This window comes from Zootoca vivipara, chromosome 1 (assembly GCF_963506605.1).
Source record: "Zootoca vivipara chromosome 1, rZooViv1.1, whole genome shotgun sequence".
NCBI classification, from domain to species: Eukaryota; Metazoa; Chordata; class Lepidosauria; order Squamata; family Lacertidae; genus Zootoca; species Zootoca vivipara.
In genome coordinates this window covers 52,247,393-52,391,571 of record NC_083276.1, presented here as the reverse complement: position 1 = coordinate 52,391,571, position 144,179 = coordinate 52,247,393, and the positions used below count along the sequence as shown (strand labels likewise).

The 144,179-nt window shown below is 41.8% G+C and overlaps 1 protein-coding gene across 1 annotated transcript; it reads left to right on the top strand.

Moving 5' to 3' along the window:
* Nucleotides 1-97,672: 97,672 nt before the first annotated feature.
* On the top strand, nucleotides 97,673-143,648 carry HSD17B12 (hydroxysteroid 17-beta dehydrogenase 12). The gene is made up of 11 exons (XM_035116045.2): nucleotides 97,673-97,904; nucleotides 114,177-114,223; nucleotides 115,792-115,867; nucleotides 123,751-123,861; nucleotides 127,835-127,899; nucleotides 128,938-128,982; nucleotides 130,915-130,949; nucleotides 136,521-136,602; nucleotides 138,866-138,931; nucleotides 141,874-142,023; nucleotides 143,108-143,648. Exons 1-11 carry the CDS (start codon nucleotides 97,733-97,735, stop codon nucleotides 143,210-143,212), a joined length of 954 nt encoding a protein of 317 aa, XP_034971936.1. The 5' UTR covers nucleotides 97,673-97,732; the 3' UTR covers nucleotides 143,213-143,648.
* The last annotated feature ends 531 nt before the right edge of the window (nucleotides 143,649-144,179 follow it).

Below are 144,179 nucleotides of genomic sequence, written 5' to 3'. Positions count from 1 at the left end.
TTGGGTAAGTAGTAATATTTCTTGTGCATGCCGCAGAAAGAGTGACGGTGAATCGTGCCTTTATTTTATGCATGCTTGGGTTTATTTTGTCTCTCTTGCTATTTTTATATTAAAGGGGGAGGGTGGAGGAAGAGGGAGGGGAGAGTGGAACATACTCGTCTGCTTAACGAATTTGGTGCATGCACGGAACCCAGACACAGGGAATTCTTGCAGAAAGGGGAATCACCCTGTCGGTAAATCTCTGAATCAATAGCAAGCTGCAACTCTCTCTCTCCCTCTCTGTCGGCGCTATTGAGTCCCTCTTTCTCCAGCTCTCAGTCTTTTTTTTTTTTTCCGGAAGGGTGGCTAGACGCAATCTAATGGCAAGGCTCCTGTGTAGCTTGAGAGAGACGGAGACCGAGAGAGAGAGAGAGAGAGAGAGAGAGAGAGAGAGAGAGAGAGAGAGAGAGAGAGAGAGAGAGAGAGAGAGAGAGAGAGAGAGAGAGAGAGAGAGAGAGAGAGAGAGAGAGAGAGAGAGAGAGAGAGATTCTCTCTGTAGATTGCATAAAGGGATGGGATCATGGAATATGCTGACACTATCAATTTGCTCTTCCTCGCGCTCTGCTAAGAAGCCACCCAAGCGGCGCTTGCTGGGAGCTGTCCGTGGATACGGGTGCTGAAACAGCAGCCGTTTCTGCTTGTGGCTCTTTGCCTCTGCAGAAACTCGACCTTGTTACCTTGCTCTCGCTTAGGTCACCCTCACTGCACGTATGCCAGGGGAGGCGGACAGGTGGGTGGGTGAGGAGCTACGGTGAGATGGTGGGAGACAGAAGTTGTTCGTTAAATGCTGGGCGCTTCCCATCTAAGTCAGGTTTTCCCATCGGGTGCGTAAAAGCGCCGCTCTGGTTAGACTTGCCTGCCCCTTTCCCGCCCGTGCGTTTGAAATAGCCTGCACCTGATGATGGTGCCTCTCAAAAGAACAGTCTATAGGTTGTTTTATTTGGACTCTCCCCTTCTCCTCCCACCTCGTTTATCCCCTCCAAAATGCCCACACCTTCTGCCTATCGTGTTTGTGTGTGTGTGTGTGTGTGTGTGTGTGTGTGTGTGTGTTTCTTATTATTGCCCTTCCTTCGCCTCCATAGAGAGATCCTCACCAGATGAGTTGGTGAAATGACTAAAAGTGGGGTGTTGAGGATTTGTTGTGGTATGTATCGAGCAGATGCTCCATTACCTTGACGAGACAAGCATCAATCATACTCCGCTACCTTCCTGAAGCCGGGGATGTTCTTGTTAGCCAGTGATCATGCCGGTTCAGAGGCATTCTAGCTGGGCAAAAGCCATGTCATCTGAGTGCTTTGAAACAGAGACACAGCGCAACACTCATATGCATGAACCCATTTGTCTCAACAACGGGGAAAGGGTGGCTGTATTCCCAAGGGGGAGGCACTTTTAGTTGCAGCCATAAGTCAGCAAGAAGCGATGCGGGGGGGGGGATTTAAAGCAGGCAACAGTGAAGGAAGGGGATTTAAAGAAAGCAGCAGAATCAACTGTATTTATAGTGGACCTACCACACGCAAAGCCCACTTACGATTCTTGCAGACAATGAGAGAGATGCAGTAATGACCACCGGGAGAGCATTGTAGGATGGATATAGATAAATAGGCTTGGTCACAGCAGCCTTGGCTCATATTGCATGCAATAGCTTGGACATTTCTTGCCGCTGAGACAACGCAAGCCTAAGAATCAATTGCTGAGCACACCACCCACCCTATGATGTATAGAGAAGCCATCCTTTTCTTAGGCTTTCGTGTCTGTATTTACAAATGGGTCGTCTGAGAACAAGCAAAGTGCTTCCAAACACTTTGACACACCGTTCCATATGGACATCAATGAATTATATACACACACAAACCGTGAAAGTCATTACAAGCAAACCAAAAGCTGCCGGTCCTTTCCGAGTACCCACCCTCGCGTCCCCTTCCCTCAGATCTCCCTACCCTACCCTCACTTTTGCCAGATCACCCTCGCACATCTCCTGGCACAATGCATAAGATTACCCTTAACTGGATCCTATTAAATAATTCAATGGTGGCGGTGTAATTTTGGTTGCAAACTGCACGGATTTCCAAGTCGTGACTGTAAAAGTGAGTAATGTGTGCTGGCTGCGTCATGGCTCCAGTCACAGATGGTTCCAAACTGAGGAGGAATCGTGACTTCGACTTGAGACGTCCCCTCTACATGAAAAGACCATCCAATCAAAACGGCGTCAGGGGGGCATCTGGACTCCTCCGAGGCTTGCTTGCTTGCTTGCTTTTTTGCTTCCTGATCCGCATGTGTGTGTTTCAGATACTATATATATATATATATATATATATATATATATATATATATATATATATATATATATTCACACACACACTACACACACACAACACCTATCTGCAACAAGTTGCAGAAGGAGAAGGAGGCCGGAGAGGAAGGGGTTAATCCTGGGGAAATCTTCTGCACTTAGCAAGATCGTGACCCTCCCACACACTACAGTAGTTTATACATGCCTGGGAGGAAGGGAAGCTTTGCCACGAGTTTCCTTTAAAGGCAAAGGGGGGAGAGGGGGGAAACACCCCAAAACCCCACACACGCACAGGCACACATACTTTGGGGGAGATGCTGTCTCCTGCACCTCCAAGCAAGGATCCTTGAGCGCCTGGCAAGCAAGGTAAGTGAAGGGGGAAAGGGAGGGGGCTTACAACTTTGTTGTCCTTCCTCCGCTCCTCGCTCCCCATGTCTGCGAGAGGTGCCAGTCTCAAGCAAAGCAAGTTGGGAGCGAATCCGTAGCAGCAACAGCAGTACTTGAAGGGAAAGAGGAAGCAGGTAGGGCTCAGTAGGAGCTTGCATCTCGACGAGGCTGCGGTGCTGCTGCTGCTGCTGCTGCTGCTGCTGCTGGAGGGCTGGTGCTGCTGTTGCTACCGCCGCTGCTGCTACTTCTCGGGGTGGATTTGCTTGTGGGGGGGAAGGCAACGGAGAAGGTAGGGACTTTTGGATCTCCCGGTAGGAACTCCTGTGCTCTTGAGGCGCCATTGTAGCTGCAGGGTGCAGGCAACCAGGAAGGGAACTTCCAAGTTCTTGGGCTGACTCGTGTTGACTCTCGGTAGAGGAGGATGCCTTCTTCTCGAACTTTGCCTAGGGAACTCCGTGGCAAAGTGGCCACTCTCGAGCTGCTGCAGAGGAGAAGCACCTTCGCCAGGCTTCCCATTCCCAGCAGACCTGTGGAGTTAGTTCAGTGTCGTGCTCTCGCAACTTTTAGGGGGGAGGCGTTTCTTTCCCCCTCCACCCTCCACCCCCGTCCCCAAGTCTGTCTGCGGGTGTTGAGCAGAGGCTCAGAGGAGGCACTGCGGGGCAAATTCGATGGGACTTTCGCCCCCAGCGCTCCAGCAACCCCCCCCCCCTAGTCATCCCAACGCAGTTGGATCTCATTTTGAGTTATCCAGCCGATGGATCAGCGATGGCCACTGCTTGACCTCCCCCAGTGGGCATTTCCTTGAGTGGGCATTTCCTTGACTTGGTGACTGAAGGGATCAGGCTAACCTCAGCGGATCTGAACTTTTGACTTGTGGCTTCTTGCGCCCACATGGCGCACAACCTGGTCCTTGGGGTAAGTGTTGTGTTGTGATGTGTTGTGTTGTGAAGCCTAACTGCTCGGTTTCATGCCTTGCAGGCTGTTTGCAAGTGCCTTCTCAAACCCCTGCTCCGTCCTACCCCCCAACCCTCCCCATCTCCAACCCCGGGGCAGACAGCAAGGAGAAGTCTGGCAGGCATAGCAATACACTATGGAGCGTGGTCTTGTCTAGGGTTTGTTGAATAATTAGAAATGGAAATGTTTCTTTCTCTCGCTCTTCCCCCTCCCCTTTTTCTGGGGAGGGGGAAGAGGGAGAGGGAGAGAAATGTGAGGCTCCTCCTGATTGGCGAATGACGATTTTAGCCCGCACCAATGAACGGCCGGCCTCGTCTCTATTTATTTAGTGCTCAGGGGGAGAGTTTTCTCTTTACGCAGCGTCCGTGCACAGCGCTAGACCCTCTGCTCGGGAGCAGAACGATGGAGGGGTGTGGGGGGAGCGCATTCCCAACTCTGCCTTGCTCACAGAGCCCCCTGATTCTGCAAGCCCCTGCTCCCGGCCCCTTCGCGGGGAGGGGGAAGGCGGTGAAGCGGGGGCTGGATGTGAAGGGCTGGGCCAAGGGAAACCCCCCCCTTCCCCTTCTCCACCTCCTAGACTCTCCTGAGTTGGATCTCTCGGTTTGGGCTTGCAGAGGGACTCGGTGGGGATGGAGCGTGTGAGAGTGAATGGACGATGGGGCGGATGGTGTGATCCCGATAGTGTCTGGGAAAGCAGCCGTCGGCCGTCTTGGGGTGCCTTGGATATTTGAATTATTCCCCACGTTTGGTGGCAGCCGGATGGATGGATTTAGGAAGCCACGGGAGACTTTGTCCTTCGCGAATCTTTTTGCGGTCTGGGCTTGCTGTATATAACTACCTAGCCGGGAAGCCCTTACCCCAAAAAGCATTCGCGGAGGGCGCTTTCGCCGAAGGAGCAGCAGCGCGACCGCCGAGCCTCGGACTTATCTAGATTTTCTGGGCTTCCCCCCCCCTCACCGCCGCCTCTCCTTTCCCTTTTCCTCTGTAACCCCACGACCCCCTTCTCCCCCACCCAGCGTGTGTGTCTCGAGAGAATTAAACTCCCCCCACCCTCGTCCCCACTCCCACGATCCTTTCGTAGCTTAACTTTCTTAATCGACTTCTGCTTGCTCTTTTCCGTGGATGATTTCATGCTACTGCCTTTTTTCCTTTTTTAAAGAAAACCTTCACAGAATAAAATACAATAAAACTTTCTCAAAAGTTCAGAGGACGCCCCCTCCCACGCCAGAAGGGTGTGTGATGTGCCCCATCCCCCTCCACCCCACCAGGGATGGAGTTGGATGTGTAAGTCCTCCACTGAATTGAGAGACAAGTGTCGACAAGTCTCTCTTTAAGATGGGCAGGGGGAGGGAGGTTTCTATCGATTTCAGAGTGGGTGGGATACTGGGGGATCACCCCATAAATAGTAGGGAGGGGGGACTCACAAATCGGCCCCGATTTAAGGGGATACTCCTGTCATCAGGCGATGCCTCTATTCCCCACCCCCATCACTTTCAACCTCCTTTTAGGTAACTTCCAACCCTCCGATTCCCGAGGTCTCCCCTTTTCCAACTCCAAATGGCCCCGATCGGGGTAAAAAAGGCCAGATCCGGGGGGAAACCCGGCCGAGGCGTTGCTTTTGGACGAGGTGATTGGTAGCGAGCGAAGCCGCCTCAGCCCAGCTGTCTAGCACTATTGAAACTGCCTCGCCTTTTCCTTAGCCATGCACATAGCGCCGAGGAGAGTTAGAGGCAGCCTGCATTGCTTTGCCTTTCCCCTTTTGCTGTAATTAGCAAGTCGGATTTCGTGAGCAGGAGAAAGAAGGGGCGTTAGGTGAGAAGGAAAGGTTCCCCCCCCTCCTACGAAGACAAATGCACCTCGGCCCGGACAGACCAGACGAGGGGCGAACAGCAAGTTGCCCGTGCAATGAATGCCCGGTTGTCGCAATCTCAGGGCCTATTGGGTGCAAAAGCCTCTTTGGGAGGAGGAGGAAGGGTGGGAAACCCAAAAATGATCCTTCTCCAACTCTTGACAACTCTCGGGGATCCCCACCCCCACCCCCTCCTAGCCAACACACTGAGAAAGTGCTCAACTCCGGAAGGAGCGTCTCTTGCTTGGGAGAGAAGGCTGCAGTGGAGACACTGAGGGCGAGGGACACAGCCGAGGCTGTTTCTCCAGAGATAAAAGGGGGTTAGACAGGCTGGTAGTGTTGCAGAAAAGAGTAAAAGTCTGCCCAGTTGCTGAGCTGGGATGCAGGGCAAAAGCAAAGGAGCGCCTCGGGTTTCTTCTCCACCTTTTCTCCCCTTCCCCACCTCCTTGGCCAGGGCTGGTGGCTGGCAGTGGAGCTGGATTGAGGGAGGCAGCACTAGGTGGGTCACTCCACCTCGAAAGCAACGGGCATTTGCTCAAGATCCCCGCTTTTCGACTTCTTGCACAACCACCACCACCCGAATCCCCCCTCTCTGCCCATCTTCCCAGTCTCCAGCAAGCCTTCTTCGCAGGCTCGGAGTCTGGGGAGCATCTCTGAAGGGAAAGGCGCACATAGGGCAGAGAGGGGCGCTTGAAAGACAGGGAAGTGCACGGATGGATCAGCCACGTCCAGAGCCTCTCCTTTGCTGTGCGTGTGTCTTGCCCATCCCTGTCGCAGGAGAATCCCAACCTAAGCAATCTGGGAGGGGAGGGGTGTCTAAGGAGGAACGCTTGGAAAAACCAAGCCACCGTGGGTTAGCTCCCTTCCTTTCGGCTCTTTGCATTGGCAGCCAACTGTTGCTACCAGTCTGGGGGAAACTGCTGTAGTTGCGGGAATCTGAGCTCCTTCTCTCACTTCCAAGCCGTGCTCTTCAATGCGGGTTAAAAGGGCAAAAGCAAACCATAGCGCCTGTCTTCCCCATGCCTCACCAACACTATTGCGTATGACTGGTACTTTATTATTTTTTTGGAGTTGGGAGGGGACATTTTTGAGGGGGTGGCTTTCGACTAGAGGAAAGCTCTGTCAGCTCTGCTCTGCAAAACCGCCACAGGTTCCCTTGCCCGACCTGGCGGGCAGCAACAGCCCTTGCTCCTTCCAAATCTCAGTGATTTGGGCGTGATCCACTCAGTCTGAAAGGTTTTCTGCTCTTTGGGGGGAGTTTGGGGGGACCAATAGCGTTCTTCTCAGTGAAGTCAATGAGATCTTTCCTAAGGATCTAGATACCACGACTAGAACACGAGCAAGGCCTCATCCTCCGTTTCCTTCTCTCCCAATGAAAAATCCTCATGTCCTTGCAGGCAAAGGCTGAGGGGAAGCTGGGGGTGCTTGCTTTTTTCCTCTCCCCCTGCCCAGGAAAGGGAGAGGTGAATGGCCAACCTTTATCTGTTCTGCATGCCTCGCTTTTATGCTACCTTTTCTTATTTGTGAGCAGAGATCGTTCTCGAAAGATGCAGAAAAGTTCTACCGGTATCTGTCCTCTCCAAGAAACTCCCCCACGCCACCATCCCCGAAATACTTTATATGCCCCCACCTTTAAATTTCGAGGGCACGCTAGGAATGGCCCAAAGCCGAGACTAAAAGACGAGACGAGCTGAGTCAGGTGGAAGAGGCCGAACCAACGCCCGTCGGAAAAGGCAAGGGATATTGTGAGAAAATGATCTTTGGGAGAAAGGTGTTTATATATATTTAAAAAATCAAATGTATAGCAAGCCACTCACCTTCCCTTTCTTTCTAAAGGAGCCTTTAGCCCACTTAGCCTCCCATTTCTGCGTGCCCTCCACCCCTATCCACGCGACGTGTTTCCCAAGAAGTTTCAAGGACGTCCGATGTAAGCAGAGGCGATATGTTCTTTCGACTGGAGGTTGTTGCCTCCCTCCGTCCCTCCCTTGCCTCTTTCCCACAGAAGCAGCCTCCGTGTCGTCCCCCCTTACATGCAACAAGAATCCCGTTTGCCCTGGGAAGCTCTAACGTCGAGAACGCTGTGCTCCTTTGCAGGTGGTCTGTCCGGGCTGGCGGTCCGAGGGGAGGCCTCACTCTGGAAGAGATCGGATTCCGAGGGAGAGGACGGAGAAGAGGACTCGCCTAGTTGGGAGCTGCAGGTGAGAAACACGTAAACGCACACGGAAAAGGAACCCCACAGCCGCGTGAGCAGCAGTGTTAGCGCGAAAGGTCACAGCGGTCTGGAGAGACTAAACAAGAGAGTCCAAAGAGACTAAACAACGCTCGCCCTTGAGATCCGTCCCGCCGACCCTGGAAACCTGTGCTGTTTCCCTTCCCTCTCTTGACCAGAGCAGAAAACAGTCACGTCCTTTGTAGGGCCTGAAATGCAGCGCTTTCCCAAGGCTGGGGCTGCATACGTCTTTTTTGGAAGGAAAGGAAAGGAAAGGAAACTAGGCTGAGGTAACTTGCTGGTCGATATCACTTCTTAGCGCGGGGCAGCATGCGACCATATAATTTCATAGGCGCCCTTTCAAGAAAAGGAGGAAGAAAGGTGAAGTAAAAGAGAGGCAGCAGGCCGAGTCACGTTCTCCCCTCACCCTGCAGAAATCAAAAGGGCCTGTAAAGTTCGACTGAAATGCGATCATCTTTAGCACTGCTTCCTGTTTCATTGAAGTATAGCCGAATTTAAAAAGAATAACCCTCAGCAGAGACCTGGGTGTTCTCCCTACTCTTCCATCTTTGGCCCAAAGGAATTTCTTGCCTCTAGGCAGTTTCCAAAGGCCTTCGGCTAATGTTTGGGAGTGGGGTAGGTCAAAGGGAATGACAAGATTTAAAAAATCAGGAAGGTAAGGGAGTTTATGCTGTATTTCCCCCCCCCCCCTGGTTGAAATGGAAATGAAACTAGCCATTCAGTTAGCTACTAAGGCCTCTCCCCTTGAAACAGAAGATATTCAAATGATACTGTTTTACCCTTTCTCAGCTTCACGTGCAACTTTAAAGCGTCAATTTCAGTACCAACGTTACATATCTGAAATAAACCCAGATTTCCCTTCATTGTATGTAAGAAGTACAGTTGAAGACTGTGACCCACAACTCAGATAAGACAATGAAAGACGATTCAGCCCAACTATAGTCCTAGGATTGCAGTTTAACTGGGCTGGTATGAACGGTTCGGCTTCCCACCTCGCAATTACGTACTGATAATGCTGCTTCATGTTATGAAGGGCCTGATTCTTATACTGCAGGAATACCGTTCACATCTGGCAGAGGAGGGTTTTTTGAATGCATTGTCAAGGATGAGCAGACACATGCTCACTGGATAAGCTTAGGTTAAGGCAAACATAAGGGGAGAAATCTCAGATATAAATTGAGTCAGCAACTGGCACCCCCACCATGGCCATAGAGCAAGCTATGATTTCATAAAATTCCAGCCAATGCTAAAAATGCTGCTCATCCTTACCAGGCTAACGAATTTTAATTTGTCATCACTTAGAAAGTGGTTTGGTCCATAATGCGCAGTTCTTCTCTTTACCGTTTACCTTTTGCATTAACCCAGAGCTCGTGTGTACGGGCTGCAGAACTCTCTGGCCCACAGTTATATTGATACATTTCAATTAAACAAATGCGATGTACCTGTGGACAAGACAGCAGCCATGAAGGTTGCTGCTCTAAGCGGTGCCTCCTTTATCTGCTGACCTTTATGTAGCTTCAAGTCTACCATTAAGCAGCAGATAGAGGTGATTCACTTAAGGCAAGAAGAAACCTAACAGGGTTGACTTTGCCCTAGTGTTACCAAGAAGCGAATGAAGACCACAAAAACAATCTACCATTTGTCTTTAATTCCTGGGAAGGTTGAGTTGTTGTTTATGTATGGATTCATAGGGAGGATATATCCAGGGAGGAGATTCAGGCCTGTTTTCACAGTCTCTGGAGACTGAGAAATTTAAGCATTCAATTCCATCCTGTCCATCAATCTAAAATAAACAGAACGGGAAACAACAAGCTCATTATGGATTTATAAAAGTCCATAGTCAAAAAGCTCTCCCCCCCAAAAAAAATATGTATTCCAGCCAGCTACATTATATGTCTTAAAGTAAGCGTTTTCAAGATATCTTTCTATTAGAAGACCATTTCTGGAAGACAATTTTGGCCTGTAATTACATAGGAAGCCATTATCCTATAATGCACACTTTTTTTGTAAGCGTGAGAATGTTCTTCAGAAAGGTGCTATTACAGTTTGGTGGCATCACAGACAGGGTGCTGTTTTTCCCCTCATTGTCTTGGACCACGCCATTCTTTATGCCACACATTGCTTTACAACTCTTACATCATCCCTCATTGTGATAAAGTGTTTTAAATAAATATTTAGGTACAGAAAAGCCAGAAGGGTTCAATATCATACCATTTCAGTCCTGCGCATGTCTGTTTGGAAAAATTTCCGACTGATCTGAATGAGGAGAACAGTCTTGATTACATCTGTGCAGGGCTGCAACCTTAGTATGATACAGAAAGACAACAGCCAGGAGGGGTCCTAAGGATAGGAATGGGGTGTAAACTGCAGGAAGTAAATATATTTAGTTCATCCTTCTGCCCAAGTTGGGCATAAACAGTTTTAATATATTGGGGTTTGACAACAGAAGTAATGTCTAAATAGTGAATATCACTAAAACTGCAAACATGAACACACTCTCTAGTGAGGAAACCCCACTGGACACAGTAGAATTTACTTCTGAGTAAGCATCCATAAGATATACTGAAGGCAGCCCTGTTTAGGGAAGTTTTTCATGACTGATGTTTTAATGTATTTTTAATCTTTTGTTGGAAGCCGCCCAGGGTGGCTGGGGAAACCCAGCCAGATAGGCAGGGTATAAATAATAAATTATTATTATTATTACTATTATACTAGAATCATAGAACTGTAGAGTTGGAAGGGTCCATAAGGGTCATGTAGTCCAACCCTCTGCAATACATGAATCTTTTGCCCAACATGGGGCTTGAACCCACAATCCTGAGATTAAGAGTCTCATGCTGTTCCGAATGAACTATCCAAGCTGGCAATATATGAGTTATTTTGCCTGTGTTTGTACTCATTGAGTCTGCATATAGGCATACCTGCAAATAGGAATGAATGTGAGTCCTTCTGCTTCTGTGGAATGAGCTCCACTACTCTGATGTATCCTTCAAATGACATACACAAGGCCTCGAAATCAAATGACAATTGCCTTTCCCCCCCCCTTGCCCTTTCCCCCTTTTGCTGCTTTGCTCTCTTTGGTGTATCAACCCACCTTCCTTCATTTCTCCCCACCCCCTTGTCCTTTTATCTGACAGACTGTCCATCATTTTATTTCTTTAGTTTTTGAAAACCGTAACATGCTTTTGGGTTTTTCTAATGCTTGAAAAAACTGTTCAAGAAAGCAAGTTGGCTTGGGAGACTTTGAAGCTTTGTGACTGGTTATCAGAGTTCTGTACATTCGAAGAACAAGATTCTCTTGATTTTGAGCTGGGTGGGTTGTGTGTCTCCCAAATGTAATTAAGTGTCCTTCTACAGCAGATACTCTGTTTCAAATATGCATATCAGTTGTCTCCCTAAATGAATCTATGCATCCCAGTTTGTCACAGCCCTCCTCAACCACCCATATCTTGTTCAGTTCCTATTTCATTAGTCCAAATATTTCCTATAGGTCAGACCTAAATCATACTCTTGTTATAGGTAGGAGTTCACTAGCAATCACCTTAAAACAATCTTCATCTAGAGATTAAAGTTTTCCCACATTACACTGTTGTGCCCTATGTCTCACATGGAAACACGTTGATTATAGGCATTCATAAATTAATATTTATTGTTCTTTAAATTATGGGAATTGGTTGGGAGGTCATTTTGCTCTTTGGTCAGTTTCAGCACCTTTGCATCCCTACTGAATAGTTAACATGCCAACTATGCATTTCTGCCCTCCCGCCCCTCTCCACCAATTTCAGAAAAACCCAAAGAGTAGTAAATTTGGGGGCTGTTAAATTGCAAGTTGGCTATCTCACTTACATTCCTCCTCATCCAGTGCCAGATTTACGTATAAGCTAAACAAGCTATAGCTTAGGGCCACACTCTCTTCCCCCCCCAAAAAAAAAATAAAGAAAAAAACTAGATGTACCTTTCCAAAATATAATATAAAAATAAAATAAAACTTACATACAGCAAGAGTGGCAAATGGCTTTCAACACAAAAAACAGTGACAATTTGTAGTTGACAAAGGACAGCTGGACATATAAAGGGCCCCATTACCTTCAGTAGCTTAGGGCCTCAATCCGGCCCTGCCCTCATCATTTAAAAGCTAATTATTTTTGGTGTTTGTATGTGTGCACATTACAAATACATTTGTTGTCTACACAAAAGTGTAATTCGACAGGTTTGCAACTGCCTGTCACACAGGGACCCTCCCTATATCAAGAGCAAAAACTGTTTCTCTCTATCTAGAGGTCACTGTATAGGTTAGGAAGGAAGTTCTAGGCCCCCTCCATTTTGTTATATCAGAATCGTGACCTGGGAGGAGTCAGAGAGGAGCTCAGGCTCCTTCCAGTAACTAATACTGCCTCCTTAGGGAAGCCCAATTGCCACTTTGTGAATGGTGGGTCTCTGCTTCCGAGCCGGTGATTCCCATCATATGGAACGTCATGCTATTCTGCTGACTCACTTGGGGAAGAGGGACAAACAAAGCTTTCTGCAAAATGAGATGGAACAACGACGACAACAAAAATCCTATTTAGCCATCTCTGGCGGCATCCAACGGTTGCCAGCATTGAAAGAGGGTCTTCTGTTTCTGTTCTTACTGCAAATCACCATGTTTTAAATACCACATCTATTCTAGGGCCAGTACTGCGGAGGCCACTTATTGGCTTCAACTAATGGTCACAGATATGAGACATCTTTAAATGCAAATTTTTGCTGCAGGTAGCTTAATCCTGGCTACGGAGGGTTGGAAAATGGGCTGAGCAGATCCTATACAAGAGACTGCAGGTCTACAAAGAAATCTTACGTTGGCTTTTTATTTTTTTATTTTCCATTTTTATATGGAGACTATAGCCCTGCCTGAGAAAGGAGAGACCTAGGGCCTCTTGCGCAAATGTAACCTAGAGCAGAAGTGAGGGAATTATACAACATATTAATTAAACAATAGTCTTGTTCCAATCCGGATAGACAGACAGACAGACAGACATATACACAGCAGGGCTTGTTGATTAAATAAATATTGTTGAGATCATTTCAGTAACTTGTTTCAACTTCAGCCTCTCAAAGTTGGCTAACGCAAGGCACTCCAAAGATTGTCCTTGTAATTACTTTGAGTGAACAGTCATAAAATAGAAATTTCAGTTATATATTTTAGGGTCACTGCCCTTGCATTCTGGAAGCCTTGTTTATATATTTAATTTCATATTAATATTCTTGAAGAAGGTGATCTAGTAGCCTGGCACAACTTTGTTCTTTTCACATGGTTTTAGGATGGACGTAGGCTGGGATCACATTATTGCTCTAAAATTTCTGTGCTGTCAGAAAAACTTTAAGGGTCACATTGATCTGTATCCACATTTCCACACACAGCGATAATTATGCAAAATCATTAGAAACTGTTGCACCCCCCATTTCCCAGATATCTGGCGAATGAGATTTCCTTTTGGTTTTTTTACTTAAATTTACGTCCCAGCTTTTCACTTCATCCAGAGCTCCACAGTGTTTCAGTAGTTTTGAAGAACTCATTGTTCTCTTCATTATTTCTGTTTCAACCAATGTGGAGAGAGAAACTTTCTCCCATGAAGAGGCATAATTCCTTTCCACACGCAAGTCATCCTTTGCTGCTGGTCTCTTTGTGTACTTGAGGCTGGCACGGCAATGGATGTAGAAGGCCTTTCTCAAGACACAGAAGGGAAAAACAACTGGTGAGCATGCTCTCTCTCTTTTTGAGGTTAAAAAAGCACACCACAAGTTTCTTATCTGAGCAGCAGGACCAAGTAACTTTAGTAATAACAGGATTGTGGTGAAATGGGGGAAATTGTCTAGATTCTGCAGCACGAAAAAAACATGTGGCCATATATGTGGTGGTGGTGACAGGTTTTGCACTGCTTAGAGCTTTCTTTTTCCAGAAGTTTAATTACTGACAAAAAGGAAAATAAGGAAAAGTGTGGGTGTGCACTCTGTCTGTACAGTATTTGTGTTGTTCTTTTGCACAACAAGGATTTTTTTTCCTAAGTAGAAATTAGTTGCATCTCTTTAAACACAATCATCCTACTCCCATATCCTGCTTAAAGGCAAATCCAGCTATGAGCAGTTCTACTTAATCTGCTCAAAAAGTGTATAGCCAGTTTTATTTCTTTGAGATAGGCTGCAGCTCAGCAATCTGATACTGTCTCTAACCACTACTCCATGTCTGCTCTCAGTACACAGGACAGGGGCCGCTGGATAAAAGAACGTTACGTTTTAAACAACCCTCTTGCTATGGGAGCTTTTTGATAGAGAGTCATTCAGAGCATGAGTCTGGTTATGACTTATAGCATAGAAGGCTAAACAACAAGAGCATAGAAGTTTGTTTAGAGCCCCTAATGAAGTGATTGTGTCGTCTGGGGAAGCAATGGAAAATGAGACCAATTAAGCAGCCAACCTGTTATTTCCCCACAATACCCAGAATATGTCAGCATTGTTAATTTTGGAGAAATATCTTGGGCATTGAACAAAAAGTGCAAATACCAATATGCTTTATTGCATGGGCGTAGGCAGGGGGGGGCAGGAGGGGGCAGCTGCCCCCCCTAGAAGCAAAAAAATTAATGTATTTTACAGACCATAACCAGCACTTTTCCCCTCCAAAAACTGAAGTGGAAAGGGCTTTGCTTTAGCAAGAGCAGCTAAGTCTCCGCTTGCTGGGGGGGGGGGAACACAGCAGTAACAAAAACACATCAAATAAATAAAGCAAAGTGGCTACCAGTAGTTAAGCAGTTAAGACAATGGAGCAGATATCCCCAGGCAAGATTCGATAGCTGACCATTTCACCCTATTGTTCTTAAGTGGGAGCTGTTAATGAGCATTCAGGAGCATTAAGAGTTCTATTGGCGATTTAATGAGGGTGCAGACTCAGGGGATTCAATTTAACTAAGGTGGCTCTGCAAGGCTAAAAAGAAGTGAATAAGAAAGGGGGGGCTGTAGCTTTGACAGACACAGTGATGTTTATAAAAAGCATTGGTGTTCCAGTCTGCCCCTCCTCCTGCATCTGTATACTGTAAATCAGGGGTGGCCACCTCCCAAGAGACTCTGATCTACTCAGAGTTTAAAACTGGGGGTGATCTACCCCCTTTTGGGGGGTTCAGGTCAAAGCTGTTCAGTTTTTTTTAAAGGAAGGGAAGCCCTGTTTTTTGGGGTTTAGGTCAAACTTGTTGAGCTTCTTTTAGGAGGGAGGGAGGCCCATTTTTGTTTAGGGCTTCAGGTCATAGTTCAACTTTTTTGAGGGAGGAGGAAAATTTTGGGTGAGCTTTTTTTAGGGGTGCCAGTGACCTACCAGTGATCTACCACAGACATCCAGTGATCTACTGGTAGATCACAATCTACCTGTTGGACGTGCCTGCTGTAAATCAAGCAGAGAGAAAGCTGCTTACAAGGCTCCTGTACATGCAGAGTTCCAGCATCCCAGCGTCACTCAGAGGCACCCACAAATATGAGTTATCCCTCTCTCTATTTCTTCCTTCCTTCCCTCCCTCTTCCATCTTTAATAAAATGGGGGGGGCAGATAAGCCCCACATAGAAAGCCCATCAACATGGGGGGATGACTCTTTCAAATACGGTATTTACCAGTAATTGGGGGGGGGGAGAGGGGCACCTAGGCCTCTAGGAGTTGGCTGCTATGCCTAGGAGTAGGGCAATTCAAGAAAGCAGAACGATGCATATGGTATGGTAATATATCAATAGAATCGTAGAATTGTAGTCGGAAGGGACCACAAGGGTCATCTAGTCCAACCCGCTGCAATGCAGGATTTTTTTCCTAAGGTGGGGCTTGAACCATGGTTGAAATATTATGCTGATATGCAGCAACGCCTCGGAGCCGTCGTGGCTGCGGCCATGCCTTGCCCCGCCCTCGCCCGCCCTTCCACCCCCTCTCGCCTGCCCGACCCTCCTGTCCTCTTGCTGCAGAGTTCCAGCATCACAGCGTCATCCAGAGACACCCACAAATATGAGTTATCTCTCTCTCTATTTCTTCCTTCCTTCCCTCCCTCTTCCATCCTTAATAAAATACGGGGGGGGGGGCAGATAAGCCCCACATAGAAAGCCCATCAACATGGGGGGATGACTCTTTCAAATACGGTATTTACCAGTAATTGGGGGGGGGCACCTAGGCCTCTAGGAGTTGGATGCTATGCCTAGGAGTAGGACAATTCAAGAAAGCAGAATGATGCATATGCTATGGTAATATATCAATAGAATCATAGAATTGTAGTCGGAAGGGACCACAAGGGTCATCTAGTCCAACCCCCTGCAATGCAGGATTTTTTCCTAAGGTGGGGCTTGAACCATGGTTGAAATATTATGCTGATATGCAGCAACGCCTCGGAGCCGTCGTGGCTGCGGCCGTGTCTTGCCTCGCCCTCGCCCGCCCTGCCACCCCCTCTCGCCTGCCCGACCCTCCCGTCCTCTCCAGCCAAGCAGGGTAGCCGCCAACGCTACCAGCCCCAGAAGCACAAGGTGGCCGCTGCTGCCACCGCCACGATGTCATCAGGCCCGTTGGCCCTTTAGCCCCGCCCACTTTGTGGTCCCTCCCCTTCTGTGCCTTGGCCCCGCCCCTGAACGACCATGGCTTGCCCCCCCCCCTAGTTTTGATCCTGGCTACGCCCCTGCTTTATTGGCATGCTAAAATTATCACATGTGGTGTCAGTCCTGTTGCCTTCTGACTGTGCCTTTAAATCCTTACAACATTGCTGCTGTCTCCCCTTCCTTTAAACAATGTACTGACGTCAGCTAAATTCTATCTATGCAACAATATAGACAAATAAGATGAAAGTTACGTGACCAAACTTGTGCTAGATTAACAAAATTTTTCAGGCTATTGTAGCTTGAGACCTGTTGCTTATGTTGGACAAGCAAAATACCCATCATTGTGCTTAATGTGTATATGGAAGAAAAACTTGTATACTGCAAGGACTCCTGGGGGTGCAGCACATCTTAGTGTGGTCTGTGCGCACAAGATGAACTCCTTGTGAGGGCCAAGGCAGCCCAGTGCCAGGATGGAAGGAAGCTTTTGCCTACAACACAAGTATCAAGAGCAGTGCTTTACTGTTCCACACTACATTTGGGGACATCGTTTTAATGGAGCTAAAGCTTCTCCCTGCCCGCATATTGTCTTGTATTGGAGTAGGAAATTGGGAGGATTTGTGCTGGAACACAAAATATTTAGGGAAATAATCCTGCTTCCCCGTAAGGGCCATCGTTTTGATAACACAGTCATCATAGCCAAGAAGAACTGAGTTCATAAACCATAGAATCATAGAGTTGGAAGGGATCCTTATGGCCATCTAGTCCAGCCCCTGCAATGCAGGAATCTCAACTGGATCACACATGACAGGTGGCTACCCAACGTCCACTTAAAAACCTCCAAGGAAGGAGAGCCCACCACCTTTTGTGGCAGTCTGCTCCACTGCCAAGCAACTGTATAGCTTCATCCTCTGTCGTATTGGAGTAAAACGCGGTTGAACTTTGGGAACTGCCTTTCGGACAGATACAGATATGTAGATAATGTGATGTGTGATAACAATACAAGAGCTCAACCTTCAGAGGTGGCCCTATTGCAAGGGAAAATGAGGCAGCCACCTCCAAGGCAATAAGGCAGCAGAATGGGTGGTAGATTGTTCGAGCACACAGGATATAGTCTGTCAGGGAAGTTCTCTCATGCAAATGCCTCTGAAGGGAATAGGAACTGGGCAAATTCTACATGATGGCTGTTCATCTCATTGATGCCTGCACAAGGCAACTTCCCTCTTCATTGTGCCCTGTATTAAACAGTGGCTTCTTGCATCAGCCTTAGGATTTGTAGTGTGGGAGCCTGCTCTTAAAAATAAAGCTTGGGTCAAAACAGGGAGCAAATACATTATTATTATTATTATTATTATTATTATTATTATTATTATTATTATATTTATTACCTGCTCTTCCCTCTTGGGTCCTGAGGCAGGTAACAACATTACAGCACAACATTACAACACAATATTAAAAAGCGGTAAAAGCAACTTACAGTTAGAAAAGCAATATTGGGCCTAAAAATATGAAGGTTAAACACATGTTCCTTGCCTGGATTGCTGCCCAAAATCGCTACCCGTCATGATGAAGTAACATACACAAATATACATATGCACATGTTTATAATATAATATAATATACAAATAAATTATTCATAGACAAAAGTGTAGCACTCAAAATAAAGCTGATCATTTGTACCTGCAGGTATATTTATTTGAATTCAGTTTAATTATTGCAAAAATGTTTCCAAGTTCCCCTCCTTACTAGCTTCAATATTTAGATATGGAGGACCAAACTTTTATACTGGACTGTCATCCTAGTTTTCAGCTCAAGCAAATCTGCAGAAACTAAGGCCAGCACATAGCACAGTCAACCTATATGCAAAACATATACAACTTGGTATGCTTCTTTTTGTTTTATTTTCATTCTCTTGAAAAAGAGAGCGAGCAAGCTATATGTACTATCCAACAAAAGAAATTCTTTGGGCTTTTTAAAAATGCTGACATGAAAACCATTTTCTTTTCTCATTAACAATTTGCCCAATTTGATAGCGTGCATTCACTGTCCGTTGAAAAAAAAGTACTGAAAAAGAGAAATGAACAAAAGTAAAACCAAGAAGCGAAAAACAACAACAAAAACCACAACTCATTGGGCAAGCAGAGGAAGAGAGAGAGAGAGAATAAGAATCGAAATGTTGGCTGAATACATAAGATTTGCTTACCTATTGTAAATGCACATAATGGACAAAATTCACAAGGAATTTCCCTCTGTTTTCCTTTCTTACTTTTTAATTATCTCTCTCTCTCCATACACAATTCACACATTAGTTTTCTGTTATTCTCAAGGGCAAGATTATATAACTATTTCTCTATCAGCCCAATTACAACACATCTACCATTCATAAATATATGTTATAATAATCTAGTCTGGATAACAAGGGAGAGCTGCTAATGGGTCACAGCTCTACAGTAAGTGACTAGACTTTGAAACTTTATGAAACAGGAGGCTAAACTTGATCGAGCAACCACTTCTGTGGTGCAGCAAGCCTCAATGAAAGAGACAAGAACTGTACGAAGAGCCTTTCCATTACAAACAGGGGATACCATATGACATCACTGCAGTGATAGGAATTTTAGAATGATTGTTTCCTTAATGCAGGAAAGGTTTCCATATGTAAAAGTAGGCTCCTGGCTCCTTTCACAGATGTCTGTTAGGTGTGTGCTGTATCTGCAAACAGGTACTGGGTGGGGGGGGGCGATGCTTGTTGGTTGGTTTTTAAAAAATGTAATTTAAAAAAAATCACAACTCAGCATCCCGGTCTGTGCACATGATGAGCTTAGCTATAATAATAATTTTATTATTTATACCCTGCCCATCTGGCTGGGTTTCCCCAGCCATTCTGGGTGGCTCCCAACAGAGGACTAAAAACAGAATAAAATTTCAAACATTAAAGACTTCCCTAAACAGCTAACTGGATTCATGCTCTCACATCCCTCAATAGATGGTTGTTCAGTTCCAACAGTGACAGTACGTGTTGGAGGAGTGAAGAGGCATTTTCCCCAAACTATGCTGCCCTCCTGCCATAGAAAATAGGGATGGAACTGATTGCACCAACCATAGCCTGTTAGGCTGCATGTTCTAGCCATGAGCTGATATCCAAGAGAGAGGGTAAAACATAGCTAACTCTCTCCTAGATAGTCTCTCTCTCTCTCTCTCCCTTATTTTATTTATATTTTATAGATTTATTTACATTTTATACATTCTTTTTTTATTTTGATGAAGTAATAATCACAAATAAACAAGAATAAAAATGTGCACCCCAGCAACGAGGCCATTCCATTGTAACTACCCAACCTCTCAAAATTTCAATGCCTCTCGCGATGGTTTGACCCCTTTCCCTTTTAACAGTAAAAATTCTTCAAACACCCTCCATATCTCCTCAAAACCATTCCTGCTGAATATTACCCTTCTTAACTTAATGGCACATGTTAATTTATCATTGAATAGCTATATTCCACACCTCTTCATAACATTCTTCCATTCTGGTCATGGTCATATTTTTGCCATATTTTATCTAAGTATATCATAATGGTAATAATTGTGTTGAAATCAGGCCTATTTAAAGTATACCTAATAATAATAATAATAATAATAATAATAATAATAATAATAATAATGACTGTGGACCAATTTTGCCTAATGCCATGCAAAAAAAACCCAGAGTGACAGGTCTCTTTAAGAATAATTTACACACAACACAAAACAACAAAGAAATAAAAGTGGGCACAAAATTAAGCAAATTCACGTACATATATGCCTACATGAACGTGGTTATGAAAAACATCTCTCTGGTAGGTTTAAAAATGGGGGTGCTGGAGGAATACATGTACGTTATTGTTTCAGCTCCCTGGAGTACGCAGAAAAATTATGGTGATCTCCTAAATAGGCAACTTTGAATTTTGAACATATTCAGTATTATTTTGTGGGAAGACCCTAATATATACATTTAGTGAGGCAGCTAGCCAATGGACCTATTCCATTTCATGATCTCATTGCAGATGCATTTGGGGAATACTAATGGTAGGGCCTACTTTCTGTTAATACTTTCTGGCATGCTATGGTCCATGGGGTCACGAAGAGTCTGACACGACTAAACGACTAAACAACAACAACTATATATATATATAAAACAATTAAAGCATATATTATTTGAAGGCATGTCTATCTTTAATCTTCTGTTTTACTTGAGTGGGGGAAATTTGGAATATAAGATACTGACGTTTATCTCTATACATTTATTTCTAAAATTTATTTGCTGCCCCTTCAATATAAATATCCCCAGGATAGTTAAAATAGGACACAAGAGCCAAAAGGCTTTAAATGAACAGGTTCAAATCCCACCATCATTTTAAAACACACACACACACACACACACACACACACACACACACACACACTTAATTGTATTGGATTTAAGTTGTGCACTGTCTGCTTCAGTTGCTTTTGCTTTATTGCTGGGATGATACTGAGGAATCAGTATAAAAGGAGAGAAATCTGCTAATTTGGAGCAGTCTTCCATTTTAGCCGCACAGATTAATCAAAGGTGAAAATCTTGATAAGAGATTAACACCATAGTTGATTAATGTTGATTAACGCTGCAATCCTCTGCATTTTCATTCGGAAGTTAATCCAATTGCATTCCATGGGATATTCTTTCAGGAAAGCATGCAAAGGACTGGAGCCTGACAGTGCAACGCTGTGCACATTTACTTGTGAGCAAGTCCCTCTGCATTCAGTGGGACTTACTCCCAGGTATGTGTGTGTAAGATTGAAGCCTAAATAATATCAGGCTTGCTGATGAATATCTTAGTTACCAATAGGCCAATAGCACGTACAAATCAGCAGTCATATACGCTTGCAGAACCATGACACCTGAGCTGAGCTTAACCATGTTTATCCAGATGCAAATTTCTGAAACTGGCCTGGAACCACCCTTCTGTGTCGAGCCACCTACATGTTACTTGTATCTGTGATTCCTGCTGTGATTCTTGTGATAGCCACTGCTGCTGCCCTGTTACAAAATAGTATTGAAGCGCTGTCTCAATATCTGAATTGTCTCCCTTGCCCTGAAGACTGATTCAGTTTGCATTGTTTCAGCAAGGAAAGAATAGTCATTCAGATTCATTTTCAGCAAACTGGATTAGGAATGGAGGCTTAGGTTAGAGAATTAGGTTTGGTTCTACCCCTTAGTTTGGATTTTGTTGTGTCTTTCCATGCAATTAATTTATAATATGTTTGTAATAACAATGCAAAAGGAGGTGACAAGGCACAGAAAGAAAAGAAAGCTTGTTGGTGGGGGGGGGCTTCCCTAAAAAGCTTCCCAGCATTTATTCAAATATAGCAATTATAAATTATGTTGATAAATAAAAATATCACTATCAAAGAACAACAGTACACTGGACTATACTGCTAAATTTTCCATTCTTGTCACTGTAACAACAGTCCACTTACTTTTAAATCTAATTAATTTTCTCTGATCCTGATACTGACTGTTAGTTTTATCATTCCAGCCCTGTGTCATACAGAACATAGAACTCAAGATTTAATCCATATAAGAAAAATTCCACAAATTTCCTCCCATTAGTTTTGCATAAGCCATAACAGTTTTGGGGTGCCCATAGGGACCACAGACCCAGTCATTATTTTATTAATATGCAAGCACTTTTGACCAAAAATGATGAATCAGATAGGCTTGCTACCAGATATCACAATAATGGGCTTTCTGGCTTCTACATCAGGTCTCTATTTCAGATATCATCCAACTATATCAAATTAAATACATTGTATGCGATTTTGTAGCAATTTTCTTAGAATATTAGCGCAGCAAGGTGCTGCTGGGCCTCTAGACCAGAGGTATTTCCATGTTGTCCCTGAAAGTTGTTGGACTGTTATCCCCCCCAACACACAACATAACAAACCTTTGTTAATTCCCACTTAACATTCGTTTTGAGTATTGCTGTACTACATTTACAAGAAAGTGAGCTGAAAGAATAGGGTCTGAGAAGGACATAGAAAACAGTTTTCCTGCTGAAACTAAACTGGTCTGGACCTATATGCTGCCTAGGTGGGAAAAGAGTATCTAATAGGTAAAACTGTCCTGCCAGGTAAGACCTAAAAAATGGAATCAGATTCTGCCAGGTTTCATCCCTAATCTGCCCGATTCAAGCCCAAATGTTATTTGTTGTTGTTTGATAATAATAATAATTTATTATTTATACCCCGCCCATCTGGCCGGGTTTCCCCAGCCACTCTGGGTGGCTTAACATTAAGTCAACCTTATATATTATATTATATAATGTTATATTATTTATATTTATAAACCGCTTAATCTTTCTAAGCAGTGCACTTTATTTACCTTAGACATAGCAGCCTCCAGGAGGAACCTAACACATGGCCCACATTTTTTAGCCCTGCAGCACTGTGATCTTGGCAAAAATACATCCACTCGCCTGAATATGGGATCCACCCCATTGACATAATGTCAATTTTATTCCTTGGCTGAGCAACTAAGCTGTTGTTAGTACCAGTAGCAGCTTACCTCCAGTGGGGAATCACTTCTTTGGGTGGGGTCACCAAGAGTGCTTTTTTAAATAAAACAACAACAAGCTTTTAAAACCTCACCCATTTGCCATACTCAGTTCCAAATAACACCCCCTCCAACCCTCAGGCTATTATTATTAAAGAAAAAAGATCCATAGGTTTGCAGAGTTGGAAGGTATGCTGAGCATCGTCTCTAGACCAACCCCAATGCAATGCAGAAGGTATATTAAATATCTACATGCATTTAGTGTATTGTCCAGCTTAGCTCTTAGTTTTAGCTTTGACCTTGATCTGCAAAATTCTATACAGTACTTACCAGCCATATTTTCTAGGCTGACCTACTGGGCTCTGCCCTGTGTCTAGCTATAATCTATCCAGGTCTGATCTCCCTCTTCCTTCTCTGGATCTACAGGTTCACTCAGGAAACTTGTATTTTTTAAGAATCAGATATTAGTAACCCTAGATGGGAGATTCGCATGCATCAATATGTATGTAGAGTGAATGTGACATGCAATGCATTAATTATTTTTATAAAAAGGTAAGCGTGTGGTATGAAGTGGTCTAGGTCTTAAGAATAGCATACTAACTAAAGAACTTTTTAAAATAGGCTTATGATAATGTCCCTAATCTGAAGCCCTTTCCACATGTTATATGTGTGTAAGAATATAAGAAGACCCTTGCAGGATCAGACCATCTAGCCCATCTAGTCCAGCGTCTTGTTCTCACAGTGGCCAACCAGGTGCTTATGAGAAGCCTGCCTTCTTCCCACTTGTGGTTTCTGTTATTTGAGCCCATCCTGTACACTCAAGGGCTTTGTTCAGGCATCCTAAGGATGGAATCTTCACCATATAACAAATCCACATGCGCCTCCATTCTTGACACACATAACATATGAAAAGTGCTTGGAAGAAATTCAGATCAGTGTGAACACTGGACACCCCTTTTTTATTATTTTTAAAACCTCCTTTATTAATAACCACACCTGGTTGCTATTATTTAACGTGACACGTCTTTATCTCTGGGATAGGCCTGAGACCTACCATACTTTAGTCCCAGGAGTCTCCAAATTTTATTTTCAACGTGAAAACAATATTCAGTTATGAGATGCCATTTATTTGTGTTCGAAAGATTGGTGTTGAACTCTGAAGAAGTGTAGTTATCGTAGACAAAATTGTTCCAGACAATACATGTGCAGAGTCACATATTTAAGGGTTATATTTCAAATAGTATGGAACTCTTTGGAACTCCCTCTCTAGAGAAGTTAGACTGGCATGCTCCTTCTTGTCCTCCTACTGGCAGTTGAAGACCTCCTTGTTCCAACAGGCTCTGGGGAAATGACTGTTTTTAATGAGGGGGCTGGTGCCATGCTGTTTTTGTTGTGATTGTCTATATTTAATTCTATTAATCTTTCATTGTTTTTAATGATTGTTATGGTTTTAGTTGTTCTTATTTTATCTGTAAGCTTCCTTGAGTCCCTGTCACAGAAAAAGGTGTGGTATGATAATAATAATAATAATAATAATAATAATAATAATAATAATAGTTGTTTTTGTTGTTATTGCTGTTATTATTATTATTTTCTGACTGCTGCTCAGTCAACAGAAAATCAGATTTCCACTGAACAATCTTAAGAATACGACCTCTTCAGAGATACAATAACATAGAGGCTGAGGAGGGGGTTGCTTTGTTTTTGTATTTAAAAAGCATCTCTGAAGCTGAGACATTATGTTTCAGCACTCAGGAAAATTAATATGGCTGAGCTGTAATAATCCTTTGGAAACCAGGGTCTGTCATGGATACCCTAACAGATGTGAGCACTAAACCCCCTGCAACATGCTACAGTATATCTCTGTGCATAGTACGTGCATTATGTTGTTCAGGACCAATACACCTTATTTCATGTTTTGAAGCTCGGGTTCTGTAGACCTCTAATAAAGCAAAATGGGTTATATGTTGCAATCACTTCTTATGGAAAGTTAAATTACATTTATTTCCAGTTACAAAGAGTTTGGTTAAAATATTCTTCCCTTCCCATCTTGGGTTTATGAAGAAACTGGGTTGGGAACTTTCATTTCCCTTCACAGGGCTAAGCAAGAATGCTATAAGTCTTGACCAAAGGCATCCTTTCTTTGTGTTTCTTGGGCATTTAAGTTCAGTCTGCATTTGTAAAACCACCAGCATCCAAATTCAGGTGGGGACAATGCAAATAGCACCAACAACCATTCTTATTTGCAGTTGTCAACTCAGAAGTAAGTCCTGTTGAATTCACCGGGGCATGTTCCTAGTGAAATGGGGTTAGGATTATAGCCTGGTAATGCTTAATTTTTGTAGTAGATGAAGTTGATATCATCACAAACTAACTTGGAAAAGTGACCTTGTGCCAGCGTTACAGTGCCTTTGGGGGAACTAATTGTGCCAGAGGCATGACCTGTTGCTTCTGTTGATAGTTGATCTGGTTTTTCCAAATCTTGATTGCAACGAGTAGCCAGCTTCCTAGGAGTTGTTAGAATGCTTGGCTTTAGCTGTGGAACAGAGAATCATAGCTGTCAAGTTTTCAATTTTCTCACGAGGAAGCCTATCAGCATAAGGGAATTTCCCTTTAAAAAAGGGAGAACTTGACAGCTATGCAGAGAATCAAAATCCAGCCATGAAGCTCATGGGGTGTCCTTGGGCTGATCACTTTGTGTCAGCTTAACCTATTTCACGGGGCTGTTGTGAGGAGTATGCCATCCTTTGTTAGTGGGGTTAACAAATGTTAACAATAGGTGCAGCTGCAACCAACAGACGGGGGAAGAAGTGACTGCTACCAGATCATGCCGCTCTTTACCTGACGTGAAATGCACGTCATGACATGAAGTTGGGAGCTTTCCCACCTTTGACAATCTGTATCCAATGAATTGGAATGGGATTGCAGAAATGCCGAGCACAACGTAGTCATATCACACATTTATTTAATTTGGACATTTTCAAGCTAGGGCATAGAAACACTAGTTAGCAAAAACCACACATCCTCTGCAACATTGAATTAGTCCCTGGTAAGTCGCAGGCAAAGCCACTCCAATTGAAAAAACTGCAAATTTGGAGGTATAAACTAAGCTGTGGCACTCCCTCTCCACAGAAGTGTACCTGGCACCTTTATTTTACAGCTTCCGGCAAATGCTGAAGATGTACCACTTTACTCTGGCTTTCAACACTTGAGGTGTAGATTGCTAGGCCCCACCTTATTTTTGTGATTGTAAGATGTTTGGAACTGTTTTTAATGTTGTGTTTTAAAGTTGTAACCACTCTGGGACCACATGAAGGACAGGTAAACAAACAAACAAACAAACAAACAAAAATAGGAGGACTAAAAACACAAGCTAGATAACTGACGAGCCAAATTATTCTGAATTCCATGTGATAAAAAAAGAGGGGGGAAGAGGGGGATTCTTGCATGCCAGGACCTCTCTTCCTGTGCTGTGCTCAACAGTACAATAGCTTGTAGATTCCTGAAAGAAATGACATGATTATTGTAACCACTGCACGGTTGACCTTTTAAGGTGTTGCTGCCCAGCACAGCCACTGATTGGCATGTTTGAATTGTCCTTTTGGCGGGGAAATCCTCCCTTATATCCTAAGCCATGGGAAATTCCCCACAAGCAGCCAAGTGGCTGGGATTGAGGCTGGAGCACAGGGGACCGCAAATGTCACCCCTTGGGAAAGCGGTGAGTGACCATGGTCACCTATGAAATGCTTGCTTCCTCCCTCCTCTGCCCCCAAGTCAGCCCAACTCATTTATTTATGTGTGTGCAGTGCCATTCGTTTCAACAAAACAAAAACCAGGGCCTTTATAGGGACTATCTGTTTGAACGATAGAAAAAACAAAAAATGGTCATATTTTTCTTTCTTCTTTTCCAAACCAAAACCCTTCAGCAGGTTAATTTTATAAATAGAATCAGCAAATGTTCCACTTCTGAAAGCAATCCCAAATCTAACTGCAGACACGATCTTGAGAATCACCCAGATCCATGGGTCCAAATGCAATAGCTAGGGTTGCCATATTTCAAAAAAGGGGAAATCCAGACACAAAAGTTGTTGCAAAATCTATTTTTAAAATATTGGTGGGGTTTTTTCTTTTAAAGGAAATTACCAAAAAGTAAACACTTCCAACATGGGTTCCCGTACACCTGGGTTTTCGTGGACATTTTTACATATTTCACAAATTCCATCCGGGTGTATGGCAGCCCTACAATAGCACCTGTAGCCCTCTGTTTAACAAATTATTAGTGACTGGTCACATTACCTGGATGTGGGATGCTTGTACCCTTGCAACAACTGTTTGCACATATGGCAGCAGCCCATCTAAATACCTCTCCAGGCGTCAAGGCTAGCACGTTCATTAAATGCAACGAAATTTAAAGTAAGCAACAAACAAAACCCTATGTATTTTGAAAAACATCCCATTTAAATGAAGGGATAGATGTATTTATAGTCAGGGTCATCATGATATATAACAATGAATAGGAGACATGTAATCAAAGTATCAGGTCAGGCCACCATTTTTTATCACTGTACCAGCTGTTAATATTAGAAAAGTTAATTAAAACTGTTTCGGCTGCAGTCCTGCATGCTCTTACCTAGAATAAGTTTCATTGAACTCATGGGGCTTTCTTCTGAGTAAACGCATATAGATTTGCAATGTAACTCTCCTTTTTTCATGTTAAAAAAATACAAATCACATGGTTTCTTAATTTCATCATGAAGCCGCTGTGATGATAACAGTGAGAATTTCTTTCCTTTTATCAGTCAGCTATGTATATTAGATTCCTCATGTTTCATAATTTGCAAAATTTACATTTAGAACTTACCTCCATAGTATTTATTTCATTTTATAAAAACATACCCCACTTTCCCCCTCTATATAAAGGAGTTGCTCAAAGTGGCTTGCAATTAAAAAGCAAATGATTCAAGCAGCACCAAAAGAAAGCAAACACAAAAACAGAAAAAGCAGCATAATCAATGCACACTGAGCAACAACAGAACCAAAACTTTGCTTGAAAAGGAAAACATTTTCAAATGCTGGCAGAACACACATAAATAAAGGTGATAACCTCTTGGGTCTGGGAGTTCCATATTTGCAGTGGCACCAGAGGAAAAACTCTATTGCAAGTTGTCCCCAACTTTGCCTCATAATTTATCCATTCCTCTTCCAACCAATTGTCTTAGCATGGCTCAAAACAGGCACAGAAAATTGTTTCTGTAAAAATGTTCCCACCACACACCTTCTCATTACTTAACATTGCCAGTTCTTGAGAAGAAAAATTTATTCAATTTTGGTGAATCTCAGAAGTGAGCTGGTCCTGCTTATAAGTGCACAGCTGTAATTGCGGGTGAAAGATATGTAGTGCATGCAATGCAAGTGTGAGAGGAGGACCTGGTAAGAATGTGTTGTGGGGCCTGATATCAGACAGGAAAGGGGATGAGCAGGGCTTCAGAGAATTATTTTTTCTTTCAGATGTATGGACAAATGGGCAGGTTTTACAGCTATCTTGAAAAATTGTCTGTTTGCCTTGCATAGACGATACGCAACTTAGGCTTGCTTTATTTGGATTTTTGTAGTTGTTGTGTAAGGTAAAACCGGCTTCAAACTTGAGATGCCATTCATTCATTCATATTGTTGAGATCTGGTTTTTTTATATATATAATCCTAAGGCAAATCTGCAACATCTCATTACTAGAAAGACAACATCAATGTACTATACATAAAAATCAAGGGTAGCTGTGTTGATTAATAAGTATTAAAAAAACCCTCCAAATCGCAGAGTTGGGCAGTATCTTTATTAAAACACATGTGCATGCGCACGAATTTTGTGGCATGCTTTCTACTTCTTTTCATCAGCAAGGCATTATATTAAATGAATAGGGGGAGGGGAGAGTTAAAAATAAAAAGTACTAAAATAAGTTGGATGTTGTAGCCATAAGGTCAGCTTGTAGACTCAGTTCCAAGGTGGAGATTGCAGGCTGAACACATCTTTGTTAGGTGCTACAGATATCAGTTTACATACGGTACCTAGAATTCTGGGTTAATGAAGCAATGGCTGTTCCCAGTTCTGACACGGTTCCTGTTCCAGGTATGCATCTGTGCAAATCCCTGCCCCTATTTCTGCCTTTGGGGAAATGCTTTGTTAAAATGTTGTCAGTGTGGTGTTACTTGCTAGTGTTGCAGTTCTTCTCAGTTTAGCTCAAAGTATCTAAAAGCTGTGTCTGACAGCATCATTCTACTCAGAAATAAGTCAGACTGGAGTGAGTAATGGAGGTGTATTGTCTCTAGTGCATATCCATGTAAAACATGTGTTCGCACTAGGGCACAATATAGTGAATAGCATGACATTTCACACTTTGTGGCTCCTGAAGTTTATTTTGAATAGTTGATAATATGTTGTTGTTGTTGTTTAGTCGTTTAGTCATGTCCGACTCTTCGTGACCCCATGGACCAGAGCACGCCAGGCACTCCTGTCTTCCACTGCCTCCTGCAGTTTAGTCAAACTCATGTTCGTAGCTTCGAGAACACTGTCCAACCATCTCATCCTCTGCCGTCCCCTTTGCCTAGTGCCCTCTATCTTTCCCAACATCAGGGTCTTTTCCAGGGAGTCTTCTCTTCTCATGAGGTGGCCAAAGTATTGGAGCCTCGGCTTCAGGATCTGTCCTTCCAGTGAGCACTCAGGGCTGATTTCCTTCAGAATGGATAGGTTTGATCTTCTTGCAGTCCATGGGACTCTCAAGAGTCTCCTCCAGCACCATAATTCAAAAGCATCAATTCTTCAGCGATCAGCCTTCTTTATGGTCCAGCTCTCACTTCCATACATCACTAATGGGAAAACCATAGCTATAACTATATAGGTAAAGGTAAAGGGACCCCTGACCATTAGGTCCAGTCGCGGATGACTCTGGGGTTGCAGCACTCATCTTGCTTTATTGGTCGAGGAAGCCAGCATACAGCTTCCAGGTCATGTGGCCAGCATGACTAAGCCGCTTCTGGCAAACCAGTGCAGCGCACGGAAATGCCATTTACCTTCCTGCTGGAGTGGTACCTATTTATCTACTTGCACTTTGACATGCTTTCGAACTGATAGGTTGGCAGGAGCAGGGACCGAACAATGGGAGCTCACCACATCACAGGGATTTGAACCGTCGACCTTCTGATCAGCAAGCCCTAGGCTCTGTGGTTTAACCCACAGTGCCACCCGCGCCCCTTATGGTTGATAATATACTGTAGAACAAACACCCTCTTGGGTTTTAAGTCAGTGGAGATGTCTCTGCAAAGCAAAGCAAATATAGCATCAGCAATGTGTAATTGTGTGTGTGGTGTTTAGGTCCAGCGCAAGACATATTTCTGCCTGTGGTGGAGCAACATACACACACACACACCAGTTAAGGTGCACCCAGTTAAGGTGGGTAAATGACCCCTGGATGGTTAAGTCCAGCCACAGCCGACTGTGGGGTTGTGACGCTCATCTTGCTTCAGGCTGAGGGAGCAGGCGTTTGTCCACAGACAGCTTTCTGGGTCATGTGGCCAACATGACTAAACCGCTTCTGTCGCAATGGAACACCGTGATGGAAGCCAGAGCGCATGGAAACACCGTTTACCTTCCTGCCACAGCAGTACCTATTAATCTACTTGCAATAGTGTGCTTTTGAACTGCTCGTTTGGCAAGAGCTGGGATACAGCATCGGGAGCTCACCCCATTGTGCGAATTTGAACTGCCAACCTTCTGATCAGCAAGCCCAAGAGGCTCAGTGGTTTAGACCAAGTGCCACCCACATCCCTAAGGTGCATAGTATCCAAGGCTGATCACGTTATTTTAGCATCTCAGGTAGAAAATGCCACAAGTTCCTTGTTCTTTTCCTGGCAGCAAAAATAGAACAATGCATTTGGAATTCCCTTCCTGGTGAGACGTGCCTGTCTCTCTCATTATTTATTTTAGTCAGAATCTAAAAACATTAGCGTTTACACAGGCATTTGGTGGTTGAAAGACGTTTCTGGCAACTTTGAAATAAATAAATAAATAAATAAATAAATAAAATAAGCAAACATTAGTTTTAGTTGTTGTCTGCCACCCTGATACAGTGGAACCTCGGTTTATGAACACCTCGGTTTACGAATTTTCGGTTTATGAACGCCGCGGACCCATCTGGAACAGATTAATTCACTTTCCATTACTTTCAATGGGAAAGTTCGCTTCAGTTTATGAACGCTTCAGTTTATGAACAGACTTCTGGAACCAATTACACCCATGCTTCGGGTTAAGTATGCTTCAGGTTGAGTACTCGCGGACCCGTCTGGAACAGATTAATCCAGTTTCCATTACTTTCAATGGGAAAGTTCGCTTCGGTTTATGAACGCTTCAGTTTATGAACAGACTTCTGGAACCAATTGTGTTCATATACCGAGGTACCACTGTATTTTAAAAGCCCCTACAAGATCACCTACGTGTGTCTACTCAACCACTTCAGTCAGCAGTATTGGCACCACTGCGGGGGCCACAAAATATCTGCTCTGAATTTTAAGAACTCAATCATTTGGTGTAGCAGAGCCAACAGTTTCGGACTCCCTGCACAATGCATGCAGGGAGGACATTAGGAATGGTGCTTGCTAGCATGCCTGCCCCTACTTTGGCCTATAGTGTTGTACACATACTGTTGCTTACTGGACTGGGCTTGCCTACATATCCCTTAATAACTGCTCAGGTCTCAGCGAAATAACCAAGGCTTTGTTTTCCATGTGATCAAGAAAAATAAGAGTGTGTCGTGTTAATGTGTATTATGCAATAGTCCACATATGTTTTGCTGTCTGCGAAGTGCGTATCTCATATGGCTCTTTTCTGGGGGGACGCAGGGGCACGCATACCCCTAAACATTTTGTGAATCTAAGTTTGGCATCATTGAGGGGCAGTATTTCAATGAGGGTAGGAAATTGAGAGTACCCCTAAACATTTTTTTAAAAGAAAAAAAGCACTGGCTCTTTGACTAGGAATTAGCTGTTCTTGCAATACATTAAAACCCCAAAGTGATCTCCATGTGATAGCAAGAAAGATTGGTGGAAATTATGATGTTATTACCACCACAGGAGTACTTTATGGCAAACCTTTAGAGGACAAAAATGCTTCAAGACATCTTTTTTGTACCTATTATATTTCTAGAGATGGTGAGACCAATTCATGTCATGGCTAAATGATACTCAGTCAGCCCCAAAGTGATGCATTGGTGGCAATAAAAGCCCCTCTGATGCCAATGCAGCCCTTCTTTCATCTAGATGGCTCTTGATAGTCCTTCCTTTTCTCCTCATGGATCACGTTTTACACCATGGACTGTGCTACCTCTGTGGAGACAAGTGGAATGCTGATAACCCAGTGACAATGACATTCCCTGTGACAATTCTTTTACTTTGAGGCGGGTATACTTGGGGCTACTTGGCATTGCCATTATAATCTGATTACTCTATCATTTATTCTCTCAAAGCTCTAAGGTTGTCTAGAATATTTAACCAGCCAATCTGAACATTCAAAATACCGTAGTTGTATCATTGGATGCTACTGGAAATCCATCATGCCAGAAAGCAAGTGGAGAACTCATGCCTGAGTGCTTTCTGTGTAAAAAGAAAGAAAGAAAGAAAAGAGGAAAAAGGAGGAAGCGAGGAAGGAAGCCTCCATATCCATAGAAATTTGGTACATCAACAAAAGGTTTGAGCCAGAACTTTTCTCTGCCGCGTGCTGAGATATATTAAGATGGCAGAGCTTTTGAACAAATTGTCCACCATCTATATAGTCAGTGACACTGGCCTCAAAGGGCTGTGCCACATGATATAACATCTGCTGTGATAACGTTTTAGGATGTTTCAGTCATCTGTGCTCTCTCAGGATAATTTTACTGCCTCCTGTGCTTTGCAGTGTAAGCCCTGAAAGACATTTATTAAGGAATACCAAGAGAAAAAAATGCATATGCATATGCATGTGTCTGGTATGAATGCATGTAGGAAAGTATAGGCTTAATCTACTGTTTTAAGTATTGATGTGCACTGAATGTTCCAATATATGTCTAATTTGTAATGTTCCAATATATGTCTAATTTGGAGAGTGCTTGTACTTTCATAATAATTTAAGTAAGAGTAGGGTCCGAATTGGCTTACCTCACACTCATCATAAATTCCCAAAATGGAAGGAAACATCTGTGGAGTTATATTCTCCAAAGATTAAGAAGGCTTTTTTTTTTCTAGAAAAAGAGGTGCCGGAACTTGTTTTAGGGGGAGCACCACCCAAAGTTATTTTTTTAAGGGAGAGGACTTCTCTTCTGCACCACACAACCACACTCAAAAAATATACATTGGATATACCACACAACCCTGAGCACCATGCCACCACCACCACCCCACCTCTGTCCTGCAGCCGCAAGCGATGTGCCGGGGAACGGCACTGCAACGCTACAGAGGTGACAGAACACACCAAAGAGGTACCAGAACTCAGTTCCGATGAGTTCTGGCTCCAAAAAAGCCCTCCTCAATATTAGAGTGGGCAGAGAGAAACCGTTCCAGATTATCTATTCTTCATGAATTGTCTTAAGCTTCTGCCCTCTTGCTATGTTTGTTAGATACAGTGTTTACTTTCTTACCATTTGTAGTACTTAGTGGGGAATACTGAATGTTCAAGTAGCAATGGAACATGACATCTTTTTGAATTGCAATGTATCTACTTGCTTTGGTACCGGATCTAACAACAATTTTTATTTTTATTTATTAAATTTGTTAATCGCTTTATCTTGCCCAAGACTATGCAAAGCAATTTACAACCAAATTGAATTGGTTCAATTATTGAACATCCTAGGGAACAAGGTTTATATGCTTATATGTAAACACTGAAAATATACAAATATAATATCTATCTATCTGGGGGGGAATCAATCAAAAGGTCAGTTCTCTGTACAGTCATGCTCTGGTGTGACTAAGGAACAGAATCCAATATAGGACTATGCCGAAAGGTGTAGGATTGATTCTCACTAACTGGGGGTCCTGGGGAGCCAATGGCATGTTCACTCCCCATCAACAGGTTTTTCCTGATTGCCCCTTTTGTCTGTCCGTTCCCCCCCCCCACCCCATGAATGGTTCCTGTTATCTCCTGTGTAAAAGGATAAAATGCTATAATTGCAACATTGCTTCAATAAGAGCAAAACTTATATTTCACCCATGACACTATACAGCTTCACTGAGCTGATAATAACTGAGCAGAGGGAGTCAAGATGTCTCTACACTGCACCAATATACAAAAACTTCCTCCACACACTGCTCTCATAGTGTTATATGTGCAAATGTGTGTACAGGTTAGTCTATCATAAAACAGTCACGAGGACCAAGAAAGGGAAATTGTTGTGGTTTATGTGGATGGTATTTCCTTTTACCAGGTTTTATCTGAACAGGTTCCAATTTTGAATGTTTTTTGTACCTAGTGTTGGCTAACAAAAGAGACTGGGAATTTTGATAGTGCCCCAAACACCATATTAAGGACCTCTGGGATGGTGAGACTTGAGGGACCTCTATATCAATGCCAAGGCTGCCTTGTTTGAGACAGCTTAGACCTTCATAACTGCTCAGACACAACATGAGGCAGTCCCAATATGCCACCAATACATGTAGTATTCCCGACTTGGTATTGTCAACTTGAAAGGAGGACAGTGGCCTGATTGTGGGTTGTTTTAAACTCCCCTAAATGATCAGCTCTTTTGAATTATTGTGCTGGAGGAGACTCTTGAGTGTCCCATGGACTGCAAGAAGATCAAACCTATCCATTCTGAAGGAAATCAGCCCTGAGTGCTCAACTGGAAGGACAGCTCCTGAAGCTGAGGCTCCAATATTTTGGCCACCTCATGAGAAGAGAAGACTCCCTGGAAAAGACCCTGATGTTGGGAAAGATGGAGGGCACAAGGAGAAGGGGACGACAGAGGACGAGATGGTTGGACAGTGTTCTCGAAGCCACCAACATGAGTCTGACCAAACCGCGGGAGGCAGTGGAAGACAGGAGTGCCTGGCATGCTGTGGTCCATGGGGTCATGAGGAGTCGGACACAACTAAACGACTAAACAACAACAAAATGATCAGCTCACTTCCTGGTAAGATTTCATAGATATTTCTATACACAGCGATAGTGGACCTATTAAAATGGTCCCATCCCTGAAACCTAATGGAATCTGAGGATTCTTGAGTTCTTTGGGACAGCTGGTGCTTTTGTTGATGCTCTAGTTGCTGTGTGGGATTCAGAAATGACTTGAAGAATAGACAAAGTCCTATGAGGAAGGGTTGAAAAAGCTGGATATGTTTAGTTTGTACAACAGATGCTACAATAGCGATTTTCAGATTTTTGAAGGACCGTCACATAGATGATGAAGAAAAGTAAGACACAATCCAACAAGTTCAAATTACGCAAAAGAGGGTTTTGACTAAATATTAGGAAAAACCTCTTGCACACTATCATCAGAGCTGGTTTGGAGTTTCAACTGGTTTGGGTCCATCACTGACTTGGCCAACTAAGAGACATATAGGAACCTCTCTAGAGGCTCATTGTGACATGTTAGCTAAATATTTTGAGAGCAAAATCATTGCCCCCCCCACTTGACTTAGATGCTGCTTTTGAAACAAATGTACACAGAGCATCATGCAGTCTGTTGGGTGATTTTCAATTCTTGCAACCTTAGGATGCTATGAAAAGTGAGGGTCACCTCCACTTTCTCCTCCTTGGCTTATAACATTGAGAAAGGAGGAAGTGGCTGCGTCCAGAAGGTAGAGAATACCTCCTTAGAAAGGGATACCAGCTGCCATAAAGGAGATGGTTGCGAAATTACTCCTAAAAGTAACAACCACCAGCAGATCACTAACATCCCCTTCCTGGGTGCCGTGTTCTTAACTTACGGTACATCCCCTTCACAGATACCAAGTAGACTTATCACAGCAAGCACAGGACTACTTGCAATATATCAGTATTTCTTACACACATACACACTGTGCTCATCTAGATACAAATATGTGTTTTGTATTTGGGAAGGATTTTTCCAAATAATTTAGTGGGACTTGGAGACTTTACGAAGTGGCTTGTTCACAATGCTTACCTGTTTATGGGCCTTGTGTATAATCAGTGTCTCAGTGAAGGTTTGCTCAGAAGCCCACATGAACTACTCTGGTTTGCTGTGGGGTTTGTTTTATTTTCGAAGAAGAAGAGTGAGATAAAAGGTTTGCAAGCAAATTGACAAATAAATAAATAACAATATGGTAAAAAGCCTCTCGAAGCCTCTCACAGCTGTTGGCACTTAAAAATGTCAACGCAAGATAAAAAGCAGAACGAAGGCCGGCCCTGCCATTAGGCAGAATGAGACGACTGTCTCAGGTGGCAGATACTAGGGGAGGAGGGGGGAAATGGTGTGGGGTGGTGGGAACAGAGCTATGTATGTTATGCAACCTGACCAGGGCCCATTCTAAAGCTACCCCAAGGCCCTTTGATCCTGTGGAAGATGCTGCTACACAGACATTTTGGTGTAAAATTCATCCCCCTCCTGCGCATGCGCCAGCCAGCTTCTGGAAATTAGGTGACACCATCTTGTCCTTTGCCTCAGGCCACAAAATGGCTATCCCAGAATAATATTTTTAAATTGAAAGCATGCCTTTTAATTAACTTACAAGTCCCAGGAAATTCAAAAAGGCACCATTAGTGTCATCTGTGTGCAGTGGTTGTGGTGGTAGGAATGTCTCTGTAGACTTAAGAAGTTGACTTTGTAAGGGTCACACAGAGGCTTCTTACCTAAGGGCCTGTTATTGAAATCCTCCTCACAGAGCTCTCACAAACCTTAATGTAAAAAAAGGGGGAAAATTATTCACATGCATGTGTTGTGCCTCTTAAAATGCAATTATTTAAATATTAATAATAAAATAACATAAATAATATCGTGTTGGAATGGCCAATGCTGCCGCTTGGACAGGAGCTGGAGACAAAGTCCTCTGAATCAGGTGAACAGCTAAAACAGAACAGCTGAAAGAGAAAGGACAACCCTTGCTTTTCTGCCAATTGGTGTCAAAGCAAAAAATAAATAAAAGGCAAAGTTGGGAAGGGTTTTGTTGATTTTCTGGTTGGGTGGCAACTCTAAATATGGTGACAGGTCACCTCCCTTGTCTTCCTGATGGGCAAAACCAAAAAATGCTTGCCTTTCTTTTTGATCTTCTAGTAGTTGAACTGCATAGTAGCATTACAGCAGACTTTCCAAGTGTCCCTATTTTCAGGGACGTCCCTGATTTAGAGAAGCTGTCCTGGTTTCTGATTTGATCCCAGAATGTCCCACTTTTCCTTAGGACGTCCCTATTTTCACTGGAGAAATGTTGAGTGGTATGGAGTTATTCAACTCCCGAGCTGTCTGAAGGCAATCCTGTATAGGGAGATTTGCAACCCAGTAAGATGTGTGGGGTATAAATAGTCAAACTGTCATTATGGAATGAGACGTCCCTATTTTCATCAGAGAAATATTGGAGGGTATGTTATTGTCATAGAGCACATTTCCCAGGAAGGCCTGTGAGGCTACCTTCCATCTTAACTTTATCTCAAGTATCAACATAATTATTTGCCCAGGCTGTTGGCTCTTTCGCAATTAAGCCTTGAGCCATTCTCTCTACCTCTGCTCTGTTCTTGATGTCAACAATTGTGTTTTATCGCTTGCTTGTTTTATGTGCTGATTTTATAATTATTTAATCATAAACCAGCATCGGTACTTTTAGACGGAATGCAGTCTAGAAATTTTGTAAAATAATTAGAAGCGTATTCTCATTATTTAATTTTATTCAGCGCTTTTAGAATGTGAGAGAATAATCAATAAAGGTACACATAGGGGGTCATTAGTCCTTCTGCCAGCTTCACAGAGGGATTCTCTCCCATGTTTATTGTTTTTTTATAAACAGAGCTACTGGCTTCTGGGGCATTGTGTAAATAATAATTACCCAGCACAACACTGATTTCAACAGCCCTGTGGCTGAATCACATCTTCCTCACCGTCCAATCTGCATTTGGGTTCTATTTGTAACTACTGGATTGTATGGAGTGATCATAAACTGACTTTCGGTGCTTTCTACCTGTCCTTGATAGACCCATCCAGGATTTATGAAAAAGGCGGCCACTACAGTTCTAACAACAACAACCATTTTTAAAATCTGCTAATTGGTGCTCAGGGCATTTTGTGTAAAAAATATGACAAGCAATTCAGATTACCGGTAATAAGCCATGGTAAACTGATTATTAGAAAGTGAAAAAAATGGACAGGAATAAGAAAAGATGGACCAAGGAGAAAGAGCAGTAGATTTTCTAATAGAACCTAGAGCAGGCATCCCCAAACTTCGGCCCTCCAGATGTTTTGGACTACAATTCCCATCATCCCTGACCACTGGTCCTGTTAGCTAGGGATCATGGGAGTTGTAGGCCAAAACATCTGGAGGGTCACAGTTTGGGGATGACTGACCTAGAGAATAAAAGCCTTTTGTGTGCTTTTATTAATGGGGAAGGGCAAGAATCAGATGCAAGTTTACATCTTTGAGATAAACCACAATGCCTGAACATGCCTCTTCTGGTATGACAGTGGACCTGGTGTATGAGCATAGAAATCATCATCAGAGGAAGATCCCAGGAGTTGACCTCACATGGAACCATGATCTATAGCATCTTTGCTATTGTTTTTATTTAAAATACAGTTTATGGAAGCATTAACCCAATATAAAATTGCAGCCTTCCTTTAAATTTGAATTTCATTTACCTCATTTTACTGGTTAATAACACAGCCAGCAACTCAGTTTAGCCTGAATAATTTGAAGTTATAAACTTCATAACTTCATTTTCCTAAATGGTCCAGTTATTTTGCATGAAATAGCAAATAGTTCCAGTCATAATTCCCATAGTTAGTGCTCAGGAACAAACGATTTGGTATTCAACTAAGTTTTACTCAGTTTTACTCAGAGTAGACCTGTTGAAATTAATGGCCCTAATTTAGGTGTGGGTTTACTGTGAGTAAAACATAGCAGATACCTCCCAATATTCATGCGCTGCATTTGTGTTTCTCAAAAAGCAGCTTCAGGTGGCTCCCTCAGTCTGGCTCATGGGCAGGCCAGCACGGTTCATAACCTCTATGAACTTGGTGATGTGAAAGCAGCAACCTTTTCTACACCAGGCTACTTTAGAATGAGATTCTTCCCTAGGGCTGGGATAGGTTTTCTGATTTGTCTTCCCATTAGCAGCTTTGCTAGGCTAATCACCGGTGTTGACACGTAGCTTAAAAGAACAGTGGGTAGCTCATTCTGTATAAATATGTTCTTCTGCTCTCTGCCTCATCGCTTACTTGAAGATAGTAGCAAGGGCTAGTGGGAGTAGCAGACAGTTCTACATGCCTAACACACTCCTTTATGAGTTGTGCATAGTGTTTTTTCTGCTTTGGAAGGAGTTCTGGAGCAGAATGTGATTGGCATCCATTCTGAATCATGCAGCTGTAGTAGCACTTCACCTATTGCATAGCTCCTTCTATCAGTGCTAGCTAATGGGATCTTATTGGCATCAATAAACTATATGATAGGGCCATTGACGATTATGCCCTTTATGTTTGAAAAGCCAATGTCTTGATCTGGTCCTCAAAGTCAGGCCATGGTGGATATTGCAATGGGTTTATTGATTGCACTTTTGTTAATATATCATGCAAATATCAACCTAGACTTAGATCAAGGGTTCCCAAACTGTAGTCTTCGTACCACCAGTGGACGCCAAGCAACATTCAGGTTGTCAGCAGCCTGTCTGCAGAGCTGTGGTTGAAGACAGGCAATGGCACATCCATCACATGGATTACTCATATTATAGAATCATAGAATCATAGAGTTGGAAGAGACACAAGGGCCATCCAGTCCAATCCCCTGCCAAGCAGGAAACACCATGTTGATTTTTAATTGTATTTTATTGCTTCTTTTATTTCTTATATTGTATATTTCTTATATTGAATTCTTTGGAATTGCAATTGCTACATCAGGAAAATAAATTATTAAGTAGTCTACCAAGATCCTCAGCAGTTTTCAAGTGGTTTGTGTGACAAACCACTGACCATTCCTCATAAAACAGGCGGATTAGTATCTGGTATGACATATGTTAACAAAATTACTTTTCTTTTCTTTTTTAACATTTGCTGCCCTGTGCCCCTTTACAGGGCAAGCCCCTCTGATGTTTCATATATTGTACATGCTATCTGAAAACAGCATGCAGAGTGCAAATTGCTGGATTTTCTTTTCTGATTGTGATGGCCATGCAGAGAGACTTGAGGAATTAATTTGTCATTTTCAAAATGGCTACTGCTGCTTCCAGGGTTTTGTGGTGTAGAGATTGCCTCTTCCAAGTCACTCCAACGTTGTCATTGCTCTGTTCTGGGTTTTGATCAACACTGATTGTCTTGCCACCACTGTGGCTTTGTAAAGAGCTAAGAGTTCTTTATAAGGTGCATTTTATTTCCAGGGCACCCTTTGTCTAGAATTCCAAGAACTGTTCTATCTCTAAGATGTGTCTCCTTTTAATCAGAAAACTCAGTTTTCATACAAGGCTGGCCCTAACAAATGACTCAATAAGCCAGGGATCCCCAAACTAAAGCCCGGGGGCCGGATGTGGCCCAATCGCCTTCTAAATCCGGCCTGCGGACGGTCCGGGAATCAGCATGTTTTTACATGAGTAGAATGTGTGGGTTTTTTATTTTAAATTCATCTCTGGGTTATTTGTGGGGCCTGCCTGGTGTTTTTACATGGGTAGAAGTGTCCTTTTATTAAAATGCATCTCTGGTTATTTGTGGGGCATAGGAATTCATTCATATTTTTTTTTCAAAATATAGTCTGGCCCCCCACAAGGTCTGAGGGACAGTGGACCGGCCCCCTGCTGAAAAAGGTTGCTGACCCCTGCAATAAGCTATCCCTTGGCTTCTGAGCTCTTTGATAGAAGCAGATATTCTCATAAACCACATTCCCCCTGGAGATGAAATGGGCCTCAGACTTGACACAAACACTCTCAGAGTTGTGCTTATGGCCCTCTTCTGCTTCTTTCTCATGACATAAAGGGCCAAGCTTACTTGCATTATTCATTTTTCCTTGTGGAAGTTTGTGGCCCAGCAGAAGCAAGCAATTATTTCCTTCCATTTAGAAAGTACTACTAAAGGTGAAGGTTTCAGACGCAGGGAACTGTGCCCTTTTCTTTGTCATGTTAGGAATTTGTAGCTTTATAAACTTTACTTCTGACACCAACGCTTTCATAGCATTAGAAAGCTGGACAGGAAAGTTACTGTTTCCTATAATCTAGCACATAACCTAGTGACTAAATCAGAAGTCAGCAAACTTATTTCGCAGGGGGCTGGTCCACTGTCCCTCAGACCTTGTGGAGGGTCGGACTTTTTTTTTTTAATGAATTCCTATGCACACTGCAAGGGGGGCAAGTAGTCCTCCTCCCCACCCCACCCCAACCCCAGCCGCCTTCTCAGTTCGCCACCTGCCTCATTCGCCAAAGGGGCTGGTGGTGGTGGCCCAAAACATGCTTCCTCTCCACCTAGAGAAAAAAGGCACTGCACTTACCTTCCCAGGGGCTACCGCCGCCACCACCACCATCACTGCTTCTGCTTCTTGTGAAGCGGGTAGGCAGAGTGAGCTCGTCTGCTTCGCTCTCTGGCCCATAGGAGCACCAAGGTGGTGGTGTCGGAAGGAAAAGGCCGAGCGGCAGCGGCTTTGCCAATCAAACGCTACGCCTGGTTTACCTCAGCGTGGCGCAGGGGAGTCTCTGCCAATCAAACGCCGCTGAAGTAAACCAGGCGCAGTGTTTGATTGGCAGAGCCACTGCCGCTCGGCCTCTTCCTCCCATCGCTATCACTGGGAGTCTTGGCTTTGCAGTGGGTTCTGGCTTCGCTGTGCAGTCCAGATTTAGGACCCAGGTGGGCCTGATCCGGTCCAGGGACCGTAGTTTGCCAACCCCTGGACTAAATCATATAATGACACAATCCACACACTTTTCATGTTCATTTGAGGAAAATAAAAGAAGAGCCTAAAGTACATCCTTTTGCACTTATTGTGTGTGTATACAGTGTGTGTATTCTCTCATGAGATTTTCTATTATTATTATTAATAATAATAATAATAATTTCATTTCTATACCGCTTTGTATTTTTAAGGAAAAAAATCTCAAAGCATAAAATAAAACAATCCGGAATAAAACATTACAAAGGTGGCCAACTGCAGCACGGACATTTAATTCAGCAAAGTTAGTGAACAATGAAAATTTTATATTAAAGAGTTCAAAAGAAAACATTACCAAAAGAGGCCAAATAAAAATGCACATTTAAAACAGCATAATTAACAAGAGAATAAGATATTATCATAGAACATATCTGCTGCTGTTGCTGCCAATCCTGCCAATAGGGTTTCAAGGCAGGCTGTGGCTGTGGAAGCTCAGGTTGATAGGGTCTCACTAAGAGACAGCCAATATGGTCTCTGTTACAATAACATTTGATCACATGGGATTGTGTGCCAACTACATACATTTTGGCAAAGCTGATTGGTTGTGTTGATGCCAATAGGATTCTGAACATATGCAAGATGCACAGAATTTGGCTCTGCAATTTATATAATGTAGATAGCTAAATAGGGACCCAGGTGGCGCTGTGGGCTAAACCACTGAGCCTAGGGCTTGCTGATCAGAAGATCGGCGGTTTGAATCCCTGTGACGGGGTGAGCTCCCGTTGCTTGGTCCCAGCTCCTGCCAACCTAGCAGTTCGAAAGCACCTCAAAATGCAAGTAGATAAATAGGAACCGCTATAGCGGGAAGGTAAACGGCGTTTCCATGTGCTGCTCTGGTTTGCCAGAAGCGGCTTTGTCATGCTGGCCACATGACCTGGAAGCTATACGCCGGCTCCCTCGGCCAATAATGCGAGATGAGCACGCAACCCCAGAGTCGGTCACGACTGGACCTAATGGTCAGGGGTCCCTTTACCTTTAGATAGCTAAATATTTCATGGTTTGAATGGTGCTTGGATTTTCAAAGCCACTTAAACAATTGAGCTTTCTACCGGTAGTAACACCTGTATCATTAATATGTGTATATTGTGTGTATTTACTATTCTGCTGGGAGCCGCCCAGAGTGGGCTTTCATCCTTATTTTGTCTTATATTGAAATTTCAAGTTATACACTCTGGTTTTCCATATCAAATTTTATGATTTGATATGATATTTAAAATATTTTCAAGTTTTCTTCCCATAAACAAATTCCAAATTAGTAATTTAATTTTTTAAGCCAAATTTGGCTGCCAACCTGGTATATGCATAGCATTAATTACTCTGAGGGAGCTTTCCATGCATGTAATTCAGCTATTTTATTAACAGGTTGAGTTGTAAGCAGCTTGATGTTTTGGTAAACAAAATAATTTGACTGAAGGATGTTGCACAGGTATAGGCAAATAATTCCAGAAATAAGGATCACAGAAGAACTGGTTTTCATGGTTGCTTAAACTGTGCTTATTTTTAATCACTTTTGTTTCTCTGTGATATAATATTAAGTTACTGCTATATGAAATAATGTGTGGGAGATATTTAAACATACGCTGTTATGGAAAAGATGCTACATGCGCTGGAATGTAGTAGTGGTTGCAGGCTTGAGCTAGGAAATAGAAGTCCTCAGTTGGATTAGGCAATATGTTTCTGCTCTATAGAGTGTCTTCCAAGCTGGCTCATAATATTCTCTGAGTGTATTCAGTTTAAAATATATACATTGAGAAGGAAGAAAGACAATAGGTTCATAGAAGAAGAAGAAGAGTTTGGATTTGATATCCCGCTTTATCACTACCCTAAGGAGTCTCAAAGCAGCTAACAATCTCCTTTCCCCTCCTCCCCCACAACAGACACCCTGTGAGGTGAGTGGGGCTGAGAGTCTTCAAAGAAGCATGACTAGCCCAAGGTCACCCAGCAGCTGCATGTGGAGGAGCGGAGACGCAAACCGGGTCCACCAGATTACTAGTCTACCACACTGGCTCTCACACATAGATGCTGTTAGTCCTGAAACAGGCTCCCCAAAGCAGAAAATATTTTTATTACTCAGTATTTAGTATTTAGAGTGAGAGTAGTAAACAAACTATCTTATAACCAGGCTGAGTTTTAAACAACTTTTTTTTTGTAAACACAAAATTGTTTGACTGAAGGATGTTGCAGTATTAAAATGGAAACCATCCATTCTAAACTGTCTTTTTCTCACTCCCGCCCCTTCCTTTTTATTCCAGTTCTTCCTTCCCCTTCCTCGGCCCTTTACTTCCCTCCCCTTGTCCTAGTTCATTCTCAGTATCCATTGACAATGTCACTAATCTACCCTATAAGACAGGAATGAGTCTTTGTTCTCTCTTTGCCTTTTCTCTCTCCTAACACACACATACACAGTCAAAACAAAATAAAAAAAATCCTTCCAGTAGCACCTTAGAGACCAACTAAGTTTGTCATAGGTATGAGCTTTCATGTGCATGCACACTTCTTCAGATACACTGAAACAGAAGTCACCAGACCCTTTGCCTAGGAGTCTACCGCTGAAGTAAACAAACCTCTTTTACTGCCCTGATCATGTGACACCCTTCCTTATGTCCTCATGCTAATGACTTTTCCAGTCACAGTTCCAGTAGAATCTCATCCCCATCTCTCTGCTCTTATCCATCCCTGCCTATCACCATTGCTCTTCCAGCCCTGCCCCCCTTAGCTATGCAGCTTACCCTTCTCTCCCAAATAACACCACTCTTTCTCTCTTGCTGCCCCTTAATCTTGGAACATATCCTAGAACATCTATGTGATGCTACCTTCCACTTCAAAACCCACCCTTTTGGTGAATCCTTTGACACAGTCCCCTCCCCTCTCTGCCCTGCTGCAACTGAGCCTAATTCACTGTAATTGAAATTGTACATATTTGCTCCTTGTTTATCTCTATTCCCATTTACCACCTTCTTCTCTGTTGTCTCCCTTATCAGATTATAGATTGTAAGCCCTCTGAAAAAGTGACCTATCCTGTTCGACTCTGTAAAATGCCATGCAGATGGATGGTACTGTACTACATAAATAATACTAACTGTCTTTGTTGTGACCTGAACATGCATTTGCCCAATTGATCTGAAAGTAGGTGAAGTCTCCCATTCTTGCAACACTTTCTCTTTAGCCACCTCCCTGATTTATTTCTCCATCTCACGGTCATCATTTTGGTCGAATAGCCATAGTACATCCCTTGTCCTAAATTACCTTTCATGCCTGGTATTGTTACCCACAGCAATTCTGTGGAAGAGTTTCTTCCACTTTGTTGAACCGAATCCCCTGTTTGACACAGTCTCCAATGTGCCCTTTTCCGCCCTTTCAACAGTTCATACCCACAGACAACTGTGTCTCACTGTTTCTCTCCATTCCATCAGGTTTCTGATATGTCCACTGTGTTATTGTTTAGCACCAAGCACTCCAGGCTCCCCCATCTTGGCTCAGAGGTTTCTAGTATTAATATATAAAACCTCTATTCATTGTTCAATAGGGAGTTCCTGTCTCCTGAAGGCTCATGATGATGTAGTCCTACTGTTGAAGCTGAGCAAGTCTGGACTTGTAAGCTATCTGGGTAGGATACATCTTGGGAACCATGTGTAAGCAACACTGAAATTCTTAGAGGAAGAGCCAGGGTACAATAAACACTTGCACGGCTAGGTGCTGGCTTCTACACTGAGAACAACAAAGGTACAATAAAACAGAATGATTAGCAGAAGCAAGCATGGGTATGTTAACAGCAAATATTGAAGAGCCAAACTAATTTCCGTTACCTATCAGCACAATTTGGAATGTGTCAGATATTTTTCTCTGTCCATCCATGGTTGAGTTTCTTTTGCTTATAATGGTGATTTCATTTACCAATATAAAAGCTGAGCTATTGGAGGTAAGCAGACCTTCCAACAAGAGGCAGCAACTCCACCAGCACTGCACCAGAGGGAACTCCTATATCTCAAGGTCCTGCAGTTTCAGACACAACATAGCTCTCCTGCTCCCCGATTCAAATGGCATACTCCAAACTGTTCCCAGCTGAGTCCACATGTTTAATGAGCATGTAGAAGGCAGGTAGGGGCAAGCTTCACCCTTGCCATCTGTATGCTGCAACATACATCTGCAACATACATGCAATGGCAAGGTTCCGTGTGATTGGGTACAGTGATTGTGGGGGAATACCTACCAGGTGGCTACAATCAAGAGGGCCAAATTTACAAATACACATACCAGTTTCAGCAAGGCCTTCAACAATGGCAAATTGCAAAAAATGATGCTTAGACTATGCTATATTATATCACCCAGCTACTTGAAAACCTGTATGTTCAGGTCCAGCTGTCTGAAAATCCGCATTTGCTTAACATGGGGTTGTCATATGTCATATGTACAGAATTTCCCAGACATAAACAGGATTTGGCTGTCAGAAACAGTGTCTGGGCAGAAATCATTTGAATGTCTGGGAAAATACAGGTGTATGGCAATCAGTGGAAGTGTAGATTTTGGCAACTTTCCTTAAAAACAGCTCAAAAACCTTTTTCGAAATGTGGCAACCCTAAGCTTAACACTACCAAGAGGAATGAAAGAATCGATGGAAGGTGGCTAACAAGTGGGGTTTAGCAGAATCTGTCCAGGATCTAGTGGTGTTTAACATTTTCATTAATGACTTGTTGCTAATCCTATGAGCTGTTGTGTGTCTGAACTGCTACAATCAGGTCCCAGCACTGGCAGAAGGCCACAGTTGGCACTCTTGTGACAACTTTAGGATCCTGCAAAGCAGCAGAAGCTATCCCTGCCTCACTGCTGCTTGCATGCCTGTCCCAGCTCTACTCTGTGGTCTTGAACAATTCCCCCCCTCTCAAGACATTGGGCAGTGCTGGGAATAAAGATGTTAGGAACCTAGCTAATCACACTAAATGACATTAAAGCAGCCCTACACAAATGGCTTTTCTTGTAGCATTACTGTAATAGGAGGTTCTCCTGGCAGGGTTAGTCATCTGCATCTTTGCGATTGCACCATTGTACAATCCAAGTAGATGGGGAGTGGAAATCAGTGGAAAACTATTTAGGTAGGCTACAGCAACTTTGAGAAGACTATGAGATTACAGTATCTCAACAGCGTGCCCCCAAAAAAGAAAATGCCTCTGTAAAATTAATGTCATCCACTTGGGGTAGCATTTAGAGAAGGAATTTAGGATTTGAAGAAGAAAAGCAGCAAGAAAAACAGACATATACATGACGTGTAAAAGGCAGAAGGAACTGGGAAAGTATCACAAAAGTATAATGCTTGAAACCCCATCACTTGCACCTGATCAATTGGCTCAATTGAAAAGCATTGTCTCTAAGGTGAAGTTGTGTTTGATATCTTTTTAGCTTGATCATTCACACATGAAAAGTGGTTGATATACTAAAGAGATGAGCTATCGTCTGTGTACTTATCAAAAGATGATGGGGGGAAAACAGTAAAGATTTATCCAATAAATTGAGATCTTCCATAAAGCCTTTCTTTCATGAAGTAGAGAGAGGGCAACTAATCACAATGCCACTTGAAGCAGGGCAGGAAAAACTGGCTTGTATGAAGACTTGCTTTTCCAGAAATGGAGCAGCTTTTTCCATTTGTGGAGGTGTCTTTGATTCAGAAGGGAACTCCTGCTGTTAGAAGGGGTGAGAGACAACTTTCATCCATTTCTCCACACCCTGGAGCAACCTCCCATGCTCCCAACTCCACTAGAGTAGATTTTGGGGGATATAGGAGGTTGCTAGGGGGAGGGGAGATCAGCAAAATTACTGCCTCCTTTCCTCCAACATTCACAGGATGCTTAGATCCTCACCAAAAAGATGAAACTAATGTGGAATATCAGAAATCACTGCCTAACTGGAAGGATAATAGGTTAACAAACTGTATTGCCCTAAAATGACTATGCTGCTTCTCTGGGGATGATTTTAAGTTTATAGAATTCTTCTATTACAGAGATGGTGGAGTGAATTACTCTTAAGTCACATTCCAATTTTCTAGCCCCATTGTCTGGCAAATGTACAGTTTATGGATCCATTGCAGAAACTGACAGCAGACTTCTATTATACAGTCTATGCAAACTGACCCTGATTTCTGCCTTGGGCATATTTTTACATGTGGTCTAGATAACTTAAGAGATAGAGGCTCCAACTTCAGGTCACTCATTTCAAGGCCAGTTATATATCCTATTATCTCAAACTGTCTGGTCTGTTCTCCACTATGCTCATGCCCTGCAACAGAGGTTAAAACAGATCTATGTTATGTCTTCTACTCCTTGCTGGTAACACTGAATTACAGAATAGTAGATTGGAGGGGTCTCAGAGACCATTTAATCCAACTTCCTGTTCAATGCGTTAGTCTTACTGCTACTGCTCTAGTGGTATCCACTTAACAGTGCCAGATAAGCGTGCAGTGTTCTGACGTTTTACATGTTATCATCATAGCATCTTGCGACATAGCTAAAATTTATAAGTACACTGAAGTATGGCGATGGACATTATTTGTGCTTAAGTCAAATAAAGGAAACCATTTGTTACCTTTGTGCTTAGAATTGTAGCTCTGTGAGGTGTAAATTACTTTGGGGGGAGCCATGTGCTTTAAGTATGGTGTGGGTGTGACTCCATAGTGGTGTGTAAGCCAGTCTCTGGAACACACAGACATTCCTATCCATCTTAAAAGCAGCCAATTCAATATGTGGGGGAAAAGAAACATGGTTTGATCTCTCTAGGAGGGTGTTTGGAGCAGGACTGGGGAAGGCAGAACTTTATGTGCAAATTAGCTCACAAGTTCAGAGCAAGCAATAGTATCAGGCTGAGGATCTTGAAACCTGTATGGTTACCTTATTGTTATTTAGTCATTTAGTTGTGTCCGACTCTTTGTGACCCCATGGACCAGAGCACGCCAGGTACTCCCGTCTTCCACTGCCTCCCGCAGTTTGGTCAGACTGAAGTCTGACCAAACATCTTTCAACATCTTTATCAATGACTTGGATGATGGGCTTGAGGGCATCCTGAGCAAGTTTGCAGATGACACCGAATTGGGAGGGGTGGTTAATACCCCAGAGGACAGGATCACACTTCAAAATGACCTTAACAGATTAGACAACTGGGCCAAAGCAAACAAGATGAATTTTAACAAGGAGAAATGTGAAGTACTACACTTGGGCAAAAAAAAATGAAAGGCACAAATACAGGATGGGAGACACCTGGCTTGAGAGCAGTACATGTGAAAAGGATCTAGGAGTCTTGGTAGACCACAAACTTGACATGAGTCAACAGTGTGATGCAGCAGCTAAAAAAGCCAATGCAATCCTGGGCTGCATCAATAGGAGTATAGCATCTAGATCTAGGGAAGTAATAGTACCACTGTATTCTGCTCTGGTCAGACCTCACCTGGAGTACTGTGTCCAGTTCTGGGCACCACAGTTAAAGAAGGATACAGACAAGCTGGAACGTGCCCAGAAGAGGGCAACCAAAATGGTCAAAGGCCTGGAAACAATGCCTTACGAGGAACGGCTTAGGGAGCTGGGTATGTTTAGCCTAGAAAAGAGAAGGTTAAGGGGTGATATGATAGCCATGTTCAAATATATGAAAGGATGTCATATGGAGGAGGGAGAAAGATTGTTTTCTGCTGCTCCAGAGAAGCGGACACGGAGCAATGGATTCAAACTTCAAGAAAGAAGATTCCACCTAAACATTAGGAAGAACTTCCTGACAGTAAGAGCTGTTCAGCAGTGGAATTTGCTACCAAGGAGTGTGGTGGAGTCTCCTTCTTTTGAGGTCTTTAAGCAGAGGCTTGACAGGCATATGTCAAGAATGCTTTGATGGTGTTTCCTGCTTGGCAGGGGGTTGGACTGGATGGCCCTTGTGGTCTCTTCCAATTCTATGATTCTAAGTTAGTAGCTTTGAGAACACTGTCCAACCATCTCATCTTCTGCCGTCCCCTTCTCCTTGTGGCCTCAATCTTTCCCAGCATCAGGGTCTTTTCCAGGGAGTCTTCTCTTCTCATGAGGTGGCCAAAGTATTGGAGCCTCAGCTTCAGGATCTGTCCTTCCAGTGAGCACTCAGGGATGATTTCCTTCAGAATGGATAGGTTTGATCTTCTTGCAGTCCACGGGACTCTCAAGAGTCTCATCCAGCACCATAATTCAAAAGCATCAATTCTTTGACAATCAGCCTTCTTTATGGTCCAGCTCTCACTTCCACACGTCACTACTGGGAAAACCATAGCTTTAACTATCCGGACCTTTGTCGGCAAGGTGATGTCTCTGCTTTTTAAGATGCTGTCTAGGTTTGTCATTGCTTTTCTCCCAAGAAGCAGGCGTCTTTAAATTTCGTGACTGCTCTCACCATCTGCAGTGATCAAGGAGCCCAAGAAAGTAAAATCTCTCGCTGCCTCCATTTCTTCCCCTTCTATTTGCCAGGAGGTGATGGGACCAGTGGCCATGATCTTAGTTTTTTTTTTTATGTTGAGCTTCAGACCATATTTTGCGCTCTCCTCTTTCACTCTCATTAAAAGGTTCTTTAATTCCTCCTCACTTTCTGCCATCAAAGTTGTGTCATCTGCATATCTGAGGCTGTTGATATTTCCCATGCCAAACCCATGCCAAATTCTAGATTTTCATCTTCAGATAAAATAACTTACAAAGAGAGCATTGCTGGTTGTTCCTTCCTTGAATAAAAGTGAAAGAATTTTTTATAACCACAAGTTAGCATCTACTATATTTCTGTTCCTGTTGTTTTTGTGCTTTATTCTCAGTGTGCTCATCTGTGTCCTTCAGGGGAAAAAGAGGGATACATATTCTGAAAATGAAAACCATCAGACAACCTTCTGGAAAGAAGAGACCTATTTTAGGTATGTCTGTGTGAATATCGTATGTTAATTGTGTGCTTTGTGGTTGCTGTTATTGTACACCAAGCCTATTTCTTGGTAGAGTTAAGGTGCCTCAACATTTAGTTGAGAAAAAAAATAAGAGAGAGACATGGGGAAATGTGTGTACCCAAGCCTGCATTTGTGTAAATTTGCCAGTGGTTTCCAAACTGTGCGGTCTGAGAAATTGTAATGTGCTTTGGAAAATTAAGCCCCCATGTAGGATTTAGCTAACATCCTCTGCCTGTCAGAGTAAGTGTGCCCCATGCAGTATTTACTCTCTCCTCTCTCTGCCAATTTTTGGGTGGTGACATCATCCTGAGGGGAGGGGAAATGCCACCACCGGGATTTCCTGATGCAGCTCACACTACAGCTGATGGGCAGGGGGAACCCCAGAAACACTAACATTGGCCTGGAAGCACAGGGTTAGGATTTGGCACCAAGAAGTAATTTCAGTTCCCCAGCCCAGTTGGGATGATGTTTGTCCATTATCCATGGCACTGATGAAGAAATGTTTATGTGTACGTACCTCCAATTTTAATTGAAAAAACTGTGCTTCAAATGTTAAGTGTTTGTGAAACACTGGTCTATGTTGTATTTGTGTACTAGTTCATGTGCTTCTTTCCATAAACCTGTTAAGATATATTGTCTGTCCAAATGCACCATACAATGTATATTCCTGCATATATCAAAAGTCATTTGCCCAGGCATATATGTTGCTTTAATAGATTTACATACCACACTTCAAGAAGTATTTGCAGAGCAGTTCGAATAGAAATACATACACAATAAATCCGTAATAAGCAATAAAAGAGCAGATTAAAAAAACAACACAAAATTAAGATATATTGTGCTCAGTGATCATTATTCCCATACCCTCAATTTTTTGCTTCATGTCCTTCATGAATAACCTTCTGTTTGTGGAAGCTCATGTTTATTGGATATGCTTCTGTTTGTCCCGCAAATGTAATCAAGATTGTCTATGCTACTACCAGATCCCTGTGCAATAGTGTTGTGCTGAAGATGATTTATTGGGACTTGACCAGTGGCATCTACACTAAAAACACATGGGTATCTGGACAACACATAGTACAGTACTGCTTAGGATATATTTAACTAGATTGATTTGCTGGCAATGAAGCACTCAGCGATGGCCAGCAAGTCCATGTTGATTTAAATGACTTAGCACCACAAATTTAATAAACTAACTTCAGATGCACTTCAAATAGATTTCTAGGGTACTTCTAGAATGTATACAAAATTTTACAATTCAATTTTCTCTGCTTTTAAAAGGGCCAAATGCTAAAGCATAGCACACTAGAAAACTGTACAGAGGCAGGTAGAAACCTTTGAACAAACAGCTGGTTCACACATCTATACAATTTCTCTGTGCATGATTGACGACTCAGTGCTGGGCATGTGAATTGACAACCCACTAAAAAGCAGTGCTTCTGAGATGATGCATCATTTTTTATATTTCCCCTACACAACCATTAATGAGTTGTTAATTACTCTGGTTTTGTAACATTTGTCAATGAAACAAAACCTTAAATTGGATGAGTTAATAATGACTGACCAAGCATACTGGAGACAGTAAAAACCACTGCATAAATAAAAGCTTGTTGTCAGGATGGTGCACTCTCAGCTTGGAAAACCACAACTTGTGCTTTAGGAGATGGCGAAATATATTCATAGTGTGTGAGCTGTTAAGCAGACAACCCCCACTCTAATCTTGCTTCATCCACAAACTTCTGAGACTGTGTTCAGCAAATTACTCTTTCTCGGGAAAAGTTCCAGAGCATAGGAATAATACTATTACAAGACTGTAATAAAGATGGCCAAAACAATATACACAAAATATTCTCCACATACATGCAAGTTTTATTCTTCTTATTTTATAGCTACATGATGGACAGTAATTGGGGTTTTTGTACTTAACATCCATGTTGGCAAAAGAATTTCTGTCTTTCCTTAGCTAGAAAAAAGGCAATCTTAGTCAGAGGGACTCAATGCATGATTGATTTTGCTCCTAACTCACTTGAGTGAGTTAGATTTCTTTGTCTAAACTGTGGCCATCAAGGAATTAATAATGGGTTGAAGTCATTTGATTCCTAATGCATTTATAAGTAAAGGAAGGAAGGAAGGAAGGAAGGATTGTTTGAGGTGGGTTGGTGGCAATGGTTCTTTGAACTGATTTTTACATCTGCCTAGCAACAGTGCTGTGTGAGTGGTGTGGTTTTTTGTTTTTGTTTTACACATATTACATTTAGCTCCTTAGTTGCTTTCCCATAGGTTACTGCAATTATCTTCGGAAAACACTGCAATCCTACATCTAAGGGTCAGAAATGCCATGACAGGTCCACGATCAGATCCCTGTACCTGTGATGATGTCTGTCCATTTTTTCAGAAGAGCCCTGCTGGATCAAACCAAAGGTCTGTCTTCACTGTTCCAACAGTGACCAACTAATGTCTTCGGAAAGCCCACAAGCCGGAGAAGAGCACAGTAACTCTTCTGTTCAAGGTCCCCAGCAACTGGTACCCAGGGGAATACTGGAGTTAATATATAGCTATAGCAATTGATATCCTTATTGTCCGTGAATCCCCTTTTAAATCCATCCAATCTGACGGCCATCACTACATCTTGTGTAGCAAATTCCATAATTTAACTGTGTCAAGAAGTACTTCATTTGGTCTATCCTGAAACTTCCGTCCCTCAGCTTTCATGTGAGATGGGGAGGAAGCTTCTCTTTTATCTACTTTCTCTACCCTTATATCACTCCTTTATCCTCTATCCTATATTTTTGGAACCACATTTCTAAGTCTATTGATGCTCCCAGCATATTACAGAACTAGACTTCTAACTACATTGTTCTCAGTTAACACCAGGTCTCTCTCTCTCTCTCTCATACACACACACACACACACACACACACACACATACCCCTTAAGACTAAACAAGCCTCTAAGCCAAAACTGAACAAAAGCAGGACAGTAAGAAAGATATATTTTTTTAAAAAAATAATAATAAACACCTACATTTTAAATAAGTCCTTATTTTCAATATATGTTCCGCGGTATCTCATCCAGGCAGTTTTCTGAGTTAAATGGCCAAGCCTTTTGTTTCAGCAGCAAAGCTGCATCATGACCAAGCTCAGATTTTTTTTTATTTCCTTGGTTTTCCAAAGAGTTTATTATTTTCACCCACATACCTGCCATACACTTCATAGTTTGATGGGTGGTTTTTGGGAGCCCCCTGGGCCTGCGCCCCTGGCAGGGGCCAGTTTTGCCAACCCCTAGGTATGCCTCTGGCTTTATACAGACACAATCTAAAATGCTGCTACTCTCGAAGCTCCTTGAAATCACTGGGACAAGCATATGAGTGCACAAGATGGCTGCCAGAATGCTTGTCATATTCTATCAAAGCACGTTACGGACGATAGTTATGATCCAGCAGGTTGAGCGAGCAATCTGCTCCTTGTGCAGAGGTATATTGAAAAATGTTAGGGAATGCTAAAGCTGCATCATCACTATGGAGATGGGGAATAAGGAACTGACGTCATTTACCAGGTAATGTAGCATCTCCTTCTGTGACCTATCACTGGGTTTGTGCTCTGCATTCAGGAACTGTCCAGTTCACACTGTCTTTCTTCATCAATTTAACTATCTATCTATCTATCGGGGGGGGGGGAGGGGGAGAAAGAGAGAGAGAGAAAGAGAGAGATGAGGAGGAGGAGCAGGAACTGATGCCAGTAGATAGGACTTGGCCAAAATTAACCAACGGAATTATTGACTAAATCTGAGTTCTCCTTCTCTGAAAGTGTTTTTTATTTACAAAATATATAGCACAGCGATCAAGGGATGTGAAAGCAGGCATTGGGGGCTGTTGCAATGTAAATCTGAACAGAAAAAGTATGGCATGAAAGTATCTCATTTTTACATTAACTCTGGATGAAATTTCTCTTGTGAGGGACAACTGAGGAGGCATTTCATCTGGTCCAAACTATCTACAGTAGCCTTTAAAAAGGACAACTGTAGGACTGATGTTCGGCAAGCAGATGGCTTGCATTTAAACCCTATGCAATAAATGTAGTGGCCATTGAGACTATAATTCCTATTAGCTCTGCCTACTGACCATGCTTTGTAGGGCTGATGGAAGCTGGAGTCCAACAATAATGGGAGGACCACAGATTCTTCACCCCTGGCTTAGATAATTTCATTTGTTAAGTGCCATCATGTCGTTCTGCACATTCCCTATTTAAATGAATTGAGACTGTGTAGCATCAGGGATTGGTTGATTGCAGTCTCAGCATTCACTTCTATCACAAATGCTATGATCCTAGACATACATACTTGCTGCCTGCTGAAATAAATGGGACTTAATTCAAGTAAATGCTTTGGATTGGGATGTAGAATTGCATGATTTACAAAGAAGCTAAGATATGCTAACAGGAGCTTTACAACTAAATTGTTTCACAGAGATGGGGCATATTGACATGCTAAACCCAAGACATATTGTCTAAGAAAAGAGTGTTATAAAAGCAACTTGTATTAGCTTTACTGCAGCCTTGCAAAATTATTGATTATTTTAATCAAATTGAGTCTAATCCAACATGCAAGCACTTTCAATGTCTGGACCAGTTAAAACATTTTAAACACTTTGTCCCATTTTTTTCTGATTCTATTCTTCATCTATTGATTTTAATATGATGGGTGCATCCAACACTGATAATTGTGGCACAGTGTGTGTCATTCTTTCAACAGATGACAAATCCTCTTCCTAGTGCTGTGCTACAAGGATTGGAGAAACTACCTGTCTGCAATGACCAAATAATTCAGCAGCATAGAACAGAATGAAAGCCAGCATTCGGAGGTCAATTTCACTAGTGATTTGATTGCCTTTGAACCTCTCTTGTGCTATTTATGTGTTTGAGTATTGGGTTAGGACCAGGAAGACCTGGGTTCAGATTTGCATAAAGCAACAACAACACTGTCAGTAATACTAACCTGGATGACTTTGGTCCAGTTATCTGTCAGCTCCTTTCAACACATACAGCCAACACATACACTTGTGGCACTTTAAAGACAAACCAATTTATTATGGCATCACATTTGGTCAACCAGGCTCCACTTTTATCAAATGCATAAAATGTTATTCTCAGTTGGCAGCATGCCTAAGAGGGGGGAAGTAAACTGTGAAGTCAAATGGCAATGGTCCCACTGTTTCATATTTCCTACCTCTATATTTATGTGTATATAATTCTGCCAGCTGAGGATAACACTTCATGTTATGAATAGGGATGGGCAAATATATATATATATATATATATATATATATATATATATATATATATATATATATATACATATACATATACATATACATACACACAAAAACATTTATACAATGTCAATTATTTATTTATTACATAGTTAATCTATAGAGCTGATTGACCTAGAATATGATGTTCAGGGACGTGACAACACAAAAAGGAGTGGCAAAGAGACAGGTCATAGAAACACAGAATCTTAAGAGTTGGAAGGGACCGCGAGGGTCATCTAGTCTAACCCCATTCAATGCAGGAATCTCAGCTAAAGCATCCATGACAGATAGCCATCCAGCTTCTGCTTAAAAACCTCCAAGGGTGGAGAGTCCACCACCTCTTATGGGGGTCTTTTCTGCTGCTGAACAGCTCTTACTGTCAGAAAGTTATTCCAAAAGTTTAGTCAGAATCTCCTTTCTTGGAACTTGAAGAAGGCCAGGGAAGACAGGTCTGCTAATGGCTGCATTCCTAAGGAAACCTGCTTGGCATTAAGCCCTACTCAAAAGACAGTAAAGTTGAAGTCTGTCTGATATGTAACAGGAGAGAGAGAGAGAGAGAGAGAGAGAGAGAGAGAGAGAGAGAGAGAGAGAGATGTAATGGTGTTTTGATCCTAATACTGCCCATCCAACCAAATATATGCATATTCCAAAGTTGCGTAATGGGCAAATTTGACCATTTTTGTTTCTCTCGGTTTCTCATTTTTCTACTCATCAGTTTAGTTCTCCAGTTTATGGTTTTTTGAAAAATAAAAAAGTCACCGTGAAAAATCCACCAGCATTTTAGTGTAAATTTCTTCTAATACACACATTTTTGTATGCAATTTTGTATAATATAATGCATTATTGTCTGTTATTTTCATGAATACTTTTTCATGCACAGTTTATCCTAGTACGTATATATGCTTTCATACACTTCACTTGGCTGGTAAACTGCACTGCAAAATTCAAAGGAGAATTTCAAGGCAGGTGGCAGTTCTGCAGCTGTCTCTCCTCTTCCTGCTTTCACTGTGTTGGTAGCAGCACCCCTGTCCTCGTTCCCCTTTCCCTACTGCCCCCAATTCCTCCTCTCCCTCCCCAGCACCCTCTCACACTTTTTTTTTAAATGCTCCGTGAATGTCAGTAGGATCTTCATAAGCATTGGTGAGTTCTATGGGCAAAAGATAACAGAGCTCAACCTCCTAGAATGCTCAGTGGAGTTAGCCAGATATAATTCTAGATAATTATTCTAGTGATAACTGACTGTTAACACTCAGTTTTTTTTAGTTTTACTGGTGGTGGACTTTGGTAATACGGCGCCCTGAGCAAGGACAACTTTTGGCGCTGCCCCCAAAATATTTTTATTTTCACAATAATTCCTTTTGGTACAGTTGCTTTTTATGCATCTCTTCAGTAGGTACTCATATTATAATTATTTGGTGCCTCCTCAGCTCAGCGTCCTTTGCAGGGGAACCATCTGTACTGCCTTAAATCTGGCGCTGGCGTCACTGAATAGGCAGTCTTGAATGCATCATACACCTGGTTTAGAAAATTCATTTGTACATCTTCTAAAACAATGACACTATTTTTTGCAAGTTTAGAACCTAAATAAGTTGAGTTAAATTAAAAATCTGGAAGGAAAGCTCATTTATTATATGGAAATTCATCAAAACCATCTTTTTCTCAGTGCTCTAATAAATGGATTTGTAAACTGAAAATAATACCTTGCTCATCTAACTCCCAAAGCAGGCTCCCATCTTCCTTTTCCAGATGAGAGATAACCAGAACTAGGCTGAAGATTAAGGGACGGTAACTGGATATATTTATTTCATGGACTTATAAAAGCAACTTTGCCCCTCACATGTATAAGTAACATTTTATGCCACAGAGAAACTGACATAAGGACTTTGTTTTGCTCACTCTTCAAGGAAAACTTTGTAGAAGTTGCAAATGCAGCAAAATATTAAGACAAAACATTTCTTGTTTCTGTTGAAAGTGAGTGCTACATTGAAGAAAACAGAAATATGTTATCGTTGCATACTAGCCAAAGTCTTATTCTATAGGCTAGTTCATATCTCAGTGAAATTGTCAGATATATACAGAGACAGTGAAGAATGCATAGTCATTAATAAAAACATTGTAATTTTCCTATTGACTTGCAACTTTGTGCACAACTATAATGCTGTAATGCTGAAGTGCATGTTGGTTTAGTCCTACAGGAGTCATAGAAGCATAGAACAGCAGGGTTGGAAGAGATCCCAAGGGCCATCTAGTCCAACCCCCTGCAATGCAGGAATACCAACTACTAAAGCATCCACGACAGATGGCCATCCAACCTCTGCTTAAAAACCTCCAAGGAAGGAGAGGCCACCACCTTCTGTGAGAGTCCATTGGTTAGAGTCCTAGGCATCGTCCATAGCCTCTGGAGCAGCAGAAAACAAGCTATCATATCTCCTCTCAGTCTCCTCTTATCCAGGTTAAGCATATCCAAATCCCTCAACGGTTCCTCATATTGTGGGCTGTGGATTACACTATCTTCTGTAGTCCTGGATTATAGATTTTGAAAGTAAATGTTTCAGAATTTTCTCTGATACAAGGGCACATATCTTAACACAGGCAACTAAAAATGTTATTTAAAAAAATAGCTGAAAAATAAATGATGCAGAAATAGATCAGGTCATTTTCTATGTTTTGAGAGCTGCATATCCATGTGTGGGCAGCCACTATACCTAACTGGGTAGAGGCTTTCTCCCAATGATACAGACCCTACATTTGCAAGAATACAGGAGTTAGAACAGTCCCCTCCTAATCCATCATGCTGTTAAGGTTAAGAGTTGCACTTCCATGGGTGCTTCAAGCAGTGAAGGACTGTCCCTGGCAACAGAGAGCCATGCAGTGATGCAATTAGCAGCGCGATGGGCTGAGCTGCCTTCCCAGGACTGGTGTTACAGAAGCTCACCTGGTACAGGCAGGGCTGCGACAAAGTCAGGGTTGTGTGGATACGCAAGAGTGTGAGATTGGCACCACTGGGGCACCTGCATAGCTACAACCTCACTACTGCCCTGCCCAGGTAAGCTGAAGTGAAGGCAACTTCACCTCATCCCACCAGTTATCTACTGGCAGTTATCTAATTAAAGGCTGTATATACACCATACATTTAAAGGACACTTAAGCATATGACTTCTCCCAAGGAATCCTGGGAACTGTAGTTTATCCCTGACAGAGCTCAGGTTCTCAGCACCCTTAACAAAGTGAAGTTCCTAGGATACGTTGGGCAAAGTCATGTGCTTTCGAAGTCATAGCCTTATGGTCTTATTATGTCCCTGCTTCCCAAAACAGTAGTGTGCACTACTTAAATTGCTTAACAAAGTGGTAAGCCAGCTCTGCTATGGTGTGTTTTTTTGGGGGGGGTTATGCTTGTTCTGCTGAGTGGAGCTCTGAGATTCTGCCTGTCAGCCCCCTCCTGATAATGGTACGCTCAAGCTAGCTGAGGCTGGGGCTTTGAGAGACTGAAATCTCAAGAGGTTTCTCCTTATCCACAGGTCCATGTGACAGAATCAGCCTTGGAGATCGTGACCCAGTAATTACTTGCATATTTTTTTAAAGTGTAGGGTGGGTTCTGAAACTTCCTTTCAGACATAATACATGTTTATCTTACTCCCCTAGCTTTAGTTGTGACAGCTGGGTGCAGGGTTTTAAGCAGATGATGCAAAATTGCTGTTCCCTGCTGATTGTAACAACAAAGTTTGCAATTAGTTTAAAGACAAAATAAATTGGACGAGGACAAACCTAAGTAAGAAGGTATGTTTTTAAGCCTCATGCAAGTAGATTTTTGTAATGTGGAATAAGGGAGACAACATAAAAGTTGGAGAGCTTGAATTTCCTACATTAATATCTGAACTGTGTTACATTCATTTTCTTAAATTATAAAAAGTTTAGAGAATTCCAATATAGCCCATATATACTTTTTTGAGATACAAAATTCTACTCTGTTAAAAACAACTGGCATTTAAAGGTAGGTTTTAGAAGATTGTTTTGCTCTAAAGTAATCCTATTCAACTTTATTTTATAACCAGGGGTTTGATTACTGCAGCATAAATATTTTTTCAGTAATTTAATACAGCCCTGAGTGCTACTGAAAATGGAAAGACAGTAATTTAAAAAGCAAGTTAGTTGCCATCAGAAAAAAGATGCACTGGTTTTTATTGGCTTTTATAAAAAAAAGATTTTAAAAAAACATTTAACAAGTACAAACAATGAAGGGAAAAAAAACATCATTAAAGCTTTGCAATTCACAGTGCCAGTTTACAAGGCCATGCCTAAGTGGTTAAAACCAAAAATAATAGAAGAAAAAGGGAGAAGTGTGGGGGATTGGATAGAGAGAGGGATGGGGGCCTTGGCAGTGCCCATAGGATGTACACATTGCATAATAGCTCTAAAGATCTCAGAATAATTGTGCTCCTTATGCCTTCAGGCAAAAGCAGCCTTTTCATACGCTGCAAGAGAGGAAAGGTCTTTCAACCAGTGAGCAATTGGTTCTTCCAGTGTTGTGAAACCCTCATTGTTGAGGTTACAGGTAGGTAGCCGTGTTGGTGCCTCATTGTTGAGGTCAGCAAAACTTGTTCAGATATTTGTTACTTTTAAACAGTTAAAAGAAGCTTAGTAAGATGCAATACTGAACTTGAATGAGACCTACATGTATCAAAGCTTCTTACAATTAATTAATGTACAACTCCTTTTACTTAGTTCATTTTTTAAAAATAAAAGTAAACAATGGTTAAACTGCAGTTCTTCTGAATCAACTGCACCTGATGCTACAAACCTGTGCCTACTTTCCTGAGAGGAACCTTAATTGAAAACAGTGGGCCTTGCTGTGAGAACTTTCATAGGATTGCACTGAAGACCAAATAACTCATCTGTGCTGGTCTTAACATAATGACTGGAAGGCCATTGTTTTTGGCAGATGAAGACTGCAATTCTGTACACACTAACCTGAAAGTAAGTCCCAGTGAACTCTGACTGGTGTTTACTTCTGAGTAAACATGTATAGGCTTGCATTGTTACACCCATTTTTTATTTAAATGTATTTATTCTTTATATTTGTAGACCACCTTTCTGGACAAAGTTCTCTGAAGGGAGTACTTAACTGAACTTAACAAGATTTATTTTTTTGAACAGACATAAATAGGACTGTGGTGTAAGGCTGCATTCCCTATGCTTACTTTCCTGAGAATAAGTCCCAATGAATACAATAAAATATGCTAGTATTTTCATAACAAATTGTCTGTTTTTTTAAAAAAAAACAAGGAAAAATTCCGGCAACAAGCAATAAAAGAACTGTTTTCCTAGGTAACTTTATAGAGTTATAGTTTACTTCAGCATTTAACTAGGAAGAATGTTCTTTAAAAAATAAACAAAAGGTTCTAAAGAAAAAAAACTACTCTTGATAGCTCCTTAATATTTTTTTTAAAAAAAATACATACACCTATATATGCAACTAAAAACATATTGCAGGACTGGCTCCTATAAAGCATTAATAATTAACTCATATGTTATAATGTTATATATTTTAAGTTCATATGGCTAATTAAAATATTTTTCCCCCCAAAGAGGCATGTGCATCATAGATATAGATAGATAGATAGATAGATAGATAGATAGATAGATAGATGATAGGTAGGTAGGTAGGTAGGTAGGTAGATAGATAGATAGATAGATAGATAGATAGATAGATAAGAGTTGCACTTATGTAGGAATATTGTCCCTCCATCTATGAAAAAATCACTTGAAAATGAAAATAACATTTATATCAATTGCCTTAATTTATATATATGGTAAATGTCAAAACTTACAATTTTACAACTAATAATTAAATACCCTTAGGATATTTAATTATATATTGAGGATTGTTTTTTTGGGGGAAATCTTTAAAATTTGGCAGTTATCCAGTTTGTAGCTCTAATAGCAGGTGTATCCGTATCTGCTCCATTTATTCCAAACTGACTCATTGACTTACCTTTTTTAAAGCTAATATGAGAATCAGAATGAAAATTATATTTGTAGGGCTGCTCATGCTTTTTAAAAAATGTATATAGATTTTTTTTTTATAAACAATAGCCAAGAACACAAATGAATCTTGTTTTTAAGTAAACGTGCTTAATTTCTGGCTGCCTAATAATAAGATTCTCTCATACAATACATTTGTGAGGTAAATTGAAACAATTTCCAAACAGTGTAATTTAAACCATGATTGTTTGTTGATCTACATAGAAATATTGTATTATGCTATATAATATATTAAATCGATAAGGCAACTCTTAACATGACAACCAAACATGCAAACACCCCAAACACACAAAATCCATTTTCTTGTCTAGTTTCTGAAAATTATATCCTATTTTAAAGGATATATTTATCCAGGACTAGAACACATATACACTGTCACAGATTAATTTGCAAGAAAAAATAGACTGCTTACAAACATTTTATCATATATCCATGGAATATTAATTTCTACAAATCTATGCTGTAGCATTGGTACTCTGTTACTCAAATCTTAATTGTTATTAAATCCATGAAAAACAAAACTCTCAGTAGAAGGGACATTATGACTTATATAATGACATTCTAGCAGTTTATTTTATCAAAAGCTGCCTTAGTGATCACTTAAGCTTACATAAGCTGGAAATATTTGTAAATGTATCTGAAGAGTACTGTCTCAATATCTGGGCCTTACTCTTTAGCAATTTAAAAAGAGCAACTTGCATGTTCTGTTATAGCACCATGCTATCATATTGCAAGGAAGCAAAGAATAATATAATAGCCCTTGTGTTATTGTTTCTAGGACAAATTAAAAGCCTTTTTGAATAAGGAAAAAATATAAATAATAAAATAATTCATTAAAATTCACCTTGTGTATAACTCCTTGACAAAATGTCAATATTTACTGGAATCTATATAAATCAACCCAAACAATTTTACGGATTATTTTTCAACAGCAAAGGTTTAAAATGTTTAATATTTGGTTTCAAATGAACTAGGAATGATGTACATACTGTATAAACTTACAGGCAGGGTTGTAGGATATGCTCAGATTGTAATATGATACGCTCCTGATTACATAAGCAATTCGCATCATCCCTGACCACTGGTCCTGTTAGCTAGGGATGATGGGAGTTGTTGTCCCAAAACAGCTGAAGGGCCAAGTTTGGCCATTACTGGACCAGAAAGTCCTCTAGATGTTGTGGACTTGAGACTCCCATCAGCCCCAGCCAACATGGTCAAAGCTCAGGGATTATCGGAGTTATAACCCACAGCATATGGAGGCACCACATTAGCTATGCAAAAGTGAAATGCATGCGCCATTTTATGTGTTTGTCTTTGTATCACTTAAGACACAATCACCTGTAGCTATAGCTATCTGTCTACAGATATGTAGATATAGATGGATGGATGGATAGATGGATAGATAGATAGATAGATATAGATAGATAGATGATAGATAGATAGATAGATGGATACGGTAGATAGATAGACATTTGGGGGGCAGTTCTGCTGAAATAAATTAACCCTGAACAAGCCCATATCATGAATGGAAGTCTAATCCATTTCTTTAACTCTGTCTTTCTAAATATTTTCAGTCCTCAAACTCAGAAACAAAGTTCCATTTTTGCTGATCAATAGGACTTGCATCCCAGTTGTGTATTTCAAATCACAGTGCCAGAAACAGGCAAATGATAACAAGGTAGCTTTGAGTATTGAGGTCCCCATTAGAGCCATATCACCACCACATGCAGCTCCTTGGAAGATTCAGCTGGCAAGATAACTCTAGAACATTTCCCAGTATGTACTGGGAGCATACTGTGATGTATTATGTACAGGTGGTTAACCTATGGCCCTCCAAATGTTGCTGGACTACAACTCCCACCTTCCCTGACTATGCTAGCCAGGGCTGATGGAGTCCAACAACATCTGGAGGGCAATATAGATGTATTTGGTTTGCGGCTAAACAACTTAATTTTTATATATATGGCAGGCAGCTTCCATCTTACAAGTGAAATGTTGCAATTGACTTGGGATAGCCTTGTTCCCAATGTTACTGAACTCATATCATTATATCATTAAAACCATGAGGTGAGTTTAGATATACTGTGGTTCAGAAAGGAACATATTTTTCAAGTAAAAGCCTCCCCCCGAGGCTCTAACAGAAGTCAGGCTGTAATATCCCACTCTCTTCCTCAGACCATTACAGCATGACACTTTCATGGCCTAAAAGCGTTTAAGGAACACTGACTAAAGTAAATTCTACCAAAATCAGTTTTATCTTTTTCCAGAATCTTGTGTCATGACAGAGGCATAAGTTAGCAAACCTGGCTCACATAGTTATAGTTACACATCACCCTATTTTAATGGTGCATGTCGGCCTTCAGTGGAGGCCATTGACTTCACTCCACTTTGTAGGTACCAGTGAAGCATTTAAGCAGGACTGGATTAACCGTTAAGCAAAATAAGCATGTGCTTAGGGCATCATGGGAAGGGGGTCACCACAGAATTTTTCCATTGCTGAATTTACCATGGACCATATGCTGCAGCTGTACTAGGTTCTGCAAAAAGGCTCCCACAATAATAAAAAATACATACATACAAAGTATATATATGGATACAACAATAAAAATAGTAATAAAATAGTAAAATAATAATGATAGAGATTAATGATATACATTAATTTTGGGCATACAACAACATTAGAATCTGGTAACTGGTAAACTGCCACTCGGTCCACTGAAGCTCATGTTATTGTTCTTATCTTGGTCATGTTGGCTGTCCCGTATTTTATGGTTTATTATTGTTTATATTTTGAATTAGATATATATGGGGACACCAAAATCTTTTAAGTGCTTAGGGCCTCTAAAGGTCATAATCCAGTCCTGCATTTAAAGCTTGTAAATTTACCTTTTTCTCCAGGTTTAAGGCAGAACTGTTTATTATTAAAATGATCGGTTAAGACATTTAAAAACATTACTCTGGGAGTTTCCTAATTTGTTATTAAGAGGGAATATTTCATTTCCTCAACCAACTGGAAAATTGTACTATGCTATATTAACATGAAGCAGACTGTTCCTTTATTGTTACGAGTAGTAGGAAACGGAGGTTTAAGAAGTATAAGATTTTACAGGCTAGCTTTTCTTCAAAATGGTGTGCCTGGGTTCATATAGCTTGTGTCAAATAATTCTCCCCCACCCCAATCTAGCTGTGCTTGTCTTGTTCATGCCACTTGTTTGCCAGCACGCAAATAAAAGAGTTGCTGTGGTATATTTATATTTACTTGTTTAGAAGACCTTTAATAGTACTTTTGGTAATTGTGAGCACTCCAGTTAGCATTTTTTTACAATACAGTCTGTTGAGTTTGTTTGTTTGTTAAAAACAAACAAAAAACAGCATATCAACTGTCCTATCCATCTTCATCCTACCCTTCAAACAAAAAACAGCATATCAACTGTCCTATCCATCTTCATCCTACCCTTCATTTTACCCTTAATAACTTGACCAAACCATCAAAAGGCACACAACAAGAAATCAGAATAGTGAGCAAGGGAACATGAACTATGCACTTGAATTTAAGTGTCAGACAGGTTATCAAAAGTATGACTCTTTTAATTGAACTGTTCAAAACTTGGGAAGATCCCCTATTTGAACATGTCAGAAGTATTTTTATAGGCTCAACAGGCAATACCTATATAAGGCTGATTAGGCAGGTTCAAAATGTCAGTGGTCTTCATGCATCATGGAATCAATTGCAGACTCTAAAAGACATGGGAACCCAATTTGTAGTGAAATTTGTCTTCCAAGGCATCCCTAACCCCCAGATCCCCTGGTTGGAGGTTATTAGGATGGGGCAAAAGTGTCCCTCCAATGGTGGCTGGTTTCTATGCCCTGGCAGCCCCCATAAGTCTAGCATTTCAGAGACACAGTAGATCACAAAATAGGACATTCCGATGATGGGGCAGGGATGGAGATAGCTTGGATTTATTGCTGAGAGGCTCCAGGAACAGGCCCAACAATTATGTCAGCCCGAGATGCCGTAAATAATGCCCTCTTTGAAACCAAATTTTCAAATTTTCAAAACACTGAGAACTACAAGGACAGGAGTAAGAAAAAGAACCCACCAGTTCAGCTGTTAATCAAAATGCCCTCTGCTTCAGTCTGGTCATTTAAAAGCTCTTGCTGGAGAGATGAGTTTAAAGCAGTCACTACTAGAGGAGGCATGGCAAAAGTAGTTTATTAAATGCATACACAAGTATAAATGTTTTTATACTTTCTTTTGGAGGGTTGAGTAGGCTCAGGGAAAGTTAGACAGTCTATGGCCTGGTTAAAATGTGTTGTTGTTTAGGATGAAATAATCTGTCAATTTCAGTTCTCTCGGCAGAGGCGAAACTAGGCTTTATTTCACCCCAGTCAAAGACCCAGTTTGGCACACACCCCATGCACATTTCTGTACATATACACACACAGGCTGGGAGCTTCAATGGTGCCCCTCTGGAGGCTTCACCCAGGGCAAAAAAACCAGCTAGCCCCCACCCCCACCCCCGGTCGCTCTCATTTTCTCATTTTTCCATTATTAAATTCAGTTTTTCATATCTACAGCTACATGTCACTTCTTTTTAAAATCCTGGTGAAAATTCAGCTTTTTTGTGTAATCCCCCCCCCCAATTCATACATTGTATATGCAGTTTTGTCTAACTTGCACATTTTTGCAAGCAATTGCCTCCTACTATAATGCGTTTTGTGTGTTAATTTCATCAATGTATTCATTTTTATCCACATTTTCCCTTAATATGTGCATTTTTATAAACATTGGTTGGTGAACTACATAGCAAAACTTAGATAAGCACAAATTTCGAAGGACAGCTGTGTTTTGGTTTGCAAATTTGCTGGATTCGGCTTCAAATAAGCCCTCCCCAACCTGATGCTGTCATAGATGTTTTGGACTACAGTTCCCATCAACCCATGCCAGAATAGTCAGGGAAGGCTGCTCTAGGCTCTAGTAGGTCTCATAGAAGATCCTTTTATGTGGACAGATATTTTATAGCTAGGGATAGGATACTATATTTCTGGAAACTTTAATACTGTAGCTGACTTTTAGTTTCTTTTCTGCTTCTGTTAATGGGGATACAAATTGTCCAGAGTTCCTCAAATAAAAAATCAATAATCCGCAACTGTTACTGCTGTGTAACAGCAATTTATTATGAAGGAGAGTGGTCCCAACTTTCCTGGGACTGACTCTGCACCATATAGCTAATTTCCCATTAATTTCCTGCCTCTTGTGTATTTTATTTCTGGCTCCTGATTAGACAAATTACAGTCTGGATCATTGTCACTGTAAAGGTGCTGCAGATGTTGGATCCAAGGTAATTTTTTAAAAAAATATGGTGTTGTTTATTACTGTTAAATATTTCCAAAGCAAGAAGTAAGGAAACTGTTTTTGTCTTTAATTATGACACTTACCTTCTGTACCTGGGCATTTGACTTGGGCCTATTCTTTTACATTTTGTGAGGGAGTTTATTTAGAATGAGAGTACCATAAAGTAAGATATTTGATGAGAAAATGAAGTGACCTGCACAAAAAGGGCTAGACTTCCCTTTTGCTCCCATTCTACATCAAAAATCCTTCTCCATACACCAGTCAGCATTACTATCCCACACAGTTCTAGAGAGCAACAGAAAAGCAGTAACTATTTCCCGGAGGTTATTCAGAAAATAAATTATGAGAATATATAGGATATCCCCTATACCTGACACCTCGACAGAGGAGGAGCAACAGGAAGGAACTGGGTGGATGAGTTGGTAGCTCTCTGTTTGCAGGAATCTTGAGTGGTGTTCAGTGTTAGGGGTCCATACCATACATTGAAAGCCCATGGCGTCCCCAAAGAATCCAGGGAACTGGGGTAGACCCCTCACCAAGTTACAATTCCCAGCACTCTTAACAAACTACAGTTCTAATGTTTCTTTGGGGGAAGCCAAGCCGTGAGTTTTAAATGTGTGTTAAATGTGCTTTAAATGTATGGCGTAGTTCAGTTTTTATGACACAGAATTATGCAGGCAGGCAGGCAGGCGGGCGATAATTTTTTTAACTGGCTAATTGGCCTGTTCAGAACAAGTAGGTTTGTGTTCCATCAGAATTTGGATTTTCTGCTTCTTCATTCAGTTCCCATGTGGGGCACTAACCTGTAAATAGACAAATATAGGGTGATAACCAAGATTAGTCATACTCAAGAGTAGACTCACTGAAATAAATGAAGTCGAAAGATTTCAGTGGGTCTAGAGTATTACCAGCTTGGAGACACTCAAAATGGCAAAGAGAGAAGGCAGGGGCTAGGGAAATGGCTGCGTCAGCCTGAAGCTGGCATAGCAATCGAGCCCAGATATGACATCAGTGAGACTGGCTCAGGATCCAGTAGATTTGAGGTTGACTCAGCTCCTCTTTGAAATGCCCTGTTTGGAGACTTCTCACAGGCTGCTTTTGCCGGAGATCCACTGGCAGCTCACTCACTCACACATGTTCAGTTTGGGCTGAATGAGGAGCTCCACTCCAGAGGAGTGATGCTGGCAGAAGCCAAGCACCAACGCCCTAGCCCAGCACAAGGGGGGTTGGGAGTTGGACTGCAGTGTTAGTTAAGGAATTGTTTTGGCAAGGAGTGTTTACCTGAGCCTCAAATCATGTGCTTTAAACAGCTATGCTTCCTATACGTAGGTCTAGTAAGCATGTAATTTATAGGAATAATTTACAAAGCATTTTGGGGACCAGAATGTTTTATGGCCAAGTACACAACAGGAAGAGGAAAAAGAGGAATATAGAAAGATATCAGTTCTCTCTCTCTCTCTCTCTCTCTCTCTCTCTCTCTCTCTGTCTCTGTCTCTCTCTCTCTCTCTCTCTCTCTCTCTCTCTCTCTCTCTCTCTCTCTCTCTCTCTCTCTCTCTCTCTCTCTCTCTCTCTCTCTCTCTTTGATAGCCAAAGCAAGTGATTGCGGTTGCGTGAAGGGCAGTTTACCTAAATAATAGAAAGATTTGGCTCAACTACAGTATAAGGTGGTGAAAGATAGTGTCGGTTTCCCTAATTCCACATTGTCTTGGTGAGAGATAGGCTAGATAATTAGGAGTTAGAAGTTTACAGAAAAATGAAGTTGGATTTATTAATTTTCATAGAATCATATTTTATTACAGTCAGAAGCTAAGACACTATTTTAAAAGCAATATTCAATTGTATAATGGGTAAAGTGGATATATTTAAAGTGATATTTGGTAACGGTCACTGGATTTTAGCTATGAAACATGCCCTTCAGTTTAGGTGTACATGCAATAGCTTTAGATTTACGTAATAATTTTTTAAGCTCACCTCATCCTCGGAATTACGTTTTCTTAAAAACTGGATTTTTTATGCTGTGATTCTTTTTATGATATTTTACATATTGTATTTTATGGTTTCATATTTGTGAGCTACCTAGTTAACTATATTAGTGAGCGGCCAATAAAATGCCATTATATACATGTACCAGCGTAATTTATATCTTTAGAATAATTTATTTTTAAAGTGTACCTGTAAGAGTAGGTGAACACCCTACCCCAACCCACAAAGACCTAAGAGACTCTGGGTCATTGAGGAACAAGAACAAAAGTGTCAGGAGCAAAAGTGAAACCAAAGCAGGTACTCTCACTAATTTAAGATGGGGAAAACAAAATACTTTACAGGTATTAAAGCAGATTTTCAAAATCCTCTATGTTTTTAAGAAGCCTAAAAAGTGTTACTAGGAGTCCCAAGTAAAGAGGTTTCTGTAAAACATCAGGCTCTTTGAGCACCGTGCTATAATATTCAAAAGGCATTTTCAGTTATTCTTAGTCTGCTTCTTCTAGGAAATGGCTGTACCCCAAATCTCTGCTGTATAGAATAAGATAAATTGGGGGGTAGTGCATTATTGGAACCTATGCTTGTTTTGTGCCAATAGTTAGGTTTTTGTAGACCAACAGGTTGTTACAGAAATTGTGTTGGTTTGTTGTTTTAAATCCAGGGATACATATTGAATAAATTTTCAAGGGTTACAATTTTTCTATTAAACACCCGCCCCTGGCCAAGATATTGTACAAAATCTGTGAGCACTACTCATTCAGTTCATTCTGGTTTTTTTCTTCATAGGACCAGTTAAGGGTACAAAATAAAATTAGGCAGGAAATAGGTTTTTTATACAGTATATATAATGCTAATAACTAGCCCAAAGTAAACACAGCAAAAGTAGAAGGGAAAAAACTGATGGGAAGTGTTTCCTAGTTAGTGTTATGTCCAACTGTTTCCTTCGTTCTCACTACCTTTGAGATCACCTTTGAAATCAGGGAGGAGCATGTGAATTGCAACAGTTCAACAAAGCTGAAGCTCCATTGGAAGGGCAGGTGTTAGGCAACATTTATACCAACATTAATTCTGGAAGATTGAAGTCTGAAAAAAGTGTTTTCAAGTAACTGGTTTAGCTTACATCCTAAGTTTTCCATTTGAAAACAAAAAAGGATGTCACTTATTCTCTATAAAATGAAAGCCTTTAAAGGGTCTCATTCTGGATACAGCGCACATTCATTGCCTTAATAACGGATGTATTTTGAGATTGTAGATGCAAAAGAAAAAAGGAAAAGAACAAACCATAAAAATAGTGGATCTGCAGTTATTTTATTTGTGAAATACCTTGTAGACAAAAGAGGGGTACAAGAAAAAATGTGAACACCTTGCAGGAGCAAATTATGCACTATATATATAAGCATTCAAGCAGTATTGTTGTATAGCATATACAGTATTATAAACCAAGGGAAAAATAAAAGTAAAACTGTTTTATTTTGAAATGAATGCTTATAATAGGATAGAGGAGAGGCAATAAGGAGCAGTATCTTCCACTTTCCTCTTCCCTCAAAACAAACCACTACTTATAGCTCATATGATTTTTATTTTCTAGACACAAAGATTATATAGGATTTCAATTTTCATATTTTTCAAAAAAAGGTGGAAAGTGCAGTGTATATAGTTTAAACACACACACACCCCGGTGATGAAGAATACAGGCCCCACGTTTCAAAATATATATATTTCAGGTATAGTAATACAGACTTTTTTAGTTCAAGAGTCCTGTTTTTAAAAATACAAAAAGTAGTTTTTGTAATCACAACTGATTGACTGGTAGATTTATTTTTCTCTCTCTTTAGTTTTACAGAGACTGTTGGGAAATCCTTGTTTCAGTAAATGCCAGTGATGGAGTAAAGAAATGAACCCCCTTTAACTGGTAAGGCATCAGTTTATTACCTAATTTTTTTGATGGGATATGAAAATAGTTACACCATAGTTCCATAATATATTATTTGGCCTTTAGACTAATAAACCACGCAAACCCTGATTGTTATTTTTGTGTAAGGTATTGTATATAGAAAAAAACGAGTTAAGGTTGTTCTAGCATCTAGCAAAGTGTGAAAGGATGGTAAAGTAGACATTGAACCCCACCAAAAGCTTAAGAATAACGTAACGTTCTGTATGCAATGCTCAGTATGTATGTGAGCCAGATCCATATGAGAAAATGCAAACACAATTCCAGGAGAAATGTGGTTTTGTTTTGGTTATGCAAGAATTAAATTCTAAAAACAGTATTTCTCAACCTGAGTGATTTGGGAAACATTTTAAAAATAAAGCAGTCTCTTTTGATACGCAGCACTGTCCCACAAGATACATTTGCCATACAACCCCTGCTGAAATGGTAGTCATAGAAGGCCTCTTCTGCAAATGTCATTCTTTTCTTTGGACATATGCTTGGAAAGTTCCCAGTGGACTGAGCCCCAAATTACGATTTTTTAAAAAGGCTAGTTAATTAAAAATAGGCTGTTGTATGAAAAATTTTTTGGGTTTACTGGCTTTGGTTGCAATGGTGTTTCTTAAGACCAAATTGTCAATTTTAAAAAGCTATGTGATTTAGAGGACATAAAGAGCTGTGTGTGAAGGTGGCAGGGTGGAGTGAGGGGGGATATTCTTGACCTAATCTGTACCTTTGATAATTTCATGTAGTAGCAAAAACTGTGAGATAAGACCTGTTAAAAGTGTGAGGTATGCTGTTGTAAAACACACAACTGCTCCATATCAGTTGTATATTTCACTTGGATTACAGTACTTATTATTAAATTCTGTTTACTAAAATTTGATGTTCATGGTAGTGTTTTAAAAAACCCCAAAGGTTTAGGACAGTAAAAACTCCATGCTATTGTGAAATCTTTTAAAGGCAAAAGCAAAGCCTTTTTACCTTTTGATAAAATAATTGCGCACTGACTGAAAGCTGCAGAAAAGTGATTCTGTCTGCAGTTCCCTATGACAAAAAAAATTACCATAGAAAAAAGTAATGAAGGTTTTCAATTTGTGTGTGTGTGTTTTGCCTTTGTGAGGAGAAAGAGAAATAGTTCTGCTTGAAGCCAGAAAGATATATACAATTATGAAATTGTATGGTTGGATCCTGTCAAAATATTTCTACTTCTTAATTTCAGATTTAATCTATTGCCAAAAAAAATTGTCAATATTTTAAAGCACCTGAGGCATATTTTTCCTCAAGTGCTTTTGTTAATATCTAGAAATGTATGCAGTAAGTCAACATTCCATTACTCATGCAACTTATTATTATTATTATTATTATTATTAAATAAAGCTTTCTGTACCAGGGTTAAAATTACTTAATAATGTTACTCTGAAATTCTTCATTGACTTGAAATAGAGAAATAATATTAATAAGACAAAAATGTAAAAATGTATTGAAATCCTAAAAACAAGGCCTTTTTAATAGGCCAGCTTTATAAACTTTAATTCAAATAGTGCAAAATACATCAACAGTCCATCTTTTCATTGAGACAGAGAAATATATACCGCTGAGCAGTTCTATAGTTAAATATGAATTATAAGGGGAGGCCTATTATAGTTCAAGTTTGTTTTCCCACAGTCTTTGTGCCATGTTGTCCATTGTGGCTTTAATCTATGTATTAAAATGCTTGTAAAATGCTTGTGGCTTGTTTGTAAATGAAAAAGGTAGAGCTCTGCACGCCTGACTGTTGAAGGATTTGGTTTTTTAATGGAAATGTTGATGGGCAATTATGCAGTGCTGGCTGTTAAAGAGTTGAGATTCCTGTAGAAATTTTTGGGATGAAACACTAGCAAAAATCAATGCACCAAGAAATAAATTGTAAATAAGCGTATGGGTATTATTTGAAATGACTTTGGCTTGTATTGGCTTGGGAGATATACAAAGTGTGTCTGTAGAGTCACAAAGGGAAGTTGTTTCTGTCGTTGTTTTAGCCAGGTATCACTTTGAAAACCGCTTTGACGTTCAAAATATTTTGTTGGAAATTTAAACTTCATAAAAATGTGTGGGAGTATGTTATAGGTCAGCTTCTTTGAAAGAAGCATGACTGCTTTTTCTGCTGTTTCCATGGTCTAAAATAAATTATAAAGGAGGAGGGATTATGATGACAACTTGACTGTAAGTGACCATATTTTGTCTGTTTTTTTATTATGTGTAACAGATTTCTGAGACATTTGGATTTCTTTTAGAGGTTGTAGCACCAGCTAGGTTTCTCTGCTGTCTGGGAAGCAGATGGTCTCTAGAATTCCCAGCCATGTAACAATTAACATGGCAGTACAAATTAGAATAATTAGACTGATTTTTCTTTGGCAATTATTTTTGAGGGCAGTTATTTCAAATGCAATTAATAATAAATAGTAAGAAATGTGTACACACAATGCCCATTTTAGTTAAGCTCTAGGAAGACTTGCCATGAGCCTTTGATTTCCTCTTTCAAAATAGATACTGTTTAATCTGTTTTAAATTGTGGTTGGTTTTGTTTATAGATGTAGTTCATTGGCTCTTGAAAGACTGAAGGAACTGAAAAGCAGGAGCATAGTATAGTAATACTGATATATACCTGACTGCTTATTTGTAAGGAGAAAGGTAGAATAGCAAGGGTTTTCTAAATCTGCTTTATTTTTCTTATCTGTTTATCTATCTGTCTGTCTCTCTATATGTATTCTGAGATCTTGGGAAGAGACCTGGTGATTTTAAGAACAAATAGTGCTTTCATTATTATTATTATTTTAAATTAAGAGGTACTCAGATGGGAGAATAAATTTCACCTGCTGTTTGAGGTGCAAAGCAAAAATATTGATTACTGTAGTCTCTAGAAGCCTGCAGGAATGGAAAACAAAGAACAGTAGACTTAAAACCGAAAACGTTTTATAGTAAACACCTGAGGATGAGTGCAGATGCAGATTTGTTACTGTTCTGGAGAATTGTTAAAGAATATTGTTATGCTAAAAAATAAATTCCAGGGTTCCCTTTAGAAGCTCTCCGCGTGTGGTCTCCCCTTTTCACTTTCTCTTGACACTCTGAGTGTTTTTAACGCGTCGCGTGTGTCGCCTATTTTGTGGGAACAGGGATGTGAGGGGAAAGTCGAGAAAACTAGAGTCGAGCCTGATGACACAAAGTTGTTGCCTCTGGGCAACCAAGGGGTTAACTCTGGAGTTGCTGGGCATGTGCAGTGTGGGAATTGTAGGCAGTAAGGATGCTGGGAGATGTCGTAAAACCCGCTCCGGCTTCTTCCTGTAATGGCCGATTTCAGGAATGCAGCAGAGGGATTTTTATCTCCGGCAAAAGCCCGATTTTCACCGATCCGAATGCAAATGCGGAGCTCGCCCAAATTATGGGTGTCTCGGGACATGCAGCGGCTGATTAAGCGCCCAAGAATGTCCGAAGGCGGAGAAGACAGCTTGCTTTAGGGGCCTCTTGATCGTTGTCTCCAGTATTGATGAAAATGTCGTGATTCCGGTCGCTTCGTTGGCTGCGTGTCAAACTGCCGTTTTAGTTTCTGCTGACTGTGTTTGTGCTTATTCTCGGGGGGTGGGGTGGGGGAGGAATTCTGCATTGCTACAACGGGTTTTGATTGAAATAAACAGGTTGTTAAATCTGACTTGCTAGGATTTGGGGGCATTAGCTAAACCGCTTGCTGCTGGGAGGGTGGAGTTATTAGCCTTGTTATAATTCCACGTCTTTTGACAATGTGATTTCATGTTTGCGCTTTCCTTTAGTACATGACTCCTTTTTTGTGCCGGTAGAAAGATACCTGGCAATGGCTGATTTTCCGACATTGCTGGTTAAAACCTTCCTATACAATCACAATGATTTAATAAGCAATTGCGCAGCAAAAACTGTGTGAGAGAGATACATTTAAATTCAGTTAGGAATTTTCTTATGGCACGTAAACTGTTCAAGATCTATCTAAGGGAGAAGGAGGCTTACTTAGATGAGAGAATGTGGTAAAAGCTAAGTCACCCTTTTAGAATTTTATGTGATTTTGGTTAGAATAGGTAATGACATGGCATAAAGGTAGACAAGGCATAACAGAATCATTCTGTGGAAGCCAGTTTAGCAATGTCCAAACAGTAATTTCTTTGATTTAATTTTTTTACTGTTCATTATAGGCAGTCGTATAGGCAAATATGCGCATGAATTGCATTATACTTTATCAAAAAGGGTTAAGTGTATGTTAACATTTGGGAATTGGTAAAAAAACCCGAAAATAAATTGGAATGGCAAAATCATTTTTTCCCTGACCACTCCTGCTTAATAATAATCATTTTATTATGTATACCCTGTCCATCTGGTTTGATATCAGCTTTGTGCAAACCTCTATAAATATGGGGTATGGTCTGAAGGCGCCTGAGGCTACCACCTTGCTGAATCTGTGCATGTCTGGATTTGGTCAGTGTCTGGATGGGTGAGAGCCTGGACACATGTGTGTTGCCTTCAGTTCCATGATTAAAGGCATGTAATCATAGAATTGTAGAGTTGAAGGGACCCCTAGGTTCATTCAGTCCAACCCCTTGCAATGTAGGAATCTCAACTAAAGCATCCATGACAGATGGCCATTTAACCTCTGCTTTTAACCTCCACGAAAGGAGAGTCTATCACCTTCTGAGAGAGTCCATAGGAGGGTCCTAGCCATGATTTGGGTCCTACCCTCTGGAGCAGGAGAAAATAAGCTTACTTCATACTCCATGTGACAACCTTTTAGATATTGGAATACTGTATGGCTATCATACCTCCTCTCAGTTTCCTCTTATCCAGGCTCACCCAGCAACCTCAATAATTCCTCATAAGGCTTGGTTTCCAGACCCTTGATTATCTTGGTTGCCCTCTGTACATGCTCCAGCTTGTCAATATACTTCTTAAATTGTGGCGCCAGAACTGGACACAGTACTCTAGGTGTGGTCTCACAAGCCAGAATAGAGCAGTACTATTACCTCCTTTGATTTGGGACACTCTGCTTCTGTTGATGCAGCCTAGAATAGTATGAGCTTTTCTGTTGATGCACCACATTGCTGATTCATGTTAAGTTTGTGGTCTACTAAGACCTCTAGACCTGTTTCACATGTACTACTGGCAAGCCTGGTGTCCTCCATCTTATATTTTTGCAGCTGGTTATTCCTGCCTAAAGTGTAGAACCTTACATTTGTCCCTACTGAGATTCATTTTGTTTTGGCCCAGTTCTCCAATCTGTTAAGTCATTTTGAATTCTGAGTCTCTTCTGCATCATAGCTTCAAGAGACAAGCCTCTTGCTCCAGTTCCATTTCCTGCCTTCACCACTGGTAGGAGGTCTCTTACCTGCTCTAAGCCCGGCAAAAGAAAAAGGCGGGAATGCCATCTTGGAAGGGATTTCCTTTCCTTTATCTTCATTTCTTGGATCCACTCTTTCAGCTCCCTTCTGTTTTTCTTCTCTCGGATCTGCTTTTGACTAGGCCTCCCTTTGGGCCTACAGTCTTTGGAGGCCTCTGGACTTGGGAGGAAAGCCTAGGAAAGGACTGAAACCCAGCAAAAGGGGTTTTCCTTCTCAGGAGACTTTCTACCCAAGCAGCCTGCGCAAAGGGGCCTGGAATTCCCTTGAATTTAGCAGCAGCCCAGGCTGATGTGGTTTTGGGCAACCTGATCCAGCAGCTCTAGCAATTCTGGAGGTTCTGGTAAGAAGGGGAGTTGGGCCTCCAGTTACCCCAAGTGGACTGCCTGGCTAGGACAGGCTTTGGGCCTACCTGTGGCTTCCATGCTCCAACCCCACTTGCCACAGACCCATCAGGGTGGGGTGGGCCTCAGGAAAGCACCCATGTTTCAAGCAGGGCTGGAAACTGGCAGGATGACAGGGTGCCAAGGAGGAGGAGGAGAGTTGATCCCTCCCCTTCCCCCTCACAGGGGCTAGGAGGAGGCAGGGGCCCCAGCACAAGCATGCCGGGTGCTGAGCAGGGGAGAAAGGGGCCCTGGCAGAAGGGTCTACAGGAGAACTGAACCTTCCCTTTCCCCTAGGGCAGCCAGTTCAGAGGATGCCTCATACCCTCAACCCCTTTCTTCATCATCCAGGCTTACATCCACCTCAAGACAGGGAGGAGGGGGAGCATCCCCCTGACTCTTTGTAAGCCCAGACATCAGGTAGCTCTTGGGAAAGGCTGTGAAGGCAGTCAGTCTCCTGAGGAGGCCCAGCAAGGCAAGGAGCACACCCAGGCAGCTGGCAATGCCTCCAAGGCCTTCCCCAAGTGCAAGGCCTCTAAGAGGGCTTTCCCCTAGAGTTTAAGGAGAGCATCTTGCACGGATGGCAGGCACCTGGGACCTCCAAGGCAACACGCTCTCTCATAAAGCGGCTATATCCACTTGATAAGTCTAGAGTGGGATTTCTGAGATGCCCCCCCCCAATATGTTCCCTTACTCATGGATCCATGGTTTCCAGAGATGGGCAGGATTACCCATTATGCAGATCACATGGAGCTTCTGCACTAGCCATTAAAGTCTCAGCTGCAGCTTCCTTCATGACCAGGGTGGCCTGCATCTGGGCTCAAGCCTTTCAGGCAGAGGTCCCACCAGGGTTTGTTCATGTCCAGCTGGATGCTTTGCAATTTGCAGCAAGGGCCATAGCAGCAGTCGTGGCAGTGCACAGGAAGGGAAGCAAAATTATTCTTGCTTTCGTTCCAATGGGGGCTCATTCAATGCTAGAGATTTCAAGAGCTACAAACCCTCCTGGGGAGGGCAGGGTTTCCCAAATAGATCCTCATGTAGCCAGAGCTCCTTCAAGCAACCTCAAGGCAGCAATTAGAGGGGAGGGAAGAGGCGGCGGCAGCAGGAAGCCTCAACCACAGATCAGTAGGTGCTCAGCATTATCCAGGGGGGTTACAAGATAGAGTTTGACCAGTCCCCCCCCCCATTCATTTCTTCCCCACGCTCCAAAAAAACACAGAAACCCCTTCCTATGCTTCAAGCAATCCATCGTCTGCTGGAGATTAGAGCAATAGAGCCTGTGCCAAAACCACAGCGGGGATCTGTCTGCTACTCTATTCTCTTTATGATCCCAAAGAAATCAGGAAAATTAAGGTGCCATTCTAGATCTCAAGAGGGTCTATTAGTACCTGACCTGGAAACCTTGAAGACTATTCTAAAGGGTCTCAGGCCTGGAGACTTCATGGCTTCCCTAGACCTGACGGATGCTTACCTCCACTGCCTAGTTTACCCAGCACATCGCCAGTTCCTGCATTTTGCATACCAGAAAAATCATTATCAGTACACCTTTCTGGCTTTTGGATTGGCCCAAAGTCCGAGAATGTTTTCAAAGGTGTTGATAACTGTGGTGGTCCATCTACGGAAGGCCATTCATCTTTTTCCATACTTGGGCGATATTCTGATCAGGTCAGACTCACTCCATCAAACCAGGAATGATGTAGCAGAGACCCTAGACTGCCTGCAGCAGCACAGATTCTTAGTGAACATGAAGAAGAGTAAGCTGCTTCCAGTGCAAGTCATGTTGCCCTAGGGAGCTTGAAAGACACCAAGCAGGGCTTCTTCTCAGAGCGTGTGGACAAGATTCAGACCTCGGTCCAACAGGTCCTGGGGGCAAAGAGGGCAGACACCTTCCAGCTGGCCAAACTGCAGGGGTACATGATCATCTCCATGACCTGTATGCCATGGGTGTGATTTCATGCAGACCCCTGCTGTGGGCTCTCTGTCCCTATAAGATGGACATCATACAGTGGAGGTGTCATACAGCCTTCATCCACAGGTGTTCCAACGAATAGTGGACCGCTTCGGCTTCCCCATGGTGGACCTGTTCGCAAGTTCAGAGAACTGAAAGGTGGGGCTCTTCTCCCAGTTCATGATGAACTGGGACCAGTGGCCAGGGGGACTTCTATATGCCTTCCCTCCCACGGCCCTGATCCAGAGACTGCTCAGGTGGGTCAGGTCCAGCCTGGAGAGATCATTGTTGTGGCTCCCTTTTGGCCAGGGAGGCCTTGATTTGCAGATCCGAGGGCCTCATCAGTAGCAGACCCTTGGCCCCTACCTCAAAGGAGCAGTCTGTTGTTGGAAGAGGTCCACTCAGATTGGCTACAACTCCATCCTTATCTGTTGAGAGGGAATACCTAAGGAATTTGGGATTGACTGACTAGGTAACCTCCACCATCCTAGCTACCAGCAGAGTCCACTCAGTGCATCTACGAATTCACCTTGCGGGCCTTTGTCAGGTGGGCACGTAGAAATAAGATGGATTCCCTAGCAGGGCAGTACCAGATATTCCAGCCTTCCTACAGGGGCTACGGGCAAACACCCTACGCAGGCAGGTGGCAGCCTTGGGATCCATTCTCAGATTAGCAGGAACTCCTCTGGGGTCTTTCTCCCTGGTAAGATGCTTTCTGTTGTTGTTTTTAATTGTTTATTTATACTTGTACATCATACAAACAAACACTGAATAAAACGAACAAATAATACAAAAACAGAAGAAAATTCAAAAACAAAATTACAAGGATATAAACATAATAACATAAATTATACAGTAATCGGAAAAAGAAAAAAGTGACTTCCAACTAACTCCATGTGGATCTTCCAACAACTTCATGTCTCTTTGTGTCAAGTATTATCATTTATAACAAAAAGTTTACAAAAAATATATCCAGTACTCTGCTGTTTCAATAAGCCTGCATTTCTAATCTAAATTACATATCAGAACAGAGCAAGAAGGGACTGGGAAGGATTATGTGTAGGTTTCGTTACATTGGATGGATGAATTGAAGGGATGCTCATCAAATTTGCAGGTGACACCAAATGCTATTGCCTTAAATCAATATGTGAGCCGATCCACACCACCTAGCCCACCTGCTTTCCTTGATGTCCATGGACAGTGCCAACATTGAAGGGAGAAAGCCTTTGCATGTTCAGCTGTAGGTGCAAAGGTATCAACACAATCTGCACAAAAGCTCCACATTGTTAACAGATAGGGAAGTTGGCGTGCATGGGGTAGGACTAATTGGCAAACCCCACTCACATGTTGAAGCAGTGAACAGGTTGAAGTGGGCAAGGAAAGGGCCAGTGGTAACAGCATTAGGAGGACCCACCAACTCTATAGAAATTGAGTTTACATCACTCCTGGCAATTAGCCATGAAAAATTAAGGCTATTTCACACTTTGTAAAGAGAAACATTGATTTAGAGCATGGCAACTATCATTTATGTGGGGGAAAGGCCCATGTGTTCCCTGGAAAGGAAGAAAACCTGTTCAACTGTGGGCTGTTTTTTTAGTACTGTGGTCCATAAGTGTATTTTGCCACAAAAACAGACTCCTTTGTGGAGTACTTAAGTATGGTTAGCACCAAGGTCTTTACTGAACACAGGTGCTCAGATATAGCTCGGAAGTTAAATTCAAACTCTAAAAAAATAAGTAATCTTTATGTGCAGACTATAACAGCCTTAAAATACTTCTTTTTCCAATATAATTGCAGCGGCATACCCAACCATTCATGCACTGTTACATAAAAGAACCAGATTTACACCATATATGGACTAATACATAGTGATTATTTTCATATATTGGGGCATGTGATTTGTACATGTGTGTACGTGCACAGCCAATTGTGAAAATGTTCTTATTTAAGCATGGTAAAACAAACTATGACTCGTATGAAACAAGATACATCATTACCACAATTCATAAGACTGGACTTGCTAGAAATTTTTGACATACAGATGTGCACATGCACAGGCATTTTATATAATTTGTCTATGTTAGCCACATCAAGCAGAAATTGGGCCATGGGCTGTTATAAAGTGGATAGTTTTTGATTTAATGAACATCTCTTCTGAGTAAGATTGTTGCTGGAGCTTTCTCATAAGAGCACAGAGCAGTGCATGGAAGGTTAGCCTTGTTGCACTTCTGACATTCTTTCCTGCAGCCACAAGGGAGCAGATCATGGCAAGTTAAGGAGGCATGATTTGTTTATCCTACCTTTATTCAAGGACTCTCCATGCTTACTCCCTGCCTGGATTTCTCCACCATGTAACTCTGGCTGTGTGCTACCTCTGAATTGCTTTGTTTATTCAGGTTGGTCCATTCAGTTTCATTTCTATCATGTTCTCAGACAGAAACACTGTTCAGTTACAGGTATGGGTTTGTTGCTATGGGTATTCTAATGGGACTGGGAAGTCTTGGGTCCATTTCCAAAGAGGCTCTGTTGTAACCTGCATTTGTGATGTGGATGGTTAGCTTGTTCTAGCTAACGTGGCTTTAGGAGGCACCAGCATCAACAACCAAACGAATGAACAGGGGCACCAGCTGCACCTGTCAGCCAGCTACTGACATTCACAGTAACAAACACATGGATACACATGCTGCTTGGGAGATGTCTGTTCCAATTGGACTGATGTTGCTTGTATAACTGTAAGAAAGGCCCCGTAGACAAGTTGCCTCTAATGTCAAAGACTTATCTTTGTCCCCTTAACGTGTAACATCTATGAACAGGACGAATTTGGGGGAAAAAGGGGGAGGAGTGGCAGGTACAAGACACATTCTTGAAATTTCACGTGATAAGAGTCCCAAGTGTACTGCCGTTCTTCCATAGTTTCATCACAAGGCCCACACAGTAGCAATGATCTGATACACATCAAATGCATTGAAAAGTACAGTATTGCTGTATATCTGAAGTTGAGACAAACACCAGCTTAGATCAGATGGACGTGGCCTAGGAAGTATGAAGATGAGTTTGTGATCGTGGTTGGACCCAAGCCTTGGTACAAGGAATAGCAACAGTAGGAAATGCAAGCTTATTTCCCCAAACAGCCCATGTAGCATGCATAAGAAGACCACCCTAAATCCCAGTGGCAACTTTATACATGCTGTTGCACCCTGCCTATGGTAACTCTTTCAGAAATACGGAATTAGCTACTTTGAGGTTTCAAACATGTTTTGAAGACCAAAGACATAGTAGCCATTGGTTTCAATACTGGGCAATTGTGATGGCAAAAACACTGTGCTTGGCATAAGTCTACATGCGCTTTCTGTGAGAATGTTTCTTTGTGTATCTGGATGCGTCAATGGAACTCGCTCACACATATACTGTTTTTTGTTTTTGCATTTGACCATATAATTATGCATGCTGGATTCCACTTTATCTGAAACATAAGGCTACATTATCAACATAGCATTTGCAAGTTGCCAAAGAACTTGGAAAGCTTTAGAAGAGAGGGAATTTGTTCATCCTCCATAGAAAGGAAATGGCAACCCTTCTGCAGATAAGACACATTTTAAAAAATGGAGAAAATTGGCCAATACCATTTAAATGTGTTCATAAAATAACAGCTGATAGAAAGAACCAAACTAAATTGATGACAGTACACATCATAACTAACTAACTAACGTTATTTGGTACCTCAACAGCTAAGGGGTCAAAGAAAGGAATCAAGTTCACCTTAATGAAAAAGAGATGTAGAGCCAGTGTGGTGTAGTGGTTAAGAGCAGTAGACTCGTAATCTGGGGAACCGGGTTCGCGTCTCCGCTCCTCCACATGCAGCTGCTGGGTGACCTTGGGCTAGTCACGCTTCTTTGAAGACTCTCAGCCCCACCCACCTCACAGGGTGTCTGTTGTGGGGGAGGAGGGGAAAGGAGATTGTTAGCTGCTTTGAGACTCCTTTGGGTAGTGATAAAGCGGGATATCAAATCCAAACTCTTCTTCTTTGTAAACGTGTTGGCTGCCAAAAATGAGATGAGAATCTCAATGATATATTCAGACATGAAGAATCATTTCCTGGACTTGGAAAAACGACAGCCTCTTCCACATGGGATGCTCTGCTGGAGCTTACTGATGTACTGCTAAAATTTGTCTGTTTACCATCATGTTACATTACAGCATATGCTATGCATCCTGTTGGGAGGTTCATCATACTGCTCTACGACCAAACAAGCACCTGTGCTGAAGAACTCTCTGAAAAGTATTTTACCAACACGAGCTGCTTTTAATGGCTTGCTCTTCCTTCCCCAATAAGCTATAGCTGGAAGTGACTGGATAATGGACTAAATATGAGAGCAATGTAAAACAAAAAACACCCTCTGAACATCAATGTTTGCTAAATAACCTGCTTATGCTGTCTTAGCTATTGGTTGCAAAGCACTGGAAGAAATCAAGCTTTCTTTTTATGGATATGTGGCTTCAAAGTTTGGTCTCAACAAAGATTGCCCACTTTTAAAGACTAGGACAGTGGAAAATCCACACGGATAAACAATTTGATACCTTTTGTATTATATTGAAATTGAATAAAAATGTAAAGTACATCAAGACACACTGAATATTGTATAAATTCATTATTTTATGAAAATGCTAACAATTGTTAAATATATAAATTATTTGAAACATTCAGAAATGCTACTTTTTATATTCATAGTCAAAGTCTTAAGGGTTTTTTGAGGTAATAACACATACAAACAAATAGAGAATTTGCTTACTTCTGTACTGTACTTCTGTTAGCCTCTCTCCAGCACCAGGGGGCCATGGTGGTTAGGGATGTAAGGGCCTTGTGCCAATTTTAACTTTAAAAATACAGGTAACTTGCAGCTTATGCACATTTAACTTTAGTGCATTCAGCTTTACATGGTTGGCAAAACAAGTTAGAAAGGGGGCAATTGTCTGGGGGAAAGACTTTGGCAATTCCATCCACCCAATGTGTTTTGACTATATGCTATTTTGGCTTTAAGCACTATCCCCTGAACATAACCCTTGTGTAAGTTGATAATGGTCTGTAAATAAATCTGAAGATATTTCAACCCACAGAGTAGTTTCTTACCCACTCAGCCACAGCAGCAGATAGAAATCAGGCATATGGGACATTTGTCTTCCATCAAGCAGTTAACCTATACAGTGGCATATGGGTTGCAGAAGGAGCCTTAGTGTAGTGCAACTGCTCAGGTTTTGCATGACATCCAGCCCCACTCTCAACCATCATGCATTTAGACCAGTGTTTGCACAATTTGTGTAAAGGTAAAAAGGTAAAGGTAAATGACCCTTGGTCGGTTAAGTCCAGTCAAAAGCGACTATAGGGGATGGCATTCATCTCTCTTCAGGCTGAGGGAGCCGGCGTTTGTCCACAGACAGCTTTCCAGGTCATGTGGCCAGCATGACTAAACTGCTTGTGGCTCAACAGCACACCGTGATGGAAGCCAGAGCACACAGAAACGCCATTTACCTTTTCACTGCAGATGTACCTATTTATCTACTTGCACTAGTGTGCTTTTGAACTGCTAGGTTGGTAGAAGCTGGGACAGAGCAATGGGAGCTCACCCTGTTACACGGATTTGAACCGCTGACCATCCAGCTGGCAAGCCCAAGAGGCTCAGTGGTTTAGACCACAGTGCCACCCACATCCCTATGTACAAATTGTGTACATAAATGGGAATCCTGCAAAAAGCAGGGCTATCCATGTTCCTCAATTCTCTTGGCTCTTCCTTCCCCAACACTGTTTCTTTGTTTATACATTACCTACATTTACTTAATCCTCTTGAACTCTTAGATTACCTGCCTCCCAGTACCTCTTCCCAGTCTATCCAGATTAATAAATGGTAGATGGAAAAGTTTTTTTGTGTTAGCATGTCCGCACCACAGCCTAGCTTTCTTTGATCCAAATGTTTAACACTGCTGGTCTCTTCTTTTAAACAGATATCATTTCTAATCAAGGACTGAGGATCTGAAGAAACGTAAGTGTAAGTAGCTTCTGTTTTAAGTAATTATTGGAATTTGATATATGAGGAGTTGAAAAAAGTATTAAAAAGTACATTTAGGAAAAAGCCGGAGATATTTTTATTAAATTTATTACCAGAAGAAATTAAAACAACAAAAAGAAAATTACTTATGTATGGAGTAGTGGCCGCGAGGATTTTAATAGGCAGAAACTGGAAATCAGACAAAGTACCAAATATAACAGATTGGCAAACACTGATGGTAGAATATATCCAATTAGCAACAACAGCAAGAATAAGAGGACAAACCAGACAAAAAGCCAAAAAGGAATGGGAGATGTTTGAAGAATATTTATTTAAAAATGGTATATCGAAATCTCTAATAGCAGGATTAGGCTGAATCCGGTTTACTTTGGTAAGGAAATTATATTAAGCAGTTAATATAATTTTGAATGCGCGATAATCTGGAAAAATATAAATTACAGACTGGATAATTGGAAGAACAATCTCTTTTTGTTCTTTTTTTCCTTTTAAAGTAGTTTGAAGTCATTTTTCATTCTTTTGTATTTTTATTTTTTACCATTTTTTCTATTCTGGTCTTTTTCGTTTTTTGTGTCTTTGCAACGGGGGGGGGGGCTTTGTAGTATATTTTGTAGTATATTGTAAGACGAAAATTTGATGTATAATGCTTGAAATTATATTCTTTTTAAAACAATAAAGATATTTTTCAAAAAAAGAGAGTAGCTTCTGTTTTCTGAGTACTCTGTTTCCCTGTGGAGTAGTACATAATTTTGTCTCAAAAATGCCAAACCCATACCCTCCAACATGTTGCAGGGGAAAACTGGGGTCCCTGTCTTCTGGAGCCACGCTGTTGTGTGAATCATGTGACCCACATGAGAACATGCCCCCCCCCAAAAGCAGGATGTCCTGATTTAATTGGGACAGTTAAGGGGTATGCAAGCCAGCAAAGACTAGCCAAGATTAGATAGTGGCATGCTACCTACTGGTAGCAGTGAGCAGAAAGAGAGGCCTGGTTTGCACTAGAACTTTCAAACTGGGCCCTTTACGTTGCTTTTGTTATTTTTCTGTGCACATTCATCTAGAAGACCCACATAACTCAGTTAAATTACTGAACTTACATATGTACAATCTCATTTTGCAAGAGAAAAGATAGCAACACACCTTTTGGGGTGGTTTGCTATGGTCTGAATTATAAAAGAAAGATTCAGCCCAGCTGTCAGGCATAAATAGAAATAGCACTGGTTGTGGGTACGCAGGGTAATTTTAGGACATGAAAATGTAATTTTGCATTGCCTTGTTACGGCACACTGTATCTTCAATAAAGGTTTAGCAGTCATTTTGCTTGAATGTGTATTTTTGTCAAACTCCCACAAGACTGGCCGGGCAGGTCTTACAGTCTCACTCTTAATCATGGCTACTCACACATTCAAATTCACATTTAAAAAACCACGTTCTATCTCCAGCTTTAATTCATCCAATATATCAGTTTCCTGGTATTTGTTTTTTGTTGATTGAAACAGCACTATATGCAATTATATTCTACAACAATTCTTTGATTGTTACTTCTAGTTTGGTAGCCTAGAGGTCTTCCTTCACTGCCTCTCCTTTTCTTTATCCAATTGTAGTCCCAGAATGAAAGGACAGACTCTTGTCAAAAGCTGTAGCCCATCAGCCATATTTGGGCATTTGGTTCCACCTGACCATTTTGTTGCAATCCCCTTGTGACTAGGCAACTCCCCCTGTTACTGTGCTATGTGATGCTTCAAAATGAGCATCCTTATCCACTCTGCAGTCCCTAATCCTTCTGACCAGGCTTTCTTTGCTGGTGTCAGGGTGAGAAGAGTTCTTTTTCTGCTTTATATGTAGCCTGCTGTACTGCAGTTCTGTAGTCCCCTGATTTTGATTTATGAGAGTAGCATTGCTAAGCTGGTAATAAGTAGACCATTTATACTATTCCTGAAGTCAGGGTGAGCCTGCCTCATTAATTATTGTTCTGGGAATGGGTTACATAAGTCATGTACAGGCAGGGATGTTGCCAGAGGGGAAGGCAGAACTACTCAGGTGCTCGTGAATTCAGCAAGCCACCATCTGGTTTTGGCAGTCTAGCGGGTTGGAATTTCCTTTAAAGTGCAGCACAACTTACATTAATTGTAGCAAATCCTATGTAAAAATTGATGGGGATATCCTAGTAAATCCCTATAAGTGGGCATGCCATTCACATTCTGCTCTATTCCATGTTTCTTCTACGCTTTCCAGTCTAAGATACAAACATATACAAATGAGCTTGGAGCAGCTTGATTTTCTCTCATTCCACTGCCATTTACCTGGGAGCGAGCACCCTTGAACTCAATTGGACTTACATCTGAGTAAATACGGTTAGGAATGTGCTGCTAGACTGCAAATCATTTGGAACAGAAGTAGTGCTTCCCTGAGTTTAATTAAACTTTGACATAGAATCACAGAACTGTAGAGTTGGAAGGGACCCTGAGGGTCATATAGTCCAACCCCCTACAATGCAGGAATCTCAACTAAAGCATCTATGACAGATGGCCATCCAACCTCTGCTTGAAAACCTCCGAAAGGAGAGTCCGCACCTTCCAAGGAAGTCTGTTCCACTGTCAAACAGCTCTTACTTTCAGAAAGTTCTTCCTAATGTTTAGTCAGAATCTCATTTCTTGTAACTTGAAGCCATTGGTTTGGGTCCTGCTCTCTGGAGCAGGAGAAAACAAGCTTGCTCCACACCCAACTCCCTCAACTATTCCTCATAGGTTGGTTTCCAGACCCTTGATCATCTTGGTCGCCCTCCTCTGCACACATTCCAGCTTGTCAATATCCTTCTTATATCCAGCTTTAACAACAAAGTAGAAGGAGTCCAATCATCCTTCTTTCGGCAAATCCTTGGAGTACCAAAATGTGTGCCATACTTGGCTATCTGTGCAGAATTGGGCCAACACCTTCTTGAGACAAGAGGTTGGATCATTACTTTTAAATTTGGCTAAAAATTCATTTTAATACCGATTCAGATAGCCTGATATCCTATCTTCTGAAAGACAACTATAGCTGTATATGGTTCTCTAATATTTCCAACAAACTCAGGCAACTAGGCTTCTCAGTGGATTCCCTCTTGACATATGAGGACTCATATATCTTTACTCTTATTAAGCAGAGACTGCTTGATATTGAACTCCTGCCCAACCTCTAGTATGCTCGCCTGCCTTCTTGGGGCTGCCGCCGCACCAAGAATTGATACCTAATTATATATATGACCTGGTATCTCCTTTTTATCGCAGAGTATTTATGTTGGCCCGCCTAAATGCTTTTCCGTCCTCCGTGTTATCCGGAAGACTCAAAGGCATCCCCTACTGGAATAGATTATGCCCTTGTGGCCAGAAAGAGGTAGACTCTATGGCCCACATGATTCTGGACTGTCCCCTTTCTAAATTTTTTTATTTTGGCCCCCTCTTATCCTTTATGAGACCTGGAACCCTCCCCAACAAGGAAACAGTGGTTCAGCTCTTGCTGAGGGATGACTTCCCCGAAATTACCAGAATTATGGCCCACTACTTGTCCAGAATTTATGCAATTAAAATCAATACATCTAGCCTTCAACAATGATAGCTGAGGATCTCTTGTGTGACTTTTCCTCCTCCTGCTCTCCATTATTTCTGTATGATGTAGAGTTACTATTTATACTAATGACCTATATGTTTTGTATGTTTTGCTCTAGTTTTTATATTTTATATATATGCCAATAAAGGTGTTGAAAAAATATCCTTCTTAAATTGTAGTGCCCAGAGCTGGACACAGTACTCAGGTGTGGTCTACTATTACTTCCCTTGATCAGGACACTATATATCTGGGCATAAAGTTATAATTAAAAAATGGCAACTAACAAAATTACTTGGCACAAACAACAAGGGTAAGTAATAGTGGTATGCTGGTGCACTTCTAATTAACAAAATCTGGGCAATTTAAATCCACAAATGCATATTTTACCTTCCTGCTGACAAGCCGGAGCCAATTCATATAGTAAGTAATGAACAGCAAGCCTGGGAATTTATGCACTATTTCTAAACTGATTTCATCTTGCCGAATAGGCACTCACAAGAACAGCTTCTCGCATAAAGATTTGCAGTTGAATAATCCCTACAATAGTTGTGGCAACCAAGGCTTTGTACACATGACAGTTTAGGGTGGATTTTATGCATCCCTTGTGGGTATGTTTTCGTGTTGTCCACAGAATGTTGTCCTCGTCGAAGTGAGATAGTACGGTAGTCCAGCAGCCCACACTTTCTCTCTATTTAATATGGGGTTTACTGCTAAACAGCTAATGTGGTAAGGGGAAATCCAACATAAAATTGCATGTTACCCAGCTGTGGACATACTGAAGTGCCTTGTGTGGGTGGGTTTTAAAAGCTTACACTGGCTGCCCGTTGGTTACCAGCCTAGATTCAAAGTTCTTGTGCTAATTTGAAAACTCCATAACAATTTGGATCCAGGATATTTTAAGGACTGCCTGATCCCTTCTGTCGTTACCCAATCACCGAGGACCTTAGGGGAGTCTTTGTTGGTGGTCCTTCCACAGCTCATTACTACTAGAAGCCATGTATGCGTTGCTGTGCTCCCCAGCCTGTGGAACATCCTCCCAACTGTGATGAGACACTGACACCCTCCTTGTTGAACCTCAGGTGCATGGCCAATATTTTCTTAATCTAGCAGCCATTTTATGGTAGTGTTAGGGTTTCTGTTTGGTTTAATGATGAATTCTTACTGTTTTATTCTCTGTATGGTTTATTTTTATGTACACCAAATTGCTAATGATGAAGTGGTATATAAATGCCCCAAATAAATATGTATCAGGCCTTGACAAAAGTCTGCATCCAAATAGCTGGGCTCTGGGAACTAGAGGAAGCTGTGTGTCTGTCAAAGCGGTCAGAAGCAGATGCATAGGCAGGCGTCTAGTTTCAGAGCGGCAGTCGAGAATAGGGACATCTCCCTTATATTAATGCAAATGAAGCTGTTCGCTGAAGACTAATAATGCTCTTTTAAAGTTGGTTTCAAGGCAGGGCTTTTCAAGTGATGCACTTTTCGATTTCACCGTGAGGAGTACTGGACGTAGCTGCTGGGAAGAAAGACTTCGGATAGGAGGAGCATCTCTTAGATGGAGCAGCTGGTGGGGAAATGTAGGAAAGTCATCACTGCCAATTTGTTCAGATGCTTCTCTAGCAATCTCGGCACACTCCTGCACTCCCAGCATGTGGGTGTTGTGGGTGTTATCACGCAGATGACCACCACTCCTCAATACCTCAGAGAGCGCCTGTGGATTCCAGACTTCCTGTGGCTCGATTTGGTTTTTCTTCTTCAGTATCTGTGTCACCAATCATGGGCGTACCCAGGATCAAAACTAGGGGGGGCAAGGGGAGGGGCCAAGGCACGGAAGGGGAGGGGCCACAAAGTGGGCGGGGAAAGTGCAGTCAGAGGCGCCGGGCTGATGGGCAGAGGCGGAGCACAGCCCGACAGAGCGCACCATGGCGCGACCTCCCTCCAGCTGGGAGATTGAGAGAGAGATTGAGAGAGAGAGAGAAAGAGAGATCTGGAACCGCGCAGACGCCCCTCTATCCTTGCGACCCTGTTCTCAGCAACTGCCGACCCCTGCACGGTTTTGCATGCGGGCAGATGACGGAGCCAAGCTCCTCCCGCTGCCTCGCGATGGCCCAATCGAAAAGACCCTGGCCAAAGGCGGGCGCCTTTGTCACAGAGAGGAAAGCTTGGGAGGCGCCGGCAATAGTGCAGCCGCCGCTGCGCCAGGAAAGGGGGCAGCAAGGCAGGAGTTCGCCAGGGCAGGAAGGCCCCCCTGCCGCGCTCCCTGGTTCCCCGCCGTGCATGGCTTTGCCTGAGGGCGTGACGGGGAGCTGGAGGGAGAGCGCGGCACGACGGGCGGGAACGGCGAACTCGCGCTCCGCTGGGCTGTGCCCCTCCCTAGAAGCAGGGCTGGTGGGCAGAGACAGAGCCCAGCCCAGCCCAGCGGAGCACGAGTTTGGCGTTCCCGCCGCGCCGCGCTCTCTGGTTCCCCGCCGCGCTTGGCCTTGCCTGAGGTCGCGACGGGGAGCTGGAGGGAGGGCGCAGCGCGGCGGGCGGGAACGGCGAACTCGCGCTCCGCCGGGCTGTGCCCCTCCCTAGAAGCAGGGCTGGTGGGCGGAGGCGGAGCCCAGCCCAGCAGAGCGCGAGTTCGGCGTTCCCCTGCCGCGCTCCCTGGTTCCCTGCCGTGCTTGGCCTTGCCTGAGGGCGCGGCAGGGAGCTGGAGGGAGGGTGCGGCGCGGCGGGAATAGCGAACTCGCGCTCCGCCGGGCTGTGCTCCGCCTCTGCCCACCAGCCCTGCTTCTAGGGAGGGGCAGCCTGCGGCCCCCACTTGCCCCGCAGTGGGTACGCCCTTGTGGGGGGGCAGCTGGCTTCTAGAGTAGGGCAGCTGCCCTAACTTGCCCCATGGTGGGTACGCCCTTGTCACCAATTCTACCAGAACTACTGCGACTACTGATCCCACATGATTCAGAGTGGTTCACAGGGTTTTTCACATCTTCAGCATAACACAGGTGTCAGCAAACTTTTTCAGCAGGGGGCCGGTCCACTGTCCCTCAGACCTTGTTGGGAGGCGGACTATATTTTTTTGGGGAAATGAACGAATTCCTATGCCGTACAAATAACCCAGAGATGCATTTTAAATAAAAGGACACATTCTACTCATGTAAAAACATGCTGATTCCGAGACCATCCACGGGCTGGATTTAGAAGGCGATTGGGCCGCATCTGGCCCCCGGGCCTTACTTTGGGGACCCCTGGCATAACGTCATGATGACAAATTTAGCAAGAGGCTGGCAGGCCAAATAGCAAGGGTTGTCAGGTCAGTTCCAACTCAGGGCAGCAGTTCACCTCTGGGTTAAAAGAATGACTTTCAAAATGGCCTACTCAACACAATAAGTTCTGTGTTCATCCTGCTTTACTAGTTTGGGATTTAGAAAGTTTTTGCCTAAGGGAATGTGGGATGGGATGGGAAAGGGATGGGAATGTGAACAAACTCACAACACCTGTAGCAACTCTGTTACACAATTGCAACACTAGAGGCATATGGCTTCACCTGGTGGGGCTGGGAAAGCCGCCCACATATTAGTATTGCATAGAGAAATTTATACTGCTAAGAGATTGTGGCACCAGTTTTCTAATCCATCCTAGCAGTTGTTAAAATATAAGGCAGGCTAGCTTCCTCAGGAGGTCATCACCTGGGATGGTGGGCCATTAAGAAGAACAAAAGGCAATGGGTCATTAAGAGAACAGAGGAAATGGGGTTCTGTGTCAGATGGCAAATGGGTGGGGGCCCCTCTTCCAGCTCTCTGGTAGAGAAGGACGAAAGCCTGAGTTTGAAAGCACAGTTTGTGTTTATGTGAGCTAGAAGCTGGAAAAAAAGCAGCAAGCAGAGCATCAGAGAGCAATGTTTGATTTCTGATTGAATCTAAGGCTGCAGCTATTAGAGAAACAAGACCTTTTTAGGGTGCTGGTGCTGTAGGCTCAGGTTGTAAATAAACTATATATCAGAAAGACACCACAGTCTCTGCTGTCCCTCAATTCTAAAAGGAAACATGGACCCTGAGTGAGTGCCTGGAATCCCCGGAAGCTTGCTCAGAAATTGGGGTAGTCAACAATATTTCAGTCCACAAGGTGCCTTACACAAATTTACCTTTTGTGCTGTTGCCACATCTATAGGTTACCGGTATGTCCTGGCTCCTGTCCAAAACATGTGGATAGAGGCTCTTACTTTAAGTAGGCAATATATATTTGTTCAGACAAGCAACAGACATTTTCAGATTACAGTGGTACCTCGGGTTACAGACGCTTCAGGTTACAGACTCCGCTAACCCAGAAATAGTACTTCAGGTTAAGAACTTTGCTTCAGGATGAGAAGTCGCGCAGCGGCGGAGCGGTGGCAGTGGGAGGCCCCATTAGCTAAAGTGGTACCTCAGGTTAAGAACAGTTTCAGGTTAAGAACGGACCTCCAGAACAAATTAAGTTCTTAGGCCGAGGTACCACTGTATAAACCAGGCATCCCCAAACTGCGGCCCTCCAGATGTTTTGGCCTACAACTCCCATGATCCCTAGCTAACAGGACCAGTGGTCAGGGATGCTGGGAATTGTAGTCCAAAACATCTGGAGGGCCAAAGTTCGGGGATGCCTGGTATAAACCGAGGCTCCCTAATTCTTCTCAATAGAACAATAAAAAAAGCAAACTGGAGCTGGTACTTTAAGACATGAAAACAACCAAGGTATCAAACACCACTATCATACGCTGGCATTAATTATGAGAGATATAAAACTAGGTGAAATGAGAGCAAGGTATTTAAAATGATTTTTTTAAAAGTTTTGACATTCCTACTTGCTAGTTAACAAATGGAGCAATGCGGATAAGAGCTTAAAAGAGAGTAGAAAATTGAAAGACAGCAAGATGAAAACTACCCATTCATTAGCACAAAAGCTACTGGTCACAAATGAAGTGATACACATTGGGGCAAAACAATTGCTAATGGAGTCGGAGCTGGTGGTGACAGACCAGGAAGGAAACCTTGAGTTTGTGGTTAATAGCTCAATAAGGTGATGACCCAGCATGTGGCAGCTATGATAAAGACAAATTTCATGTTAGGGATCATTAGGAAAAGGATTGAAAATAAAACTGCCAATCTCCTGCCATTCAGCAAATCTATGGATTAACCATCATTGGAATATTGTGTAAAGTTCTGGTTGCCCACTTCTAAATGGATATTGTATAACTGAAAAAGGGCAACCAAAATGATCAAAGGGGACAATTGACTTCCCTATGAGGAAAGGTTACAACATTTTGATTTTTTATTTTACTTCAGAGAAAAGGCACAGGAGACCTGACAAATATATAAAATTATACATGGTGTGGAGAGTGGATAGAGAGTAATTTCTCTCCCTCTCCATATTAGAACCTGGGGCAATGCAATGAAGCTGCAAGTTGGAAGATTCAGGACTTGACGAAAGTAGATTATTTCCTGCTCCTACAAGCAGTAGTGATAGATTAGACAAATTCACAGATGATAAAGCTATCAATGGTGTTTACTTGATGGCTATGTACAGTACTTCCTCCATTGTTGAAAGTCAATACAGCAGGGGTCAGCAAACTTTTTCAGCAGGGGGCCGGTCTACTGTCCCTCAGACCTTGTGGGGGGCCGGACTATATTTTGGAAAAAAAAATATGAACGAATTCCTATGCCCCACAAATAACCCAGAGATGCATTTTAAATAAAAGGACACATTCTACTCATGTAAAAACATGCTGATTTCTGGACCATCCATGGGCCGGATTTAGAAGGCGATTGGGCCGCACCCGGCACCCGGGCCTTAGTTTGAGAACCCCTGCAATACAGTATGTGTTAATACCAAGACTGCAAGTGGGGATGGTGCTCACGTTCTGCTGCAGGCTTCCCATTGCCATCCGGTTGGCTACTGTGAGAACAGGATGCTGGACTAGATGGGCCTTTGGCCTGATCCAATATATATATGTAGGCATTGCGTGCGCAGAGGTCACAGCCTTTCTCCGTAACCGCTGAACAATTTGCCCACAACGTTCCATGCCCATTAGTGAGGGATCTGGCATTAAAAAATTCCAAAAAGCACAGCTTTCACACCTAGAATAGTGAATAAACGCAAAAAATGGTGCCCAAATTAGACGTCACCAGCAAAAGCTCTGAAGACTCCAGCAGCATCCAATAGAAAGGCAGATTGCACGCTGTCACCAGCAAAAGCTCTGAAGGGCAGCGCCAAATAATGACACCACCAACCAAGCAACTGAAACCACCAAGGCAGCCATTACCAGACCCATAGGCCACCCACTAGGCCCGGAGGGGGGGGAAGAGGGTGAGCACCCGGATCGCAGGCTGCAGCACGGCCTTTGTTTCATGTAGGCCCCTGCCAGGCTGCCAGGCCCCCACTAGGCCTGGGGGGGGAGAGGGGGAGCGCTCGGCTCGCAGGCTGCATCACCGCCTTTGTTTTATATAGGCCCCTGCCAGGCTCCCACTAGGCCCGGGGGGGGAAGAGGGGGAGCGCCCGGATCGCAGGCCGCAGCACGACCTTTGTTTTATGTAGGCCCCTGCCAGGCTGCCAGACCCCACTAGGCCCGGGGGGGAGAGGGGGAGCGCCCAGATCGCAGGCCGCAGCATGGCCTTTGTTTCATGTAGGCCCCTAGGTCCCTGCCAGGCTCCCACTAGGCCCGGGGGGGAGAGAGGGAGTGCCCGGATTGCAGGCCGCAGCACGGCCTTTGTTTTATGTAGGCCCCTGCCAGGCTGTCAGACCCCACTAGGCCTGGGGGGGGGGAGAGGGGGAGAGCCCAGATCGCAGGCTGCCAGGCCCCCACTAGACCCGGGGGGGAGGGGGAGCACCTGGATCACAGGCCGCAGCATGGCCTTTGTTTTATGTAGGCTCCTAGGCTCCTGCAAGGCCTACATAAAACAAAGGCCATGCTGCCTTAAAAACATAAATAAAACTACCAAAACAAACAAACAAACAAACGAAAATGCACAATCATAAGACAAAAAAACAAACAAACCATAAATACAAGCACAAAGTTGAAACACCCGGAAAAGCATATTACATCAAAACACTAACCAAAAACAAGTTATGCAACCATTACCATTCAAAACACAAATGACAATAATCCCCCCCCCAAAAAATCCGCAGCAACGCATGGCCGGGTCAGCTAGTGCTTAATAAAACAAAAACAATACTGTAATCCTCTTTCCACAAACACATTTTGAAGGCCACAGAATGTCAATCAGCCAAAGCCCTGGTTATAGAGAAATGCTTTTGCCTGGTGCCCAAAGCTATAAAATGGGGCTTTCCCCAAGCTAAAAGATCCAATGCAACCTTCAGCCAGATGATTTATAGAAACATGAACAATGAGATGAAGTGAAATGTCTTGGGACCTATAGCAGATGCACCATGCAGGAAAAGTCACATAATGATGATGATAATAATAATAATTTATTATTTATACCCCGCCCATCTGGCTGGGTTTCCCCAGCCACTCTGGGCGGCTTCCAACAGAAAAATAAAACACAGCGATCTATTAAACATTAAAAGCCTCCCTAAACAGGGCTGCCTTCAGATGTCTTCTAAAAGTCTGGTAGTTGTTTTTCTCTTTGACATCTGATGGGAGGGCGTTCCACAGGGCGGGCGCCACTACCGAGAAGGCCCTCTGCCTGGTTCCCTGCAACTTGGCTTCTCGCAATGAAGGAACCGCCAGAAGGCCCTTGGTACTGGACCTGTGTCCCGGCAGAACGATGGAGGTGGAGACGCTCCTTCAGGTATACTGGACCGAGGCATAGCTGGCTGCATGCCTGCAAGAAATTTGGGTGGTTCAAAAGTATTTGTCAATGCACATTGTTACAATTGGCACTTCAGACAATGATGTTGAGATAACCCTGCTTTTTCAATCATTGCTAAAGTTTAACTCCCACACAACTGGGCATGAAAAGTTGTGAACATGCCTGTACAGATCTTAAACAGATACCCTCTGCCTTGCAAGGCACTTGTTGCTTGCTGATGACATCATTTCTGAAGAGATACCTCCTCCTGTGGAGCATAGATTTCCCCACTAGTGCACAGAGCCTGCTTGCACAACCGGGGGGGGGGGTAATTTGTTTTATTATGAGCTACTGTATCCTACCATTTCCTGAGTTATGCCTCAAAGAGGGAAAAACAATGTGGAGTACAACCACACACAAATATCTCTAAGCAGAGTGGAAGAAGAACTTAGCGGGGCATATGCCACATTCCCCTCGCGCCTGGGAGCAGCCTCTTCCGATAACAGCAGTAGCAAGACTTCAGGCATGAAGGTCCCACGAGCCTCTTTTCATCCAGCACGTAAAGATCTACATTGGGATCTGCTGCCCCTGTGGATCTTGCTCCCGATGCAGTCGCCTCACCTTTGCCTCATGGTTGGGCCGGCCTTGACTGCCTTCCCAGCGGACGTTGCACTCTACGCGCGAGCCGCCCGATTGCTCCCCGCCTTCAATTTACCCGCCGGGGGAAAAAACCGCCCACCTGCTTACCGCGTGGCCGCCACATGAATGAAGAAGGCCTTGGCCAATAAGAGGCAAAGGAATAGGCTCCACTCCCACCCCTGAGTGCGCACGCGCGAAGGGACCGGCTCCTCTGTGTGGAGGAGGGCAGAATCGGGGAGAAAGAATGACTTGAGTAGGCCTCCGCGAGCGTGGACTCGCCGCGAGCTGCAAAACGTCCAATAGGAGAGCGCGCGAGGGAAGCGGCCAGCCAATGGCTACGCCGCGGGGGCGGGGCTGTTCCGTGGGACAGGCCCGGCGGAAGCCGGGCGGGTTCATTCTCGCCTCAGCCATCTCGTCGCTGTGGTCGCAGGAGCTGCCGTGGCGCTATGGGGGCCTCAGATTCTTTCTTGTCTTCCTACGCCGGCCTCTTCTACTGGGTCGGGGTGTCGAGCGTCGCCTACTTCGTGTGGCTGCAGCTTCGGCGCGTAGTTTATGCCGTCCGCCTGTGGGTGCTGGGCAACCCGGCGGCGGTGGGCCCGCACCTGGGCGCGTGGGCAGGTGAGTTTACCCGCCCTCCGCCGCGCCGGTACCCCTTGGCTCGGAATTCTCCAGTGGAGGCCTCGGCAGCCAGCCCCCGTTTTCTTCTCTTGCTCCTTCGAGGTCTCCGCACAGTCCGGCCGGTGCCTTCCCTTCCAAGGCCTCTCTTCAGCCCCAGCAGTTCTCGCCTGCCTTCGTTTCTTCTCCCCACTTCGTCAAACTCGCGCACGGCTTTTCCCTCCTGAGCAAGTGTGCTTGTGTCTTTCTCTAGCTCCTTTTATGTTGGCGGGGGATAACTTCTGAGCGTTTCTCCCGGTTTTGAGAGGAGCCCTCCTGGCTCAACTCCTCCTCAACTGGCATTGGACGGGAATAAAGTGCGGTACACACTCAAGGTCACTCGCCACGGATTAGCCCGATCACTTCACATGCTGCTGCTGCTTTTCTGTAATCGGCGCTGTGGCAGATTTGGAGCGAGGAGAGTAAGGCTGCACTTTTAATTGTTAAAAATTCTGTGCCCAGCGAAAGCTTCAACTGCACAGTAAGATTCATAAGATTAGTTCTTGCTTTTATACTTGCAGTCAGGGTTTTTTTAAAAAAAGACTTTACTTCTCTTCTGATCCATACTTCTAGAGGAGGAGGTAATGTTTTTAGTGATGTTGATTACTGATGTGGATGGTTTTCTGGCCACATGCATTGGAGGGGGGGGGGAGAGAGATTATCCTCTTAAGTGTGGTTCGGTTCCATCATAGAGATTCAGTATTCAGAAGCAGGAATTGGTAGTCATAGATTTTTTTGATCCAAGGAAAGTGGGTATAATCCTTTGTATCTATCTGCCTTTTGGCACTTTCTCCCAATAAATATTTATATAGGGTCATTATTAAATTCATGTAAGACATCTTACTGGTAAAATGGAGCTTACTAGAATAGTTTTATCCTGTGCTTGGATTCCTAGGGTTAGGATGCCAATGGTATACTGAGGTTACCTTATACCCCATTTTATACTATTGAGAGTTACTCGACATAGCTTCCAAGTTTTTTTAAAAGGAAAAGCAATAATAAAACCAAAGCTTCTGAAATGGAAATTTAAAGCAGAATTAAAAGAACATAAAGTAGGAACTTTTTTAGTGTGTGTAATGTAAAGATTCTCATTAGGAGCCAAGTTAAAAAAAGAAAAGAAATCAGAGTTATGCTTTTGTTTGATTGCTCTGCAACTGACCTGTGTGAGTTTTTGAAACATGCTCTCATTTAATGTAATCAATATATTTAATTATTGGCCCTGGTAAACTGCCAGTATAAATAATATATGCATCATAGGGTCATGAATAATGTAGATTCCCCCCCCTTAAGAAATTAAAAATTCACGTAAAATTGCTTTTATTAAACCAGCTGCTGTGCTTGTCAGTATGTGCCAGCTAGTAGCTCTTGATTTATTTGGAATTCTTCACCAGTAGTACCTTTAAAATTTAATTACCAGTAATCCTACGTCTCTGTCCCATTCTCTGGAACTATGCACAGAGTCATGTGCAGCAGTAGCTAGAATAGAATCCTGTGTGAGGCAAATAGGCATTACTTGTTTAACTGCCACATTTGCTTCTAGTAATAACTCCAAGTGCCCTTGATTTACACTTTTGTTGGCATATTTTGCTCTGGTTTCATTTAAGATGTTGCTAGCCTTGTCTGTCTTGTTCTTCTATAGTACTCTTGTGAGACACTTTTGTATTATGGGCAGGTTATTCTGTACTGCTGGCACAGCAATCCTGATGGCAGTACCGACTGTCGTGTAGTGGCCTGGGGCAGTTTATATTGTGATTTTATGGGGTTTGGGGTGCCATGAATTAAGTGCTATAATTTAATCAATGCTTGGCTGCATTTAGCAGTGTAAAAATACAGGCCAGCCTGATAATGGTCGGTTTGTTAAGCAAACAAAGGCAGGGAATATGAGCCATTAACAGAGACTCTCTGTGCCAGACAGCAAATGGGTGGAGCTCCACTCTGAACTGTGGGTAGTTAGGAGAAGACATTGCCAGAGTTTCTAGAAGGGAGTTTCAGGATTACTTTGGGAAATAATGTAAACTGTAGGGAAAATAGTTGCAGTTTGTAAGTGGTAGCAGGCTGGCAAAAGTGGGGAGAGAGCACAATGTGGGCAGACAGTTTGAATCCAAGGCTGCAGAAATGGAATAAATGAAACCCTCTTGGAGTGTAATCCTGGAAGCCCCTACATCATAGGCTTAGGTTGTATATATGTGTAAATAAACCATGTATTTTAAAGAAATCACAAGTCTCTACTGTGCCTTATTTCCAAAAGGAAACACAAACCCTGGGTAAGTGCCTGACCCCTGAAATCTTTCCCTGCTGTGGAGATTGGGGTGGTGTGCAACAGTAAGATAAGAGGTGAAGTTTTACTGGCACTGGGAAATTCAGTACGCAACTCCATGCTCTTTGTGCAGTGATGCATGCATTACAACCAAACTTGTTTATATTAACTGAAATTCTTGTTTTGTCCCAGAGTGTATCTTTGCCTAGTATCACTTGTGGAAGATATAGAAGTTTGATATTCCAAAAGAATCATTCCAAAATGGTTGATGCGGCCGATGTGTAAAATGCAAAAAGAACAAGAACCCTAATTTACAAGGAGTTTGCTATGACTATCCAAATAAAATAAACAAGGCTACCACTCTTCACAACTATTTACCCCTCTCTGTATCCCATGATATTCATTCTTGTCTTTCTGCAGTAGTACATACAGTGGTACCTCGAGTTAAGAACTTAATTCGTTTTGGAGGTCCGTTCTTAACCTGAAACTGTTCTTAACCTGAGCTACCACTTTAGCTAGTGGGGCCTCTGCCACGCCGCCGCTGCGCGATTTCTGTTCTCATCCTGTTGTTGTTTAGTCGTGTCCGACTCTTCGTGACCCCATGGACCATAGCACGCCAAAGTTATTAACCCGAGGTGCTACAGTGGTGGTACCTTGGGTTACAGACGCTTCAGGTTACAAATTCCGCTAACCCAGAAATAGTACCTCGGGTTAAGAACTTTGCTTCAGGATGAGAACAGAAATCGAGTGGTGGCGGTGCAGCAGCAGTGGGAGGCCCCATTAGCTAAAGTGGTACCTCAGGTTAAGAGCAGATGAACCACTTTTTAATCCATTCTTTAAAATTTAAATATAAGTTTCTGAGGGAAAAAAACATACAGCTTGCTGGCTGAGTATAGGCATACTAATTTAATTTTATAATCAGTTCTATTGAACAGCTTCCAAGACATTCCAACTTTTGCAATCAAATTACATAATATTTATCGATTAGTACTTTTCTGCCACACTAAAATAACCTTCATCCTGATATCACTGACCTGATAATTCTATCAACCTATCAGATAATGTGTGGGTGTGCCTGTCTGTAGCTCTACCTAGGAGATTACATCTTGTGAAAACTGCATAATCTTCGATCAGTTGTTCCCAAATCCCACCCGCTCTTTAAAAATGCTTGGGGAATTGGCAGAGCACTCTTTGCTCCTTTCTTCTTTTGCCTTTTATAGCAGTGGTAAATGCACTGTGCTATATGCCTTAAGATTTTTTTACCGGTAATTGTTTTTTTGGCTTTTTATATATTACACTATTTTATTGTAGTACAATTTGAATTCCACAGAATTCTGTAGAATTCAAATTGTAAGTGTTCTTCACAGGCATGCTGTGGACACACACAAATTCAGCTGATGGTCTGTGGAACCCCCTGTGAACCCCCAGTCAAGGTGAATGATTATCAGAGAGTACTGAAACATGGGCATATTGCCCATGTGCTTAAGAGATATGCCACATTCATTATTTCTGGACTTTGCTCATGCTGTTGACAGTTCACAAAGCTGCTTCTCACTTTCCCAAATAATGTGACATGTTTAGTGCCTTAGGACAATTGCTCATTCTACACATGTAGCCACATACTTGAGATTATAGTTTGAGAGCAGCCTAGAGTAAAACAGAGCACTTTTCTAAGTTAACTTCCCTCAAAACATGTTATTTTTACCATAAGGTAAAGGGGGCCCCTGACCATCAGGTCCAGTCGTGTCTGACTCTGGGGTTGCGGCGCTCATCTCACTCTATAGGCCGAGGGAGCCGGCGTTTGTCCGCAGACAGCTTCCGTGTCATATCGCCAGCATGACAAAGCTGCTTCTGGTGAACCAGAGCAGTGCACAGAAACGCCGTTTACCTTCCCGCCGGAGCGGTCCCTATTTATCCACTTGCACTTTGATGTCCTTTTGAACTGCTAGGTGGGCAGGAGCTGGGACCGAGCAACGGGAGCTCACCCCGTGGCAGGGATTTGAACCACCAACCTTTTGATCAGCAAGCCCTAGACTCTGGTTTAACCCACAGCGCCACCTGGGTCCATTAGTCATTCTCATGTGCAATTCTAAAACTGAGTTTGTTTTTTGTGGAAAACCATACCCTTGCAGAAGGAAAATAGGAAAGGTGGAGCTGTAGGGTGGTACTCAACTAAGGTTTACTTAGTAAACCCAGTGAAATTAATCAACCTATTTTTGTCACTTTCATTTATTTTATGAGTCTTCTCTGCATAAAAATTTGCTGAATACCACGTTTAGTTTCTTTACCTTCTTACTTCTAGCCTGCTGTATATAAAAGTAACATCCAGTGATGTCCACCAGTTTGCTCAGGAGGTCTTCTGTTTTCTATTTTCCCTTCCTGAACAGATTTTAGGGGCACGTGGGGGTGTGGAGGGGAAGAAGCCCAGATGTGCTCATATCAGCCACTAAAGGTCCTTGGGGTTACATTTACATTAACAAAAAACATCAGGCAACTATATTAAAATTAAAACTTGTAAGAATTACTTCAGCCAGAGATATCCTATCCACATACCTCTCCCATTATTTAAGATAGAGACATAGACCCATCTTTGTTTCCGATAACATTGTGGTTTGTCCATATAGAAAAAATCCTTCCAGTAGCACCTTAGAGACCAACTAAGTTTGTCATTGGTACGAGTTTTGTGTGCATGCACACTTCTTCAGATGCACACGAAAGCTCATACCAATGACAAACTTAGTTGGTCTCTAAGGTGCTACTGGAAGGATTTTTTTAAAAATTTTTTGACTACGGCAGACCAACACGGCTACCTACCTGTAACTGTTTCTATTTGTCTTCATCTTCAAAGTATGACATTCGGGAACTAGAAATGTTAATCCAGATAAAATCTTACTAGGCCGGAATAAACAGTCTAGTTTTCCTCTGCACAACTATCTCTTGTTCCTCAGTCAGGAGTGCTGGACAGCACAAAGCCAGTGTGGAGAAGTTGTTAAGAGTGCTGGGCTAGGACCTGGGAGGCCAGGATTCAGGTCCCTACTCAGCCTTGAAGCCTACTGGGTGAGACTTTAGGCTAGTCATTGTCTCTCAGCCTAACATACCTCACATGGTTCTTGTGAGGATAAAATAGAGAGGGGAAGAAGTGTTTCCTCTTTAGCTCTTTGTGGGGAAAAGGTGCGCTATGAATGTAATAATAATAATAATCCCCAATCTGTCTTTACACCCAAGCACAAAATACACAAAGGGATATTGTGCACCTCTAGGAGACATTCATCCCACAGCATAAGGCAGAGGTTTTCAACCTTTTCCAGTCCATGGCTCCCTTAATGAATTACTGTACACTCTTTCTGTGGCACCCCTGTGGGGCTCAGGAACCCAGTTATGTCACCCTTTGCCTCAGAGCTGACAGCCTCTCACCCTTTTGCAAACACCTTCCCTTTTGGAGTATTTCCTCAGCCTCCTCTCTCCCCTCTCCTTGGGAGTCCTGCTGCTACTCCTGGTCTCTGAGCTGCCCCCCCCCCCCAAGGTGGCTCCAAGAGGCACCATTCGCCTGCAAAGCTTATAGCCAGGACTGTAATAAAAAGCTGTGCAAGCTTTTGGGAGGCAGACATGAGAGGGCATCAGAGGAGGGAGGGAAGGAAGGAAAGAGGGACAGAGGCCAGTTTTGCCCGCGGTACCCCTGACCATCATTCAAGACACCCCAGGGTGCCATGGCACACTGATTGAAAACCACTGGTGTAAGGCATCAGTTGTTCCAATCTCACCATAGCAATTGTCACATGCTGCAGGGTCACAACATGAATATGGCCTGAAGCTTTTGTGGGTGGTTGTACATGGAAATACCCTTTAGAGGTAAAATATGCTTTTAGTGAGGTTTATAACATGGGAAAGAAGTTCTGTGGGGAAAGGTTGAAGGAGCTGGGTATGTTTTGTCTGGAAAAGAGTGGGGTGGGGTGGGGAGGAGAGAGTATAGCCCAGGCATCCCCAAACTGCGGCCCTCCAGATGTTTTGGCCTACAACTCCCATGATCCCTAGCTAACAGGACCAGTGGTTGGGGGTGATGGGAATTGTAGTCCAAAATATCTGGAGGGCCGAAGTTTGGGGGTGCCTGGTATAGCCCTTTTCAAATACCTGAAGGGCTGTGATGTAGAATGCAATATTTTTTCCTCTACTATCCAGACAGGGAGTCTGAAGTATCCTCTGTTGCCATCCTTGTAGAACTTACTCTTACATATTCTGTTGCTTACCGTACATAGGTGAGGTAGAAGAGCAGTTGAGAGAATAATGAAGGATTCTGTAATCAGTTATAATATTTGTTACAAGCCTAAGTATTTGTTTTGTAATGTTTTTCTTCTAAAACTTTTCTTGCAAGAACTTACTACTATTTCCTCTGACTTGTGCAATCTATACAGATATATTGGAAATGGATTTTTTTATATTAGAACTTTAAAAATAAAAAATATATAAAAACAAGTGTTAGGGGTTGCCATGTTGTTGGTTCAAATCAAAGACCAAGAAAGTTGCAGCTGCTGTGGCATGTTGTGTTTTTATTAATCACTTTGCCCTGCATCTTTTGTAGGAATCAGAAGTTGAGTCTCCCCCCCCCCAAAAAAAAATACCCTCGGTGAGCAAGGGGACCGGTTGCAATATAATGAACATAGGCACAATCCATGCAAACTGTCCCTTATAACCTAATGGAATTGTGTCAGTTTAGTGTACAAGACCCCATATACTGCAAATCCTGGATGTGGGTCTTTGTGAAAATGCTGGAAGAAGCCACACAGACACAACTGAGATAGAGACGTAGGATGGACACTGGTAGGCCTGACACTTCCATGTCTCACAATGCCTGTGAATTTTCCCAGATGCCTTTTCCCCTCATCCATACACACACTTTTTGTTTGATAGTTATTCATAATCAATACAATATTCTGCTCTTCCATTGGAGTCTTTAAGAGTGGCTTAGCATTTAAGAGGATAAAAGCATAAAATAATATAATTAAGGGCTGCTTCAGCACAATCTCAGTAAACAAAAACAAAAAAATCAGAAAAACACAAAACAAAAATTCTGGGTTATTTTAAGATATTTGCCTTGCCGTGAAAACACATCCTAATTGAGGACAGTCAGATCTCCTTGAGGAAGAATATTCCTCAATAGGTATGCACAACAGAAGGTCCCCTTTGTAATCATCACTCACCTCAAAAGGCAGGGAGAAGCCTCAAAGGGCCTACAAAGATGGTGTTTAGATTGGCAGGTTCATGTGGGGGGAGACAGTCCTCCAAGTATCTGGGTCTTAAGCCATTTGAGGCTTTAAATATGAAAACCAGCTCATTGACTTTTGCCTGGAAATGGACTAGTAACCAGTGAAGTTTCTGAGTTTTGAGAGGGATTCCATTTGACCAATCCCGGTTAGAAATCTAGCTGCTGTTGTTGTTCCAGCTGCAGTTTCTTTGTAGTCTTCAAATGCGCACTATGGCTCATTAAAGTAGTCTAAATGGATTGCCACTAGTACATGAATAACTCTGGCAAGACTTTCTCTATGGGGTTGGAACTAGTGCAACAGCTGTAGTTGGTGGAACATAATTTAAGTGACAGAATCCACTTGGGCTTCCACAGATGGGGCCAGCTCTAACAGCACCCTCAAGCTCTAGCCTGACCCTTAGAGGAGAGCAAGTAGGAAAAATAGTTGTCCTATTTATTGCATAAGTGTTCTGTAAGGATTGGTAGTTCATCGTGTACCAAACCTTCTGGGGGTATTGTGAACTTGTACTTACTGCTTTTTTTCTTTTATTAAGAATCTTGGACAGCTTTTTAAAAATAAAAACATAAACCACGCATTCTGGTTTTGCTGGAACAAACCTGACTTGATATTTGACACATGCAAAAGTGAGCAAATTATTGTTGCTCAGCTCCTTTAGTTAGAAGGAAGTTTCTTGGTGAACTTAGAAGTGTTTACTTTTACATTGCATGTTCTCATAATTGTTGTTGCCCTTTACTTAACCAGAATGAACAATGACTTTTTAAGCTGTCCAGTAAGTGCTGATCTGATGCATATACCGTAAGCCATACAATTAATAGAGATCCTGTGTAATTTTTAGAGCACATAAAATGTTGAGTTATATGCAGTTACTTCTTACTGTTCAAATAAACCCCTCTGGCAGTTTTTCTAAAGAAACTTAAAGAGTGAGTAGTGTAATGAAGAAGTTGCTTCATGGTCATGTTTGTTGGGAAAACATTTTGGTTTGAAATTGATTGTGCCTTTGAGAGTGTTTTAGCTGTAGAATGAAGCTTTTTATATATTGCTACACAGCATCCTCTGTTGGCTAACTTGTGAATTGACCTCCCTATTTTTATGCCTTACAACTGTAGCATTCCTTTAAAAATACAGCATTCTTTTCAATTATGTAATTACTGTACTGCCAGACAGTTCAACACAACAGTGAAGACTGGTATATGTATAATATATATCTCTAATGTAGGAATCTGCACTGAACAATGTTGGTGCATTATTTTAAAATGTATTGTAATAAACATATGCTGCTCCTTGATTGTGTTTCCACTGGTGTCCCAACTAAACCCTATTTGGCTCATATATAATTTCAGAATTACTCAGATCTTGAATGGACTTCCTTGATGGAGAGTCAGCCACTCCACCTATAGAAGGAAATACTTTGTGTGGGGTGGCTATCTTTGTTAAGAGTTATTGCACATGCAGGTAAAGATGTCAACAAAGTTTTCCTGAGGCAGGCTCATAAAAGACCACCTCAAGCAAGAAGCAAGCTTTCAAATCCCTGAGTCCTCTTAGAGCTTGGTTTTTGATCTGAACTTGAAAAGCATTCCCAACTATTCCTGTTCATCCCTTAATATCTGTGAAATGCCTCCCAAAGTGGTTTACAACCATATTGAATTTCCCATTAAAAATATCATCAAAACCATTAGCATTTAAAACTTCCACGGTCCATCCAAATATAAAGCAGCATACCACAAAAGAAAAGAAATAATATAACGATGTAAAAACACAGCATACAACTTACAGATCCCAAAGGCCATGGTAAAAGAAGTCTTAAGCCCTGTTTGAAATTAGTGAGGGATGGGGCTTGTGTGATACCACTTGGATTTAATTCTGAAAATGTCCTGTTGCATGTTCTTGCTAACCTAATTATTTTTTGCACTCCCCAACTAGTTTGGGGCAGAGAGATAGGGGCTAGCCATTTTAGCAGTGGGTGGCAGAGTCAGCAGAGCACCTCAGCCAGTTGCCACCAGAATGACAAGCCCTCCACACAGATGCAGGTATTGGTGCTCTTATGTGTGGGGAATATGTTGCATGATTTTGCTGTCTAATTTTCTGAATTTTGGCCTCTTCTGTTTATTAGTTCATGAAATCAGATGTACAGTAGTCAGTTTGAACAGTTGCTTGTATAGAAAGGAAAATTCAGTGTCTTATGTTAAGTTCATTTTCCACCATAACTTGGGCTACTTCATACCTTGTATACATGAGAAATACTTTCATGTAGGCAATAAAATGCAGTTTATTTCTTCTTTATTATTACCGCAGGGCCTGCAAGATGGACCTGTTCCACCAGGCCTTTGGCCAAGGCACAGTCTGACCCCATCTCTCCTTCTGTAATCTTCATAGAACTCTAACCCGATGGTTGCCATTAATTTGATTCTGAATTGATTCTAGAATGTATTTTAATTAATTGACTGTGCGATTTTATGTACACTGTGCTATTTTTACCTGTTGTTAGCCGCTCCGAGTCTGGCTTTGGCTGGGGAGAGCGGGATACAAATAAAAAATTATTGTTATTATTATTACTACTACATATGAAGCTGTTCTATTATCACACCTCTGGTCCATTTAGTCCAGGATTGTCTATTTTGAATGTCAGCAGCTTTTTGGGATCTTGGACAGAGGTCTCTTCCATCACCTATTTATTACCTTATCCTTTCACTGAAGATTTGGGATTTGAACCTAAGACCTTCTTGATGCAAAGCATTTGGTCTAGCACTCCTCATGCTTGTAGATAACTGTATGTGGTAAACAACACATAGGGTTATACTTGGCTTCCTTTCCTATACAGAAATTTGATGTACGCACCCTTTATGCTCTGGAAGCTATGTTTAAGCCAATTTAAGGGTTGCTTTCCCCATATTTCTGCTTTGGATCTTTTTTTATCTTTTGGCACACCTTTCTTGCATGCTTTCAAACATGCAGTGTGAACTTCTGGAACTCATGATTGAGTAGGGCTCCTAATAGCGTATGTGTGTTCGCAGTCATGCGTAATGTCTGTACAGAAAGGGCACTGAATTGTGGAAACCCGGAAATATATCTCTCTTTTAACTTGTGAAGGAGCCTGAATTATTGGTGTTGGGACACAACATATATTGTGTTTAACTTCTTCAGTAAACCTAGCACTGTGAATTGGCCAGTCCTTTGAATTCCGTTGCACCATTCATCTGCTTATGCTGTCGTATGAATGTGCTGTGTTCCCAGTGAGCAGTGGGACTCAGCTGCTTGTTTGGTGAATAGATGTGACTGAACCCCAAAGGGGAGAAGTGCCATGTGACAAGGACATGCTCAAAATCCATGTGTTCTTATCCAGGGTGAGGGATTGCTATGGTGCTGAGCATAGCATTATGATGCCTATATAGTGTCCTCTTTGTTCTTTCAGGGAAAATAAGATACGTCAAACAAACTGTAACAGAAATGCTTAAAGAAGCTTGATAGTTGCACTTCTGTCTTTATATTGTTGAGCTTCTCTACAGGGCAAACAGCCTTCCTATTAGTGCTCACTTCTGAATAGTATTTTAAGAAAGCATTTTGGCTTCCTTCATGGCATTTATAAACAAAAGTAACTTACACTTACTCAGCCACAAACGGACAATTGCAGAACTTTGTTCAATAAAGTCTCAGGTAAATCAAATAAGTATTTATTTATCCTAATGGTTAAGTTCCAACATAATGGCAAACCATGGTGTAGAAGCCTAGAATAAATAGACTTTTATGTTCTCTATCTGGTGTTCTGCAGTTTCCCCTTCCTGGTTTGCTATTAGGTTAATGATGGCAAATGGTGGTTTGCTGTGAACCAAGAGTGGAGAGAATCGTATCATGTGAGGGTAGGAGAAAATATGAGAGGCCAGTGCTCATTCCAGGCTATTTTTTCATAATGCCAAGAGGGTGTTGGAGGGTGACCTCAGATCTCATTCAGCCATGTAACTCACTAGATGTTAATGGTATAATCCCTACCTTTCACATTGCTGTTCTTCACAAGTGACATCAGGTGTTGGACAGATCTGGGGAAATTGACATGTGGGCAAAACTGGGACTTGGACCTGGCCAAATTTGACCCCATTGCCAGAATTTCCCCACCCCTGATTAAAAAAATTGTGAGAAGGTAAAAATGTGAACCAAAATGAAGACATGTTGAATGCAAGTATAATGTTAACATTCCACCATATTGAAATGTATATTTGATGAATATGCAAAGCAAATATATACCGGTATGTGTTGAGCAAAATGTGTGTGTGTGTGTGTGTGTGTGTGTGTGTGTGTGTATCTGTTCAAGATGGAAGAGGAAATAAAACGGAATTCTTAGTTTTCCCATTGTACAATCAGCTTTAGTGTATCTCCTTTCTGACACCATAGTGTCATAACGGGCTTATGTACTTTCTTATAAAGTGCTATAAGGCAGCTTTATGGATGTTACATCATTTTAGCTAAGAACAGGTGTTGTGATGTGTAAAATGGCTTACTTGCATCCCAAATAGACATAATAGACAAAAATGGTTTTCATGAAGGTTTTCATGAAGGTTGCAATAGGATACATTTACATCTTAATTTTTAAATGATGAGAGCATTCTGTCATGAGTTGCAGATATTAAAAATTAAGAAGGACATTGATCTTTGCCTAGAGTGTAAGGAGAAATATTCCTTTACAGAAATGGGCATTTCTGATTGCTACTAGCTTCTGCAGTCTACAAATTTGAAAGTAAATGCACACCATAAATCCAGATTTCTGTATGTTTCTCTTTCTTGCAAATAGAATGTTTTCAATAACCATTTCCTCTCTTCCTGCATTGTGAAATGGTGGCAGCATATCAGCAAGGAATTGCATTGGTATTCTAGAAGCATAGCCAAACCAGACAGGTCTGCAGCACACTGGTCTATTTTTAGACTGTAGGTTGCCATTTTTATCCTGTAAAAATATTCATCAGTGTCTGGGTGACAGGCCATCAGTTTTTCTAAATGTGGCAGACCACATTTCCCCTTCTACCTATCTTCTCTGTTTTATGCTTTGCAGTGTGTAGTTTGGAGTAGGGGGAGGTGGTTACTTTGGATTTCAATTCATGCATTAAACTCCTCAGTTCACAGATCTTTAACGTCATGCAATTCATTCATCTTTTTCTATACGCAGCTGCTTACGCATCTCTGCTTATTGTCTATTATGGCTGAACTGTTCTAGTGCACAAAAGTAAGGGGGGAATTAATGGATTTAGATGCCTTTCTATAATTTCCAGTCTAGTCTCTCCTGACATTCTTCAGCTGCAGCCACAAAGCACTAAATTTAAAACCACATTGGTACTGTGGGTAAGGTATTCTCTTTTTCTCAGCAAATACAGGTACGGTAGTATGGGAAGATTCTCCTGAAATCAATATGGGCTGGTGGGTTGTATTAGATTGGTTGTGGTTCAGCAATGAGTCCCAAGTTCCAGTTCCTGTTTGGGAATGAAAATTATCAGTAGCCTTGAGCAATTCATGCCCTCATTTTTAAAGTTGTTACAAACTTATTGACCTAATACACAAGTTGATTGTGCAGAAGTATAGTGTCGCGATCAAGGGATATAATAATACTGCTCTATTCTGTCATACCCCACCTAAAGTACTGTTTTTAGTTCCTAGGAACCACAATTAAGAAAGATATTGACAAGCTGTAACGTGTGCAGAGGAGGGTAACCAAGATGATCAAGGGTCTGGAAATTAAGCCATATGAGGAATGGTTGAGGGAGTTGAGTATGTTTAGCCAGGAAGAGAAGAGAAGACTGAGAGGAGATATGATAGCCAAATATATAAAGGGCTATCACATGGAAGATTCCCTCCAATTCTACAATTCTGTGATCTTTCACCAAGGGGCAAATGTACATCAGAACCTCAGAGAAGCTCAGCTGGTTCAAATCAAAGACCAATCTCTTTCAGCATCCTTTTCACCCTCTGGCCAGTCAGGTGCCTGTGGAAAGCCTGTAAGCAGGACATGAGGATTACAGCATTAGCCCTCACTTTTTCTCCAACAACTGGTCTTCAGAAGTATACTGCCTCAAATAATTGAGGTAGTACCTGTAGATGACCAATAGCCATGGATACTAGTCTTATCCTCCATGAATATGTTTACACCCATTTTAAGTTGGTGGTCATCACCTCATCTTGTGGTGGCAAATTCCACTCCTTAACACTGCTTTCTTACTCTTTCCATAATTGACTCCCTTGGGAGGCTGTGAACTCTCCTTCATTAGAGGGTTTTAGGCAGAGGTTAGATGGCCATCTGCCATGGATGCTCTGGTTGAGATTCTTTCATTGCAGGGGATTGGATTAGATGACCCTCAGGATCTCTTCCAACTCTACAATTCTAACCCACAGCACTCTAACATGATTGTACATATTCTATCACTGATCTTTTTTTTAAAAAAAAAAACCCAGTGTGCTGCATTTTGAAATGGCATCTTTGTCCAGTGGTTGAGTGCTAAAGACAATGAGTTTGATCCAGAGGAGGAAGAAAAGTGAGCATAAGGGTTCTCTTGCAAAGTGTCTCAAGCCAGGTATCCCCTTTCATTATAGTTCCCAGTGCAACCCACACTTTTCTAGACAGTTCGTGAACCTTCAGTGGCTTGCCACGAGATCTGACTTCCACATATTATCATGCCTATAATCTATCATATGAAATGCACTGTGGGTGCCAAAGAGAAGTGAGAGTATGCAAAATCTGAACATTTGTGGTTGCAATTTGAGTGAGAAATCGGAGGTTTAGAAGCACACATATGTCTCATTTTCTGCACCAGATTTTCCGTTCAGTAAATGTATTGTGTTTCTGCTGTCTTATTAACTTGCAGAGTCTGCATGCTTATCTTCTTTGTTCTTGTTAAAATATGAGCTGGCATGTGTTAGACTGCATTAGCGTTCACTTCTAGGGACTTCAGTGCCTTCTAAATTTGGCATTGCTAAGCTGGTGCCCTGTTTGCTTGAATCAATTGGGGTAGCTATTTTTAGCAACAAAGGGGAATTGAAATAGCAATTTTCTTTCCATGCAATAGATCCCAAGAGGAATACTGATGCAAGCTCTCTGTCATTGCATATACTCGCCCCTCCTCAAAAACCCTCAGACAAAAGGCAGCTGTCACAGTTTGCAGCAGTATTAATCTTTAATCAATTGAGTGTTTTCTGCATTCAGGTGTTCTGAGGGGAAAACGGGTCATGAGGAGAACCTGTCTGGAATAACTAAGCATTCTGTTTGGTGGGTAACGGCAGGAAATAGGCAGAGCAGCTAAAAATAGTATTTGCTTCAAGTGTTCCTCCAGTCTATTTTTGATACTTGATTTTGATAAGGTTGATTGGGCTCTTACTAAAAATAAGTTTCTTCCAGGCTAGCAACACATGCACACACACACACATAGTAAAATGTTTTTAACTAACACAAACTAAAATGCTTTAGTGGGCTGCAGATAATATTGGAAGAAAGTGTTGGTCAGACGCCATTGTTTATATAATCTCTATTAAATGAGGCATTATTTAATATAGATTCTCATTAAGTAATATATTGGAATATTACTTGCAGCTACTTATAACTGAGGAGAGAAATGCTGATTTCCCACATTTGCAACATAAATTTTGGACTATGTGCATAACTTCAGTTAGTTAAAACCATGACTTCAGATATTTTGTCCTGTGTGTTAGGTCTATGAGGAGTAAAAATCATAGTTGTCTTTTAACTGGAGTTGCAGTGATGTCACTATATACGTTGGATAAGTCACAGGCACTACCAGTGGCATCTGTGTATATATACCATTTGAGAATCTAAGCAAGCAAGTGCACAGATGCATGACTGGCAGGAAGGACTAATCAGTGTTTGATCATGGAGGTAGGAAAAGTACCAGCATGCAGTCATCTAAACCTGTTAGTTATATATTTATTAACAGATTTCACAAGGAAGTGAATGGAAGTATTGTTGAAATTTTGATTACCGTACAGTACATATAAAACCACGTGACTTCTGCAAGACTACTGCTATTCTTCCAACACTAGAGCTATCAACTTTTCCAGAAAACCTGTGCTGCATTTTTCTTCACACATTATAAGAGTTCACCCTCTTAATCCCAAAATGAAACATCACTGGTTTTTTGTCTACTTCTCCATCTGGGGAGTAGAGGGCAGGGTGTGGATTCAAATATATAGCTGGAACAGCCTCTCCCTGAATAAAGCAGTGCTGATAGTTTTCATGAAAGCAGCTTGCCCAAGTCTACTCATCAGTCTTCATGTTGGAGTGGTGACATAGCTGAATTGCTTCTATCAAATTCTGTCTTATTTATTCTTACATCATTCTCCTTTGTGCTGTTTTCTTCCAGTTCAATACTATAAAAATACTAATTTATTCAGGGTGATCTTGAATCCTAATCCGAAGGAGGCACACATTATTTTTCAGATGAAGAAATGCTGAATCAGTACCGGTATAATGCTTGGATTGAAGGAGCGAATTAGAGGTGCCATTACAACATAACAAGTAAAATTAATGTGTGTTGTAAAGTTTTCATTAATTGTTCATAAGACATACATGCTAAATTGGATTTGAATTGATAGACAGCATTAAAAAAAATCCTAAGTCAACTTTTCCAGAAAACTTGTATCACTTCTAGAAGACGAAGAATTCATGGCATTATGACATAAGCTTTGGAAACACACTAACATCTTTGTTCTTCCACCTTTCATGTTTTATAGTTATCACGGGAGCTACTGATGGAATTGGAAAGGCGTATGCTGAAGAGGTAAGTTGTGATTCATGTAACATATTGTACCTTTGCGCATTTTGACATGCATACAACAAATTGGAGTCTGTATCCTGTGCTGTATGTATGTCATGTTCTTGTTTTGCCTGAATGATAAGGCAAATTGTTCTTTAACAGGGACAATGTGGCAAAGTATAACCTGCATGGAAACATTGTTTGTGTAACAGAGCTAACTTAGCATGGCAGTCTAACAATCTAAATGAATTCTGGGATAGGTTTGGTGCATGTTACCGTATCCGTTATTCAGGTCAGATTTGTATTATAGTTCATTATATACAGTGCTATTCTATAAAAACAAAAGAGGTGCCACAACTCACTATGAACTCCTCCCTTGTTCTCTTATAATGGCAAGGGTGCACACATGAGAGGTACCAGAACTGAGTTCTGGTGAATTCCGTCTGAAAAAAGCCCTGATTATATATAAAGTACATTATAGTTTGCTCTACGAAGACTCCTGCCCTTAAGTTATGCCTTGTTGTCTGGCTATCATATGAATATATGATTCCACCCATATTCGCAAGACAAGAACATATTGCGTAAAGAAAAAGAAAAAAAGAACTTTGATCCTTAAAACATGACCCATTAACAGTTTGACATCCTTTCCAATGTCTAGTACTTTGGATTCATTGTTAAGGTTTGGCAGCCAAGTCAGGTAATATTTGTACCTCTGGATACCTAAAACCATCTGAGGATTAATGCCTGTGTTTACACTAGGAGTGGAGAACTCCTGGCCCAATGGCCACATTTGACCAAGCACTGGTCCCAGTTTGGCCCCCAAGCCTAATATGATATATGTGATGTCAGATGTGGGACAGGTAAAGATGCAGAAGGATCTGCTGCACCACCAAGTTCCCTGTGGAACTCATGTTGGAGTTCCCTAATCCCAGCAGAAAGTAGGCTTGAAGTCACTATCCACCAGCTGATAGGTAGTAGTTTCAAACCTGCCGATCAGCAGCAATTCAAAGCTCTAAGGAGGGTTCTTTGTAAAAAGTTCTAACAATAATCACCTGATGTCACTGTGACGTCAGTGGGGTGGTAGATGGGTGACCCTTCCAACCTAACCAGTTTGGTCCTTGAGAGAGAAGTGAGATAAAGATTTGCTCCATTGGCCAGTTCAGATTCCCTATCCTGGCCATGGCTGCCAAGTTTTCCTTTTTCTCGCGAGGAAGCCTATTCAGCATAAGGGAATTTCCCTTAAAAAAAGGGAGAACTTGGCAGCTATGATCCTGGCTCACACATTCACAAGTGATCAGTGGATTAGTGTCTTTGAAGAGATCTAACTCATTGTCTATCTTAATTATGAATCTTTGCTCAGTTACTATAGATCGCTAATTTCCTACTCTTTTATGTCAAATCTATATTTGTAATTCCTTTTTTCTGTTATTTGTTAATCCAATTTGAGCCAAATATTTCCTCCTGATGGAGAGGAGATATCTTTAGATCTAATTCTGTAATTGAATTTCTTGTATAAATAGTGGTGTTGATCAATAAAATGCTACCATAGACTTGTAACTGGCACTCTTAGACTTTTGCCCTTATTTTTTCAGTTAGCAAGGCGTGGAATGAAGGTGGTTCTTATCAGCAGATCTCAGGAAAAATTGGATCAGGTTGCCAAGGAAATAAGTAAGTAGTTTTCTGGCCTTTTCTCAGCTAGATTATTGAGAGCTAAAACAAGGGATGATGGGATTCAACCAATGAGCCTCATCAGCAGAAGCACTATGCACGGCTTCCCTGCCTTTCATCTGCCCCTCCAGATGTTGCTGAACTCAACTATTATGGCCAATGGGATTATGGGAGTTGAAGGTTAAGCAGCATCTGAAAGCTAGGAGGTTAATCAGCATTTACATAGGGTGGATCCAATAGACATCATGCTTCCAAAATGCCTTTTCACAGGTCAGGTTCTCTTATGAAGTAAAAACTGGTTAAAGAGCAGAGGAAGCAGAGAGTAGATATAAATTGACAGCTATCCCAGTAGAGTTATATAATGCAGGGTTGGCAGTTCTGGTCACCACACCTCAAAAATTATATTGCGGAGCTGGAAAAAATGTAGAAAGGGGCAACAAAAGGGGGCTGGAGCAATTCCCTTATGAAGAAAGGCTTCAACGTTTGAATTGAAAGAAAGGGAGCACATGATAGAACATGTGGATGGGACTTAGAACCAGCAGAAGGTCCTATTGGAAAATTTAAGAATTGAACAGTATTGAACCTGTGTATAGTTTTCATCAGTTTTTACATGTACATGTCACAAGTGCTCTGCTTTTGTTCCTTGTCCATAAATAAGCTAAAACCTAAAAGCACAGTAAAAATACCATGTAATCATCATTGTAAGTAGCTGAGAATGAATATAAGTTACAGTCTCTCCTAGAATGTAGTTGGCAGGAGACCAGTGCCAGAAATATGGTGGTAGAAAATATTAGCTAGTTTATGGCAGGTTAAGTTTATTTCCACAATTATATTCAAAACATACTTGACACACCACCAGGAAACACTTTTACTCTGCAGGAATAATAATTTTGCCAGCTCTAATGAAACAGCAGTTAAATAAAGGTTAAATAGCTATGTTAAAACGATCAAATACTCATATCACACATACTGTTATATATACTATGATCAACACATTCTAGAACTACTAAGAACCTGGGTGCTTGGAATCCCCCCCTCCCCAATTTGTAACCATTCTAAAAAATTTAAAAATACCCAAGCAGTGTACAAAATACAATAGAAAACATAAAACAAACCATAAAACAAAGTTTAAAACATAAATTGACAAGAATTTAAAGCTTCTAAAATAGAATAAACTAATTAGCATGTTGTTGAGTTTGGAAGCAGTTGTACTTTTACTTTGTAAAAACAAAAAAACAAAAACCATATTGGAAGATACCGTTCCCAGCACCTGGCATTCAGAGGCATACTACCTCTGATAGTAGGAGGAGAACATAGCCAATCTGGCTACTAGCTTTTGATAGCCTTATCCTCCATGAATTTTTCTCCTTTCTTTTTAACCATTCAAGTTGGTGATCATCATTATTTCTTGTGAGTGTGAATTCCAGAATTTAACTATGTGTTGTGTGAAGAACAGCTTTCTTTTGTCTGTTTTGAATCTTTCAGTATTTGTTTTCTTTGGATGTCCATAAATTCTTACATCTTATCCTACAACAATTCAGGGAAGACAGGCTTGAATTCTCTGTGATAATGTATTATGTGTATAATATATATTTATAATAGGAAATGGGGGAGCCACGCTTGATAATTCTAGGCAGAAGGTGAAAAGGGATGCATTCACATAATATTCATATCACGAAAGCTTTTTGAAATACAGCTGGGGAAGTTGTTGAAGAGCTTAACTATTGTTGTACTGTGTATTTTGGGTCTATGGACCGCACTCAAGCGCTCTCTCTCTCTCTGTGTGTGTGTTTGTGTTTCAAATATATAAGCATTAATATCTATGAGCTGGCCGACCTTTAAAACCCCCCAGAATTAAGTTAGAGTTTTACAATTCTGGAATACTATAAACAGGTTTGGGAATGGAGAACTCTGTGTTTTACAGGCAGCTGTGTCTACATTTATGAAAGATCTGGAACCATCATTGTGGCCTATTGATGCCGGAAAGCTTTGTAGCCACCCTTTTTCCTCTGCTGTGTAATATTTCCATGGTAAGAGGTGGTGGCTGAAATAGAGAGAGGCCCCTGTTGGCAGATTTTGTAAACAAAAAAATTCTACTCTTGAGTAGATTAGTATTTTATTTCATGTCAAAATTGTATAAATTTGGGTTCAGGAATAAATTTTCTGTCAAGTTTTCAAGTGATAGAATAGAAGTAGGAGATGTCTTGTAGTTTGTGCTTTTCCTAAATTGTGTGAACCATCAAGAGTATGCAATTTCTTGAAAAATATGGTGAGACCTCACACTATTGATACATACCCCACATCTTGTTTGAGTCTTAACAACAGTAGAAAGCAATAAAACAATGAAATCAAGCAACAAAACATATTGGAGATGATGATCAGAACAGAATCAGACAAAACTACCAGAACCAGAGAAAGTAAAACAATCTCAAAGACAGTGTTGAATATTACAAAACAACATTAGTATACAGTGGACGCTCGGGTTGCAAACGTGATCTGTGCGGGAGGCATGTTCGCAACCCGCAGCGTTCGCAACCTGCGTCTCTGCACGTGCGGGTTGCGATTCAGTGCTTCTGTGCAGGTGCAAAGCGTGATTTAGCGCTTCTGTGCACGCATGCCGAAACCCGGAAGTAACCTGTTCCGGTACTTCCAGGTTCAGCGTCGAGCATAACCCGAAAAGACGCAACCTAAAGCAGCTGTAACCCGAGGTACGACTGTAATTATAATGGTGGTAACAAATCTGTTTAATGTGGTATTACTTAAAAGAGTTCACCCTGTTTACTAAAGGGAGCTTAGTTTGCATTGGGTCTGTCATTGTTGCAGTAAATATATCCCCTAAGCTCTATTTTGACAATCTTATTAAGTGCTAGTAAATGGGTGCACGTTTATTCATATCATAGTTTGAATTTTTATTATAACATAAGCTTGTCTAGCTACTAATTGACATTTTCAACAACTGTTGCTGTAAGTAATGGTGATTTTAAAATGCAATGTTCGAATAAAGTATCTGGGTTTAAAACTGAGTTTAGCAATCCACTAGATTGTATATATGGTGCAATCTGCGCAGGAACCTCTGGGCAGGTGTTTGCCTTTCAACAAGGCTAAAAATAGCATTCATTACCATAAGCATGAGGAACACACACAGACATGAGCAGCATCACGATAACCTTGTGGGAGAACTTGGAAATGAACACAGTATTTTTCTTCCCAGTGCCAAATCATTCAAATTGGTGTAAACTACTTGAATGAAATTAATTTCCTCACCTGTCAAAATCAAGGTTTTTATCATGTTTTCAGTGGATTGAAGGGAGGGTGATTCCTTCTCTCTGCTTACCTCATTCCATGTCTGTAGAAGTGAAGCAGTTGTATCCTGTCAGGTATGATAAAACACAGCATAATACATATGTGGTGCTATTGAGTTTTTAAAGAGTTGCTAGTCTAGGAGTATATTTGCTTTCTACAGCTGATTGTTATACTTGGTGTTACTGAAGATACTTGGCACCACATGATTGGCAGAACACAACTTCCTACTCCCTTGCTTACAAGCGTGATTGTAGAGGGTAAAAGGATTTTGTAACATCTACAGATGGGATTAACAATGCTGCAGTATCCAGCAAGTTAAAACAAAGTTGGCATTCCATTTTAATATAACAGATGGAACATAGCTCCCCATTTTTCAACTTGCAGACTGATATCATGGAAGGTGTGCTTTTCTATGGTATACAGCTGCAACCAATTTCCATGGGGGTTATATTCCTGATTCCTTCTCATGGGTAATTTGAATTTTCTATCTAGGTTGTAGGATTCTGTTGTTTCTGCCTGTTTAGTATGAGAAAAATGAAGACTCCCTTTAAGGAGGGCTGTTGTGGATGTTGGATTGGACCAGAGGTCGGCACGGAGGCCATTTATCCAGCCCGTGGGCCGCCCATGAACCGAGCCGCCCGCTTGGCGAGTACCCCGCACTAAACCGGCGCAGAGTGGTGCGGGGACCCGCCGAGCGGCGCGGGAAATGGCGCCTGTGCAAACGCCGGAAATCACATCTGTGCATGCCCAGACACCGGAAATCGCTTCTGCGCAGGCGTGATTTCCAGTGTCTGTGCAGCCGCAAAAGAGATTTCCGGCGCTGCGGACATGTGCAGACACCATTTCCGGCATCGTGCTGTGCCCGTCCAGCCCACGGACAACGTGGCCCGTGCCAGATAACCTTGCCGACACCTGGATTGGACAGAGGAGTACCTACGCTTAGGCCTCTCAACTTTTCACTGGCTCTTGCCCACAGAGTGACACCTGTGTCACACGACTGGTGTGGCACTCCCTGCTCCAGCTACTGAGTGGGTGGTGCTGTGGTCTAAACCACTGAGCCTCTTGGGCTTGCTGATAGGAAGGTCAGTGGTTCAAATCCCCGTGATGGAGTGAGCTCCCGTTGCTCTGTCCCAGCTTCTGCCAACCTGGCAGTTCAAAAGCACACTAGTGCAAGTAGATAAATAGGAATGTGTTAAATCCTGAGCAGGCACCATGTCCATTGTGTAGCTCCTTTGGGCTGATCATCCCTGTAAATGATATGAAATATTTGTTTCTCTCACTCATCTTGGCAACTTTCCTCATTGCAGTACATGTGGGGTTTTTTTTTAACCAAGCCATTGATAAATTGTGCATTCATGGCAGAAAAAGCTATGTAGCAGTGCATATTAATGTTACTCTTTTTCTAAATCCTGGATTATTTCTAAAGCTTGGATTGTTACTTTTGCTAGCAGCAAAAACCTCAAGTAATTCATAACAAAGAAAGGAGAATGGGTAGTGCCCATTGATACATTTATCTGCAAATACGCTGACCGCAAGATTTCAAACACGAATGTGTAGTGATAGAGCAGATGTTGCTAAAAATAGCAAGCCTCCACCTCCCGTCACAGAGATGTTGAACTTGATTTTCTTCTGACGTGATCACAAGACCACTGCTGCAGTAGGGACTTAATGCTATTTACGTCGTTATTTTGCATAGCAGCATATCCCTGGGGATTTATAAACAATGCAGCTGTTCTGAAAGATGAAGTAGGAAGCAAACAGTTGCATCTGCCATTAGGGATATTAGGAGGGGGAGGGGGGAGCAAGCAACTGAATACAATTAGGTTCACAAGTCTGCATGAATGCATAAGCAATTGTTTTTCTCAACCTAGGAATGACTTTGTCCTTTAAACTCACAACAATTTTTATGAATTACTTGAAGTATTTTATCTTAACAGTGTCTGTTAAAACAATCCCTTAGAATGAAGTAATGTGTAGGGTTATTGCATCTTTTATGATTTTATAATACTATGAATTCCATTCAACAGTTTGCATAACTGATCTGCCACTGCCCCCATGTGCCTCTAAAAACCCTCTTTGGAGTTGAGTGGTGGGGGAAATTGGAGGGGGAAAGACCATGGAGGCAATAAAGGCAAGAACAGTGAGTTGGTTGGGTGAGAGAGTGGACAAGAAGAGTGCATAGTGATTAAAGGGGTGTTGCCTGGTATGTACAACGAGAGAGGTGGGTTATTTTATCAGCAGAGGTCTGGATCAAGGTGAAAAGACGGAAGTGAAAATGATAGAGAAAAAGCTTGCGGTCAAATTGGATGTTTTCTAGAGCATGCATCATTCGACAAAGGCCACATGCTGACAACTTAGTAAGCCATAAACCAGTGCTTACCATAAAATAGCAACTTGTTAGTAGTGCACACTGCTGAATTGCTGCAGCTGCACTTTCCCCCTAGCATCTGTGGGAGCAATAAACTACAATCCTTTGTTAAAAAAGAACTAGCACTCACAAATTTTTCTCTTCAAATGAAACATGTTCTAGTGTGCTCTGGGCCACAAATATTTATACTGCAGGAAACTAGTATGTTTGCAACAAAAACATGAGGTGTGTAACACCTGAAAAACTAAAGTACATTCCCTACTGTTGTATGAAGGTAATGCCATAGTTTCTTCAATGCCTGAAAATGTTTCAGTGAGAAATAACGCAACTTGCCTGAAACGGTGTGTGTGTGTGTGTGTGTGTGTGTGTCACCAATAAAACAATGGTGATACCAGAGTATGGGATAGAAGCAGAACTTGATGTCCTATGTATAAGTGGTACTGAAAGTCAAGGAATTACCTAAAGTCTTTCAGTGATAGAATCTTTAAAGATAGAATGCCACAGAAATCACAGAAGCGTTGTCTTTTGTGGCCGCAAATGAGGCAGGGGGGAAAGCAGATAAAGCATTTTTCTTGGGTAGATGATGGATAAATGAATGAATAGTGACACAGGGAGGAAGAGAACCTACTAAGCACAGTTTCTCAGTGGCCTAAACCATAAAGGAGAAGTTTAGATTTTCGTCCCTTCAATTTCAGAATTGATTCAGACTGTTCAGTTGAGACCCAAAAAACAAGGCAAGAATTACATTCTACGTATAAGATTGTGGACAGCTGTCTCAGTTTTGTACCTTTTGTTCAGTCTACAAAATGGAGAGATTCATTTATCTCATAGGGTGGTTAAGCATAATTTGACTATAGGCTGACAAGTCCGCTTGGTTTTAAGTCTCTTTGGGTTGCCTTGGACAAGATAAAGTGACTAACAAATTTAATTAATTAATAAGTTGTAAAAGCAGGAGTTTGCAAGAAGATCAAACCTATCCATTCTTAAGGAAATCAGCCCTGAGTGCTCCCTGGAAGGACAGATCGTGAAGCTGAGGCTCCAATACTTTGGCCACCTCATGAGAAGAGAAGAATCCTTGGAAAAGACCCTGATGTTGGGAAAGATTGAGGGCACTAGGGGAAGGGGACGTCAGAGGACAAGATGGTTGGACAGTGTTCTTGAGGCTACGAACATGAGTTTGACCAAACTGCGGGAGGCAGTGCAAGACAGGAGTGCCTGGCGTGCTGTGGTCCATGGGGTCACGAAGAGTCGGACACGACTAAACGACTAAACAACAACAACAACAAAAGCAGGAGTAGAGAACCCTAGGTGCTCAACCTAATTTCACGTGGGTGTGAGGAGCCAGAGAAACTGAGCAGGTGGAGGAAAGAGTTGAAATGAGTGATAGGAAAAGAAGGAAGCCCTTAGTTTCAGACTTTGCTGAGGGGTGGGGGCTGGGAGAAAAAAAAGGATGATATTTCCCATTTGTGACTTTGACTCAGCCTATCACCAGCATGCAGCTCCTGACAGATTACTTCCAAGGGATTGTGGCCCTTAACATGAAAAAAAAATCCACCCCATGCATAAATCTTTTCTATGTGATACGTCTTAGTTCCGCATAAGACCGCAGTTGTATGGAAGATTTGGCATACAATGCAGTATGTCCCCCAAATAAGGTTACACCTTATTGCAAACAGTTTCTGTAATCAACACTTAACATTTTTGATCCATCACAAGCTGAAAATACTGCAATAAGGTACAGCTTTCTCTCCTTACATACACTTAAGTCCCTCAGAATGCTTAAGCCATGTTGTTTGGAGGAGCTTTAGATTATGTGAACATACTTAAGAGTGACATACTCTGATCCCTGTCACTAACAAACACTAGGAAACTACTTTCAGTGTCTCAAGCAGCTGAATATTTTGCTCCCGTTGGACAGTGTTTTTAACACAAAGGACATATCTATGCAGTATATTATTCCTTCACAAGGATGCTTATGTTGGAACTTCGTTTGGTTCAGTATGTCAGATGGATCATTTAAAATTAGTCTTAATGGCAAAAGACTGGTAATTTCATTCTGGTAAGAATAACTTTAAATGCATGCCATGTGTTTATGATTAGTTTATTTGACCCATTACGGCTTAACAGAAGAGGTTTGCATTGGAATTTTAAAGTTTTACATGCTTGCTGTAAAATAATACATGCTTATATTTGTGTGTGTGCTTTATTTCAGGAGAGCGGTTCAAGGTGGAAACGAAAACCATTCCTGCTGACTTTGAAGATCGTGAATCTATTTACAAAAACATAAAAGCAGGCCTGGAAGGTCTTGAGATTGGTGTCCTAGGTTTGTATCTTATTCTTATTTCCATGTTATTTGCTATGTTCTTGGAATCTTTGCTCCCAAGGAAAGTATATAAAATTACTCAGTTCATAGCAACAAGTCCTTTTGGAATAAACTTTGAAGCCTCTGTGCTTCATAAAACTGTTGTTCAGAAGTGGAAGAATTTGCACTGTTATCAAGAGTAGCTTATTCTACGAAAAAGGTCACCTCCCCTCTTATGTCCTTCATGCTTCAGACATCTGTCTAGGTACCTTTGTAGTAGTTTTCTTGTATTTTCCAGCAATGAGAAGTTAAAGTATTGAGGCTAAAGCAGCTTCAAAGCTTAACCTCTTCCATTTTGCCCCTGCATTCTCTTCTTCTTCTTTCTTCTTTGGCGATCACTCGTAGCCGAGTAAGATTGTCTTCCATAAACACGATTTTAACAATGGGTCCATAAGTGACTGTGGAGGCCAATTTTGGATCCATACATCCTTCCACAGTGGGGACATTGGTTTCCAGGCAAGAGTTGATCACGGTGTGGATTTGCCAAGTGTGCCTTCCTCTTAGCACATTTCTCCCTTGCGTCCTGAGATCGAGTTTCTTCAAAGCCCATGACACCTTTGGTAAAGCCTGTTCTCCAACTGGAGCGCTCGCAGGCCAGTGTTTCCCAGTTGTCAGTGTTTATACTACATTTTTTAAGATTTGCCTTGAGACATTCTTTAAACCTCTTTTGTTGACCACCAGCATTACTCTTTCCATTTTTAAGTTCAGAATACTGTAGAGTAGTTGCTTTGGAAGACAATCATCAGGCATCCGCACAACATGACCAGTCCAACAAAGTTGATGTTGAAGAATCATTGCTTCAACACTGGTGATCTTTGCTTCTTCCAGTACACTGATATTAGCTGCCTGTCTTCCCAAGTGATGTGTAAAATTTTTCAGAGACAACGTTGATGGAATCTTTCGAGGAGTTGGAGATGGCGTTTATAAGTGGATGTATGATTGCTTAAATATGGCTAATAATATAGAGTCTAGGCCCCACACATTTTTTCACCTACTCAGTCAGAGATTAGTGTTCTTGTTTAGTGGGTTAGAATGGTTCCTTTAGTATTGGAGGACTTTAATAGAAGTCTTTCTTAGTGTTCAGGCTCCTGCTTGTCTTGCACTCTTTATTCTCTTCAGATACATTTGAAATCCAGCAATGTGTTGCATCTCCTTTCTGACTAGAGTATATCATAGAATCATAGAATTGTAGAACTGGAAAGGGATGCTGAGGATCATCTAGTCTAACCTCCTGCAGTGCAGGAATCCCATATGGGGATCGAACCTGTGACCTTGGTATTATCAGCACCACGCTCTAAAACCAACTGGGATATCCAGTGGTTGTATGAGTGGTTGAATATATGTAAATCTGCATCCACGTATTCAGTCAGTGTTATGGGCTAGATTTCTGTTTCTGGAAATGAAGCATTTTGCAGGGTATGATCAAATATAGGTGATCCCAGATTCATAAGTTATTAATTTGTTGCATTGGAGACTGCAACTGCAGAAATGATATTACTGAGGGACAGCAAACTAGTTTATATTGTTCACCAACTGGAGGAAAGACTGGAAAAAATAAGTTGGTACTCCTCTTCCCTTGGGCATTGATTGATCTGTTTCTGTCCTGCCAACACAAGGTCCCTGAAGTGAGAAGTGCCCCTGCTTACATTAGCTGAAATCAATTTCCATATCTTCCATTCATCTGTTTTGCTGACATTTGGCTGCTTATATAGTTCATCGTAATATGTTGGAAAGTTGCTACGCCATAGTGACTGGAGTTCTAGACTTCGACTACTTCCAAGTCAGTTCTTCTCAGCCCAGCCTATGTCATAGTGACATAAAAATGGGATAATGCCATGCATGTTGCTCTGATATCATTAAAGATTAACTTGCCCACCTACAGTGTGAGAACATGCCAGGAGCAAATGGCAACTGTTTGGGGGGATACTTTCAATTCAGTAGGATTATCAGCTTAAACCAGGACTCACCAAGTACAGGATCTCCTCTTTGAGGATGTGTATTCATAAGACTCTCCTTGGAGCGACTCTGTATTCATACCATGCAACTTTCTCCTGCAATGCCCAAACTGGTCCCCCACTTGACTGCGTGGCAAACAGATTTCAGTTGCTGCACACAAAGTTAAGTGCAATGCAACATGGAGTGGTCCTATACCATACTGTCTGACAGTATATGCATACTGAACGTGTGAATTAGGAATAAAGCACCAGTAAACGAAGCAAGAGAAGCTCATACTAGCAGTTAAAATTAATTTAGATATTCCCAATTCTCTCTGCATTTTGGGAGACGATGGGAGGTTTCCCCTGATATATTGGAGTGTCTACATTAGTGTAAGCAGTTAGTCTGATAATAAAACTTGGGGATGCTACATTGTTCCATTGAAAAATAAGATTTAAACAATGCTCAGTAAATTTCATATGCTGCCAATTGCTTGGGGGTGAAAGGAGGGGTCCAATTTCACAGATATGAAGGGTATGAAAACAGCTTTATGGAATGCTTTCATTTGTTGAATCTGTGTATAATGTACTTTGAAATAGCACAGGAGCAAGCAAACAAAAAGCCAGTAATTGTTGCTGAAAACATAGAATGCTTAATGTAATAAGAACGCCATTAATGAGGTTTCTCCTGCATTATTCTTTCACTCTACCTCTTCATCTACCTCCCAAAATTCTTTATGAACGGTTTTCAAAGAGCTAGTGCAGTGTGTTGGTTTATACTGCCATCTAATGTACTGAGGATGAACTGACTTGGGACTGATGTAAGAATACTGTCCCTTTGCAGGTTACTTTCTTCCCAAAATGACTCACTGTGTCATAAATACCTACTCTTCCACAGTCATTTCTAATAAACAGAATCACAGTGGATGCTGTGCTACAGTTTATGATCCGAAACTTGGAATATTAATTGCTGATAATGAAATAAACTATCACTCAGTATCCTTGCAAGTGTCGAGTGGAAAGTTTATTGGCATTGGACATAATGCACACAAAAAGGCAAAATAAAGAAATGAAGAAAATTTTGTGAAATGGAGTAAAAAAAGTAGAGATCAACTCTTCTGACAGCCTATTTTTTATTAATATTTAAATCTCTTACCCTCCATCATAAAAACATTTTAAAAAATTGCACTCACAGGCATAGGGTCAGTGATGAAAATATTTATCTTGAGTGCCAAAGGTGCATCTTCAGCATTCAATGGGAAATATATAATAACTATAAAATAGATGCATCTCTGTGGGGAATTCCACAACTTAGTAGTCACACAGAATTCCCTCTCCCGAGCCACCGCCATCCTGAACCTCTGAGGGCACTGGAATTACCAAGAAGGGCCCCTTTCCTGTTCAACATCCAAGAGGGCCTGTAGGGAAGGAGGTGGTCTTTGAGATATTTGGAACTTAAGTTGTTTAGGGGTTTTGAACACTAAAATGAGCACCTTGAAATCGGCTAAAAAATGACTGTTAGTCAGTGCAGCTGATCAAAAATAGGGATTATATGAGTTCTAAATTGGACCCCAGCCAGTAATCTAGCTGTTGCATTTTGGACCAGCTGAAGTTTCTGAGTCCTCTTTAGCGTCTGTCTTTCCAAGATTCAAACACATTTTATTGGCCCTTATCCAGTCCATCACTGCATCTAGACACCAATTCAAAGCTTTCACAGCCGCTCCTGATTCAGATGTTATGGAGAAGTATATCATCAGCATACAGGAGTTGCCTTTAACAGAATTTTTGCCGTTGGTCAATTATCTTCTGTGTCCACATTGTTGATATTGTAAGAAACTCAGATGAATTTATAATTGAATTATCAATAGTTTTCCCACCAGGAGCTGAGTCTAGGTATCAAGTGAATTCAGATTATTTAAAAGCTTAATATAGTGATGTACACATTTAATTTCAGAATGTAATACCTTGTGTGAACTTAACCCTTCTATTCCCTCCCTCAGTAAATAATGTGGGTACTTCATATGCTTATCCTGAATTCTTCCTTGAGATTCCAGACCTAGATAAAGTAAGTATTGTCTTCTACTCTTGCCCCTCCTTTAAATTTTTAATATAGACTTGTAAAAAAATAAGCACAACTTGGTATTTCTATAAACATGGAAAAAATAAGGTAGAATATGGTAGTGAAAAGATCAAAAAGTTTTCTATGCAGTCTCATAAATAATTGAATACTAAAATTGAGGTTCACAGTGATCATGTAATCCAAATTCAAGGATTTAGGATGGTTGTTGTCACAACCCAGTCCCATCTCCTAAATACTGATAAGATGACTTTAAGTTAAGCTTACTTTTTCATATCTGTTTCTTAAGGTGGTTAGGCAGGTTTCCTCTCAATTTTTATTAAGGTATTTATTTTGATACAGCAGAATCAACAGTTGAGGCTACCATGCTAGTCACTAAGACCAAGAATTGACCCATTTTGTGTTTTGCAACTACTTCATGTTTAAATTATCTTGATTGTTTTAACTGCTCATAAAATTTGGAATATTAGTGTCATGCATTTCACATAAGTGAGCAATTCCAGATTAACCATAGTGCTGAATGGGTTATACTCCACCATGCTATCAAGTTGATAAAACCTATTTCCACCCACTTGGGTTTTCCTTGGCTTGGTTTGACTAGCAATAAGCCAAAATGTTTTCTCAAAACTTGAGAAAATACAGGCTTATTTCTAGCCACTCAGAGGTAAATCAGAGTTTGCTGAGATTTGTATTATCAGCCAAGAAATTATGAAGCTAAGAAGCATCTCTGTCCCAATCTCTTGTCCAATTCTCTTCTTTATCATATGAAACAGTGTAAGTTATTCAATAGCATTTATTACCAGAGCAAAGGTACTTATTCTGCATACCTGCGAAGTGTTCTGTGTTGAGTATAGCTGATGTGAATTTCTGTGTTATTTTAAAAATTTAACAACTGCTTCCTTACCTGACTTAAGTAAATACACATATAAGCATGTCATACATCTCAATTGCTGCAGTTTTTGTTTAAATCAGGAATTTATGGTATCCTGCTATAGTGCTGTATTTCATTGGGTTTTTTTCTTATAGACAATTGACAGGCTGGTGAATATTAATATCTTATCTGTGTGCAAGGTAAGTGCCACCTTGTGTAGATTTGGGGGGAGAGGATATGGCACTTTTTTTAATTTGTCATTATCAAGTAATTCAGTTGTTTGTTGTAAATATCATATTCATCCATGCAGTCTGCCTCTTGTAGGTGCAGTTTAACACTACTGTTTTGTCAAGTTGTTACAATTGCTTGCCTGGAGCAATAGCTTCCACATAGGTCTGTTTTCTTTAGTAGCCTCTGGAAGTGACTCAACTTTCTCTCTCAGAATGTTCTGGGACTCTATAGGGAAACATCAGTGGTGGCTGTAAGCAATGGTACACTCAGAGTGTTATTGCGGCCTGCCCATCAGGGCTCATCAGAGGGACTCCACCAGAGAGCATTTTGCTCTCTGGAGCCTGCTCTGGTTCAAAACTATTCTTTTGTTACCCACAATGCTCATTTTTTAAATAATATTGGAGTTCTGAAAATTAGTATAATTTCTAAAGCACTCTTCCTGGCATCTCCCCCCCCCCTCCATAGAATATGATGTTGGGGAAGGAGCCCCACTGATTCACATAAGCACATCACACCAGTGCAAATACTCACATCTACTGACTGTTTTTGTATTCAAAGAGCTTCAAGCTTGTGGCCTTTCTGAGATTTTTCAGGTGGACACTGCATATGAAGTAGTCATGAGCTCTTGATTGCCCTTGCAGACAATCACTATGATTACATGGTTCATCCCATTACTACCACATGAAAATGCTTAACTGAAAGACTGTAAGTGATGGTTAATAAAAGCAGGAAATAACTTTTTATTTGTCATATTTAGCTTGGATTTAATTCTCAAAGGTCCCCTGTTTCTGTTATGTTTGCATGGTTATCCTTTCCTTCATCTCCAAATACAATGGTATAGAGATGACAGTTTTAAAAAAAGTTTTTCATAGCAATTATAAAAGGTGACATTAGGAATAGCGTTCCCAAAATGTAAATTGCTGTACAAGTTTGTACATTGTTGAAACTTCTGCCTGGCATAGCTTGTTTTTCATTCCCACTTTACACATTATGATTAGTGTGACTCAGCAAAAGTCACCAATTTACTTCCATGATGGACCCAGGACATCTACATTCTCCAAGGCCATCTCTTGGCAAAGGAATTGTGTGGGATAGGACATTATGCAAAATGTGTACAAAATGGCTGTCCCCATTCTGCTTCAATTATGACACCAGTGATTTGTTTAGACCTGGCGCAATCCATTAAAAAAGAAGCATTGTATCCAGACCACTTCAGTTCATGTCAGCAAGATTTGCCCATGGCTCACAGCCATTAAAGATGATAGAGGCCGCATTGTGGATTGTATGGCTTGTCCTGTTCTCACACTTTAGCATTCTGTGATGCTGGATTTTAGAATTGGTTAAGAAGAATCATAGAATCTAAGGTAGAAAGGAGCCAAAAGAGCATCTATTTCTCTTTCTACCTTAAATTACAGTACCATGCAAACTTCATGATAATCCTCACAAAGCTTCCGCTGTCCTTATGCCATCATTTGAACTTTGTGGTATGGTGGTGTAACCAGAATTCTTGTACCTCTACCAGAAATCAGTGCCTAGAATCAGTATTATGAGATCCAGGACTGCAGGTATTTGGCTGTAATTCCACCAAGATGGTATTTAGAAGCCCCTAATAAGTGGTGCTGTAGCAGTGCAAACAAGAAAGAAGATCAGGCTACTGGTGTGTGCTATAACAAGTGCAGATGAGTTCATCTGATTCACTGCACATGCTTTGTGCAAGAACCAAGTGACACCGATAGAATAAAAATATGCTGCTTCCACAAATGAAGGCCTTCAATTCTCCTAGACTATTTTGAGGTGAAGAGGGGTTGGTTTCTTTATGAGGAGGCAGAGAGGCTTCCCTCAATCTGGTGTCTGCATCCCACTCAATCACCAGGTTTTTGTTTCTTATTTATTTTTTTCAGATGACACGATTGGTGCTGCCCAGCATGCTGGAAAGGTGAGTCACACAAATACTATCCAGACAGTCATCATTATTTATAGGGGAGAATCCTTTCTTTGAAAAATTCATTACTATGACTAATCAGCCTGGCCTCCATGTTTTAGTGGCAAAGTAATGCCGTGTGAGTCATGGTTCTGGGTGCATGAATCATCAGACGTGGAAGCCTATCTCCACTTGATTCCCTTTTTTATTTTCCCTTTCCCCTTCACTGTTGTGGTGATTTCTTTTAAAATGGAATTTTAAAAAACCCTTCTGACTCATCGGCGTGAACTCAACAACCTGCAGTTCTGTGGGGGTGGCTGTGGTTACTGGGATGTTCCCGGGAATAACCTTCTTAATGCCATTTCTGAGAGGCACAGGAAGCAAAATGGGTATAGAGAAAAAGCTCTAGTTGTATTGCAGGTGGCAGATTGGGGGAAGTGTGCAAACAAAAGTAGGAAACTCCTGGAGTAACATGGTGCTGTAATATATACAGTGATACCTCAGGTTAGACGCTTCAGGTTACAGACTCCGTTAATCCAGAAATAGTACCTCGGGCTAAGAACTTTGCTTCAGGATGAGAACAGAAATTGCGCCGTGGCAGCAGCGGGAGGCCCCATTAGCTAAAATAGTACCTCAGGTTAAGAACAGACCTCCTGAACGAATTCAGTTCTTGAGGTACCACTGTACAACTTTTTGGTGCTTGTCTCCTATAATGCATCCTGTCTATAAGGCTAGCACACCAAGTCCTATAGAGCTTGTGTTGGGGTTTCCAAGGCATTTGACTGCTGCACGAGGCAAGTATTCCTTCTGAAAGTGTAAAACTCCCCACTTCCTCCATTCCTCCCAAGTGAATTAGAAAGAAAGAATGGATGCAAGAAGACACCGTGCCATTGGTATCTTCCTCATCCTGCTTCAGACTGGTGTAAGTGTCATTTTCAGCACTGTGTGTTAGAAATGGTCTTCTATCACAGAGGGGAATGTGTGGTGTTCCAGATGTTGCTGAGCTATTGATCACATCATCTCTGATGACTGGTCATGCTGGCTGAGGCTGATGGGAGATGGGAGGCCAACAGCATCTCAAGAGCCATAGGTTTCCCACCCCTCTTCTGCAGAGATCGATTCCCTCTTGCTCAGTTGAGACACATACTAAGGTAGCTGGAAAACTAGTCTCGCTGCAGGTGATCTATTCCAGTCTCTTCATTCTTGGTAGGGTTCCCGCTTGCCTCCATAAGAATTCTGCCCACCCACTTTTACTGATTTGTGGTGACTCAGTCTAGAGATCAAATAATTGCTAATGTATATTTCACAAGCTTCTGAATTTCTTGACTTCAACCGTAACAATGTTGATGCAGACAGTTCAATTCCCTTTTATAGATTTCCTCTTATATGTGTTCCTCACATATCTCAGACTTGCTCAGAACTTCTCTGAGACCGTAGTAGTCTTTAGCATCCAATTTAATACTGCCATATCACTTGCTCTAGTTCCTGAGCATAATACAGTGAAGATAATCTGTTCACTCCCTGCAGATGATGGCACACTATCCTTCTCTGGAGTTTAGGATGATCAGGGAGAGTTGGAAGTAGCCAACATTTTTTAAAAAAATTACTCAATATTTGGAATCTTACACATGCGGACATGGAAAGAAAAACAGATACATATTTTGTTCTCAAGAGTTGCAAATACTTTCCTAACCTTTCTGGCATCCCTGCTTGTCCTTGTGTGATGGTCTTGTTGCATGTATCTCTCCACAGATTCTGAGAGTTGTGTGTGACAGATTTCAGTCATTTTCTCTGTGTTACTCAAAGAATAGCTTCTACTTACCATGTTCTCACACAAGTATCCGTCAATCTTAAATACCACTCAGACAGTGTCTTCCATTACCAGCCCATTGCTATTCTCATCCAGTTCTTTTTGCAGTTAATAATTCAGGACTCTATTGACCTATCCGAGATTATATTTGGCCTGATATCCAGCAACATTTAGCTGAGCATGTACAAGTTTTGGTGTTTTGTTCGGGTTAGGAGCTGTTGGTGACATCTGCAGAGATGAGGAACCCATTACGTTGGTACACCTCCCAAAGGCTTATGGATTTCTATGGATTTCTGTTGTTTCTTGGAATTTTCCTGCTGGTTGTTCTGTTATAGCCCTAGTTGATCTCTGAAATAAGGAGTCACAAGCTAATGACACAATTTGCTTCTAAATGTCCTTTCCCTTTCTATAGAGTTTGGCTATCCCTTGGTTTTCTGAGGAGGTAGGAATAATTAAATGAAAGGGAAGGCTGTTAAGTGTGCAAATGGCAGAAGACAAATCAGACCAAACACATTAGTCCCATACTAGGGTCAACTCTGGGTTGTGATGATTGTAAAGACTCTTACCTCTGCCACCATTGCATTTGCTCATTGTTGTCCAGAGGAACTCATTTGGATGGTGAAAGGCCATGATATTAACTATAGTTTTGTATCCAGTCTTTCATACTTTCTAGCTACACATTCAAATACAGTGGTCCCTCGACTTACAAACTTAATCCGTTCCGAATGCACATTCGTAGGTCGAAAAGTTAGTAAGTCGAAAAGCGGTTTCCCATAGGAAAAAAATATTCGGAAAAATTCGTAAGTCGAGGAAACCGCATTTAAAATTCATAAGTCGAGGAAACCGCATTTAAAACTGCCAAAGGTTTCAGTTTGGATGTAGAAAAATTTGTAAGCGTGCGGCCATTTTCCCTGTTCGTAAGTCGAAAACTTCAGATGTTGAGTAATTCGTAAGTTGAGGAGCCACTGTATGCAGTTGCATCTCCACTCCAGAGTTTTCTGAATAAAACCGATTCTTTGGATCTGTTTTAGGCTGGTTTTAGGCTTTGTTTTGGCACAAACAGCTATGGTGGATAATATATCTGGGAAATGGACAAGGGAGAGTGCTAGCCTACTGTTTCTTTTGGATCAGTCAGTAGTTTTCAGAACTATCAACTGTTATATGCTTCTGGGCCATCTTGCTGGGATGAGTATATGTGATACCATTCTTCCAGCAGTTCCATTACCATACATATGCGTGTACTCAGAAAGTGGTGATTGGAGACTGCTGTCTTACCCTGTGGCCTTTGGCCTATGGTGTACCATAAAGTTCCATTTTTTTCTCGTGCTTTTGAATATTTACATCAAATCTTTGGATGAAATCATCTGGCGTTTTTGAGCTGAGATGTCACCAGGATACAGATGACTCACTGCTTTTCCTCTTGATTCCATTGTCTGATCTCAGGGAGGCAGTGGAGGTGATGAACCAGTGTCTAGAGTCAATGCAGGGTGAATACAGGTTAACAAGCTGAAACTTAATTCCACAAAGCAGAGCTATTTTTGGTTATGAGTACTGGAGACCTGGATAAGATGGTTCAATCTGTCCTGGTCGCAGTTACATTGTTCTTGGAGTAGTAGGTATGTACCTTAGGGGTATTCCTTGATCCATCACTTTCCATGGATGCTCAATTGGTGGTTTCTAACTTGCGTTTTGTCATCTTCAACTGATAATCCACCTGTGACCAAACCTGGAGAAGATGGGCTTGGCATAAGTAATTCATGCAATGATCCACCACCACGTTTGGCGTATAATATTTGTATACTATCTTAGGATGACGCTGCTGACAGTAATGATAATAAAAAATGTGCGCTTTGACTTTATAAAACATATTTTATAGCCACAAGAATTGAGAACAAAAAGCATTAAACATCAAATGCATTGCAACCATAAATTGGTGGTTTAGTATTGCAACGATCATGATTTCACATATACAAATAGAAAATAATCCCCTGCCTCAGCCCACTCTGTGTGGTATAATAAAACCACAGTGGTATGAAATTGATGCCTTCTATAAAATAGTCAGAAATTGATTATTAAAAATAATTAATAGTTGCAAGGCAGTTCACAGAACTAAAGCAACATAAAGCAATTAAATACATAGCTACTCCTTTTCCTATCTAAAAATAGCAGCACACCACACTTCACCAGAAAGTGCACTGAAATAAAAATGTCTTCATAGTCTGCTTAAAGGTCAATGCAGACCACTCTGACCACTCGTGAGCAACATCTTGTGCGAGTAGATGGTTGTTTGAACAGACTGACACTCCCTGAGAAGCAAATACTATGCAGTCTTTCTCGAGGTGCTAGAAATTGTTCCAACCCTCTTAAGAAAAAGATCCACATTCTGTGGTAAGGTTACTTACATTCTGCATAAAGCCAAATTCATCACCTGTTATGTATATTCTTTCCATAACCATACTGCACAAAGATAAGTGGTACACTGTTCAGCACAACAGCACAATCTTTGCCTAGAGCAGTGGTGCACAATTCAAATCACGGCAAAAATTAAATTGTTGGCTCCCCCCCCCCCCGGCCGCCTCTAGAAGTTAATTGTATTACAGAGGCAGCTTGCTTTTTACCACTTTACATAGAGCTGGGGCAGACGAGGGTTGCCATAACAACAATGGGAGAGCTAAATATAGCATGTTTTTCTACAATATTGCTTAAGGTAGAATGCTGATGAGGTATTAGGGTTTCTTCAGTCAGTCACTTTGTGCATTCATGTTAAACAAATCTGATTAGAAAGGGCTAGAGAATGTGTAGTAAAATTTTATATATAAGGATATCCATTGGCTCATTTCCAGCTTGCCAAGCTATTGTCCAGTCTCTCTCACACCTTCTCTCTCTCTCTCTCTCCCTCCCCCCCCCCCCGATCTTGGTATCAGCAAAATCTTCATAATTCTTATCCTCTAACCTACCTTTGGGTTATTATGTTGCCTTGACTTTCACAAAGGAAAAATGCTTGGATGGGACCATTGTTGCGTGGAAAACGTTTTGTTTTGTCATTGAATCTGTTCCTGCTAGTGCCCCGCTTTATCATGTGTTGCACCTACAAAGAGATAACCTTAGTGCCCTGGACCTTCGGGAAAATCTTGTAGTTACTAGGACTGTAGCATTAAAATAATTGGATTATTCCATTTTAAAAACATTTTTAATCAAGTGCAAATTGGGTAAGAGACTTTTAAATTTGTTGTACTTTTTATTCTAGTACTGGTAAAAACTGCAGACGGGAACCGCCATGTTAAAATAAGCATTCACTTTTTTGTGTTAGAGAATGAAGAATGCCCGTACAGTGTGGGGAATCAGAATTATTTGTCCCTATTAACTCATGCTGCTTTTCTTTTAATTGGCATCTGAAGAGGTCTCTCTGAATGCACACATGGTTGTGTTGACTTTCATTTTATAGCAGAAGCATGACCTGGGATTGTGGGTTGGCACCAGAGGATTGTGAGGTTGGGTGTTTCTCTTGGAAGAAAAGAAGGCACCAAAGCAGGAGCCAGAGAGAAGCTAAGCTCTAAGAGGCATTAAATTATCATTTCAGCAAAACATGTTGTTATCACGTATCCATGCCTACACAGGTATATGTACCCATAGAGCAGATGCTGAGACCTAAACTGTCACTTAGGGAACCGGCCATGGAAAAAATATTTGTAAAACAGACTTTGGTTTCTGTAATAACCTGTCCCAGTTCTTCTGTTTCTAATGGTTGATTTGATATGTTATGTTTACTTGTTCAGGTCCAAGGGAGTTATAGTAAACATATCCTCTTTTTCTGCGGTTAAGCCAACTCCATTGCTGACTGTTTATTCCGCAACCAAGGTAAATTTATCCCTTTATTGCATTTATGTACTGATCATCCTACCAAGTTATCTGGATGGTATACAATAGACAGTAACACTGAATATAATTCACACTAAAATCCTTTAAAATTAAAATTGTAAAATAAGTCACAAAGAAGAAAGCCCAGCAAAAAGTGAGCATAGGTGTTTTTAAATATTTTTTTTCCATGTCCTAAAATCTTGTGTGGCATTCTGATTAAGAGATGACATGATGTTGTCTCTGTTCATGCTCCCCCCTCCCCAGATGTTATGAACTGCACCTCCTATGAGGAATAAAAAAAATTAACCAAGTGCTTTCTGGTGGGCAGTCACTGTAATTTGTAAGCATATTTAGCAAATCAACTTGTAATATTTCAAGCAACGTTTAGAGCAGGGGATAGCACACATCAAAGTTGATGCCTCTCGAATTGCACAGGGTGAGGGTATTCCAGAGAACCAATGTCACGATGGAAAAGTTGTCACTGGCTGGCAATCCACCAGCCATGATGGCACAACCAGCTAGACTGCCTCCAATGATGGTAAAGATTGATGAGGTTTATATAGGGCAGGCATCCCCAAACTGCGACCCTCCATATGTTTTGCCCTACAACTCCCATGATCCCTAGCGAACAGGACCAGTGGTCGGGGAAGATGGGAACTGTAGTCCAAAACATCTGGAGGGCCGAAGTTTGGGGATGCCTGGTCTAGGGCAGGCATGGCCAAAGTTGGCCCTCCAGCTGTTTTGGGACTACAATTCCCATCATCCTTCGCTAACAGGACCAGTGGTCAGGGATGATGGGAATTGTAGCCCCAAAACAGCTGGAGAGCCAAGTTTGGCCATGCCTGTTCTAGGGGAAGCAGGTCTGCCAGGTATCCCGGTCCCAAGTTGTTCAGGGCTTTATATGTTAAAAACATAGCACTGACCATGGTTTGATAGCAAATAGGTAGATATTCTCTTTACTCTTTTAGCGCATGTATGGGATGCCTTCATGTGAGGCATCCCAAAGCACTTTACTAAAGGTGTATTATGTGTATAGCTAGGTACCTTATTCAGCACCCTAACTGCTGCATTCTGATCTAGTTGCAGCTTCCAAGCTAAGCCCAAGGGTAGCCCCACATAAAGCTCATTACGGTAATCTATGAGGTTACAAGTAATTATGAGATTATTTGTCCTTCTGAGATTTCCAGATGCAAAACTCCCATATCAGACCTTACAAAATAAAATAAAAATTCCTTCCAGTAGCACCTTAGAGACCAACTAAGTTTGTCATTGGTATGAGCTTTCATGTGCATGCACACTTCTTCAGATACAAGGCCTTAATTAGCCCCTTCTCATGAGATTTAAGCCAGCCTTGTTCACTATTGAGGTTGGCTGGATATAATACTAAACCACCATTTAGCATTATGAATATAAACCACTGTGAGGCTTAGGATCACGTAGCTCTCTCCCTCCTCCAGCACAGCTGTGAGGAGTTGAGAAGCTTTTGTTTCCAGTTTAGATTAACCACAGCTTGCTGTGTTATGCAACACAAGTTGTGGCTATTCTTGACTAAGTTTGGTTGAAACAAATTAATTTTAAAACAGTTTAAGAAAGTGAGTTTTTTCAGCTACTCTTAGTTAAGATTAATGACAGTTGAGGAATCTTGACAATATGCTAACCTGTAGTTAATCTGAAATGGAAGTGGGAAGCTTCTGATTGCCTTGTGGCTTCTCTAAAGGAGGACAGAGTTGAGGGGAGAATGTGAGGCTGTGACTCATCCTCATTACGTTAAAACAATCGTTTGGCATTACGTTACAAGCCACACCATAATCTCTAAAGGCTGGGATTCTTAGAAAATTGAATGTTGCATTTCTAGGGAAGTGTGGTACCGGTATGTATGTATGGGACTCACCTTTGGCATTTCTAATTCATCTGTAGATGAGAATATAGTTTGAACACAAAGTGATGGCTATGAACATGTTTTAGTTGGTGAAGATGAAGTACTTTTTAAAAACTTAGTTACGCATGTGATTCTAGAAACTGGAGAAAGGAGAGCATCTAGATTAGCATCCTCATCCCAATCAACCATGGTTTGGTTGCAGTCCCCTTGTATAACTTCCGTCACATACACACAGCTTTTGGCTTGAAATACCACCTCCCAACGAAGGCTATATTTGTAGAATTAGGCAGGGTTTGTCTTTCATGAGGAAAATATATAAATTATGCTATAAGTTCATCTGCATGTAGTACATTCCTAACATACTTTCCCATTGCATTTATTTAGGCTTTTGTTGATTACTTCTCTCAAGGTCTCAGTGCAGAATACAAAAATAAAGGTATCATTGTGCAGGTGAGGTAAACTGTTCTGTTGTTATACCTCTACTGTTGTTTAACTGGTTACCAGTTAATATGCTGACCTAGGCTTAGTGGTATCCCAGGCATGTCCAACCCCCAAGAGATTGTGATCTACTCCCAGTACAGTGGTACCTCACAAGACGAATGCCCTGCAAGACGAATTCTTCGCAAGACGAATGCGTCTTGCGATCTGATGGTGACTCGCAAGACGAATTCGTTTTGTGAAAAATTCGTCTTGCGAATCGCGGTTTCCCATAGGAATGCATTGAAATTTAATTAATGCATTCCTATGGGCAAAAAAAGAAAATTCAATGCATTCCTATGGGAAACCGTGATTCGCAAGACAAATTTTTCGCAAAACGAATGGACTCGCGAAACGAATTAAATTCGTCTTGTGAGGCACCACTGTATAAAAAAGCTGGTAGTGATCTACCCATTGTCATTAGAGGGAGGAGGAGCGTGCATGGAGTGGGTGGATTGCCCAGAGTTGTTGAGCTTTTGGGGGGGGGGGTTGCAGAGAGTCTTTTTTAACTTTCCCTCCGTAACTTTTTGTACACGATAAGGATCCCACGATCTACCACGATCAGCCGGGGATCTACCGGTAGATCGTGATCTACTAGTTGGACATCCCTGCACTAGAAGCAGTGCCTTTTCATCAGTTGTGCCCACTTTGTGGACTGAACTCCCTTGAGAGGTGGCTCTATTTAATTATGTGTTTTTAGTGTCTGCCTGAACATGACTGTTCCAAAATTTATTTAAGGTGGGACAGTTTCTTATATTTGCTTTTACTGCTGCTGCTCTTCATGACCAATTTTTGTATGCTAATTGGTACTTACAAGGTTTAATGTGTAACTTTATATTTTATTTATTTAGTCCATTTTTAAACTGCTCTTCATCAGTTAAGAACCTAGGGCAGTTTAAAATATATCTATTTAAAACAATAACATTCAGGGGGTGATATTCCTTGCTTGGGAGTAGACTCGTTGAAATAAATGGATTTAACTTCATTGATTGTGGTTGGAAGATCCTTTTCTGCTTTTCTGTAACTTTACTTTGGGGAAATGAAACACCTATGTAAGCTATCTTAGAAGGTGAATGAATAAAATATTGAATTGAGGAAAGGCAATGTTGAAAGGTACTACAGTACTAAATGTGCATTTGAAGAATGATGGAGATGAATAGACCAGCTCTTAGACCAAAAACTGTATAATGCTATGACTGCTATACTACATTTAGTTTGGTTGCCAGTAGTCCATCTTCTGGCGCCACCCAGTGCTGTAGCTGAGCAACACAACTTTAGATACTAGGCAAGTTTGCACGTAATATTAAACCATGGTTTAGCATCACATGCATGAGCGAAAACAATCCTAAGCAAAGACTCATGCTCGCATGTTGAGCTCTTTTTCTCAGCTTTTGCCATGCAGCTGGGAAAAGGACTTTGGCCGTGTTTCCTTTCAGTCATCCCATCCAATTGTGGTTTAGCACATAGGTAGGACACAAAGGAATATGGTCCCCCATCCCTGGCTTCTCTGCCTAGCCCTCAGGACTCTCTCAAGGCCACACCATCTCCCAAGGCCACACCCTCCACTGTTTCCTCCCCTTACCTGGCTGGAATCTCTCCCTGAACTCTAATAATTCACCTGTATTGCCTGGATGCAGGATAGAAAGGCATGTATTAGGTGGGTGTAGAAACTACAAAGGTAAAAAATTGTATTCATTGCTCTATCCACTTTTGCCTCCTGCCCACCAGTGGCAGGTGGTTCCTGAAGAGTTGGCCAGAAAGGAACACAGCCCTTGGACTGAAAAAAGGTTACACACCCCTGGTTTATCACAAACTGGTTAGTTAAACAAACCCGTTTCACAACCTGTTGTTAAAGGCTGATCAGAGCATGAACTACGACCCCCAGTCTGGACAGCACAACAAGCCAATGCCATTGTCCTGACTCTGCAGCTGGTGGATTGGGGAGGGGGCTTAACACGCAAGCCTAATGCTTCACTTGGGATTGTTCCAACTCAAGCTCATAGTATTAAGCCATGGTTTGGTGTTGGGTGAAAGTGGGACTTTTCAAGACTTACAGTTAGTTAACTTATATCTTGCATTTTGGTCTTATAAACTGTGTTAAAGGTTCACTTAAAATCTAGAATAGCTTGGTTTGTGAATGCAGGATGCTACCCAGAGGGTATGGTACAATGAGAGCTACACAGTGAGATGTGGCTTGAGATGAGCTACCCATCTTCTATTTCCATTGCAGACAGTAGTCTTATTGGCACCTATAAGCAGTATCAAAATGGTGCATACCGGTATTACTACTATTTAAATAAATACTATGGAACAGTGACTATAGTTTTTAACTACCCAAATAGTCTTATTTCCACAAGGGGATATTTACATCCGGCCTGCCACATCCTTAAGAACCAGCATACTGAGTTAGGCAAAGTTTGTTACTGCCTTGTGCCACCCCTTCCCCAGCCCTTTCTGCTGATTTGGAATCACTGGATTGGTGACAACAGCAGGGCAGGGAGAGGAGAGAGCAGGTGGGTGGGCATATGTGGAAGAGAAGCACCATATCCCTGTCAGCAGTTACCTGATGCAAGGTCTTCTGATGGCCATTTTAATAGAGATGATGGCTATTGGGGTGGAATAGAACATCAAAAGTGAACTAGTAGTTGTGTTTGGAGAAGAATTTGCACATCGTGAATTACTTATGTTTTAATTATTTTCTATAAATTGCTTTGTGAGGTCTACCTGAGAAGCAAAAATGTGTAATAATAAATTGTTGAATGTGAAGAAAACATAGTTGCATACGATATAGTAAAAGCTGTTTGCATGTTGAATCACTTTGTATTCATCACGATACTTGTTTCTTGGCATAATAATTATCCATGAAGGCATATTTAAGAACAAGAAAAACATTCTGCTATTCCTTTCCTTTTCAGAGTGTTCAGCCATATTTTGTAGCTACAAACATGACCAAAATCCGTAAACCATCAGCATTTAAACCTTCTCCTCGAGACTATGTAAAATATGCCCTCAACACCGTTGGTCTTGAGACACAAACTCCTGGATACCCAACACATGCATTGGTGGTATGTATTAGTCAGTTTATTACTCTTAGTACTTTTGCTATTTGTGGAAAGAAAATAGGGGTGGAGAACCTTTTTGACTCCCATTGCAGGTCAACTTTGACAGATGGGTGGGACAACCTACCTGTCATTCACACGATGTCATGATGACACCAGATAGCTCACAACCAGCTGGCTGCTTGGCACTTGGGAACCTCTATGCCAGGCATCCCCAAACTGCGGCCCTCCAGATGTTTTGGCCTACAACTCCCATGATCCCTAGCTAACAGGACCAGTGGTCAGGGATGATGGGAATTGTAGTCCAAAACATCTGGATGGCTGAAGTTTGGGGGTGCCTGCTCTATGTCAATGTTGCTCAACCTTGGGTCTCCAGCTGTTGCTGGACTACAATTCCCATCATCCCTAGCTAGCAAGACCAGTAGTCAAAGGTGATGGGAGTTGTAGGTCCAACAACAGCTGGAGACCCAAGGTTGAGAAACACTGCTCTATGCAAAGCCCTGCACAGCTGATCCAGAAGGCTTTAGCTGAAATATTTTTTTGCATGCTTTGGTGCTTTGGCTCCTTGAACCAAATGCTTTCCCTTGCCGATGCACTACAAGGATTGCACTTTTACGGCTTCCAGTTGTGCCATGTCTTTATCTGCCCCACACCTGACAATATATATGACAATAAATTTGAACCCCCCGCAGGCCAAGTTTGGTCCATGGACTGGAGGCTTCCCTCCTGTCTTAGAATATCCGGTGCTGTTTGTGGGCTTCCTATAGGCATCTGGTCGCCACTGTAAGAACAGGTTGTTGGACTAGATAGGCCACGGGTGGGGAATATTTGGCTCTCCAAATATTGTTGATGCTTCCATCATCCCTGGCCTTTGTCCATATTTGCTGGGGCTGATGGCAGTTGTCATTCCTCAACATCTGAAGGACCAAAGATTTCCCACCTCTGAGAGTCCTTTGACCTGATCCAGCAGGGCTCTTGTATCTTGTTAATATCTGAGTGTCACTGTTATAATTTTGTTTCCCTTATGGTCACATTAAATTATGGTCTTCAGAGATTTGATAATAAACCTTTTTCTTCCTCCATTTCTTAGACCTGGTTTTGCAGGTTTGTGCCCAAGTGGTATTACACAAAGATGGCGTTGGACACGAACCTAAAAATAAGAGCTCATAATTTGAAGAAATTAAAGAAGAACTGAGTTGCATCATCTTGACCAATTTGTTGGTAGTTCTGTGGATACATTGAGGAGTGAAATACTGGTCATATCTTAAAGTTCTTTCGAATGGGATTTTCTTTTGGGACCACAGTCCAGCGTGGACAAAGAGAAAACTGAGGAGCATGGAAAAGGCAACCAGCAACTTCTTGTTTTTGTTTGTTGTTGTTCTGCATCATTGTTTTAGAATGTGCTTTTTCATTGTGACTTGGAACAGTAACGGGTACTTGTAGTTACTAGCTTTCCTAAAATGCGCTTAACACCAACAGATGTTTGGTTTGGGAAATGATGTCAATGTGATAAATTTGACAGAACTTGATGTGGAACATTGTTGGTGTTGATACAGAGCAAGACTAATATTGGTATTGAACTGGTCAAAGCAGTATTTCTTTCATTAAATATTTGTTGTCATTTATTTTTACTTTGCAAGAAGTCACACAATGGTCTTTATTGTGAATGAAATTGGACAAGTTTTCCCTCTATCACACATGGGCCACAAAATCCTTGCCTTGTCAGCATAGACTTCTTTAGGCATTCCACTCCCTTCTACATGATCTCCCCACCTAAGACACTGTTAATGTGAATTTGTTGCAGTCTTGATCAGATTGAAGTGAAAGGGATAGCTGTATAGATTTTATCCATTGGCAATACTTTTGTTTACTAATGCTAGTCATTTTACTAAAATGGTATATTAAGAGAGGTGGGCTTAATATACCCACCTCTGTTGGAAGACAAATGCTACAGATTGCAGTAACAAATCTTGCCAGTTACTCTGATAGTGATTTAGATCGGTTGGTAGAGCAATGAGACTCTTAATCCCAGGGTTTTGGGTTCAAGCCACACGTTGGATGAAAGATTCCAGCACTGCAGGGAGTTGAACTAGATGATCCTCGTGGTCTCTTCCAATTCTATGAAAAAAAAATCCTTAAATTACTTGTACCCTGGATTGAAA

Bases quoted from the DNA above. Each gene is read 5' to 3' on its own strand.
- HSD17B12 (XM_035116045.2), top strand. From the start codon at position 97,733: ATGGGGGCCTCAGATTCTTTCTTGTCTTCCTACGCCGGCCTCTTCTAC. The intron at 128,983-130,914 runs GTAAGTGCCACC...TATTTTTTTCAG, and splicing joins ATATCTTATCTGTGTGCAAG to ATGACACGATTGGTGCTGCC. The intron at 138,932-141,873 runs GTGAGGTAAACT...TTTCCTTTTCAG, and splicing joins ATAAAGGTATCATTGTGCAG to AGTGTTCAGCCATATTTTGT.